The following is a 144,179-nucleotide window of genomic DNA, read 5'->3' as shown; positions in this document are numbered from 1 at the left end:
GCTGTTACTGGGTTTTCATACAATTGTACAGGCTTGCTTGCGCTGGCCATTACATTTTTAACCCCTTCAATACTTTTACGTGTAAAACATATCAACCTGAATTAGCAAGTTGCAATAAACTGTACTCCATGTGCTATCTAGCTGCTTCCCATTTTCCTTGGTTTAACACAGATTTTTTCCTCTTCCTTAATTTCCAGCAACAACAAAAGCATCAAATTCTTTCTCAGCTAGTCCTTACCCTGCCTCTACTTCCTGACAGATTCTGCAGAAGCAAACAACTGAGTTTGTTCAATGGACGACACAAGCTTTCCTGGGAGACTCTTGGGAAGGAGCTGCAGTTCCCCATTCCAGCACGGGGACAATGGTGACAGATGCTCGCTAGCGCTGCACCAGCGGAGCCACTCTGAAGCACCCTTGGTGTGATTTGCTCGGTTCCTGGGCACCACAGCCACACATCTTCGCCCTTCAATTGCACTCCAGAGCCTTGCGCTCAGTGGATGCGAGGTGGTGTTGCTGTGCTGCATGTGGACGCCTGACATTACTGCTGTGGCCGCCCTCTCCCCCACAGCCTGAAAGCATGGGCTCACTCCTGAGGCCCTTGCACCAGCAGAGGTATTAAAGTAAGAGCACAGCCAAAAAAAAAACCAACATAGTGCCTTCAAGGGAGATGATGAAAGAAAACGGAAATGAATGGGGGGTTTTCCCCCTCTTTTCTTCTTTAAGTCCCTTAAATGCTATTGACATATACATACATACATGTATAGTGTTAAAACTGTTTAAAAGACAGTGCATCTACACCCTCTTACTTCTCAGGTTTCAGGAGTCAGGGATTCTTTAGCAAAAAAAGGACTTCAAAATGATCTTGCTAAAAAAACAGAAGCATTTAAAAGTCTTTCAGAAAGATATTCCTCTGTCTACAGTCCCCATCTCTTTCTTCATTTACATGCCAAGGTCACTGTAGTGTCTTGAGTTGTTTCATTTTGCAAGCCTAAAGGTACCAGGATGCTGCTGTTGAAGCCAATCACCACCATCCTGAGTATGTAAATTCTGTAGCTCTTAGTTCAAAGGAAGCTCCAAGATATTTGATGTTTTCTGGCATCGACCTTGGTAAGCTTGCCCCTTCATCATTTGTGCGCTGTTTGCACAGCTATGCCCATGCAGCACTGGCACAGCAGCCCATGGCAGGAAGGGCGAGAGCTGTCTGTAGTTCCCAGGGGCTCCCTGCACCCGGTAGGCTCTGAGAGGTGACTAGCTGCTCCGGCCAGTGGAGTCAATACACTGTGCTAACCTCCACTCTTGCACTTTTTCAAGAAGTCTTAAACAAATAAATGTTCTCCCATTTTTTCCTGTTTGCTAATGAGGGAAAATACTACAGTCATTGACATAAAGTCACTGAGAATTCAGTATTTTGGGTGTTGTCATTTTTATTCACTGCTTAAAACAATGGAGCCCAACCTGAGACTTTTCTGCAAGACGAATATTAGATAGTTGCATGTACTTTATGCAATTAATGCCTGGTGTTTGATCTTCTTAATTTAGTTTATTTGTATGTCCTTCATTTTAGTGATCTTTCCTAACTCGCAGTAGACAGAAAAATAATTTCAGTATAAAAGAAGCTAGCCATACTTCTATAAATTACTTCCATATTGTCAGCTAGCCAGTAAAGAATGAGAGTGGAGACGTCTGCTGTAAATGTAATGTAGCTGATTATTTTCAAACAGATGGACATAGCAACAAATCCGTAGCAAACATGCACCCCAGCAACATTCTGCATATTTGTGAGTCTTGTTCTGAGCCCTAACCTTTTAGCAAATGAAATTGCAAAGAAAGGTGACAGCCTGTCATAAGTATTGCATTTCTGCAACTTTCAACTTTATTTACATACTAGCCAATTCTGGCATCCTCAGTACAGACAAGAATGCAATGTACTGGTTATTCTGAAACAATTGCTAATCTAATTTTTGGTCAAGGAAAGAACATTGAATTTCAGCTGGGAATCATGCTGGCATTACAGATAATAGGTTTGTAACATGAAAGGGAGGGAGCCATGTCCTTGTTTCTTCATCTGTCAATGAATCCTGCAGATTTATATTTATTATGGTCTTGAAACCTATATTCAGACTCTTTTATGAATCACCCTCCTCATATCTCATTTTCTTTCTTAGCAAAGAAAGCTTTATCTTCTCTAGTAACTTGTAATTTTCTTTTTCCAGAGAAGTCCATGAGAGAAAATACCTCTTCAATGCACTTGGGACATCACATAAGTGATGTTTCCCAAATAACTGACCCACTTCTTAATGCCTTTGCTTTTAGATGATGCTTTTTTCTTTTTTTCTTTTTTTACTTTAGTTAGGAAAAGCGGTTCAGAGGGAGGGTCTAAAATCTCCTGGGTTACTTTGAAAGTCTAACTGCAAGTTGTTTTTTCAGTTCTTGAGTACTCGGTTATCATGACAGACTGGCCACTTTTGCATGGTTCTGGCACCCTGCATGGTTCTGGCAAACTGTACGACACAAGCAATCTCCAGCTGAAGGCACAGCGGTTCCACTGGCATTTTGTGCAGTGGCGCCCCAGGAGCCTCAGTGAGGGGGGCTCTGCTGCCCCCTCGGAGGGTGATGGGAGGCCCGCAGCTGAGCCAGAGCAGCTCAGCACGGCGCAGCTCCTGCTCCTCCTCGGAGGCTCCTGCTGCAGGAGCACTACAGTAACACTTTGCTGAGTCTGCTCAAAGTACTAGCTGAGCTAAATGGCATCTGCTTTTGCACAGTGTCCACTATTTGCTTTATGATGATATTCCAAACATTTTTTTTTCTTAGTTCCCTCCATAGCAAAGATAAATGAAAACAAGAACTAAGCTAAGCCAAACCAATTTGTCTTTGCACCTGTTTTTTTTTTCTTTTTTTCTTCTTCATTACTTTTAAAATGCCATCTCCAGCACACGGCTAGTGTTCTGGCTTCATTTTTATTTTTAGTTATTTATAAATAGTATAGGATACCAGCCTGCATTATAAAGCTGACAGCATACTTCACACTCAGTGATTTGGAATTTCTCTGCAAAACCTTTGGTTAAACAAAAAAATGAGGAATTTCACTGTCTCATTGCCCTGTGTGTATCTACTGGAGACAAGAAGGGCCTTCTACAGTTAAAAAGAGGTAAGGTGGCATTTGCTCGCTCTTGCAACCCCAGTGTTAAAACCTGCAAGAGCCATTAATTTAAACTCTAAAGCACTCTACGTTGTCTGTCTGAAGAGTAGAGAGGATGATCTACAGGGGGTGATCTTTGCAATTTTTATTATATTAGGTAGCATTTGTGAGGGCAGCAGCACTTTGTAACAAGGTCAGTCCTTCTCTAGCTCCTTATGCATCTTTTTTGTGTCCGCTCCGGCGACTGCAGGTGCCCCCGCAGCATTCTCGTACGTCTGCCTTCCCACAGAGCGCCCTTGCTCTCGGCCCCTGCCATCCCACATGGCACAGACCATGGCATCACTTTGGAAAATGCTAGGGAAGATACAGATCCTCTGCATTTGTCAGGTAGATGCAGTGGTACAAAGCCACAGGAAACAGCACGAAAACAGCTGCCCCTCTGGATGCCTGATCCTCACTCCGTTGTTTGGATACAGCTAGTTAAAATTATACATGGAGGGTGAGCAAACCCTCAGGTTTTCTTTTCTTCTTCAGGGCTGTTTTGAGACGGCTTCACACACAGTGTTGCGGGGAACAGCAGTCCTTTCCCCCCGAGCGGCCAAGGGTCCCCTCTGCCCCCAGCCACCACATCAGGAAGGATTAGCTTCACTCCAGTGCCTGGAGAGCGCCGTCGACCCCTCACCTCGCTCTCAGCTCCTTCGCTGCCCTTTAGAGGTCGTTTGCCGAGTTTCCTCCCGCAGTTGTGCTGCCCCTCGATCTGCAGTGGTTGCGGTGCAAACAGACCAGCCAACGTCTGACAAATTTGGTGCTGGACCTGGGGGTTGATTTATTTTGGGGGAGGGCTTTTCTTATGTTGCTGCTTGAATATTGCTGTGAAAGCCCTGTGATGTTGTTCTTGCATAGTTTTGTAGCGGGAAAAGGGGTATTAGGTAGAGTTTTCTATTTTGGCTAAAAGGATGCTAAAAATTCTTACAAAGTTAATCATAGTGTCAAATATTACAATTTGGAAGAAAATAAAATCATAAGGGCTGAGATTCAATACACTATTGCCTGCTTTTTAGCATTCATTATTTTCCTAGCTCCATAACTTTGTCTCCCACTTTATGGAAATATTGTCTAGTTCATTTATCTAGCTATCTTAACACTATCAGCATACTATCTAGCCAGAGCAATAGCTTTAATTTCTCACACTTCCAAATTACAGATATGATGCAATACACTGACTTTGAAATTTTTTATCAGCTTTTTAAGTTAAACGTATTAGATATTTCAAAATAAAAAACATCAGAAAAAGACTTTAGCTTTACAGTATCATGACCCCGCTAGAGATTGGGAGCCTTTGCAGGTCAGTTTCCTGATGCAAGAAAAATACATATTCAATTTATTGTCTTGCCTTTTTTTTTTTTTTTCCTTAATCCTTTTTTTCTGCAGAGGTCATACACAAAAGGAGACATATAGTGTATCAAATTGAGCTTTGCTATGTGTTCAAGATATTGTCAAATATAATATTATCACTCAAAAGTTCAGTTTAAGGGAATTCTTCTACTACATGAGCATGTCTAAAGAAATGAATAAAGAAAACATGTTTTTAAAACTCAGAACAAGAAATCAAAACTTGAACTGCATAGTATGAACACAAACCGTACATGCTGATGATCTGAAAGAGGTAAAATTGTGATTTATTTTTTGGTTCCTTTTAAATGGATTTTTAATGAACTCTTTGCAACACAACAATGTTATTTAAATAGTGTGTGGCAATTTCCCATATCTGTATTGAGACCAACCATGGCCTATCAATACTTGGCATGAGTATGTCCTAAAATATCATTGTACTTTGCCCCGATATCATCATTTTAATGATAGTAGTTCTGTCATTTTAAAAGTACAACTGTTATGACTAACTGAACAGATTTTAAAATTATCCTCAGTCTATTATAGAGAAAGCATAGATAGGCTGAAGTCACAGATTCCCAAAGCTATATATAATTTTTAATTTTTCAGTAATGTAAGAAAAGGGAAGAACTTCAACAGACCTCCTTGAATCATTCGCACTTTTATATTTATTCTCCCTGTCTATAATACATGTTTATAAAGTTTCTTTCTATTAATAGTAGTAAGTAATACTGTTTTAGCAATCCCTAGGGTACCCCAGCTCAGGGATCAGACCTTTGCATGATACAAGGAAACAACAAAAAGAAACTTATATATTTATCTGTGGAACATTAGGTCATCATTAAGAAAAATGGAAACATTTCCATCACAAGACTTAAAATGAATTGCTAGGGCTGATGTTTCACCAGTTCAGGGAAACACTGACACATTTTTAAGTACTTGAGAAAACTACATACTAAAGTTAACAGAACTCAAAAGCAAGCTTAACTTGTTCGTGGTTAGATTTCACCAAAGCTTGCCTTACCCAGACTGACACTTTGAGGAGAAAATATTATTTCTGCTTCCAGAAAACCAGGTATAGCATGTGTATAATATATGGATTAATAGCAACCTAAGAAGAAACCAACATTGGTTTAAAATGGTAAAACACATAGACTACGTAGGAAACAAAAGAGATGGTGGTGTATGAGGAAGTTCAAAGAGCTTGAATCACACTGCCACAAGTTAGTAAGAAGATAGGCATTTCCGAACGAAACCTGGCCATTAGCGTGCAGCAGAGCTCCCGCTGCGGCAGGCAGGGAGCGGCACGGCGGCTGCAGGCACTGCCGAGGCTCGCGGGCGACGGGGCCGCGCGGCGCGCAGGCGGGCTGGCGGCTCCCCTCCCACGGCCACAGGCCCGCGCGGGCGCTCGCTGTCCTCGGCCAGACTAGGCTTATTTCTGCGCTTCAGGCTCAGGCTGCGGTGCAGCCCCTGGGGGGCTGCGGGCCCGGGAAAGGCGGAGAGCGGCGGCCCGTCCCGCCACGCACTCCCTGCCCGGGCCCGGGGCACCCACCACCTCCCACCCAGCGACCGGGCCGCGCAAACGGCTGGCCTCCGCTTCAGCCCCCTTTCCCTCCCGCTGCTAGTGCAAGACAGATTGCACTTCACTTCCAGCCTTCATTCATATGGGAAGTATGAGCACAAACAAAAAGTGTGGTTCAGAAAAGACGACTAGGTACTTAAAATAACCACAGAATTAAAAAGAAGGGAGCGACGACAAATGTGTCAAAATAATAGTAATTTACAACTCTTCCTAAGTGTTCGTAATTGCTATGAATCAGAGAGACATATTTTGACAGAAGAAAACCCAAAGTACTGTAACATAGGTAAAATTCTTATATCATCTTTGAGACTACCAATTTATACTAACTCAATTTGTTTAAGATTGCTCATAACCAGTAGCAGATCTCCGTGATTTAAATTCATGTCATACCATAGAAGAATATAGTAAAGAATTTACTGTTCAGAATACACAAAAACAGAATTCACAGTTCTTATCAAGGGAAGAATTAATTTCAGTGGATATTTGCCTGAATACGTAATGCAGATTTGGACTGCGAAACAACCTTTTCTGCGTTGGAGGATTATAGTCAGATGCTGCAGCTAATTAACTAGCAAACCAAGTTAAATAAAATAAGCCACTACTATTTCTTTAGACTTCTCCATTAGATTATGATCATTAACACTAGGCAAAGAAAAGAAACAAGCATTATGTTTGTTATCCAAACGTTATTTTGTCTACTAAGTTCAAAACGAAACCGAAATAGTATTTCTGTACAAAAGAGTTTTTCATCTCTTTGACCTCTGGAGTGGAACCACTGAGCATGAATTGAGCTTTTGGAAAGCAATAAAACTACTTTATTTATTTACTTTTTATCTATAGCTTTTCTAGGGCAGAGAAAGACCCAGGCAAAATACGGAGGGTTATGGACGACGAGTGACTCAGAGAACTGAACAGGACCCTTTGGCTCCTGAGACGCTGGAATTAACCGAAGACAAAAGGGAGCGAGGGTTGGAGGAGGCACATTTGAGTAAGACAGTGCCTTTTCTTCAAGGCTAAAGTAAATGTTCTTGTGAGAGGGGGAAACAAATATTTTCATTTTCAGTCCTCTCAATGGCAAGAGAAAGGCTTTCTTGTTTTTTGTGACTGTGCACACAAACACCAGTTTTATTCATGGAGCTATGCTAGATTCTTGTCTAGCTTCCATTAGGAGGGCACCTGAATGTCTCACAAGATGATCTATTTACCTTCACAATATTTTGGTGAAATAGGCACTCATGCTCATTTTACAGATGGAGAAGATAAGTTACAGACTCAGTGTGACACAAGAAATCCAAAGTGAAACACAAAATAGAGTCCGTATCCTAGATTCGGACCCTAATCACTGCAGAGCCACCCTCTCAAGTTGAATCATGCCACTAATTAAATACTACCACAACAAGAAGTGGATTAGATATGCAGTTTGGGGGTTATTGGGTTGTGCCTTTGTTTTTTAACACACCACATGTCTTATTAGACTTCAGAGTAGTTTGGTGGGGGATTTGCGACCAGAAGAGGAATGTACCGGTCTGCTGACAGAATGCTGGGGGTTACAGTATGCCTAATTTTCATGCTATAAAAAATGTACAACTTTGGTAATACACTCACAAAAATAAAACATTGACTGGAAAATAAATTCTTCCTAATATGTATATGTAAAGTGTACTCTTGTGCTTGAAAGCATGAGTGAAGACGGTCACCTAACAAGCTTGCAAACGTGCTCTGGTCAAGGAGTGCCCAGAAGGTTTAATCAAATGCTGGCAACATACTGAGCACATGCTTGCACCTCTGTGAAGTTTAAGGGAAGCCAAGAGACTAACTGAAGATCAGTTTTGTCCTACCACTTCTTAAAGGTTACAGAAGCAATTTTTAAATTTGATATCCACCTTCCTAAATTCTTAATTTAACAAAATCTGGGCAGAAGAAATAGATCTGTTTGAAAATACTAGAATAAAAAAGTCACTACCACAAAGAAAAAAAGTGTATAATCTAGGCAACAAACAAGTATACTAAACATGTCAAAAAGTATGAAGAGGCAACTGTGTATACAGCCTGCAAAAAATCTCAACGTACTATATATACATCTTCAGTATCTTGAGGAATCATATGACATAAAGTCACTGTAGCCAAATGAAAAAGAACAAATGTATAATTCATGAGGAATCGCTTTTTAACACACACTGGAGCTTCTGCTTGTCTAAAAATACAATTGTGAAACATAAGCAATAGAACTGTCTCTGAAACTGAAATCATGGTTTACTTTTCTAGTATTGTCCTCAGTTGTAAAACCTATGATTTGGAGCTCATCACTACATTTTGTACTATTATGTAGAGTGTTTTTCTCCTGTTGATTTATGTGTCTGCTGGAAGGCATAGCCTGCTTCTTACCTTTACTTTGCTCTATGTAAATGAATTAAAAAGGAGAACATTTACTAACAGGCTTAAAACATTGCTTTGAGTTATGATTTTTCTTGTATACTGCACATATTTGACTTGAGATCACAAAATTCAAGAAAATATATCTCACACAGTCAAATCTCCCCCCCAGTGCATACTATAAGACGACATTTAGGAATTAATGCAACATAAGAAGTTTCCGATCTGGCCACTGAGTTGTCCTTAGATCCCCTTTCCACCTTTCCCCCTCGTTTGTCTTTTCTGTTCAGCATAGACATGTTATATAAGTGAAGTACAACAAAGAAGAAAAGCTGTCTTTTTAAAGATTTCTGTAAAAATTAGAGCAATTAAGTGCTATATAACTGGAGAAGGCTGGATACCAGGACCAAAGAATATCAGCAGAGATATGGAAAAATACACACACACAGCCTGTTAAAGTAAAAATGTAACACTTGCAAGTACAATTATGAATTATCATACTTTTTTTTTTTAAACTATGATAAGCAGGTTGCTTTAAAAAAGAAAATCTCCACTGAGTAGAAAGCACCTTTTATAAGAGATTAGAGACAAGTATGTAGTTATAGTTAAATATTAGCGACTTCCATCTTTATGCTAATACACAGACTCCAAACCTGCTATAGCCCAATGGATACACAGTAGCTCAACCCCAGAACTGTCAGGCTATATTATTTTCAGTACAGCAATTATTTCAGTGACCTACTTTTTCAGTGACCAGTCTCCTACTCTAGGCAAGAATCAAAGCATAAAGCAGGAAGGTTTTTATTAACATTATCAAAGATTCCCTCTCTGTTTTAGGCTCTTTACAGTTTAGTCAACTGGAAAGAAACCTAGTGTGGACTTTGTTGGTGAAATTCTATTATAAGCCAAACCTGGTAACACAGTCAATGGTCTTTCCTGTAAGAAACATATCTTTATGGTGACTCCTCATCTAGCTTTTCCAGTGATTGAATGATAACGCAGGGGCCAGGGTGAGGAGAAGTGTACACAGCTTTGCTAGTTGAGGACCTTTAACATAGGAAGCCTCGTTGCCTGACAGTGCAGCTCATTACTTTCATTTTAAGATGTACCCTCACTTTGAGGAGGAAGACAGTTAACAGTGGTCTCATCATTTAGATTTCATGACCTTATTAATAAAGGTTTACACTGCAGTGTTATTCTCTGGTTCCTTCTTTGCTTCAAGGAGAAACAAAATGCATTGTTCATGCCATGTAGGTAGTAGCTTGTCCCCTCTTTGAGCAAGATCACCTGCACTCGGGATATACTTGGGAAGACAGTAGCAGAAAGGCTCTATTCTTTTGTATGATATAAGGGATGAGATTCAACTCTAGGGGACCTGCTTCATACCACCTGCTGGTGAGCATGATCCATTCATGGGAGTAGCTGTAGTATTCATTCCTTCAATCTCTTTTCAGGGTACGAAAATGAAGGAACAATCTTGTCCCTAATTAAATCTTTTGCATGCATAATCGATAGAAATGTTAGTTCTTTATTTATCTGTATATTTAGTAAGAAGCTTCAAAGCTGCCTGTAACCATTTCTCCATCAGAACTGTCACTACTTTTAAACCTGCCAAGGGCTATTTCTCTGAGCTCCATTGTCACTGACTCATCAAATCTGAAATGATGTCTCTGACCTTTGGATCAGTTGTCTTATTCTTTTCTAACACCAATGACAACTAGAGGAAAAATGTAGAAGAAACAGTCAGACAAAAACAGTGAAAGTAATGTGACAATGTCAAATCCATCCAGGAAGGCATCAGTTCTTAAAGATGTTGAATGCTCCCTATAAAATATGGATGCTCTCATCATTTGCTGCTTTTTTGCAATTCAGTCCTTAGTCTCTAAATATTTAGAATAAAAAAAATTTAAAGCACATAAATACCCACACTTTTCTCCAGTGACTTTCAGTGAACACAGAAGAATCAAAGTCCTTGCTTAAAGCTCAATTTTACATAAGGCTCAAATCTCGTATCATGCAGTGAGGAAGAAGCCAGGGAATTAAACCTCACTGGCTGCATCTCAGACCAGAGAGGCACCTTCAGTATGCGTCCAGCTACCATTGTATTCAGCGTACCGAGCTGACGCCACTCACAAAAACCAGGTTGTGAGGATGCCTCCCTGGGCAAACTGACTTCATCTCTCCATGTACATCAAGAGGATATATTCCTACTTTTGGATCAGTTAAAATGTCACAAAAATCATGCAAGTTGTATAACATAGGGCAATATATAATTACTTTCCCACAAAGACAAAAGTTTGAAACTAGAATGCATAATGCTAAACTGCTAAATCCTTATCTGAGGTACCGCAGCCTGAAATGCTGTGCTAAGCTTTAAATATGGTCAAAATGTATGCAAGTTATTGATCTGTATGATGAATATCATTTTGGTATCATGGTTCCCTTTATGAATCCTTTGAACTTTCCCAGGCAAATGGAAGACTTTACTTTCCCACATTTGATGGCTAATATTACACAGGAAGGAAGGCAGCTCTTGCATTTGCCCACAAATCAGTCCTTAATAATTCTTACTCCAATGTTTATCCTTCTGATCTTTGGTCTATTTGCAATGTTTGAGAAATGAGGCTAGCACCCCTCCTTTTTCTGTTCTGTTCTCACTGGTAGAGATCATCAGCATAACACAGTAAACATTTCAACAGAAAATAAAATGCAAAACTCAAGGGACAGCGCTACCCTGAACTGTCAATTACAATAAAACTTGAGCATGTAACAAATCTCAGCAAGATGAAAGCATTTTAACATACTGGCAAACTTCAGATGCTGGAAAAAAAATGTGACATTGTACATCGGTAACATGAGTGCATTGAGGGAGAAAGAGAGGACTGCCAGAAGAGGAAAGAATATCTGTTAGCCCTATGACTTCCTTAATAAATGACCTATTTCTAGTTTGAAGCTGAATTCCCCCAAAGAACTCCCATCCTTCCAGAATTTGCCAAATATTATTGACAATGTTAGAGAGAGAAATATCCTTTAAAATAAATAAATCAGGCATGTATATCACTTAATTGATCATTACTAAATTTAGAAAATGGATGTGAAGTTATGGAAACACTTTCACTGTATGTCTCAGAATATGTAATTCATGTATAGAAACAGAAGCAGTTCAGTAATGAATAATAAACTTGTGCTCCAAGCAAAACTGAGTACCAGTGCATTCACACAATGTGGGGTAAAATCCTACAAGATAATTACTTGCTCCAAACAAAAGCATTCGTTGCTCCCTATTCAAGACAGTCAAATTTGTCTTTTGAAGTTCCAAGTCTGTGCTAGCTTTGGAAACTGTTTTAATTCCCATTCCAGGCACAGGGTTCTTCCCTCTAAAATATTCTATGATTCTCACCAATCTGCTCATAGGCATTGAATAATATTTTACCTGATTAATTTCTTGCACTGATCTTCTAGTAAGGTAAATCTGAGTAGTTGTTTCTAACAGGAGCTTTATGGGAAGCTTTGATGGGAACAAAAATCTAATAACAACTCTCATTTTCAGAGCAGTAATCTATACAACTATAATATTTTCACCCCATACAGTACAAGAAGAGAGGAGTGTACACAGTTGTGTGTGCAGCCTAAACTAGTCTGTAGTTCAAGCAAATCATAAACCAAACTTGAGTATTCCAATTGACTTCATTTTTTCTCCATTTAAAACTTACCAATATGGAAATTGATTATCCTGCATATGTATCATCTCCAAATTCAAGGAGCGTATAGAAATTTGCAAGCCAAACTTGGAACCCATACATGACAATACCCTTTTGAAACTTTTAAGGAGTTCTGCACTTAAGTATAACACACTGAACCTTGCTATTTGTTGCACCAACTATAACCCTAAAGACTTCAGGGCAAATGACTGTCAGGCCAAAAAATTAACGTGGTATCATAAATACTATGCAATATCTCATGTTACTGAAAAAATAACAGCCAGCATGTGTTCTATATTCAAAGTGGATGTACAAATACTTAAGATATATTATTGAATACAGTTTACTCTTGCACAACTTTGGATTATTAAATATATATTTCAAAACATTATAATGCACAAGTCTATGGTTTCCATAAGCACCATGAACTCCTTCCTTACTCCCTTTTCTGACTTATCCTGTTGTTAGGCATGTCCATCTTGTCACAAAAAAACTATGCCATAAAAAATAATCGCAGCTGACCATCTCAGCAAAAAGAAAAGCCAAAGGTTTGGAGATTACGTTATACTTCCTTAGTAACATGCTTCATCTTAGGTGGAACTGTGGGTTATCATGTAGGCAGGCTGAGATTTTCAAAACTATATTAGGGATGTGTACACTGGTTTCTTGAGAACAGGGCATTCAAAACCCTTGAGGATTAAAAATGTTATTCACTCTGTGAAGAATTATATCTGGCAACCAATGTTTGCCCTAATAGCATTGCTAAACCCATTAAAGTTCTCAATCTTGTCAGCAACATTCTGTTCTCCAGGTGTAAGTAAAATTCCTACAGGAGCACTATTTTGTTCAAATCATTCAGAGAATTCCAATTTATTCAATTTAATCTTACTGAACTATGTAAATGAAATAACATCTACTTACCAAATTGGTTTGTTGGGATATGAATCACACATTTCATGTTCAAATATTTTCAGGTGAAACAGGTTTCCAGACATATACATTCATTCAAAGATTCTGTGGAGACAACGCATCAGCAACATCAATGTTTTTGCATGGTCTGTTGTTTAGGAACATTACGTGTGAACATTGTGAGTATTTTATTAACCCCGTGATAATTTTGAAAACCTTTCTTTTAAATACATGAATTTCAGGATATATTTTCATTTTCAGATAGAGTCAGTCTGTTAGGACCACAGTGTACTGAAGAATGTGCTTTAAAAAAAAAAAAAAAGAGAGAGAAGAATTTTCTATTCAGTTACAATAATCGCTTTCCAGCTACCACATTCATCAAACAACGAGCAATTCACAAGGGTAACATATGCAAGAGCTTGCTTGTATATATTCATATTGTCTTCTGCCTGAAAAGAGTTAAATAGAGCATATAAAGGGTGAATGCAGAGCATCTTGGGATACAAAACAACTAGAATGGGTTAATTAGTGAAAAACATGCATCAGAGGATAAGGCTCAACTGTAAATGTTTTTTAAACCTACTATATCTGCTGACAGTATTCAGGATTATGGATAGCATTAAAAAAAAAGTTAATTTTCAAATTGAGTTGAGTAGAACACATTAAGGAGTAAGAAACATTCATTTGTTGAATAGTAGTTCAGATGCATGCACATTAACATACATTAGTGAATACATTTCTTTGACATGCTCACATATAAGCATAATATGTAACTGACCTAGAAAACGGAGACATCATATAATCAGTGACAAAAATATTGAGACAGATAAGCCCAGAGAGCTTTGATCAAATATATTCTTCAGTGAATAAACAAAACATGCTATCCTGACAAAAAATATTCTTTGGAGTATTGGAAGTGAACTGTGAATTCCCCAAGCAGCGCCATCATAGGCAGCCTGCGGCGAGCTGGCTCTTAGCAGCAGACCGGGGAGGTGCTGAGCTCGCTAACGGTACCCCCTAACGCCAGCCTGATATGCAGGGGAATACTTTAATTCCTGTCTGATGTTGCCTACTGCAAGCTTTCTGAGTGAAGACTGTATATCCCTTTGGGTTTTGCCATCTTATATAAAGGTGACCTGACTGTTGTTTAACAAACAAGAAACACATTCTTAGGTTGGTAAAAGGTAAGTTTTTTGCAGAGAACTAATGACCTGCTTTCCCTCTGCTCAAGTGCTGCAGTGTGTCTTAGGATCTAAGGACTTTTTCCTTTATTTATCCAGAAAGCTCCTCCCCAGTGCTCTTGCTGCTAAATTTGTCTGCTCTGTTCTTCCCACCATATTGGTGGGATTTGTAGGTGGGCTGAAATGAATACTAATATGCCATTGATATTTAATTCAAAATGCTATAGGGTCTGTGAGTTTTTTCTTATGCCTCTTTGCTCGTGTGTTGAGGAAAGACACATCAGAATATTTCTTCAGAAAGAACAAATCTCTTCAAAGGTCTGGAGTTGAAGACAAGAGACTCATGAGAACCTGAAATACATTAATTCAAGACAATAGTAGTCATCTGGATAAAACAATCTTCTGGAATTAAGAAAATCTGTAATCATAATAGTGTTTCTTAAAGTCTTCAGAAAATAATGTATCATGACATAGCTGTGTAGCTATCCATGACCTGTGATCACACTGTTAAATTTCTCTTCTGTATGATATGCTCATAAGGAACCTTAAAAAGTAGAGAAGTGCAGTGCTGAAAAAACACTAACTTGTGAACAGAGTTGTAAAGTTTGCTCAAGTTAATAAAAGAATTAGTGAAGTTTTCAGTATTTAAGAAATATCTGTGGTATTTAACAGTTACATTAGTGTTAGTATTAACTCCTTTTTTAATGTATGTATTTTTAAAGTAACACCACATAACAATTCCAAACACGTAGACAAAGCCTCTTTTTATATGGATGTTCTCAATTTGTGGTAGGCAATTGACATTTTAAATATGGGTTGGAAGAGGATATACATCAGGGTATGCAGATAGAAATGTTAAAATACATATTTTATTTTGACAAGTAAAAGCTCTATCAGAAGGTCTTTGATTCACAAAGCTGGAATGCATTCATATTTTTTGAAACATGATCCTCTATCATATTCACTTCTTAGACAGGTCAATGTCTTAAATACAAACAAATGCACATCAGACAGACTCCTAGCCTGATATGCTTGAGGGGCCACAGGCATAATAAGAAAAAAGCTATTATTAAGCAGATTTAGAATGAAAGGGAATGATCAGGCTTTTTTTGATTTTTTTGTCTGGAAAATGAACTCTGGTTTTACTGTGTCTAATACATGAGATATCTAATAATAAACACACTCAGATGAATACTTTTCCATTCAAAGGTGCTGTGTAAATATTGGCCTTGAGCCAGATAAAACTGAACAGTGATATCCCAAACAAATACAGACCAGTGCATCCCAAATAAATTCATCTGACAAATACTGTGATCTATACTAAAATAACTCCATCAGAAAAAACAGATTGCAGCTGATGCTCAATAGAGGCTTTTTGAAAAGAAGTATTAAATCAGCGCATCTTCTGGAAACGCCACACTGTTTTACAAGAATATCAGCAAACACGCACCCAAATCACCAGCAGATAAACTACTAAAAGTTATCCCTTCTTCTATTCAGTGTCCTTCTGGAGTCAGCCATGAAGTCAAGTAAAAACATCAAGTAGACTCTCCAAAATGAGCCAGAGCAATGAAGGGACACTCCCACTTCTTGTTTAGAAGAGGAAGCTGAGCTTTGCCACACTGATGCCTCATTTGTTTTAAGCCAAAACTAAAGCCAGTTTTTCATCAGCAGCATCTTTTCAAGCCACAAACTGAATGAAAAGGCCATAGATAGCCCTGGTGTAAGCAAGGACAATTCAATCAATGTTAAAGCACGTTTCTCTTATAGGTCTCTGCAGGATCAGAGCCAACAACCTGTTTTTTACCTCAAAATATAAAGACTGAAGTTTCAGTTAAGCTTCTGTAAAGGATCCATTTGGGTTGATAAAATACCAGAAGGTGTAGAAATGAAATCAGACAAAACATGAGCCGGTACACAGAGAGGTTCATCTGGTTTTATCTCCACCTGAACAAGGAGTGAAAGCACGTGGCTATGGGCCTGGCCAAGACCAAGCCACCCCTTGCCAGAGCGATGAGAGCTGTTTGTCAGAGCTGGCGTTTTCTGGAGGCCTGTCATCCCCAGAGCTGTCGCTCGGCTGGAAAACACCAGCTGTCACACTGACTTGATGACCATATAGTCATATCCTCAAAAACAGGCAGGCAGAGAAACAGGAGGACACAAACTGCACAGTGAATACAGAGAGGCTTCACTCCTGGGATCTGGGATGTGCCAGGACATTATTCCTGCAGCCCCTGGAGGAAGGATAATTTTCCATGTGCTTTCAGCAGGATCGCAGCCTGCCAAAGCCTCTTAAGACCCTGGAGCTAGGTCCTGTGCCTACAAGGATGTGCCTCCATGTTATTTCTTTGGCTGCTCTTATACCAAATACAGTAGAATAATACAGTGGAATCTGAAAAATACTCTGGAGGCATATATGACAAAATCACTGATCTTATTTTGCCATGCAGCTACATATGAGTCGAGGTGTCCCACACCTGTATAGTAAAACTCCTTACAACACTGCAGCACCTGTGGTTATGGGAATGATCCAACTGCACGTATTCAACATGACTTGGCCACATGGTCATAGTGAGGACACTGTCAAAGAGCCTGGAAGTACTGACATACATTTCTAAGTAGATGCTCTTAGGACATGAAGAAACCTGACCTTCTGAGTGAGTAGTTTTTCTGTTTTGCTATCTATTGCTCCATTGTAGTCATCTCTATTTTTAGGATATGTTTCCCCACTTCCTTGCTCCACTAAAACTTTCTTAGGCTGTTAGCCTGATCCTCATCAAATAGCTATCCTGCTGTGATGGAAGCAACTTCTTCTTCTCCGCCTTTGGTAACTGAGCCTACAAAGCGGCCGTTGACATTGCAAAGACACACAAGAACAGGACCTCTGCAATAGGTTGTGGAAGTTTCTTACATTTCCTTGTAGCTCAGAGAGGCCCCAAACAGACCTGTTCAGATAGGTCACAACTTCTTTAGGAGTTAATTAAGACTTTCTGGAATGGCTAAAAACTTTAACACATCATCAAAGCCATAGCCTTATCTTACGTGTGGCTAGAGACTTCCTTCAAGTGTCTGCCCTTTATTAAAACTCCAAATGAAGGAACAAAACAAAGTAGTCTACATAAATTGTCTACTAGAAACACTGCAATTAAAAATATGACCAGGAATAACCCTGTGTTTGAAAAATAACTGTGAAGTTTGGCTTATTAAAATCAAATGTCTTAGCCACAACCACATGATCATCATTATTTAAGAGTCTGGATTTTCATCATAAAATATCCATTCCATATTAATTTCTTTCCACATTAAAAACAATTAATTTGCTGCAAGCAACATTCAGCAAGTCTCTGAATAAAATAAAATGCAAGAATCAATAAAATGTTATGAAAAAATAAGAGAAAAAAAGAAAAAGAAGATATTAGCAGACACACGGCCATTCTAGAGTTTAGACTTTTTTTTGTAGATAATTAATATCCTCACATTATGTAACTGAAACATCATGTGTCCTGCCACATGTTGCTCCTTAACCAGTCACTGTATATAGACTATGCTTGCAGGACAGAAAAATTCTTGGAAAATGGATTTTATAGTGAGATGCAAATGACACGCATTTTAAGCGAAGAAGGATATATAGGATGGGGGAATTAGCAATGGTTACTTTAATTAAAACCATGGCCATATGATGTGTTTACATTGCACAAGAGAATTATAAAACAGATATTTAGATAAATGTTTGTGTTCTCAGTTTTTATACTTTGTCAGATTGCACATAAACTGTATTTCTAATAAAACACATCATAAAGCCTTGCAACCACTATGACAAACACAGCCTTGCAAGTGGCTGAGTAATCCCATCACTCTCTCTCAATTCAACTTCTCCATTAATCGTGGCGCAGTCTGATAAACGAGCAGAGCAAAGAGAGTCAAACATTTCAGTTCAGCTTATTATAAACAAAAATAAGATCCCAATTAGAAAACAACAAAAAAATTAAGTCCCAGGATTGCATTCCTGTAATTATCATGTCTGAAAAACAAAAGGACTAATTTTTTTGTTTCATTTCATAACTCTTTCCACTAATTACTTTTTGATTTCATCACAGGACAGAAATATGGACCCTTGTCTTAGTCTCAAAACAAATACCCTGCCAACATAATAGGACTTGAACGTGCATGCTCATGAAGAGGACTGATAGGCATCTCCTGTACTGCCGCATGCCTAGAGCATGTAACTACCATTAGCAACTGTGGGATATACGCATAAAATTCCAAGTGGGAAAACACATTGCGGCCTGTGTTTCTGTCTTTGATATTCCACACAATACACTCTGCTTGCTAAATGTGGTTGATTAGTGATAAACTAACTTTCAGAAAGCTCTTCTACGTTCACCATATGAATACATATTAAATTAAATAAGCAGATGTCAATGATCACATTTTAACTCGGGGAGTAAAGGAGTTGGATGGTAAATTGACTATAGAAAATCAGTTTTCTATCCTCTCTCCAGGAAATTATTTGGTTGTCTAGACATGCTCTGTCAAAATACCAAATACCACTATCTAACTGTGGATGAACTTTTCCCCAAGAAATCCCCTCTGAAATGATGCTCAAAACCACCTTTCTAGTGATAACTGACCAGCTGGCAAACTCAGTATTGACCTGAAATAACTGACCACAAAGCAAAGCTCACTAAAGTAGATGTGAAAGACAGAGAAGGCACAAGGAGGAAAAATGGAAAGTAGCAAACCATGTTTCATACACACATAGAAGAAGCAGCAAATGAGACAACGTAATCCTGCAGTCATATGATGCTTAGAGAGAGCCGCTTCTATCATATAACCTGAGAAGCGAGGCCCTGGATTTGCTTGCAGCTTACACTGTTGTAAAGGAAGAAAAGAACAGTTAAACACACTTGGCAAGTTTTGAAGGATCTGAGTATGTCCTGAGGGTTTCTAATTTTGCCTAGTAATTTTATAATAAACTGTAGAGAGCCTTTTATCTGTGCTTTGTGTTCAGTGAAGTCACATCAAAGGAAAGAACAGATCATTCGCATCCATTTGGAAGCAACTCATCATACACTTGGGCAAAAGATACTACAGCACTGCTAAACCCCCAGCCCCCTGTCATTAAGAGGAAAGGCTGTACACACTTAAAATCAAGCTTCAGGAAATTCCCAAGCAGCCCATGCTTCCCTTGTTCACCTCTCTAATTACTCAATGCCAGTAATCTCTCAGACGCCCTAGAACACTCGCCACGTGGCCCCGCTCCTGCTTCGGGGCTCCCGTGTGCCGGACCCAGCAGGGCCCGCGAGAGCAGCAAGTGTTCAGTACCCTGTGTTACTGCAAAGTCTTTACATTAAAGCAATGAGATACGACTGACAGACAGACACCTTCGAGAAGCTGACTGATCGTCTTTGTACTGTGTCTGTGCTCATGCTGGGGCCACTAAGCTCAAAGTCTTCCACGATTGCACAACTGAATCCATGTAAGACAGAGGATGAAAGTTTGGGGAGAAATCTCTCTTTGGAAGAAGCTCAACAACAAGAAAGGAAGAAAGTTGATGCAAAGCCATTTTCCATATTCTAATAAAGTCCTTTGTCAGTGCAAGGAAAAAGATGACTCCTTTTCACAAAAGAGTGTTTCTTTGTCTAAATTAGCACTGATTTTAGAGCCTCCATGGAGGCAGTGGAACAAGCTGGGCTTTTATAACCAGTGGAGATCTGCAAATCTTAAATGCTACTCTTGGTATAGAAGATTTGACTCCACATATAGATGCAACTTAAATATCTTATCAAATTAAATGTCAAACCGGGCTAGCTCATCAAAAAGCATGCCATTCGGTGAGCCAAAATCCAAACTTCAGTTAAAGACACAAAGTTTCTAATTATCTTAGTGCTGAAGATAACATTCAAAGTTTGAATAATATATAAATCAGTGCCAAGATGGGTGTCCTCATCAGCAGATAGTAGAAGCAGTAGTTCTGAGAGGAATAAATTGTATCCATTCACCAGAGGGAAGAGTTAAGTTCAAATCTGTTTGAACAACTCAAATATTGATGCTAAAGACAGAAAAGAAAGTTAGAAACGTTGCTGTTGACAAGAATTGCATGTATTTTTGATGTTATCATTTTCTCATGTACTGAAAAGAATTTGGGAAAATACCAACACCTTTTCTATTTTCAATCCAATCCTGGGATAAAATACAGAGATACACATTCAGTACTTGAGGACTGAGGTCAAATAGACCATTCTGGGGGAACAGCTGAGGTAACAGAACAAAGATGTTTATACCAGTAAACATGTAACCAGTTCAAAGCCAACTCCAATACAGTCCAGAGAGTCATATATATGATGCAGGCATTGGACACAAAAATTGCTGTTTTCTAGTAAAGAGAGTGAAGGGAGATCACATACTGCTTGTCCATCCATGATAGAAGCTCACTGTCATAGCTACTGAATTCATTTGTAACAAAGACACAAACTGAGAAATACAGAGATAATTCTGACAAATGTGAACTATAGCTATATCCTCTGGCTCAAAAAAGTCTCATGAGAAAGCTAAAAGTAAAGAAACCATGATGTCCTTATCTCAAGCTGTTTCATCCTCTACCCGGAATCCATGCTACAAGCACCAGTTTAGGAGTGAAGCTACCTACCTATGTTTGCCATGGTTTCATCCTCAAAGTATTGAGGAAGTTTAGTCTTTGGCAGCATAGATTTAATAGACTGGATGCATTTAAAATTTCAAATTATATCTTTTTCAGAGTTATACTTATCTACAGCCCTAAATAAATACACATGCATGCACAGAGTATACAAATTCAGAATACACAAATATTCCCCAATATATTTGACTTGTTAATAAAAATAGCCTCAAAAAATAAAGGGCTATGGAACATTTTAAAATTATTTCATCTCATATAAAAATATATTAACTTCTGTAGGCCTAAATGGTACTTAAATTTGCTATAACAGAAAAAGCCATTAAAGAAAAATATTTTCACCTTTTTTTCCCATTTTTAGAAAGAGTTTTCTGTCTAAAGTGAATTCTGACTTTTCTTTGTTATTCATACTGAAGACAAAGTTTAAGAAGTCAGGATTTTAAAATTTTGCGCAGAAAGGAAATTTTGACACATTATATTTTAATATTATATTACTGAAATAAAACTTTTAGCAACAATAGAAGTTATATTTTAAATATGAATACAATACAAGTAAAAATGAAATGATGACATCAAAATGAAATAAGAATATTGACTAAATTTTAAAATGCATCTTCTAAGTGAAAACAACTCCATCAAAATTGATTTATTCCTCCCTACCAGATAATTGTGATGTTCTTCTATTTTTCTGCATAATTTTTTTACATTTTACGTCTTCCAATGATTAAAGGAATTATTGATTTAGAGACCACAGTGGGCCATTATCTCTATCTACTTTTTTTCCCCCATAGGTTAATCCATAAACAGTTTCCTTGTATCATGAGTGTTACAACTAATATCCTTTCATAAGCTATAGTAGATCTTTTAGAAGGATTTACAATTTTGAGTTAAAGACTTCCATGGACAGAGAAAATTCCCTACATCTTTAAGTAAAATCACTCTATTTAAATAGTATAATAATGAAGTAAGGGCAATTTCTGATGTAGGAACACACATCAGTATTATACAAGCAACCTACAGAATAAAAGTTATAACTGTTTTGATTTAGGTATAAAATATGTAGCCTTATAATTAAGAAAGTCTCAATAAGTATTACACTAGATGATTGTTTTTATAGATATATATATATATAAACAAACCAGTAACTATTACTCTAGTCAACTATTATATCACTGCAATTATCTCTTTTGAATACTAAAATATAAATTAGAGAGGTTTTGAAAATGAAGACTAGAGCAAACCACGACCAGAAGCACTTGTTGAATATTTCAAAAAGTTTCAGAAAACAGTAGGACATTTCCCCTAAATGCCAAAAAAAAAAATGCACAACTACATATACCCAGAAAGCAAGGCCTGTAATCTTTAAAAACAAGTGCAGCAATAAAAAGAGCTCTTCTAAAATAGCAACAGCCTTAACTGTGAGGTTTTTTTGGCACTGAGCACATGAGAGCAAACGACACTGCAGCCACGTTAGCAGCGTTAAGTTTTCACAGAGCTGAAATGCAGCCGCGAGCGGTGCTGAGAAGCAGTGCCCGCGCCAGCGCCCGCCCGGGCAGAGCGCGCCCTTGGTGGCACTTGCTCGGCGCTGACAAGGGCCAATTCTTCACGCCGTTGGCTGCGCACCAAACCGCCACTATGCAAACTTGTCAGAACAAGCTAGGAGAAAACTAGCTAGGAGTACTCGAGTGATCCGTGCGCAGAGACAACTGAACTGGAAGTGAAGCGACGTACCCGAACGAGCCGTTGCGGGGCAGCTTTAATCGTCTCAGACAATCCCTCAGTCTTGTTCGCAGCAGCGATACTGTTTACTGAAGGTCTTATTTGATGGCTGCTTCAAGGCATAGAGCTTGCATGCCACTGATCTTTAACAAACAGTATGGTGGGTAACGTGATGACAGGTACTTCAGGTATGGAAATACTAATTTCCAAAGTGTACAAACTTGTTTGAATTTAGCTTGATTTTAAAAGCAGTAACCTGTGATTTTAAGTAGCTATCCCACACAGCAATCCCTGTGCAACACGTGATGTTCAGGAGCGGTTACAGACGAAGCTTTGCTGTACAAAAACCGGACCATTATGAGCTGCACCTGTTTCTACGAGCCAGACAAACTCGCAGTGTAATTCCTATGTTGCACTAATAATTACCCAGTTAGTATTTAACTGTTCTTATCCAACAGTTGGTATAAACTAGGGCACATACATCCCTTGAGATTTGAGCCAGCAACAACCCAAGCATGCGTGGAACTGAATGCATACTTGTTGTCGCAGTGGGGTGCCAAACAAATTTTGAACGTAAGAGAGAAAGGTATGTTCAGATAATCAGGATCTACTGGTGTGCCTCTGAACTCTTGGCCAGAAGATGCTGTCAGGAAAGTGATTTTCGCATGAAAAAGAGTAAACTAAAGGTGGAGATTTGTATTCAAGTGACACAGAAAGAAGGAAAGGTGGGAAACTTTGTTTCTTTTGATGCTGTGAAACTAGATTAGAATTTAAGATTTAGAAAGAAAGCATAATGATGCATACACATAACCAGCCAACAGTACCACCCCAGATAAGAAAAATTAGTGGCAATGAATGTATTTCAAACCCAGCAATACTGACAGAATACCCAGCAGAAAGGGACAATCTAGTTTTAAAATTAACAGACTCCCTCGTCTCATGCTTACTGTACAGAATAATCAAATGAGGTGGACTGTGGTTCTAGTTCTAGTATTTACAGTGGATTTGATGGAATAGTGGTAATACGTGCCTGGATGGCAAAGAGAATTACACCGCTTTCCTCCCAGGTTCTGCAATCCCCAAGAAGTAACATAAGGAAGTAAAAGGTATCAGCTGAAAACTATACAGAGAGCTGATTAACATTTATTTTGGATATCACAGCAAGTTTGCCACCCCTGCTATTCTCTTTAAAGGGTTGTAGTGATATCTGTAGGGGGGGACAAGCAGAAAATATATGCAGAGTGGTGTAGTTCAGGTGCTTGGAGAAAAGTATATCTAAAGAAAAGCTTTTATTTTTGTTCGTGTATCTAAAGAAAAGGTTTTATTTTTGTTTGTACTCAGAAACTGAAAAAGTAAGTAATTATTTAAAGCATATTTGAGATGGAAAAAGGAGGTCAAGGACTACATTAGTAATATTTCTACCGAATTTGTAAACACAGACACTTCTTTGAAACTATTAGAAATTTAGCTATGCTATAGATCTAAAGACTTTTTCATACCTGTAACCTTTTGCTTATTTGTACAAATGTATTCACATTTCCTGTGATGGTGTCAGACCGCACTAACCCTTTGAGGGAACTGAAAGTTTTCAGTAACTCACAGATATATCTCTTATGAATAGCTCTCTCATATCTTTGGGGAACAGCTTTCCAACAAGGGAGCTCTGAAAGGCACAGTCAAAAATACTGACCAAAGTAGTTATGCTCCTTATGGTATTTTCTGTCCTTTATTCGCTTCAGTAAAAATAAGGGGGGTCTAATACAATACAATATTTTTCTGACATTGATTCATTACCAGCAATCACCTTTCAGCAGGTATTAGTTTAATTAGTTTTATATTAGAGGTATGTATTTAACTCCAGTTTATATTTATCTGAATACTACACGTAATAATTTCTACTGTCTGGGCACTCTCATACAACTGGATCAAATAATAGCTTTCAATGCATCAGCACTTCCATACTGATAAGCACTTCATGCTTATTCTTGTGCTTGGAAAAAAGAGTAGAAATGTCACTTGACCATCTGAAATGTTGCATCAGTATGCTTCTGTAAACAAAGGTATAATTTACAGCCAAAATGGGCAAAGGCTCCTGCAGAGAAGGGTGAAATAATCAGATCTTCAACAAAGTTCATTCCAGGTTTGGCTTTACTACCCCAGCCTTACGCGACACCACCAGACACTTTGGTAAAGATCTGTTGGGTTTCTTAAGCTTTTGAGGAAAATTCTCATTTTAGATATGAAGGTGTACTTTCTATGCATGGTATTTCTAGGTAGATTGGGGACATAACTGCGGGGGGAACAGTATGATTACGCAAGAACATACTTTTCTCATTATAGCTATTTTCAAGGCATTGTAGAGGAATTATTATATTTTTAAGGGTAAATAATACACTTCACATGTAGAATTCTACATTCATGGGTGAGGTATAATTGCTTTACAGAGATCTGATTGCAATAATACAAGCTGAGATTTAATATCAATTTTTTTTTTTTAACTCCCGTCTTATGTTTCATGCCAATTTCCTTTTGTGATTCTAATTTGCTCTTATTGTGGGAATGGAGTAACTGACAGTTTATTCATGAATTAGGTCCTGTATACTGTTTGCGACAGCTGTAGACTTGAATCATCCCCTGCATGAGCAAAACACAAATTTCCTAGACATGCATCGAACTGCTTTCAACCTAAATGCAAGTGAGATGACTGTTAAAACTATAGCCCTCAAGCCTTCGGCAAACGTAAAGACTGTCATGTGAAATTCAATGTGCATCTTAATGCATGGTGTTCCATTGAGCTACTGTACTTCGTTCAGAACTAAATTTAGGTATCAGAAATAAAAATTATAATCGCAAAGCCTTAAGAAGAAAAAACAGGTCACACGAATGGGGCAATCTTTTCTTAATGTAGTGGTAGTGAAGAGCCTTTCCATATAAAGAAAAATTTTTTTCCCCATAATCTGTGACAAAATTTATTCCTGATGTTATTCAGCTGATCTCACTAGTGTTGCTGCTCCTATAGTCTTAACTGACTTTACCACCTTTGGAAAAAAAAAAAGATGCCACAGTTCAAATGTGAAGTGAATAAGCTTAGACAGGAAAGAAAAAGAAAAGCAGGTACCTGATTTTGGTCATAGTGGACAAAAATCTCAGTGATCAAAAAGACTAGAGTAAGGCAGATTGGAAAAGCAGGCATGCACAAAAAACCTTAGTCTGCCTACTGAAGAAAGGCTGCAGGTTTCCAGAACATCAGTCAAACCTGAAATGCAATATGCAAAGTTGAGACACTGTATAAACTTCTGTTGTTTTGTGGCCACATTACAGTGCACAAAAACTTTGTAAAAGTTCACGGAGGCTGAAAAAGTATCAGCACTTTTATGTCAAAGCTTCCCCATCTCTTCCAGTAAAGTGACAGAAGTTATGTCCTTTAATACCATTCCCAGCAAGCAGACAGACATTTTCTTTTTTTTTTTTATCAACCATTACTCTTCATTACCAGGCTGAACTACGTGGTACTTACTTTTCTGATGTCCTCAGCTCGCAAAGTTCCAGTTCATTTGCTCAAAACCACTACAATTTAGGATCTAGATGCAATGAATTAGATACCCAAAGCTTGTGGGGCAAAAATTATTAAGTACCTTAGGAAATTTTAAAGTGTGTTTCAGGATTATTTGGCATTTAGGTACTTGAAAAATGTTTAAGACACATAAATGTGTACTATTATTTACACTATACCCATAGTTATCAAATGTATTAATAATTCTGCAGAATTATTTTCAGCCTAGTACATTAAAGAGACATGGGGACACCTGGCAGTATAGCAAAGAAAACAAGGATAGTAACATATGGAGGAGGGAAAGTGGGGGGAAACAGGAGACAAGGGAATATGGAATTGAGTGATATGGGACATAAATCTACAGTATTTATAGGATCCATAAAACCAGACTCCATTAATTCTGCTGCTCAAAGACAAACTTGTTTGGATAAGGCAAATTCTGGATGGCATAGCTTCAGTAAGGCAACATGTAGAAATCCTATAAAAATGCACCAAACGAAATCTATGCTAGCCTTAACTGTGCTCTGAAGCTATTTCCATCATAGCTCAAGAAACACTATCTTTAGAATGAGAAAGCAGTTGCAACCTACTGCACAACTTGAACTGGGAGATGCTTGAGTCAAATGCCTTTCAAACCTTAGCATTTGGCCTTTCTTTCTAGAGTGGGTAAGCCAAAAAACAAGATGGAGAGAGCTTCTTACACTGGGCAAGTCTGGATTTGGAGCTCACCTTTTGGTCTTGGGCTTACGTAGTTTGTGAGCTGGTGTGGAGAGGACATGATATTATTTAAGACAAGTATCACAGAATGGTACTACTGTTCTTTTCATTACCATTACTGAAAGGCTAATTGTTTGAGATAGTGATTAAAAAAAAATTCCCTTCTGAATGTAAAACCATTGAGTTATATAACAATTCACATGGTAGCAGAGAGGATTGAAAGCTTGGAAACAGCAACACTGAAATACAGACCTGGACTGATTTGACTAAAAGAGTAATTCCGTTATCTGGCAACTGCACCATCCTCTGTCAGACAGCACGTTAGAAATGTTTCCCCTTCACACTTTTACAAGATGCTGCATCCACTTTTAGACCTGAGGAACATTTCTAGTAGGTTAATCTGATTCAAGGTTTTGAAGCTGCCAAATTCATGTTCAATTTCTGAGAATAAACATGCAAACTCCTGTCTCAGTCTTTTGCTTAAAAATACACCAGTGCCATGGTTTATATAAGGCTGGGATTAAAATAGCTGAATAAAACACCAACACATCCATCAGAAACTGAAATTAAGCCTCTTTAACATCTTAAGCAGAAAGGAAGTGGGTCATTCAATTATCTATGTTTAAAATTATACATTTAACTTATTTTAGCTTATATCAAATTCCTTAAATCATTCATGGGAATTCACAGATCTAAGCAACTAGAGAAAGACATTAATCAAACATACATCAATTAATAAACAGATTTTGATTTAATTATCAAAGGTGCATCAAATCTTTTTAAGGGCAAGTTCAAATTACTTGAGTTTTGAGGAGCAAGGGTTAAAACACAACGTGGTTTGGTCTTGGCTCAGTCTTATGTAGGTAATGATGAAAACAGAAGAATGGGCTCAATGAAGAGAACTAAGTTGGGCAACTCCATTGCATGCTAGCTACCATGTGTTATGGTGCAACAGAGAATGAGAGATTAAAAGCATCAGGTTTAAGAAGCTGCTCAAGTTCAGTTTTAATTCTACAAAGGTATGGTTTATAAAGGCCTAAAATAGAACCTTACCTCGTGTTTCCTTAAACCTCAGAGTAGCTCAGAAAGACCAAAGCCAGGCTAATAGATACCAGTCTCAGTGAAGTACAGTATCAATTAAAACAAGTCAACACTATTAAAATATGTATGACTAATAAGCATCTCAATAACTGATCTGATCAATCATTATTTGTTTGGAAATGGGCTGCAGAAACACAAACTGAGAGGCAACAAGATGACTCTACATGGGGTAAAAATATTTTTGTTTATATACAAATATCTTTACTGTACAAATATCTTTACTGTATCTGTTCAAGATCTTGATTCAAGATCAAGTGCATATAGAAACTGGCCTTGCATAAGTTTAATTTGAATTAGTCATTAGTGGTTTAGCCTTCCCAACAAGGTAGTAATGTAAGGGACCAAATCTGTCTTAGGACTGCCTGACACACTTATGTCAAGGGACTGAATAGGATAGGGTTGGAAGCTGGAGCTAGATATTTAAGCCTATTATATGAGACCCCAGCCACACAGTTTATCATGATACCCTGCGAGGGTGGTGACAAGATGGTTCAAAAGGAGATTTGACTGCTGTTTGTATTTAGCCTTGCCTCAGTGATGCCGTTGATGGCCTGCAGGATCCAGCACTATTCTTTCCATTGCCTGCTCTTCCTCTGCTGACACATTAGCTAGCCCCTAGTGTATTTTCCTGAGGCACCATAGCTACTAGCTAGAAATAGAAACAGGATGCTTTGACTGATATGAAAATCTCTCTGATACTTGTGTGACGCTTGGCTCAACCACATGCACGTTGCCAGATCGCCCTGGAGGGAATTTCCCCCCAGGTCAGCCTGGCAGAAACGCTCACGCCGCTGGTCTCCCTTGCTAGCACGGATCTCGGTTTGTAGCTGAGGCTCACCTGGAAATCTCACTTAGCAACTTCTCTGCTATTGTGATGCCCTGGGATATCAATATTGCCTCTGAGATCTCCTGCCAGCCTCCTGAGGCATGTTGTAATTGTGACCATGTATCTTTTATCATAGGTTTAAGCTTGTTACTAGGTATTAGAAGTGCTCTGCAGCCTCTGGGAGGATGAACAGCAGATGTCCCACGGACCCATCTGGATTAACTGCTTGTTACACACCTCTCAGTATGACAACCCAGTTGGTCCTTTCCATGCCTGGGTTCCTAACCCGTACTTCATGAACCAACCCTAGTTACCAGATCTGAAAACAGCTAACAGAAAACAAAACCTTCTCGGGATTTTTGGCTGTTTTTTTTTCTCTCCTTATCTGGCAATACCTTGTACAGGTCCACTTTTTTTTTTTGAGTGAAGAAGTCACAAGCAAAATCAAACAACAAAAAAACCCTCAAACGACTCATTCAATTTAAACAGATGGCTTTAAAACAATGTAAAACAAGGTTTTTATTAAAAAAACAAGGACTAGATTTTGTAACATTACCTATATATCTTATAGCAATACAGAAACTGAAGATGGAATTCCGTCAAATAAATTATTTGTTCTCTGGCAAGGCAGTTCCCTTTAATGTAAGTTTTAAATAGTTGAAAAGTTAGAAATTTTCTAAAGTTCAAATGTTTAAAGTAAGAAAGGTTTTTAACACTTGTAAATGGATTACAGAAATCAAGCTTTCTCTGGCTTCTCAAGAAGATAAACCGAAAGGATATATCACTATTCTAGTCTCCCTGTTTATGTCTCTGTTTTCTTTTGCTAAAATAGTCTTTACTTAGAGTAATTAGGATTAATTTTTGCTGTTTTTTACATAAGAATATAAGTGAAATACTAGTATGGGATAGATTTACACTGCGTTCTGAAAGCAGGGGTAGTTTGGACATGTAACCTTATTACAGGAGATGAAAAACAAAACAAAACAAAACAAAACCCAACCTAGATCGCAAACTTTCCTCTTTGTGATAGACACACACATTCAGCAGTAGACCAGAGGTGCAGTTTCCTGTTTTTACTTCTCAGAGGTTGATAAACATATTTATAAGGTTAGTCACCTTCTGTCTTTGAGGATTTTCAAGTTGTGTCGCTATACCAGCAAAAAATTTCAGCCTGTACATTTCAACATTCGGTCATAAGAAATCATCCCGACCTGATATTTCTTTGCTAATCACACACATATCCATGACTTTTGCTCCATCTATGTAACACATGCATTTCTATATTGCAAAGATCATTTGCTTAATAAAATTCAAATATCTATTCAGTGAATAAGAAAACTATATAACCACATACCATGCAATATAGTGGCCAAAAGAATTCAATTTGTGTAGCACCATTACAAAAGATTAAATCACAGTTTTGCTAGTGGTCTGTGAAATTTTATATATAAAATGTTTCTGAAAAGTTACTGAGCTGTAGACTTTGAAATTGTGCTGTAAAGGACCCATTTCTCTTGTTAAGAATTAACAGTCTAAGAATAAAGCCTAAATCACTTTTATTTGGCAAATATCACTTATGGGGTGTGTTCTTAGATAGAAAAAATTAATCCCCATACATATACTACCGATAAGCAATGTACACTTTATGTACTATTCTTTCAATAGAGGCAATGTTTGCTGCACATAAGTGCAGGCTGCATAAAGATTTTAATTTCAGATGCTGAAAAGTTTCAGCAAATAACATCCTCAAGGCTCATATTCATTTATGTTAGAGAAAATATTTCAGAATTTTGAGGACAAAGGGAAAAAGATTATTCCATCCCTTAAAAACTTTGAAGCCTTACAGTATTTTAACATTTCAATATCTAGTGGATGAGAAATCCTGAGCAATGTGTAAGAGTCAGCTTCTACCTCATCTTTACATCAGTGCAGAGCTAAAGTGATTATTTCTGAAAGAATCAATTCAAGGAGCAGAGAAAAAAAATCTGTGTTGTATTTGGGGGCTACTCATGATCACTATCATTAAATGTGCTCCTCCCTCATTTTCCATACAGGGGAAACAGAAGTTTGATCTACATGCCTAGCTTGATCTAAACAAGCTAGAGGCAGAAGACCTGCCTCAATACCTTGTAAATCCTGGAAAAAAAAAGGATGAGAGAAGAGCTGGCGGTGCTGCCCATTTCCCCCACTAAATAATTCCCTTTCTGCAGAAGCTGAGGCTCCCTGGCTGTCCCTCTGCCTCCCTGCACATTTGGTCAGCAGGTAGCACAGCCCCAGGGGCGCCCCCTCACATACTACAGCAGGTGACCATGTAGCATCATGCCCTACTCTTCATTCTTCTGATCTAACCAGAAATCAAAACTTATGCTTCATTCAATTCATGCAGGATAATACCATGATTTATTCCAATTTTTCCAACTCCATACTGTTACAATAGCAGCATGGAAACTACAAGCCTGATATTAATTACACAGCAGAATTTAATGCCCTTTCAAGATTTGTTACACGATTGTCACCGTGAAAGAAAATATCATGTTTGCTGAAAAAGTCATGTGAAGACTGAAGAAAACTGCAGATTAGGTCTAATAGAAGGTCTGTTTTAGATAATTCTGTAGTTACTTCACAGCTTCAGCGAGCATGCTCAGATACCTCCAATAAATTCCCTTAAATTCGCACTAGGGCACAGAGGACTCTTCATTGAAATGTGATGGTTAAAACATATAAAAGATTTTTGATACCTGTTAAAAAGAGTGCTCAGCCTTTTACTTGGATTTCCCTTTACAGATTATTTATAATTCAACTGTACTTTCAATATTCACTTATTTCAAAACAGGGGCTCTAGCAAAAGGAACCAAGCATTAGGAGGAGGCACTGCACTACATAATCAGCTTTCAGCTGAGACTTAATTTACCATACTGAACTAGTTTTACACAGTAAGACAACCTTATGACCAAACAAGATGAAAGAAAATCCCTTGTGGGGCTGTACCACTGATCAAGGGAACTTCTTTCGCCAGAAAAGACAGTTTCATCATGGCAGTTAGGGGTTTTCTGACTAGAAGGAAAATTGTATTGGACAAACAATTCTGCTGGAATTGCATATATTATATTGTTATGACAGGGACTTTAATTTATGTTGTACTATGCTGTAGTGCATCCCCACATAACAAAAGAAAATATTACGGGCTATACACATATTCTGGCACTAAAAGGAAATGACATCTTTATATGAAATGCTTTTCAAGTTAAATATATTATACATTTTGATTTCACTTTGATAAACTAATGCTATAAATTATCCTTTTATTTGAAAAAGTCTTTCAGTCCTTTGTTTGAAAATGCTAGGTTTAAATAGATCCAGTCACAAAGAGCCACAAAAATCTAAGTGATCCCACGCTTTGTGATGGATTCCTCCTTCATGACATTCCCACAGTAAAAGAAAGCACAGATGCTGAAGGTTTATCATCTCACACTGCTTCAACCTTTGCTACAAGTTTTAGTAAAATATTTTGTGAAATTACTAAAGCCCTTTTTGGGGATAGCTCAGCTTGTGCAATAGGGCAACGTGCGCTTTCTAATCTTACCAGAAACGTTAGCTTGGGCCAGAAAATGTAATCCATAGAAGAACACACGTATTTTATTGTAGGTTCCGTATTGTTTCTGTAGCTATTTCACAACAATGAACTCTATATTTCTCTCATCACAGCATATCATCATGCTGGTCCTAGCTCTTCGAAAAGGGAAATGCAGAACACACACGTGAAATAAAAGAAAACACACATTTTAGATTAAGCTGATCTCAAGATGTTAAATCACAGACCTGCCCCTTGGAAAAGCAAAATGGGTATTAGCACCATATGATAATTAATTATCCAGTTTAGAACTATAATGTAAATTGTAACACAGTGTTTTTCCTAGATAACGTATCCTAATTTGGTTCCATCTCACTTTGGAGAGATACTGCCTAGTCAACAGTTGCAGAGTTGCATTCTCCACACCAGTAAGCAGCGCAGATATTTGTTCTGGCAGACTGCAGCTCCTCTTTTTATGCTATGCTGAGTGAGATGGCCATTCTCATCTGCTGAGAGTCAGGCAGTGATCTACTTATGTCTCTTGACCTTAAATATTTATTGGGCTACAGAAGAAGTTGATTCTATGGATAACTTTGGTATGGGCATTTGGTTATGATGTGAAAGGTTTAAATATTGATTTTTCCCTTGCAAAATTTTTGCTTTACTTTCCCTTATCTACTCCCCTCCTGCTTTATTATCACTGAAAAATGAAACATGGGATTTTCATACCTTTTCTTACCATATGGACATCCACCTACAGAAGAGAAAAATATTTACCATTATTATTGAAACTCTTGTGATAGCTTTTGATGTTTTTGTTTCAAAATGGAAACTTGCTTTGGCTAGACCACTAAAATATTTCTTGTATGCTCTTTGGACCACCTCTACCCCCAGTCCAGCCTTGAGTGAATTCTAAGAAATAATCTTCCTAAAATAGTTGTAAAACAATATATATATATACATACATACATATATATATTCTTAAAAATATATGTTGAAATAACTAATAAAGATTCTCAATTAGAATGACATAATTTGCAAGAAAGATAATCAAGCTATTGTCCATTACAGTCAAAAAAAAGAAATGGAAAGAATAAACTATGTAAAGTATAATTCTTCTTTGAAGTCGGTCCAGTTGAGTAGGGCTGGCAACCAGGAATTCTAAAGTTTACAGCATTTTTGATGTTAAATAATCTGCTTTTATTCCACATCAAAATAAAACAGACCTTAATTAAAAATACGGGAAGACAGAAAGAAGCAGTTCACATGTTCTCTGAATAAGAGATTAGACCTTAGCTTGCGTCTCCACGTGTCAGTAATTAATGCAAATATCTGGCTCTTCCGAGCTTCCCCCTTCCTTTCTCCCTCTTATTCCCAGTGTAACTTTCACCAAAGCCAAGAGATTTCCATGAGGAGTTTTGTTTTCAGTGACCACTACTTCTGGATAGAGCAATGTTTAGTTAAAATAGAACGGTTCAGGTTGGAAGGGACCTATGGAGACCATCTGCTCTAACTCCCTGCTCAAAGCAAGGCTAACTTATAGCAGGTGCTATACTGTTAGCTTAAATATAGGTGCTGATAACCTTTTTACAGACTTTTCCCTTCATTAGCTCTATCCCTTAATTGCATGCTCCTCCTTGTAACTACGATGCCCAGAAATATTCTGGTGACTAATAATAGACTATTTCAAGCCAAAGCCTATGTAATTCTGATTTTTGTAACATGTACCTATTTCAGTTCATCCACTACAAGCAGTCAGTTTTCCATCCACAGGTCTTACACACACACAATCTCTAATTAACAGTTTACTGAGACTATAAGATGTGTGGTTTCCAGCAAATCAAACTCCATTTGTATAAATGAAAAATCAGTAGAAGATATGAAGAAATTACACTAAATGCATTCATTAAAAGTTCTACCTGTGATTTCAAACTCTTCCTTCTCTCTCCTCAGCTTCTACTGGATCAAAGCAACCTCAGAAATTTTATTCATGTAAGAACTCTGTCCCCTTGATTACACTCCTAAGACATATGTAACAAAACTGTAAGTGCAAATATTAAATATTTTCAGTTTCTTATGAAGAGCCTTATCTATTTCTGTATCCACTGTACAGAAACAATACTGCACAGGAGAGACAAACTGTATATAGTACTTGAGAGAGTTTTTTTAATCACCTGAATATAATATCAAATTTGCTATGCATACCATTCATGTTTGATATTATTATTCATACATTCCTTTCAGGTAGCACAGTATTTCACAAATAACTCCTCCAAGTTCAGTAGGATTATTGGTGCACTCCAACACTTTTTAGTAGCCCACCAATCCTCAAGCTGCTCCCTCAGGTTATTGCAAGTGCTCCACAGTTCCTACCGTGCTCAGAGGGGTCCGGTGTAAGTGCACAAGCGCTGGGGAAATGGGCCGCATAGCCCAACACAGCCGATTTCTCGTCCGGCACGGAGCTGACTCAACTTTTGCTCAGTGCTCTATAGCATTACTATTCCCCAATATTTACATAGCTACCATTATTCATTAAAATAAATGCAGCCCTTCAAAACTTCATCTTTTGTACTGGAAATGATCAGAACTTTATTGAGAAGTACATACTTTTCAATACCGAATAGAACTTATTCTTCCCCCACCTCCTATAGATCCAGCATAAGCAGGGACACGACAGACCGCACTGCACAGGTAGTTTATGAACAGTTTGCAAACAATACAATAAGAAAACTTTACATCCCATCCATTCAGTGAAATTAATGAATATTAAATATATGTGCAGAAATAAATCTTATACTCCTTTCCAAAGCAGGCATTTTTATGTTATTTTTTGGCTTAATGATTAATTAACTAGTTCCTTAATGCTGTCTGAAGTGACTTTAGCAAATGAGTATCAGCAGTTCAGACCAAGTAGTCTGTCTGACAGCCTAGCTATTCAGGCTTTGAGATTTAAACATGATCTGCATGGTATTAAAAAAAAAAAAGTTTCAACTACTAAAGTGTTGTCGTTGTTTTAAATGACAAATTAGTGGGATGGAATTCAAGACACTTAATTATCACATTAGTTAGCTAGATGGTTTATTTGAAATCCCAGAAGACAAGAGTATCAGATTTTTGCTTTAACTTGGGCTCAATGAGTGCAGCATAGGCAAAGGACAGCAGAAGAGTCTGCTTGTTTTAACAAACCAAATTATGTCCATACAACTCCCTGAGCAGTTTCAAAAAGAATTTAGAAAAATAGTGGTAGCCAAAGGAATAAAAGTGTTCCATGACCCTTCAGATGTCCCTGGTCACTTAACAGTCTTGTTTAACCTCTCTGATGCAAAGTTTCCACTATCCTTCTCAAGAAAGGGATGTGGAACTTAACTTCCATAAAAATAGAGACTTATTTCTAAACCTGAAAAATGGTTTAAATATTCTGTGCCATATTTTTTCTTTCCCCAAATGTTTTGGCAACAAATGAGATTCCTTTCTGAATGACTTTGGGTGGGGGTGGAGGGTCACGCATCAATTATCACAAAATAAGAACTGGTGGTATGACTTTGCTTAACCAGGCTGTTTCAGCACTTAGCTCTCTAGTGGCCTGTTCAAATGGTCTCAGCACATTCACAAGAGTTTCCATTAGTGTCTGCTCCAGATGTGAGAAGAATCCATCAATTTCATTTTCAAAATGACATAGCATGTAATAACTGCCTTTGCTCAAACAGATTCTCTTAACGGAGAATGTTGAATTCTGTCTGGTGACTGCATCCTGAATAAGTTTGTCTTGGGGAACGAGTCATTATTCTTGGAAGAGTTTCAGAAGTTTTCTGGCTTTCACAGGGCTGCCTGAACTATGGACAGATAACATCTGCTCTTACAAGCATATACATTTCTAGTGTGTCATCTTATTCACCTGTGAAGCATATAGCCACAGAAGAGTGACATCTTTAGTCCCATAACCACTGTGAAAGTCAGTGGCAAAAAATCATGGTACTTCTTTTCTTTTAGTAGATGAATTAGAGGAGAAGAAACATTAACAGCACAGCAACCCGTTAACACTAAAATATTTCTCAGATGTCACTTTGGGAACTGAAGTAGCACCTGATGTGCCCATTTAAGAACAATCCTTGATAGGGCTCTCTTCTCCAAAGTTATAATGCTAGTCCAATGTGTGGGAACATAGAGTTTTTGGCAAACAAGACAACAACAGTTATTTTACATATAAACATAAGCACAGTAGCCACTGTAAGGTGACTTATTTCCAAGTAGAAAAATACCATAATTTTCCTTTCATTAACGGAGAAGCGAGGAATGGAAAGGCAAGGTGGTTTGTCCAAGATGACAGAGACATCTGCGGCACAGAAGAGAGATACACCTTATTTTTTCCTATGTTTCAGACCATACACCTTCTGGATATCTACCCAAAGAAGATGCAGCCCCTTTTCTATATATTTCTCTGATGCAGTAAAGCAGCATTAGTGAAGCTAAAAAAAAAAAAGGGGGGGGGGATTTTTTTTTCTCAAAAATTCAAAATTCAAATCCCAATGATTTTCAATGAGACTCCAATTTTTAGAAATGAAACAAGTAGTGTGAAGCGTTACCCAAGATCATCAGCACATGGAAATATCAACACAAGCAAGGCATTAACTAGGATTTCCAGTAAAGCCCAGCAAAGCTGATCCAGTTCTTAGTATCAAATAGCAAAATCCATACTATGGTAGGCATATACTACCCATCACCTTTTTACTTCATGTAGAATGGAGATTGTCAGCACAGGAGATATGCTTTCTGGGTCAGGAAATTAAAGGCAAAACAATGCAAACCAAATACATCATCTATGCATTCGAGGAGTTCTGGAGTTGCCCAACTCAGTTGCCCACATAATAGAAACATTGTTTTTCCTGACATTATTCTTGCAGAGGCTAGATATCATGGAGAAGAACTATAGACTCTATCATGCCCTCCATTTCTTAATCTCCTTTTGAGGTGCTTCCATTCATTTCACATTCAGGTGCTCAATCTTGTCTACTAGTGACAAAGCTTTTTTGGATCACTATCCCCCTTCAGGAGTTTTTTCTGAACCACTGTACACCAAAGCCATTTTTTTTCAAAAATGAAATCCCTATAAAAGCAATATTGGTCACAAACAACATGTGCATCATTTACTGTGACCAGAGTTTGGGAACCACCAAAGTAACCTATGATGAAACTAGGTTATTTGCTAGTAAAATTCCTTGTGGGGTCTGTTATTGTCTTGAGGTCCTGAACTTGAAAGACTAATACCAGTCAAAACAGTTCTGCTTGGTATCCTTAGTTTTCCCTTTCTCAGTTACGTCCCACAACTCCAGACTATAGCAGTTTGTGACTTTGCACCTTTCAATATGTATGAACTATCATATCTCTACCTTCTTTGTTATCCTTTAGCATATGAAGTTATGCAGATTATTCCTAGCATGCAGACATCATTATGCAGATTACTCCTAGATTTCCAGTTAGAAACATGCATCAATACAAGATGTTGCAATTATCTCCAAATCAACTATTATAAACCAGTGAGTAAAAAAATGTTCAGTTATCGAAATACACTGTTCGTGAACAGAGAAATCTGAAGTCTGGCCTGCAGAAGGAGCATGAAAAAATCCAGTTCTGGTTAGTATTCAAGACTGCTATAAGTATCACAGGACACTTAACTAGTTTATAGAGAGTTTTTGCCCTGCATGTATGCTTCAGATTGTCTCTGTGAATGTGCCACCCCCTTCCTGGAGAACAGCTCCACTTTGCTGCCACCAGAGAAGAGGAGGAGGAACAAGCCCTCCTGTGACTTGGGTCTCCCCGAGACCATGGGACATGGCTTCTGCTTTGTGAGGGCCAGGCGGGGGAGATAGGCTGTTCTTCGCAGAAGAACATTACTCTTTAAGCTGTCACTGGAGAAAAACTTTTTAAATTCCGAAAAAAGATGGCCAAAGACAAGGCTGCAAGTCTGTGTCATCAAATATACACAAACACACATATATTAGACAAAATACATTTTACTAAATGATGCTTCCAAAAAAAAAAAAAGTGACCACCCCAACCTTAGAAAACACAAAAGCTGAGATGAAATATCCTGCCTATGATGACAGAACAGGTCAGTAACAGAAGCAGGACTATAAAATTCACTGTTCGTGCAGTGAATCATGTACCACTCTTATAAACTATCATATTGCTTTCCTTAAATCTTACTTGAAAGAAAAATGTGTTAAAAATATTGGCTTAAAGTGCATGCTGGTCTGCTTTGTCTCCAAATACATACTTCAAAGAAAAGTTGCAAATATTTACTCCAAGGGTGCTAGCGGGCAATCTTTTAGAAGTGGAATAGCTACCAACAATATGTCATGTGAAATAAGTGTTAAAGTTACTTAATGGCAGAGTACTGGACAGTTATATGGGAAAAATAGTTTCTTTAGTTTTTGAGACAGACTTGGGGGAGTAGGGAAGGAAGAGAAACTAAGAGCTGTTAGCTCACAGCCCTTACAGATAACTGAATGACTCTGCTGAAGTTGAAGGGAAATCTTGTCCAGCCCTCAGCCAAAAATGTAATAGCTGACAGAGTGAAGAAATCATATGACTGGGTGGAGGGAAGTTGCTTACAGTCATAAATGATTTTAAATGTCATTTCTGTATAAGTTTCATTGGCTATTACATATTGGCAGACATACTGACAGTAAATTATGGAGTTGTATTCTGTTATAAAAATCAAACTGAAATCTTCTTTTCCTTTCACATTTTGCAATATTTTATTGCAAAGCCTCAAGGTCATCCTGTCTAAAACCGATTACGTATTCACAATTTATTGTTTCCCCACTGTTAAACCCATCTTTTCTGTGAAAACACAGAGCCTTTGTAAGGGCTGTAAATGAGTGCAGCTAATCAGTCCTTTTTCTGGAAGGACTCTCTAAGCTAGAAATGAGGTATAAGATATGTGGCTTTCAAGTTCTACTGTGTAAATTGTTCTTCCGCCACAGCTGGAGAAAATGCTTTCAAGAGTTTTATGCTTCTTCCTGAGTGGTGATGCAGCCTTCCTCTAACGACTATTTCCCATCAATAGCCACAGACACCTACCTTCTTAACCACTGGTTTAACGGTTTCTTACCACTTCCACCTTTCCGAAAAAAAAAAAAGACTCATTTGGAAGAAGGTTTACAAATATCTGCACACCAGGCTGTTGAAGGAGATAATATCTCAAAGAACATAAAATTAGGTGGGCAATTCTTGTCTGAAAAGAAAAAAGCCAAAACAGTCCTGAACATGTGCAGGCAGCAGATGTGACCAAGATGATCGGTATATACTCTTTCCCATGCTAAGACTGCAATGGTCATTACCGAAGAGCAGCAAAAGTTAAGTGACCTTCCTCCATGCCATATGATAACTGCTATAAGATTAATATACAATACCACAGAGTACATTATTCCGAATTTTACCATATTCCTTTGCATGACAAGAAACTGAAACTTTAAAACTTTTTTAAAAACAGTAAAAACATGAAAGCTGTACTTTTCCCAAGAGCCACTATCTGCAGATGTATGTTGACTCTTCTGGGAACTTCAATGTTTGCTCAGTTTCCAGAGGACTCTAAACATCTGCCCAGTTGAATTCTTAAACTGATTCTGCATTAACAAAAACTGTATTCTAACCTTATTAGGAGAAAACTTTTGCCTAATAAACTACATTATAACACATATTCATTTTAAAAAATATTAGTTAACTAACTGATGTGTTCTTAGAGAGTAACCAAATAAGCATTGTACCAGCCCAGTGAATCAAATACTGTGTTTTGATACTGAAATATAATCTAAATTATTACAAATATTTTACACACTCACACATCTAGTTTGCTTATTTGATACAAAGGAAAGAGCAAGGAAAGCTGCATCAGAAGAACCTGTACATGTCACACACTTCTAACTGTTCATATAGACCCCTATTTCACAGAGTATGCCAGAACTTCATTTAAAATAAAAAAAATAATAATTCAAAAAAATAATTCAAAAATTCCAAACTGTCACCTGTTTTATACCTGCCTCTAACAATAATACAAAACAGTTTCCATACAGAATGCTAGAGATTGCCCCCCCCACAAAAAAGATAATTAAATGCTTTTATTTAAATCAAAACATGAAGATTAATAATGATGAAAAACACCACAGAAATGTCTCTATTTGTATAATCAGTCAATAGTTAATTCAAAAAAGGTATATAATATAAAGCCATTTCTGGTGCTCTCTGATCTGACAATCCAGTAAACACATAGATTGTCGAAAACACTAAGAGGATGTTAAGTAGATCGTCCGTAAGAAACTTATATTATGAAAAAGTGATAAAAAAGTATTTACTGAGTAGTAGAGATACAGTCTGCAATCACAGAGAAAAAAATAACAATTAAAATATCTATTTAACAACATTTTTCCAGTTGAAAATAGAATGCTGTTCACAACCAGAGGACTTCACTCGGTTGAATTAATCATAAAGTGGATTAAATTTAGATTAAATTAAAAAATCTTATTATCCAGCAAGGTCAATTCTCAGGCATTCATGAGCAAGACAGCAAAATGAATGATTGGGCTTTAGAGACAATCATCTAAGCCAAGAATCTACATCAAATAGCCAAGTGCACCAAAACTAAAAAAGATGCATACATCCCAGGACCTCAGCTACAGCATGTATGTTACCCAGCTGCACACTCAAGGTAGGTCTCCGTGGTTCTTACAGACATGAAGGGGATAAGACACAAAAAGGATAGTCTAATCAGCGTGACAGCTCAAGTTTATTAGCATCACTTGGTTATGAAATATTTGTGCCATTGTTAAAACAGTGCAGTCAGTTATCCCCTCTCCCTCCAATCAAAAACCTTACAAATGCTTTATTAATAATAGAACACTATTATTGTGTTATTAATATTACTAAATGTGTTATTTTGCAGTTTTTCGTATGTGAAAAACAAGTACTTTTAAAGTAATGTATCAACGTTAGAAGGAGAAGCTGCAAATTCAGTCTGTCTGGTTACAGTATGCATTCAAACTCATAAAGCCCCATGCTTGCGAGGGGTTGCTCAATACAGGAATACAGGAAAAAATGAAGAACGGAAGTTATAAAGGAAGAGGACATGTCCAAAAGTTAGGTGAATAGATCAAATCTAAGTGGAAATTCACAATTAATTTAAATTTTTGGAAAAATCTTCTGATGCCAGGAAAGAATGAGAACCATCTGGGCTTGGCTGCTATAGCAGTTCAAGAAGGTGAGCTGGATAATGATTTGGAAGAGTTAATAAGAGAAAAAGGTCTTAACAAACCTACTGTAGGAGAAATAGTTCCTAGTATCTACCATAAAAAAGAAGCCAACAAACAAAAAAAACATAAGCAGGTGACTACCAGTACTTTTATTTCCTCTACTTATTTAGGAGGGTATTTCAAAATGAAGTTCTGAAATCCCAGTTTCTTATTTTTCACTAGGATTTTTAGCACACAAAAATCTGAAGACTGTTATCAGCAATGTTTTTGTTTAGTATTTAGTGAAAATACCTCTAACCCCTACTTCCACTGCCTAATTATCATTTGTGTAGTAGAATGTCAAGAACCTAGGCTACTTGTTCAGCTACTGTAATGCTTGTATGAAAACACCAGACAACTTGATCCCATTGTTTAAATTTTCTTTTCCTCTTCTGAATTCATAAAACTCATTTACTCTTTTTATGCAAGAAATTCTTAAATTGGATGTTTAGTAAAAATGTTATGGCATCTTTCTATTGCAAAAATCTGTCTGATTTTTTCTGCCTCACAAAAAACAGAAAAATTCTTCTTCTGTATTTGCCAGTTTTATACTTGGCTTTTATATCATCTAAAGTTATGACTAAGACCTAAATTCAAATTACATTTTAAGCTTTACTTCAGACACTGAGAACTTACTTAAATCTTTTGGTTTTAATTAGAAATTTAATGTTATAATCTGTATTTTCAGTTAATGAGAATATTTCCCACTTTTAAAGGATCATAAAGACATTTTAAACTGTGCATGTAACTAGATTTGTAAGGAAACAGCTAGTTTATATATTTTAGTTTCATTTTTAAAACAAAAGAACTTATAAAACATTAAAATTAGAAATAGCATATAGTTTCATTGTAGAAACCAGATGGTTGTAACAAACGAGAATCAGGCTTCAACTTGCATATCCAACATCATATGTAAAATATATGCATTTATCAGACAATAGGTATTTATTTATTCTTATACATGATAAGAGCCTGTCTGGAAATCTCTCACTACATACATACGTACATATCTGTCAGTGTGAACACTAAATACCAGCTTGTTAGCTCTCTCCGTAAGAGAATGTTGCGTGGGAGCAGATACAACCTGTCCCTCTGTCCAGCTCTCCAACCACATGCAACCATGTACGTTGTTCAAACAATGAATCTGGCTACTTCCAGACTCTGCGTAAACTCATTCTGTAATATTAAGGTAGAGTTTGCATGTTGGAAATAATATTCCTATGTAAAAGTTAAGATTACAGGAATGTAAATTAGTCTCTTCTCATTTCTTTGCCAGCAACTGCAATAAGATGAGGACACTCACTCACACTCCTTTCAGGCCTCATTCTCTGCTTCCTGGCACTGCGTTATTCACAATTTATGCCTGCTTTCATGAGTAACAATAGCATCAGTTGATAATGTGCCAAACCAAAGGAGTTTTAGTTCATTCATCTTGGGGTAGCTTAAAGCCTTAACTGTTTTTTTGGTATTGGACTGAGGAAGCAGGATGGAGGGAAGAACGGATTTTACTATTCACATGCTTTCTTTCATATAGGTGACAGAGCATTAGCAGAGACTGAGATGCACGCATTTTTCTGAAAGTAAAAAATTAACATACATTATTCAAGGAGACACCACACTAACTTGAAAAGCATCTTCTGACACACAGAACAGAGTAAAAATAATCTGTCTATACTGTAGATATTCTACGTCCCCATCTGTATCTGGTCTTTCTGTAGATGGCTGATACCCTGTCAGCTGTAGCACTTCTCCAAAATCTCATGGCAGAAAGATGACTTTACTGCTTGTCTTCCAATTGTTTCAGCAAAACAGTCTGCAGATGGCTCCGTACCTCCAACACCACTAGAAGATGCCTAGTAACACCACTGTAGTTTTAAGGTGATTTGTCCAAACGGTACCAGAATGGAGATCCACAGTCAAGGTGTGCAGCTGCCCCAGGGTACGGGTGCTAATGTGCAGCAGAGTCTGGTCTCTGCTAGGATATAAATGTGGCAAGTCACAAAATAACTGGCCATTAAGCTTCCTTTGAAAGTATAATTTACAGTTGAGCTATTCAACCTTCGGTCATTGAAGCTAGCAGCTGCTACTTTTGGCCCACACTGAATGAATCAAGTCAGGACTGAAATGTCTCATGTTACTGCCTGCCACCACTAGAAGGTCTCAGATCCAGAGGTATGAAATCCCTAGTAAGGAGGGTCACAAGAGTTTCTGCTACTCTACTGTATATTTTACATCAAATTTTGTACCTCAGATAATTTATAGACCTTTGGCGAGACAAGAGACCACCGGTACCATTTCACTTAACTAATTCACACTAGTCACCAGGTTGACATACACAGCTGACAAAATACATAATTTTTTTCCTTTCCTTTCTTTCCTTTTTTTTTCTTTTTAAACATGGACCAAAAATATTACCTTTGTATTATGAAAGCAATCCCTTTCCTGTACAGTCTAGAGCTGTAGGTCTTCCATCAATCTTTTTCATCACCCTTCTAAAGCCACTTCAACTTTAAGGAGCTCCATAACTGCATGGTAACTGGCTGGCTGCCAAGCAGCTGCAAAAAGAGCACCCCTTGTATTGACAATAGAGGTTCCCTGATCATGCTCAATGAAGCACCTTTGATGTTATCACTATTGGCTACTATCTTCTCACAGGGTCTTGAGGGAGAGCTTATTGAGTCTGTAGGGCAGACCATAAAGCCAGAAAGGACCCTCTACTGTTAGAATAAAGCTATGTTTCTGTCTTGTAATGTAAGGATAGTTTTTGTAGGTGACAAAATGTCAAAACGCACACATCATCTATGATTCACCATTTGTGGCATCACATTTGGTGAACCACAGAGCCCACCTTGCCTAACAAATACCAGGTTGTTTTCTTTTGTCATGCAGCCATAGTAGAGAGCGGCCCACTGGACACTTATCACCCTACTGGGCTGGGGTGCATTTCTGACACCCTGTACCCTCCCCATCTTCCCTTGGTGTGACCAGGCAGCAGCTCGCCCTCCTTGGTCCCCTCTCTGGTGCGCTCTCTAAGCAAAGTGTGGTGCCCTGTGTCAGACACGGGCTTCAGCACTCTGCAGGCACTTCCAGTGCTCCAGGGCTGGGGCTGTCTGGGTTTAGAGACACCTCTTCAGGTACATGAAATTATGAGAGCAGAGAGACACAGGTTTCACAAAGGTTTCTGAAACAGGAGAGGCACTGGCCCAGGAAAAAAAGAAAGCATGATACACATTGCCTGCCTCAGCATCCCTGTTGCTGGGAATGACCTCTGGAAGGACAGAAACCTTGCTGCATTCCTTACTGAAATATGGGGGCTTTTGGGGTTCTGCTGGTGGTGAGCTTGGCTTTTTCTCCCTCTTGTTTTGTCCACTTGCTTGCCCAGCCCTGCAGTGAAAACCATCTCCACTGAGAACTCGGGGAAGACATCATTTTTCCCTCTCCTCTTCAGTTTCCTGCTCTGTGGTGAACCCACCCAGCGTACAGACTTCTTGTCCTCCTGTTCAGCTATTGCTGAACCTTGGCACCTGGAACAGCAACTGGCTAAATACTGTGACCCGGAAGATCCCTTCTAGTACTAAGCTGGAGAAAACAACTTCCTTAACACACTAGCCATCTCATTTTTATCTGGGCCAGGTCTATTTATAAGCAGGTAAAATTACCTTTCTGGAAGAAGCCAAAGTATCCTATTATCAGGCCTGTCGCTAGCAATGGCCATCAACAGATGCTAGCAAAGAGTATAAGTGCCAGGCAGTCACACAGTGATTTTTCCTAATATACTCTTCTAGCTTGCAATAATCAGACAATTAGTAGCTCATAGATCTCTAAAAACTTCTGTTCCCTCTTCTTTAGTAACAGTAGGAGGAGGCAGAAAAAAACCACCACAGACCACTCGCATGCAGAAAATAAGACATTCCAGTTTGATTTTTTGAAACTGTGCAGATAGATACCCCAGATCATCACCAAAAGCTGGATTATGCCCTCATATTGGCCTGACCTTTATTCAGCAATAAATAGGCATTCAATATGACTATACCAAAATATGTAAGACACAAACTACTGTGAATCAGCAGGTCTCAGCTGTTTTTGTCACCTAGTCCCATTTGAAATGGTTGACAATATTCTATTGCCTGGGTCAGCTCCCCCCTCTCTCCCCTGGCTCTAGGACTGCTGCCTCTGCTCTCTGCCGGGCAGCCCAGGTTCAGAGATATTGTCACCCCAGACTCGGTACCTCGTGCACGTGCAAGGCTGCCCTAGCTGCATTCCCCTCCCTCTCCAGGGACCTCGCATAGCCCATGCTCTCCACTTCCAAATGCCAAGACAAGGAGAAAAACCTTCACACCTGCAGTCTTTGAAATATAACTCACTATCTTATGTCACAGTCAAAGATACCAGAACTGGACTCTAAATAATAAGAGAATGTGTTCTTAGGAATCTGTGTGCTGCAAGGAACACCTGTATGTTTATTCACCAGCTTCCTAGATGAGATGTTTAGCATAATTGATTTGATGCCATAAGGCAGATGTTGTAAACTAAACAACAGACGTATACATTTCCTCACATATGAACTGTTCAGGTTATCACACTGTACTGAACTGTACCAATACTCAAATGCTGTTTCATGAAATAACCTTAGGAGTGTTGAATTTCCCATTGCTGCAGACTCTAAAAAAAGCAGTCTCTCTCATTCTTGCATTTTTATATCATCTCCCCACCTCTTAGGCTACATTCTTCAGAAGAGCGTGTTTTGCAAGTTATATTACACCACCATCAATAAGACTTTTTTAAACTACATATTCTTTGAAACAGAAAAACTCACAATAACATAATCAGAAAATACTATGACAGTACTATGATTAAAAATATTTTTAGCAGAAAAGATCCCATAATTAAGTAAACTTTCTAATCTCTGAAAGAACTCAGCCCCACAAAGACATTGAAAAGTAAGATCATGCAAATGTTTTTATATCATGACAATGACTCAGTCGCCTTTTCACAGTGTGCATTCAGTAAATCATTAAAAGCTGTCAGTTGTTATTAAAATTGATTTGTATTTTTCATTTTTTTCCTACAAAGGAATAAAAAAAATGCCTGAGATAAAAAAGCAAGTTTGTAAAAGAGAAGAGCAGAGGTTAAGAGTAGCCAGCAAATTATATAGATGAAAAGAATGAATATACCCAACAGTGTCTCAACTATATAAATTAATTTTAACCACCCTTTTCACCTAGTCACTTTAGATATGACTCAAAAGAAATGAATTCACCTGTTTCCAATGATCATATGCTTGATTCTTTTAATTAATCTACCTAGACTATGTCCATGTCTCCTTGGCAATCAGTTCCATGCAAAACTCTTCAAGCCTTATGAACACAAATATTTATGGAAGGCAAGTTCAAAGGCACACGTGGAAGTATTCAAATAAAGTATTCAGGTTTAGGCACAAATGTTTGCAACAGGACTACTTATCCACTTGAAGAACAGAAACATCACCAAGAAGATTAGCTGACCATCCTAATCCCAAACGCACACACCAATCAATTGCATAGAGCTTTTGATGGTTAATTCAGAGAGAAAAGATGTTGCTCCCAAAGAAGTCTAATGCTCTCAAATAATGAATATGTCTTGGCAAATAAATCTCTGGGCATTAGAAAACACTTTTGGTAGGTAGGATGTTCCTTAGAAGGGGGGTTGTAGTTGAACTGTAGTGAAGGAAAGCTGATGGATAATGAAGCCCTTAAATTGTAATTTTTACTATGTTGAGAAAGGGACAGGAGCATAGAAAGGGGAAAACCCATGACAGTATCAAATGCCTGGACCTGCAATAATAATTTATGATTTTAACAGTAAAATAATTTTGCATGTACAAAATAATGATATCTCTAATAATTTGGATCCCTTTAAAATAAAGGAAAACCAAAGATAAATAAATTGCATAACTTAAAGAATATTGGTTACTACCCCTAACTGTGAAAGCTCATTAGAGGTCCAAATGAACAGTTGATATATCAAAAGAACTCAAAGAAATGTATTTCCAAAGAAAACCAGTTTCCAACTGGGTCATTCTGAGAAAAGAAAGAGCTGAAATCCTGATGTTTGTAAATAACTTCAGAGACTTCAGTTAACCTAAATTAGAATAACAAACGTGCTTTCCATATTAGAGGGATACAATTGGATCTTTAAAAAATGCTTTACAATATTCCTGGATTTTGCCCATTTCTAAATCTGATTTCTAATATATACTGAGTTAATATTTTAATAATTCTGTCTTTGCACATCTGAGCTCCACTGATGCTAAAACAGGAGGAAAAACAAAGAAGCCTCTTCTTGTTAAATACAATTTGGATAAAGGGTTAGAAAGTTAGGGTGCAGAAAGTGCCAAAAAAGTTAGTAAAATGAGATGACTGCATTTTAAGCATTACTGTTCCAGGAAATTCAGAGGTCTTTCTAGCTTATATGAGACTCTTCTTTCATTGCAGGTATTACAGTACACATGTTGAGGATGAAATGCCTACTTTCATTTTCCTATAAAATTCTTGAAAATTTATATTTATTTATATTTATGAAGAAATTTTTCTTTCATTTTCCTTCAACAATCCAACAAAATGAAATGGCCACTGCTGATTTTGAACATTACTTATGTTTTGAACATTACTTATGAAAAATATTAATAAACAAAAAATAAGTGGCACTGATTTGAAAACTGGATGTATAAGAGAATATTTCCACAGCTAGTCAGGTCTGCAGTATGGAAATCTAGCTCTTTGCACTTTTGTACCATAACCAGTGAAGTTCTTTTATATAGTTATGTTAATATGACAGTTACATTTATGCTTACAAAATGCACTGCAATGTTAGATACCAAACAATGTTATCAATGGAATTTTAAAAGGTAGCACATTAGTCAGTAATGTAACTATGTTAAACGTGGCGATTTTTTGCTTCTTCAGAGCAAGACTTTTCAGTTAACATAAGAAAATACTGAAGCCAAACAACCTGGGTTTTCTTTTCAGACCTACCATATGTTTTTCTAAAATAACAAGTTTAACCTTCAAAGATGTGTATGGCATAAAAGAGGCAGTCAACTGCTAGTTTACTTTGCTTTTTATAGCCACGTTACTCTCTATTTTCACTAAACAAGGCCACACATGCTATTTTCGAGTTTGATGACTCTGGCCTTTTCAGTGTAGGCCCTCAACCCCTCCCTATCTCCTCCCCAAATCCTCAGACTGTCCGGTGACTTGAACAAAGTACTGCTTTTTCTGCGCAAGTGTCTCTCCCCCAAGTCAACAGCAGTGTAGGGATCCAGCCACCACAGCCCAGCCGATGCTCTGCTGAAGGCAGCTTGTCATTTCCTGTCACAGGATACCCTTCTAAATTACCCTTTGCTTTTAGGACTTCAGCAAATCATGTTTCAAGAAATGACCATTTGTATTTCCTTTCTGATTTAATATGTTAAAAATAAACACCAGCCATCCTTCTTGTTAAAGCCAGAGCCAGATGAGGCTGTTGTGAGAACAAAAATAAAATCTATATCAAATTAATTCATCCCTCTGCTATAACAACTTACATTTGAAGTTACTAAAGAAGGTAATATTTAGGCTGGGTAGTTTTAAAGATGTACACAAAAGTAGAAAAAGGGATTTGAAGAAATTGCAGTGAACTATTTCCCCTACTTTTAAGATTTTGTGTTTGAGCACACATTCTTGACTGATAAAAAACAAATGTCCAGAAGAATGCTTAATATACCTCAGATTTGAGCTCCAGTAATCTGAAAGGTGTTGAAAGTAAAAAAAAAAAAAAACACACAAAAAAACACCAGTTAAAGTTACAGGCTTTCACACCAAGATATTTTACCTTGGATTTCACATGGTTTTAGAGTCAGATCAGAAATTGCCACATATGCTGTCCATTTTTCACAATTCTGATCTCAGAGGAAAAGTTACAACCTCAAATTCCACTCAATGAGATCAAGAACGGAACTGTGTGAAAAATGGATTTCTCAGTTAAGTGGCCAAACTAAAAATTTTAAAAACAATCATGAATCACCTTCATTTTCATTATGGACAGTTTCAAATTAAAAATGAGTTTTTGAAGCTAGAAGTCAGAACTTTTTACTTTTCCAAAAAGATCATTGTTTTCTTACAGTGAATTAGCTACTCTTACACAATGGGCCAGTGAAGTCAGGATACCTCTTCACCCATCTTATTCCTATTCACAGGTCATTAAGAATGCTCTTAATTTCATCCATTTTCAAAATCATTCTAAAAGTAGCATGTCTCAAATGATTTAGAGGTCTAAATCCTGTCATCTTTGAGTGACTAGAGAAAAAGCCACACTGGAGGGTTTTTTTGCATCAGCTTAGGTACCTGATGAGAGTCAATGTGGGCTGCAGAGAACTACCGAGCACACTGGAGTCCAGGGACCACCTCCCTTGAGGCTAAAGGCCATCGCTTTAGCTCCTAGCAGGGAGTTTGAGCTCCTTGCTCAGAGTACATCCCTTAGTCAGGTATGGCCAACCTTCACGCCATGGGTCTGGAAGCTTTACAGCAGTCTGTGCAGTTAAACTAACATATTAAAATTTTACTCCAAGGTCTGAGATAGCTCGCATGTACCCCTCTCCCATGAAAGCCTTTTTATGAACCTGAAGGTCACATTTTCTAGACACAGAAGCCTTCAGCAGGCTCCTGATCACTCACGATGGCTCCAGGGAGCTGCCAGCTTGCTTGAAGACAGCTGTGTAACACACCGCCTGCCTGGGCGGGCTCAGCTGCAAGGGAACCGGCCGCACTCGCCACGGTGGGGGCTGGCCTGCGGCACATGGCTCAGTCTGCAAACATTGACTTAGGACTGATGCTCATCCAGAAAAGACATCTCATGTAATCCTATAAAACAAGCTCAGGACTGCAGCAAAAAGTCCCTATCTCTACAACTCTGATCATACAAACATGCCAAAGCCTATTTAGCCTCATATACAAGAATAATCCTAATTATTTCCAAAAGTAAGTGTGCACAGATCCTGTTTCACTGATTTTCATCCACATGTAATTTTATAACTGTCCAGATAATTCCATAAACATTTAAGGTTTCAATCAAAGAATATCATTAGTAATCATCACAAAAAATTGCAGCTTTAAAATATTTATTTCCTGCGGATTAAAAGTAAAACACAAAGTGTTCAAAGTTTTGCCATTTCTTAATTCTGATCGATACTGTAAAAATAATCATCTTCAAAAGTAATTTTAGTCTACAAGCACTGCTAATTTCTAACTGTCATTTTTTATATCTGTTTTATACTGAAAATTGACTACACTTAAGTCCCATATATTTTGGTGGGAAAAAACAAGGAGCTATTCTTCCTCGCTAAACCATAAGGCAAAGTATTGACCCTTCATGCACACACAAATCTTTCCTTCTGTACTCTTTATTCCCTTCTTTTGTTGAAAAAAGGTCAATAAAAGCTCAAAAAAACCCTGCCATCAACAGCTTCAGCATACAAGGATCAATATGAAAGGTAAGTTGTCTCACACTAGTGCAAATACATGCATACATATTAAAACAGTAATGTTCTGCACAGTCCCTAATGTACCTCACTAGTTCACCTAACTTTTAATATTAAGCCTGCTTTAATAGTGTCTTGATCCATTTCTGAGGTGTTAACAAGATCTCTCCTCACCAGAGTGGATAGGAGGCTGCTTTCCTTTTTTTTTTTCTTCTAGTAAAGTACAACAAAAATTTTCCAAAAATAAGCAAAAGCGTGGCTTTGTCACATGTTGATTAAGGTTAAGGAAATCTGCAACTGTCTTAAAATCAGACCATGAACGAGGTTATGCTTTCCACCCTTACTGGATCTGTCTAGATCTCACACATGACAGATCTTCACTATGTTGGTCATTCCTTCGGTATTTATCCTGCAACCATAATGTTCTGGTTTTATGTACTTTCTTGGATAAGGAAAGCTCCTGATCTTGCAGGTAACCAATGTCATTACTGGCATACTCAAGGGAGTAATGCAGTGCCCAGTGCACTTATTGACTTTGATCATGTTTGGTAGTTTTGAGTTTTTAGTAGGAGCATGATTACTGCAATAGTAAACTCGGTCAGCATTGGGAAAACATAATCATCAGTTTGTTTTTTTTTTATTACAAAGTGTAGCAAAAGAAAAGCTTTAGGGTAAACTAGAGCTTTTCCAACTATAAAAAAATGATGCTATAAAAGCTATAAAGGTTTTTGCTAATTCAGTGGCTGTTAATTTACAATCAGATCAAAAGTGAGAGTGAATGTTTGAACTTTGCCTTTCCCCACTCCTGTATTCCTAACTAACACATCAAACAAAAAGTCAGCCTTACTTTCTTTAAAGAAAACTCATAACTTGCTAAAACAGAAGTTTAGTAGTTTTCAAATTTGATCCAAAGCACAATGAAGCCAGTAAAAATACTCTCATTAAGTTTAAACAGGCTCTGGATCAGGCATTTGTATGGTAATAATTGGACAGCCAACAAAAAATGGATGTCTTTTGTAAAGCTAGGAGCATTTTACATCAGCTTTTACCATTTATCATGTTAATGTATGGATATCAATGACTTGGAATACAAACAAGAGGCATTACAGTATTTCACTGAAAGGACTAATTGCTATTGAAGTTCTCAATTGATTTGATGAGGGGCCTGCCTTTTTTAAACTCAGGAGACCTAAGGAGATAAAAATCCAATTGCAATGTATAGGCATGAATATAAACTTAAACTCGAAACAATTGCAAACATAGACAATGCTCTTAGAGGTGCATTTGCGCCTCATATTTCTCCTTTATGATTAACTGCACAAGAACCAACCTTTCTGTCTGCGGCAACTGCCCTTCCCCTCCCCTTCCTTTCCATGTTCTCAGCTTCTCTTCTACACCGAAAGTCAAGATTTTATTCCAATAGAGGTTAAAAAAAATGAAAATTCATAACTTTTTTTCCTGAAAATTAACTCCAATAGGATATTTGAGTTTTAAAAATCAAAAGATCTAGCACTGATTTGGAGCATATTTTAGTTTTGATCTTGAATTTCTTCAAGTAAGAATTCTGTGAGAAGGTTTTAATCAAGCAAAAAGCTTGAGCTTGTGCCTAGTTTTAGATCATGAACAATCCCTTTGACTTTAATAAAATCCCAGTGTTAATGATTGCCTTCTAATTTGGCTAAAGCGATTTCTAAAATTATTAAATGTGCATTAACTGATATCACTGTGATTGGCATGAGAGGACTACAGAAGACAACTCAAGTGAGCAGAGTCTGGGATTACAACAGCTACCCATACTTCCAATAGACTAATTCAGCTGCTGCTATCCACATACCAGCAAGAACCATGAACATAGTAACTAGATTTTCCAACCCTTAATGCTTCTGTGTAGTGACTATATACTCTCCCCTTGCAGTGTTACCAGTCCGCCAGATAAATCAATAATGTTTAACGCTAGTCAGATGAGAAAGGGTGCAAGGGGGTGGAAAGGCAGAATGAAAATGCTCTAGAGCAGTTTCTCTTAAGAAAATTACCAGAAATTTGCAAAGTGAACTTTTTTATTTTACTTATTTGGGTTTTTAAATTACTGCTAAGAAAAAAAAGGTCCCAGTATGCTCCTCTTACACGAGGCACCAGAAAGCACATAAACACCATTCATGTTATAGGATTATTTTGCACATAGAATAGATATTAACGTGTGAGATCACTTGCTCGAGAGCATTCACCCACTGTTCTCCAGATTCTTCTTCCTGTTCATATGCATTTTGTACCTCTCCTCCATTTTTCAGGCTTCCCAACTTTCCTCTTCTATGGCTGTAAACCCTCAAGGTCCTCACTTTTTCTTCCTCGTTACCACCTTTTTGTACAGAGAGGCTTTCTGTTACCTCCTCTCTCAGGCTCCCTCCTTGCACACACTGTTTCTGCGCAGTTGTCCCCCACCATTCAACTGTGCTAAATGCAGACCTTCCAGATGCCACACATCCTTGTCCATTCCATTATTTCCCTTCAGCCCATCTGCTAAAATCAAATTTGCTGGATCGGGGAATAAACAAATGCTTCCCCTTCCCTGGCCTCTGGTAGCACTAAGCCAGCTTAGGGTCAGTAATAGCAGCAGAACTTTGAACTCAGGACATTTGGTTTTGCCAGAAGATACCCAACTCAACAAATTGTAATAAAATCAGCAAATGAGCTCTCCTATCATTAATAAACACAATTACGCTGTTGAAAAATATTTCCCAGAACTCATCTTGGGCCTACTTTCAGATCTAAGATGGCTGATGTTCAAGCCCTAGAATGGAATCAAAAACTTGTTAACAAATAAATAGTAGCAGTAAGTATTTATCAATGTAGTCATCTTTATAGTCCTCAATAACCACATTCCTATTTTGTATACACATGCAGTGCATACCATCTGCTGATGTTTATTTTAATTCACCAGGAAAGGCCTGTGTTTAAGTTGGAATTTAAGTGACAGATTCAGAACAAAAGGAAAAGGGCAGCAGAATAAACTGAATAAATTCCAAATATGACTTGTAAAGGCAGACAATATAAAAGCTATAATCTTAGTTTAATCCCCACACTTTTTAAACATAGTAATTACTAGACATCTGCTGGTAACACAGCCTTGCTATTGGATAACCTTAATTACCCTGTAATATTTCCTGACACTCCCCAAAATATGCCCTATGGATAATAATTCATTCACGGTTCAGCCCCATTATTAGCTACTAATTCAAACAATCAAGACAAAGACAACGAACAGATGACCTTGAACAATTACCCACTCAGTGAACAGAATTTATTTCATGCTTTTCAAAGACTTTACTGCTTTCCTGGCTTCCCGAACAGCACTCAAAAATTAACAAAATGCAAGCAAGAAAAGAGCTGCTGCAGAATAAAGGGGGATTTGCTGAGACACCCAGCTCCCTTAAACATTATTTGCTTGCATCAAAGCCATAATGGCTACTGCAATATATTTCATTTTTGAAGATTAAAAGGAACATAGATGGACTAGAAGCAAAACCTGATATAATTATTTTATTAGACTAGACTTGCAAGCTATTTAATTATCTGTGAGAGATGTATTGGAAGGTTTGGAAAAAAAAAAATCTTTAACACATATGTAAAATGAATGGAATATATGCAACTGTTGTAGAAGTAGATACAATACCACTGACTTCAGCGCTGAAGTAGACCACTGCATCAGAGCCGAGGCTTCTCAGTGGGTTGCTCAGGAAAATACTCCAGGCCACAGATCACACTCTGCCCTTAATTTGAGCTGCCCTAACCTGACGTCCTTCCTTCTGATTGTGTAGGTAAAATCAAGTGTATAAGAGGGACCATTGTTGCCAAATAAACTTAATCTCTACTGCTTTGCAGGATTCGTCTTGTTTATTTTGAGCAATTATGGTTTAAATGAACATGAAAAGGAATATGACCATGTTTTCTTTTCATTACTGTGATCAATGTTTTTGGATCTTTTAATTTCAGATTAAAGATAAGAATAAGGTACACTGAGGGGTGTAAAAAAGCTTGTTTGCCCTTTTCCCTGTACTGCAGTTCATTCTCTAAGAGTCTAGGAGACTATATCTCCCTTGCAAACCACCTGAAAGTCAAAAAAAATTCAGGTTCAGTAGGAAACAGGACCAGAGTTACTGAACTAGTAAGAAAATAAGACTGAAGCAAAACACAGGAAAAAATGAAAAATGGAAATGAAAAGTCAAAGACAAAATAAAATCATTGTTTCTTAGGTGGTTCTGAGAGTGACATCGTCATTGTAAGAGTATGGTTAATTTTCTTGAGGTAAACTCCTGTAAAACTGAATGGTAAAAAGAAGATACTACATGTAAAACAAAAGCATAGAGAGACAGATATACAAAATTTCCCCATGCCAAAATCAGAACTGTAAAGGAAAAAAAACTAGCTTCTAAAAACAAACAAGTTTTTATTTATTTGTATGCACTAATTGCAATGACTTTCAAGACGAGTTTTTTTTTTTAACGTAAAGCTCCTAAGAATGAGCATCCTCATAAAGTTTACAGTAGGATATTTGGTCCCGGTTCCAGGCAAACATTCAGAAAGCCACTGGTAAAAGGACAACCATAGTTCTCCTTGATCTTGAAAGGTATGCAGTCTGCAAATATAAAGCACAGGAAAGACTGAAGGCATGGTGGAGTGGAAAATGTATCTTCTCTCTCCAGTGGAACCCATGAGACTGCAAAATCTTCAAAGAAAAATGTTTTATGTCAACGCTGCTTTACAGGCTACTTGAGGCTTCTCGTTGAAGCTATGCTCTCTGAGCATGCTTCGCTTATCAAGAGGGTCTAATAAAACTGCTAAGATTTAAAAGTCCACCTCCCAGAATTTATGTGAATGTGATGAAGTTTTTCTGCAACTTCCAAGCAGAATTTTTTTTCAGCTCAAGTCTACAACCAGTCTGAACTTCCTCTTCGAGGATGGCACTGAAAAACATTTGAGTGCCATACTCTCCCTGTAAGTGCACTTCTCCCTATAATTTTGTACTTTTCTAGTGTAGTAATTATAAGAGAGTGACTTGTGACTTTAGTGCTAATGGGAGTTTAATGTTAATTACCTGTCCTCATGCATGTTTTGAGTTAGAGCTCTAGATGACGGTAAGCGTCAGAGACAGTGAAAAGGCTGGGGCTTGAAGCTGGGTGGCTCAGACAAGCCAGTCACTCCTAAAAGCAAGAGGAATTCACCACCAAAACAACAACTGATCAAATGAATCCTCTCCCTCATCAAATCGTCACTTCAGGACTGGATGGCTTCCCGAAACATAGTTTTGGGAGTATTTTAGGCTGCAATGAACTGGATTAAATGTGCGATAGTTCTTCTGGACTCAGAACTCATGAAGTACATCAACATTCTTCCTTAACATCTTTTCTGCTGATCATTACATGATCCACAATCTGTTATCTTGGATTTTCATTAGAAGGTATATTTATTAAGTCTAGAACTTCTCTAGAAACAGATATTTCACATTTCCATTCCCAGATCAAGATTAGCCTCTCAGGTCATGATCAAGCATATAGGAAGCAAATTCATCGAGTCTTTGTAAGAACAGTAAGCTCTCAATATTTCAAAAATCATTTATGTAACCTATCTTCAACATAAAATATTTTCCCATAGATAAGACAACTAAATAATCTCTTGGCCATAGGTCAGGAATGGCCTTTTCTAATGCATAAATATTCAAATTATTATTTTTGCAGGGAAAGTTTGGAGCACACTTGTTACTAATTTCTGTACAGACCAAATTAATGCAACTTGCCTGAAGCTCATGTCCTCATTCATTCAGAAACTGAAATGTCATTTACAGCAAGACAGTCTTTTCTTCTAATTAATGTGGTCATGAAACAAATGAGACACAATATGCAAATAAGAGCTATGATGATTAAATAAAATGCTGTCCCTCCAGGAACAAAACATTCAAAATAAACTAGTTTTATATAGTTGGTTTTGAAAGGCCCATCTGTAAAAACGGAATGTATTTTGCTTAAATTACATCCGGTTACTAATAGGTACTATGTTTCAATTATTTCAGGGGACCTTAGATGATAGAAGTTTTTCTGCTGGAGTTCAAGTCCAGTACGAACTGCACAACTCTGTGTTTTCTTGTGTTTTATCTTAAATGTTGGGCCAAGCTTAAAATTAAGTTCACATTTTCTGTTCACATCTGAAAAGCCTCCTACAAACTCAGTATGAATCTAAATAATTTCTCTTTATGAATGTTACACAGCCAAAGAACATACTAAAGAATATGGAACCTCATTTTTTACATATTAATCTTGTTATATGATTTCTACAGAACGCCGTAAAGCCAATATAAAAACAACCAAACTTATTTACAGAGTGAAGGGTCCTTAGAAAAATACGACTTGAAGCAAAATTACTGTTTTGCATCAGTGGTTCCATTATCATTTAGCATGTTTGACCTAATCTCCTGGAGCATACAATGCTGAGAGGGTGCCCTGTGTGATTATTTTAGAAAATAACTATTTATGAAATGAAAGTTAGAAGTAGGGCTGAAAAATGATCAGATTCACTGGTAAACATTCTGCTTATAGCATTTCTCTACTCTCAAACTGTAGACAGTCAAGTTCTAACATCTTCACAGCAGAGATTAGGCCTTCCTACTTGTTATCCTATGGGAGTTTTGACAAAGGAACTACAACCAGTTTCACCCACGGGGCCCTCTGGGGAGGGCCACCGCATCCTAGAGCCAGTAGTCACTTGTTCCTTATTAAAGCTTGACAGAAAACAGCTCCTTCATCTGTGACCTTGAAGTTCTCAGATTTTTTTTTTTAAATATTCCTTTCCAGTGTCAAGATGAAAACAAGACAGTGGAGAAGGTGCCCATTTCCTCCAGGGAGTGCGGGAAGCCAGGGCACTCCCCGGCACAGGGGAACCCAGTGCTTTCTGGCATGAAGTGGGACACCAAGGCCTGGCACACAACTTGCTCAGTCACCAGCAGTCGTTCTGATCACCAAACTGCGTTCCTAGTTAGTTTTGCCCATCTGGACAAGATGACCTTTTCCCATACAATCTCCATCAAAACAGTTACACTCCTGTGAGTTTTAATTTCAAGTAATTGATCTCTTTCAGTAACAAAAATATTTCTGTCTCAAGCTATTTGTGAAACAAGAAAACAACGTTTAAAGACCCTTAGGAACATACAGATACAGAAAGTGGTGCTATTAAAGCAATAAATTATCGCTATAGGTGAAGATAACATTCTGACAGAGCAGACCTTATAGCTGTAAGAGAGCTATGCAGCCCCAGAGAGGGCTTTCTGAGACCAGCAGACATCCTTTCGTCCCACTGCATCGTTAAGGACTCCTGTGCTTAGTCAGACCAGAGCCCTGCTACAGCCTGGTCCGCGCACATCAGCAGAAGAACTGAGCTGCAGTTGCCACCACCTGCTTTTCATTTCTTGTCTTTCCCCAACTCCCCTTCTTGCAAAGGCTTCTTTTTCTTTCCTATCCTGAATGCTTTTTCCTGCTTATGTTTTGTCTCTCCTTCCTGCAGACACGACTGTCTGCTTTTATCGGCAACATAGCGATTCCCTAGTCTCTACCCAAGACCTTTACTACGTTGTTGATTAATGAAAATAAGCAAACCTGCCTGGTTTTGTGCTTTTCTCTGCTACTGACACCTCCTTTCTGTGGTGCCCAATCCTTGTTCCTCTTCTCTTAGCTTAATCTCTATTTTAATTCCTTGCAAATCATCTCATGTTCATTTGCTATATAATGTACACTCATTAACTTTATTCTTATTATCTTATCTTTTTCTCCCTACCTTTATTTTTGTACATTGTCTTCATTTTTTTAGATTGTAGAGCTTTAAGGAAATATTTTTCCAAAGTAATACTTTAACTCTCTAACTTTATAATAAAGCAAAATATTTCTAGTATTTTGAAATTAACAAAGGTATTCGTTCATCCTACCTCCTGAATGGTGTTTACCAGCTTGAACCATGTAGTCTTTTCTTTCAGAAGCTGAATGTTGAATTCCTGAAGGACATTTGGCACTTACATCTTCAGTTTTGCCACAAATATATTATAATCCATTTGTTTCCTAGTTCCCTATTTGATATGAAAAGTCCTGTACACAGAATAGCCATAATTTTAACTATTGCAGTCTCTCTGACTTGAAATAATTCTTGATGATTTTTACATCTGCTGGCTGCAATATAATCTGCAGCAGTGGAAAGGACAGAAGAAATCACAGCTGTCACATTTTTATTTCATATATTTTCTATGTGAAATAGAAATTACAAGGAAATATAAGAAGCCATTGTTGGTATAAGGAGGGAGTTCTAGCAGAAACAAGGTGTTTCCATTGCTGTGATGTCCACTGAAGCTCAAACATTGTCTGGCAACTATCCTCAAGGGCAGTTGTCTGGACAACTTTGCAGTGGGCCCCCTGCCATCCTAACAGATGGGCACCAAGTGTAAGTAGCCATAAGACCATATAAGTGCATTTAGTGTGAAACTTAGGGCATAATTCCCAGCCTTGATCACCATATGGCTCTTCCATTCTGAGTAGATAAGTTTGTGATAAATGGGATGTACAGTGCTAAACTAACTTTGAAAATGAATAGCATTAAGGAGAATAATAATGAAAATAGCTCCCACCACGCAATATGCAGGGGCTATTATGCCAAAGTCTCCACCACACTTATTTCTGTGGAAGGTCCTGTTGATTTGCTGAGCTTTCCATGACAAACTCAACTTCAGACAAGCAGGAAAACCAGCTCCTTCACTTCCTCCAAACTCCTTTACAGGGAAAGAGAAAGTGTAATTGTCAAAGCCAGTCCCTCCCTGAAAAACCTAGGACTGATTCACTTAGTCCTGTAATTGAACTGAATCTACATTTCATCGCGACTTCACTGTTGAACTCTTCAGGACAGTTTTGCAAGTCAGCCTTGGGATATTGTTGAGTCATTTACCATACACTTATTTATGCTTTTACACTTTGTGATCTTATTGAATATAGAAAGCATTTCACATGTCTTCTGCACATGCTATTTCAGACAGACGACTACCCTATCAAATCTAACTTTCAGAAAAAACAGAAAGGCAGCAGAACCTAACGAGTACATCGGTGATCACCTTCTTCACTCTAAGCAATTCCAAGTAGCGCATGCCTCAGTACCTGTGGATTTTAGTTGTTGCAGTAAATTTGAGTTTGTTAACAGAAAGGAATGAAAACAAACAGTAAATACTAAAATAGGCATTTTGAGTGAGTTCCAGGAATGTGAATCTTTTCAAAATTCTTACACTGACTTTGAGTATTTTTAGACAGCATTTCTGTGTTTTAGCTATCATCAATAAAAGATGCTGTTTGTGACCTCTGAACAGTGAAAACAATCTAATTATATCAAGGCTTGAGAAAGTTATGAGAACTCTGATTAAACGTTAATTTCAATGTAAGGATTTCAAGTGGTAGAAAAATCATATGGAAAAGAATATGGTTGTGTTTTTGTCTTTTCCCTCTTTTTCTCTCTTTTCTGTAGCATACATTAGCATGGGTTCATGGTTGGTTTAAACCAATCTAAAACCATGCTACCAAAAGGAGAAGTCCCAGCTCTCCCATCCCCAGTTACATATTTCTGCTGGAAAGGACAATGCACAATTTAGAGTAGTTTACACTGTTTGTGAAACCACAGTCTTATACAAAAAGAGAAAGGCTTAATCTAGTATACAGTAACACAGATTTTGCTGGAAACATTTACAGCTGTGCAGCTGAAGATCTAACCCAAGGTTTAGTTCACCTTCCATGAATACTCATTTGAATTTACTTGCTTTTCAACAGTATTCAAATAGCTGCCACTCTGCTGGCATGATCATTTGCAGAAAGCAAATGTCAAAGTTGCATACGTGAGCATAACTTAAATCTGGCCCTCCAAGAATTTCAGTTGAAATGTTTATCTAATTAGGGAGGGAGATAACTGACAGGCAGTATTTCATCAGAATGCTGAAAGAACTGTAATAGAGAATTAAATGCAGTCACGCTTTTGGTTGACTAATATCAACTCTTTCTGAATTGAACTTCCTATTATCTGAAAAAAAGAGTTAAGTTAGTGCCTACTTATTGGTTACTTAGGCTACCAATGGCTTTTTTTCATATATGGTTACACATGATTAGAGCCCATCATGACTGAGTAGGCTAATTTCCTCTATTTGAGAAGATGGTTGTTGTTTTCATTTTCTTTTGAAATACTAAAATATGAAGCCTGAGGCTGATTCAGGTTGTTTTCAGATCAGGGGATTAACTGGGCAACATTAAATAGCATATTCTTGCAGACCTGTGTAAGCACAGGAGACTTCAAATATTTGTTCAATACTTGAAGAGGTGAGACAAAACCAAACGAAACATACTATTAGAACACATGCTCATTTACATTGGAGCATAGTTAATATTGTAAGATCATTTTGAACATATAGAATCCACCATAAGTAGGAGGAGATCACATTCACAACAGAGAGATCTTTATGCTTCAGTTGTGGCTCTATTGAGAAATGAGTCTAAAAATTGCAGAGTTTCCTGTTTATTATCTTTCAGAAACTCCCAGGTCAGATTCACTCAGTTTACCTGAAAAATATTTTTCTCAGTTGTCAGCCCTGCCAGACTGACCTTAAATCTGAAAGTCAAAAACTGGTCTCTCTCTGATGAGTGCAACTATGAATGCAAGACTGAAAATCACAGCTGGAATCAAGATTACTCCCCTTTCATGATATAAATTATTGCATACTCTGTCCATCATGATACCTTAGATACGTCAAAGTCATAATACAAAAGGAAGAAAAAGGACTTCAATAAGAAAACCAGGCATGAGTGAAACAATAGCAAATGCTGTAATAGGCATCCCTTAAAACAGAAATACTGCACTTTGACAAAACTGAAAGGAAACAAACTTTACAAAAGTAACCTCTTTTCGTTACAGGGAGAGTCACTTTTACAATGTAACTCGTCTGCAGAACTACCTATCTACAAGCAATTAGACAAATCAAGGGTTTCATTTGTTTAATGGCTTAGACATTTGTCTGGCTAGTGAAATTAAAGGGCTTTACAAACAAATATGCTCATCAACCTGCTGTGCCATAAATCACTAGCTTGGGTGAGGGCAGGGTGGCGCCTAAATTCCCCCAGTGGACAGCTCACGGAGGTTTCTTACGCCGGCAATCATGGGAGCGGCGAAAGCCACACGCTGCCTGGCTGCACTTGCACGGTTTCGGTTCCTGCACCTCCTCGCTTAGCTGAGGGGCGCAGCTTCGCTTCCAGCATGGGCTGCGACACCCAGCAGCCCGGGGGCGCCTGGCCCGCCGGCCCCACGCCCTCGCTTGCCCCCACCAGCACCGCAGTCACGCTGCTCTCTAGCGACCGCCGCTTCAGGAGTCCACGTCAGAGTAAAAGTTAGAAACCTACTACAGAAGTAAATTACCAAGTATTGTGCATGTCTTGAAAGGAAATCAATTCTGTTTTCCAGTAGGTACATTCAGAATATAGCCACATTTCCAGAATTAAGAAACAACCTGCCCTTTAGAGAAAGCAATACATCCTTGATTGAAATTGTGTTGCATTCAAAACTATTAGAAACACATTTACAGAGTTGTGGTGGTTGAAAAAGCCTGCTAGAGCGGTTTTGATCCTTGTCAGTCAAAGCAGAAAGGCTTGGTGATTTAAGCTTTCAACTGTTGGGATCCAGAAACCAGCCCAGCCAGGGCTGCAACTTCTCGCCTCGGACACTGCGGGCCCATCGCCTGCTGGTGCCAGGGGCCGGAGGGTGGCAGGGCACATGGGGGCCACTCGGGCGCTGCGCAGGGCCTGTGGGCAGCCAGCCCGATGCGGCTGCTGGGGGCTCCCGAACCAGCTACGGCCGCCGGTCGCAGCGCCACCCCGCTCCGAGATGCCCCAAAGCACCCACGCGCCAGCGGCTGCTGCTGCCCCTCGCGGGGCCGGTGCTCTCAACCCCTGCTAAGCCCTCGGCAGCCTCTGCTGCCTCACACCAGTGTCACAGCAAAAAGAAGAGAAGGCCGCCTTTGGTTTTTTACAGTGTTTATCTCAGGTCACGCCTTTTATGTAAAGATTCCTGAATCACCTGGGTGGCCATAGGCATTAAAAACAGGAACCAAGCTTTCTAAAGCCCTTCTGGGAACTTAAGAAAAATATCTCCTTACTGTCTCATTGGCAATAATTTCAAATGCATCCAGATTTTTCCCTAATAACTGCTGCTTAAAGCATTAACATTAAAGACACGATAGAAATAGTATTTTTAAACAAGAAGATACTTCTATTTCAGTTGAGCTCCCTGACAAAATATTTGTTTTTCAATGTATTGGTCAGTTGTTCAAAATTGAGAACTGGACAGTAGAGTGTCCCTTTCAGACTCCACTTTTATAACCCACAGAATCTTTGTGTTTAATCTTTTGTTAGACCCTAAAGTTCTTTGATGCATGGACGTTATTTTCTAGTGATTGCCATCACATGAAAAGGGTGCTAATCCTCTGCTAATTAACAACTTGTTGAGGTCAGCAGGGGTCAGCACTTTATATCTTTGGATTTAGTGAATTTTTGGTTCATTGGAACTTCTTGTTTTCATCGGTTAGGCTGTTCCATCATTTTTTTCTTCGTGAACTTTATTTTGTCTCAGCAATAGCATCCTTGCATGCTCTTAGCCCACTAAGAACAGGCTAACAGCATCTGCCTTTTGATTTGATATGGGATACAGTCTGCTCGCATTTTTCAAGTAACTATACTACCTACTCTACAACTGCTTTGATTGCAAAGGCTATTGCTTCATGCACTTTAGATGTTTTGTCTAATTCAGAAATGGACATTATACTATTTTCGACAATTGCACTACAGGTTTCATTGCCCACAGCATTACTCAAATATAATAAAATACTTCTGTAAACTCATTAATAGGTAACAGAGGAGGATAACAAAATCAGTATTTTTACTGCTGGTACAAAAAGTGTTTTTTGAAGAAGGTCTTGCCTTCTGTGCATTTATTATTCAAAAAGGTACATAAATATTTCTCCATTACCTTAGCAATCGGAAAACCCACTTAACTGCAGACAGTTTTCATTTCTTTCACCATTACCTTTGCTGAGTTCAATGGCTTTACATAATTGAAATTCTATTAATCAGATTTCAAAAACTGATTTGTTTGTTTCTCTTTTCTTCTGATACTGAGGATAAGAAAATGGTGGCTTTCTCTGAAAAACCAATACACAATGAAAATGTTCTTATCTAAGCAGCATGAACAAGACCCACCTTATTTTTCATAGTATCTCTGTGAACTTTGCTTACGTTCTGAATGACCACATGACAGTACTGGTGAGAAGGAATCGTGCTGCCCTATCTGTGTATTTTCTAAAAAAAGCTTCTGCAATTTGCAAAAAAAACAGATAGCAAATGTCTTGTTTTGTATTCAGTTCCCACAAACTGAAAAGGTGTATTAGAAAAAGCATTACAAAAGTAAATTAATAAAACTTTGACTACAAACAGAGAGAGAGAGAGAGAGAGAGAAGAAAATGTGGAAGGGTATCAAAATAGTCCAAATCCACATAGAAATTAGGAAACAGTTGTAGCCTTAACAACCTTGCCAGGGAGTTCTACAGTTTAATCACACATTGTGTGAAAAAGCACTTCCTTTCTTGGTTTTGATTTTTCTACCTCCAAATTAGGTTGAAGACCCCTCTCCTCCCTTGCGTTACTGTCAAGGAAAACAGGTGTTCCCATTCTCTCTCCTTTATAAGCTTCAGTACTTTGCTTTTTTTTTTTCCCCTCATGACCTGTTTTATTCTTCTGCTTTCTTAAATAATTAATTCTAATCTTTGCAATCTCCTTCACCCAAACCTCTTAATTGACTTGACTGTTTCCATCACTATTTGAACACTCATATTGCTAAAATACCCTAAGAAAGATGAGGAAATTCTCTTTGAAAATACTTTTCCTAAGTCTAGCTGAAAATTACAAAAAAGTATTAACCCCCCCCCACAACAACACACAGATCTGTAGCTGTCACTTGCAATTTTAACTCCTTAAAAAATTCTAAAAAAAAAAAAAAACCTTCTGAAACTGAAGTGCAGACTTAGACTTAGCCACATGCATATGTAGACACTGTGACTAATTACACGTTATGTAAATGGTATCTCAGACAGTCCCGTGTAGATGGTAGACCATTAAGACAGTTTACAATAGGAAGTGAGTGATATTACCCTTTTAAAACTTGATTAAAGGAAATATTAATAGTATAAATTGCATGTTTTAAAATGACTTTGTTATCTTAAACTCAGTAAAATCTTAGCACAGCAGAGGTGATTCATGATCAAGGATACGTCTATATGTTTTGACAAACTAGATACCTCTCGGGTGCCAAACTTCTGTGGCACTTACTCGGCCATTTCAGTGATGGGAGGATGAAGGCTTCCCTGAGGTATCATTACATTGGTACTGAGGGCACACCTTCAGCTCCTGTTAAAACAAGGCACTGATTAGCTCCATAATTATTTCTGAATGGTTATTTTGACTGTTCAGAAGAAGTCGCTTTTGAGATTCAATTTATGCAGATATACATTAAAATCAAAATAAATGAAGAACGAACACTGGCCTTTATTTTCTTTTCAGTATTCTCTTTTCATAACTTTAATAAAGTATTTCTACTTTTTATTAGTTTATTAACATCATTTTTATTCCTACCATTATTCATTTGTAGTAATAGATGTTAACGCAGATAAACTAGTAATTCATTTGAAAGCCCTAGCCTATTATCCAAGGAAGGAATTTTAGTGTAAATATTAGCATTAAAACAATGCTATATTTTTAGTATTTGAAGAAGTTGCATTACTTGAGGCATTGAAGTATTTAGATAAAGTTAAATTAGGCCACAAAGAAATATATATATTTTTAAAGATGATGACCTAAATGGTGAATTGTGACAGCAGCCAAGTAAATAACTTAACAAGAAAAAGCTTTGCAGAATATTGATTTAATGCATCACTTAAGCAACAGAATATCTCAAACCTGCATTATCCATGCTCTATTTCCCTGTACCTTGGACAGTTTATCTGTTCACCTCTCTCAAAGGAACAAGCACATATTTCTACATGAATTGTTTGTCTATGATGTACTGTTTTTAACAGTAAGATAAAATTCATCTTCAGTAGAGTTCTGCTTTTGTGGAATATACTCATTTACAGAAATTTTAGCATGGTAGAATAGCACGTATTAAAAAGCTGCAGAAATTTAACCAAGATCTCATATACATTAACTGTCATCATTACTCCATGAAAACATGACATGGTAAAGTAAGGAATTTCAGTATGGCAGAGGACCATAAACTGCAATTTATCATCATTATATGGAATTTCCAAAAAGCATTAAGAGAATTCCATAAATGTGATGCAAAGTACATTGATTTTAAATTATGGCCTGAAATGTCACATTCAGGAAAAAGACTGTAAAAGTAGTGCAGTCTAATAGAAGGAGGAACAAAAAGCAGGAAAAAGTAATGGAGATCATTTTTGTATTTGCTTTAAGTAAAGGGTAAAATAATCTATGTTTTTTCTAACAATCTGTTTTATTATTCAAAGTAAAATTTGGTGCTGCCAAAATTAGCCTTTGGTAATTTTATGCCATTTAAAACATATGAATGATCTCTTGGCTAAGACAACAGAGCTGCTTAGAAGGTGGTGCACAAATTGTACAGGATAACAAGAACCCAAAGAAAACACTAAGTGATTTCCATGGTATTTTGCAAAAGTATGAACATTCGGCACACCCTCCCCAAAACTGGGCTTGAATTACTATTTATTGATGACATCTTCACTAATTGCCATCACTGTTACCTAGTCTGAAAGAAATCACAGTGGAGACCAGCAAAGCATACGGAGATAAATTCAGCGCTGATGAAATGGACCACTGCTACTTTGAATCCCTTGTTAGCAGCACCCATTTCGCCAGCAGAAAAAACACTACATTTTCAGATCACTTCTCAATCTCCAGGCAGGCGGCCACAAGGTCTTACGATGCTTCCCCGTGGCCAGGGTTGCGGTGAATAGCTCCCAAGCCTTTGCAATATCTGCAAAGCAGATTTAAGGATTACAGAAGTTACCTCCTAGCCAGTTTTATTTATCTTTTACAGTTAAAGAATGCTCTAAGAGCATCTTATGAGAGTCTTTGACCACCCTTAGTGATCTTTCCAGCTGAGCAAGGCAGGGACTAAGACTCATCTGTTCACCTCGTGTTGATTTGTCAGTTGACATCTGTGTCAGAGCAACACCCCATAAAAGCAGACACTTTGATGCCACTGCAGCTTTATCTCTGCCAGAACCAGAACTGGGTGGACTATTTACTGTGAATAATTTATTCAGCAGATTTCGCCCTTTCTTCAGTTTGAGAGTTCTCTATACATGTCCTAATTAAAAGAAATAATTGGCTTATTACTCAAGCTCTTCCTTCTTGCTTGTTGCCTTTGTCCAGAGGTGTCCTGAATAAAGGCAGGGTGAAATCCTGCTCCCACTTGAGACACTGAAATCCGCTCTCCTCCTTGATTTCACTAAGGTCAGGATCTCAGTCAAGGTCCCTACAGCAAGAAACCGTCAGCTTAGATCTGAGACATGCCACAAATGAGGTCAATAATTAAACAGTGGGAAGGAAAAGGAGAAGTGGAGCAAGAGCATAGTAATTAGATATTTAGATACCATCATGATGGTTCTATAAAAACATGACAGAGATTACTTAAAGTAGGAGAGCATTTTAGGAGGGCTCAGGGCAGAATTTTATTCCCCTGCAAGGATCAGACAAATATGTGAACATACTTGGTGACGGTAATTATTTGAACAAGTGCAGTTTACACAGAATTTTTTCCTCTGCTTTCCTCCTCCCTGCCTCCACCTTGTTCTTTACCCAAGATCTAAATCCTCTTGGTGAAGGATTCTTTGGCATTTAGTGTATAAGAAATTCATTAATCAATACAAAAATGTATAATATGATATATAATTAAGGATAGAATTTCATTACTAAACAGCAGTTCTATTCAACTACATTATAACCTATTTCTGAAAACATCTCTACCCTGCGTGCACCTAGCAAGAATCAGTGCCTTAGGGCAGTAAAACATCAAGCTATATTCTCCAAAGTGTCTAGTGTTTTGCTAGCTATTTCAAACTTCTCTGTTCTTCAATGTTCAGTCACTAGACTATGCTGCTTAAATTATTGAATCCTTTTAATTTAAATTTTCATAAGCTACCAGAGGAAAAATGCACATCCTTAAAGTATCAGGCTTGACTTCTTGCAAGGAAAATGACAGTGTTGGCATTGCCTTTACGCAGTATTAACTTCCCCTAAGAAAAGCACAAAGTAAATTATTTCATTAAGGAGTAAAATGTGCGGGGCAGATGGCATAAAAAACATTCCTTTTGTAACTATCTCGGTTTAGGGCCACCCAAAATTGGAACAGAAATGGGGCAAACTACATACCTTAATCTCTGAAAGACTGAGATGTCAGACAAGAACAAATCTAAAAATGGGAGATCTCTTTGGATCCAACTCATTAAAAAAATGAAGAAAAATTAGCCCCAAGATTATATTGGTCCCCAATATATTCCATTCTTTTGGAGCAAATTGCCGTATATTTTAACACATATTTACTGAAAAAGACATTGCAACTGTTAGTGAATTGTTTCCCTGTGATGTTTTAATCTCACCAATGGTACTGCACTTCTATTCCAGACAGTGCTGTTGGGGTTGGGACAAGGGAGGAAAAGTTTTGTTTAATTATTTTACATACAGTGTGAAATATGTAAACATTCATCCTCTGTGAAAAGAGAAATGATTTATCCCAGGTAAGGATAAACTAAATTAACAAACTAGGAAATAGGCCACATGAGACTTACATCTAAAGACATACGTTTTAAATGTGAACTGCTAAGTAATATCCTTTTTATACTAAACAGTGGATTGCACAAAATTTTGGCACATTTCAGATTTTGAAGCCAGTATAATATCTTACGGAGGAAGGAAATTAGAAATAGAAAGTGCCAGTTCCAGACCTGCATAAGGAAATGGCAGTTTAATAAATAATATTTATATTTTTAAATATATATAATAACATATAATTATTGATTACATGGGGATCAAACAGAAACCTGAAAGTGATTTACCTGAAAGGAGAAAGAGATACATAAGCAGTTAGAAGTCGGAGGAAAAAAGGACCTGTTAGGTTCATCAGGTGAGGCTGGCCGTACAAACTCCCTCCTTCTTAATGAAAATTGGGCTGTCAGCTTTGGGCCTGTGTGTTTTAGGGAAAAGATAAAGAATTCCTTATTACTGAAAGGAGCTATGGGAAGAAGTGACTGGAGAAAAGGGATAAAAATGGGAGGATTGCCCAAAATTCAGAAAAGCTCCCCCCAAAAAGCATCATTTTTTTAAAAAAATCACCAGATTTTCTAGAATCGGCAGATGCGATATAAAAATTGTTTGGGTATCTTTCATTGCAATGCTACTTTAATGGCTACGGTGAATTTTACATATGCTTAAAAGCATAGCTAGCTTAGCTTTGTTGATCAATTGTCTAACTGGAGATCATAATTCTGTGGGACTCTAAATACAGCCAAGCTCTCAAACATTTATATCCCTCAATTTCATCTGAATAATACTGCAGTTACCAACCCATTATTTACAGAAGGTGCTGTTATATCTAGAAATTTCTCTCTGCAAATACAGTTTTTATCAGATTATTTTAATTTTCACCTGTATAAAACTTGTAAAATGCTTTAAAAATTTAGAATGCATTATCTGAAAGTCCTGATTTTTTTCCTAATGCTAATGGTTCAGCTAAGTGAGATGTTGAGGAGATCTGAATTGCTCACCAAGATTCCTATAACCAAAATCAGATTTAAAAATGTGAAATAACATCTAATAGCTCTAAGTAAGCATTTGGAATTAAAATGCCACAAACATGAATTTCAGTATATGCAGGTCAAGAACCTACAGAATATGAGGTAGTTTTGGTGGTGGTCGAATTGCAGCCAAACTATCCAATCTATTCACCAAGGCTCGACCCTAAGTAGAAAGCAAGCCTACGGAGGAAAGAGGAATAAGTTCCCCGACTTTCACTAGCGGTATGATACCAGCTCCCCCTTCACCTGCTGAAAAACTTCCCTGTGTCTCATGGGGGTTCATTTACTTTCCTGACTACCTACATACAGAGCTGGGGGAGAGAGAGGAAGCAGAAGGGAATCATTTGAGAAAAGAAAAGCCCACAAAAAATCAGTGATGGTATTAACAGCTTTGCTGGTGATTGTGCTTTATGTAAACGCTAAGTTCTGCAGCATGAGCAGCCGGGTCACGCACAGCAGCATGGCTCGCTTGCTCAGGCAGCATGTCAGCGAGCTGCACCTTCCCGGTGTCGGAGATGAGAACGAACCTTCCCTCAGCACTCTGCTGCGTCAGCTCCAGTGGAAACTCCCCTCGTGTCAGCTCAGGGCTATTCTTAACCATGGGGCAAAACACTTTTGGGAATACATGCACACACTGCAAGCGATGCGCACGTGTTTCCAGGCTCCAGTAGTTCCTCGCTACTGAGACGGCTTTTGGATGCCTTCTGTCCACCTGCCTGCCCTCACAGAGGCTTTCAGGAACTTTGCTGCTTCTTTGCCTTTTCCAGCTTCTCCAGTATCACCTGTCCTTTTTGATTGCTTTCTTCCTATGTGTTACCAACATAGTGAGGGATTTTACTAGCAGTGACTAATGCAAGATTTAAACTTTAGCAGATACCACCTACTGCTGAATCATAACAAGCAAAGGTGTGTAGAACAGCAAGTATTCTCTGGCAAAGTTGCAAGCAAATACACAGTCTATACAGTAATGTTCAATCATTTGCTACAGAAAGAAAAATGAAAAGCCTTAAAAGCATTGGGCAAGATGAAATCCACATCATATATACAATAGAATTGCACTTGATTTTCTAAAGAAACAGTTAAAATGTTTTCAGATGAATCCAGTTATATAATACAGCACACCAACTTGCAAACTACAAAAGTGCCTTTATTCTAAGCATTTCTGAAGGAAATTTATCTGATGTTTTGATTTCTGCCTTTCAACATATAGCACATGTTGCTATAAAGAAGCCGGGGGCAAATCTCCTCCCCCACAATAGTCATTGTGCTTAGATTTACACAAGAAAAATCACTACCCGATTTGAAAATTTATTTGGGAATGCACCCTGTTTGAGAGGATCAAGGCCATCCTATTTTCTCCCCTCATACCATATGCTCTTTAATAATACCAATGAACTGAAAAGAGCTACTTTACTGACTGCCATTTCTAACTTCAGTCTACCCTTTTCTTTCCTAGATTTCCCAAACAGGGGAGAGTGAAAATACTTGGAAACATGATCTCTATTCAGGCAGGAGTTTAGCCTATACTTACATCTCACTGATTCAATAGGATTTAAACATTGGCTTAATTAAGTACCTTCATCAATCTTTGCCAGGTGAGGGCCAAAAAAACCCCAACCAAAATCAGAAATAAAAACCCATTTTATCAACAAATGGAGCCACAGAGGACCACAGAGCAGGAGCAGTATGGTATCCTGAACCTTACAGCCCTGTTCATACAATGACATTTTGTCTCAGGTCTCAAGCATCATCACAATGACAGCATTTGCAAAATAACGCTATTTTCCACTCTATGGTAATTTTATGATGATCCCATTTTTTTGGGCTCTTACACTTCTGAATTTTTTCCTAGTAACCCATCATGGGTGAAGAAGCAGTTAATACTATTCAAGGAGAGTGAAACTGATGTTCCAGCTCTCAATGTGATTTCTTTCAGATGGAAATGATTTGGAAAATAACGTCTCCATTGAAATGTATGCACAGAGACACTACTTCTTCCTCCGCAGACAATATTGATACTAGTATTAATTTTTTCTCAGAAATACTAATAACATACACAAAATGTCTGCTTTTACCTCCTAAGCCTTTGCCTCATGGCTCAAGAAGCGCAGGTAAATAATCATTGCTTCAGAGTCCTAAACTTCCCTGAAATTCACCCATGATTTGTTTGAGGAAAGAGCAAAACAATACTAACCAAATTCAGATGCTTATATGCTCTCTTTAAATAGCTTTTCAACATTTTAAAACCAGAAACTGACATTCATGAAAAAGATGCCTTTAAGACAAGACCATGTACTATGCTTAAAACCAAAGAGTTTACTGCTCTCTGGAGTAAGGTTTCTTTTAATAGTATTTCTTCCCACTTTAATTGAATTAAACAACAACAAAAAAAGTAACCAAAATCATGAAGACCACCAGCACTGCAAAAAAAGAAAATGTCTCCCAGGGTTTTCAGTTCTCTCTCCTCAGTGTTCTGGAGTCCAGATGTGGAAAGCCCAGTGGAGCTGAAAACATTTTTGGAGGGAGGAGAGAAAGTTTTGATGCTACTGCTATAGCCTTATTTTATCCAAACCAGACAGTTACCTTTCTGTCAGGAAAAAAATAAAAATTAAAAAAAAAAATCCTATTTTCTTTCACATTATTGCTAAGCATTATTTGTAAGTGAACCTGAAGAAGAAAACTAAATGCTCTGCCTCTTCTTCTTACAAGCAAAGAAGGCCTTAGAAAAGGTTTTCTCCCAGGAGAGAAATCACTGTAGAACATGCACCCTATTCATCTTCCCTGAAATTCTCCTTGTCAGGTGTGTAAGTAGATTTTTTAAATATGTATTTTTGCTGCTCACATATTTCACAAACATGTATTGATTTGCTGCAGCGATACCAGGTCACAGGCTGAGGGGGAACATTCCCCTGTCCTGCACGGTTCCTTTGCAGCTACACCTGGAATATGGTGTTCAGCTAAGTGATGACAAGGGTGGTCAGCGAGGCGATGATAAAAGTCTATAAATAGTTTAAGAGGGTGAACTCCAAGGAGTAAGAAACATTGTTTTAAGGTAGTCTGAACAAGCTTGACTGGCAGAAACAAAAAGCTGTCCTGACATGCAGACCTGGGCGTAACTACTGAACAGTGGCTTGTGCGCAGTGCAAGCACCAGCACCTGCAGGATGTCTGTGCTTGGACTAGTGTCCACCCCACGAGTGTATACTAAATTAGCAATTCCAAAATAATTAATCTGGTCACTTTCCAAGTCTAGCTAAGCCCTTCAACAGCTAAATCAGGACCTTAAGTTCAGTAGTCCACCAACATGAGCCACAGTGTTCAGGGCATTAGAGCTAAACTCAGCAAAGCACTTGAAACATACGAGAGAAAAACCTACGCAGAAAGGAGGATGGGCAAAAAACCCTGAGAAATTTGCCATACCTCTGTGTTCTGTGGTTCTAGAAAAACATGCATATGGGACTTGAGAAAGGTCTTGTTAATAAGGGTTAGTTGGAAAAGTAAGTCACACACGACTGAGTATCGTTTCAAATTACTGCTCATGCTAGCATAACTAAATTAGGCAAATGACAGAACACCAAAATAGGAGTCGGTCTTCTTCCCTCCTATTTAATCTCCATAAGGTCATTATTCTCAATATTACCAAACATCAGCAATTACAGATTTTATGAAATCTGTTGCTCCTTACTAAATATCATTATGACCTAATATTTCTGAGAAATCCAATAGTTTTGAAAAAATTATTTTCTATTTCAACTCAAATTTCTAGTCAAGGTTTTGGGACTGCTGGATCCATTTATCTGGCTTGTGTGACCCAAAAGGTCAGGTCAGATGATCCTGATACAGTCCCTTCTGAGCTAAAAAAAAAAAAAAAAAAATCTAGAAATGGAAAAATAACCACCCTCTTTAGTCAGCCAGAATAAATGGTAGTTAGTCCACTGAAATCATTGTACAGCCCATAATGCTGTCTTGCTCTAAAGCGAAATCTCTACCCTTGAACCTGAACAAGAAAGTCACTTCAGCTTCTCTCTGCTTCCTAAGTTAACTGCAAGCATTTCCTGGCATACAGAACAGAGGCAGAAAAAGGAAGAACGTAGACTTGAGAAAAGCACAGCTTCCAATCCCCACCCACCAGCTTCAGTCAAAGGAGGACTCCAGCCCCTTTCTTAACTAATCCTGTCACTGTAAAATCCTACAGTCATTCTTCCACACATAAAGGGAAAACGGACTCACTAGGAGGACCTAGACTCTTGCAGCTTGAACTGTTAACCAATGGTGGAAACGCGAGACTGCCGAAGTTGTGCCTGCCGAGCCAATCGAGTGGGTGCGTGTGTCCCACATGACTGTGTTTCCCCTGTCTTTCACATGGGCAGCATTTAGTTCAATTCAGAACTGCAGATAGTATAGCCTGCACGGCAGCAATGGGATGTCTGAGCATGAGGGGCTGACTTCCGAGCGCCTCCGCCAAGCCCGGCTGTACGCTTCTGCTGACCTACCCTGGAATTGTGGCCCTTGCCATCCGCCCACCTTGTCTCTGCGGAAGGAGGCAGCGCGACCTGCGCAGCGCAGCAAGACAAAACTGTGAGTATAGGGTCTATTTATTTTTATTTTTAGCTGTAAAAGAAACCCCTTAAAATTGTCCAAATGCTATGTGCACCAAATTAGTGGTTACTTTTTCTTATGAGATGAACAAGTATCTAAAGTGCTATTCAAATTCAAAATTATTTCTTGCGTGCTTCAATAAAAGAAAAAAAGAAAAGAGTTATCCTTCAGGGCAGTGCCTGCATACATACTGCATGCCACACCGCTCCCTGACATAGCCAGCGTGCTGCTTTGTTCATGAAGAAAAACAAAGACAAAAAGCTGTACACATGTATGTTGTTCACTTTTATTTGCACTCTGTGTCTAATCAGGCCTGATCTGTCCCCAAGGGGAGAAAATAAAGGCAAACTTTAACTCTGCCAGCGAGGACAGCCCAGGCTTTCCAGACATCTGACAGTTATTATAATTAGCTATGAAAGACAGCAAAGACACTTTGGGGCAAATAGCTCTTACATTTGGAACAATGAAGCCGCTCGAGGTTCCCATCCCACCCCTTCCACAGCGGGAGGGGCAGAGCAGAGCACAAGGAGCCAGCGTTAGGAAAAGGGTTATGGCTGTACTAAAAAAACCCACGAGCCGTACATCTGGACTTGTTCAGCGTGCAGAGAGGCTTTTTGATAAGAAACTTTAACTATTGCAAGGCTGCAACTTCCATGCACTCTGGTGGGGTGGGAAAGGGAGTGGGGCTCACAGCACAGCATCAGGGGGTCAGGGTGGAGGGGCGCAGGGGCAAGGAGGGCGAGGGGGCAGAAAAAAGGGAATATTCATAGCAACATACATTGCAATTGCTTCCCAAATCTGTGCTTGCCAAATCTCATTACGTCTAAGTTGCTTTCTGGGCAAGATTTATGAGAGTTCTCAAACAGAAGCAACAGACAAAGCAGAGCTTTTCTTCTTCTTCTCCGGGAAAGAAATTGAATCCAAATGGCTAACTGTATAATAAGAAACACTAATTCATATTTTGTTTATATTTTTTAAAATCTACGTAAGATCTTTAATAAGATATACACACACACACTCCTTCCCACCCTCACCCTCCCCTACCAAAAGTTAGATTCTGAAAACTACATTCAGAAGGGGAAAAAGCAAAGACAATAGAAATCTGGCTCGGTCCTAGCTGCACTGGATCTCTAATAAAGCATGAAGTGAAAACAGTTTCTGAGTGAAAGATGAGCAGACTTCTTTTAAAAAGAAAAAAATAAGTGCAATAAGGAGAAATTGTTGAAAGACTCCAGACGCTACTAATTATGGCTTAAATAAATCTTCCTGGACAGATGTTTGCATGCTCCCACTGCAGGGAAAGGAACATTAAAAGAAGCATTTTTTAAGACAGAGGATTTGATGTGAATTTTCACTTTTTTTTTTTTTAATACACCATTTTATTCTTTGTCTGCCCTCCTGTTATCTCCCCCTCCCCCAACCACCGCCCACTGTGAGCCGAGACACCTGAAGGCTAGACATAATGATCAACAGAGCGCTGCGCTCGCCCGCCTGGAGTCCAGCCAGATTTTTTTCCCTGCCACAATTGCGGAGCCTGCACGCAATGCACGGCCAGCCCCGTGCTCTGCTATGTGCGGATCAGACAGCAGTCTGAGCCCTGCTGCACAAAGATTAAACACAAACCTTTTCTCCTTCTGTCAGCCAGGCTCGGTTTCAACTTTGTAATTCTAGGATAATATGAAATACTTAACTTTGTAAATATATACGTGCATTGTTATATAAAACATGCATATATGTGCATGCACTTTCTGTACAGTGTAACTAGGGGCGTCCCTTATTTCTCATTTTATAATAATTTCTGCTCTAGTTTTACAATTAATGCAATATTTTATGCTAAGTTCATGCATCACTTAGATAACTGCCCACGTAGCTCATGTACATTATGTAAAGATTATAAAAGATGTTGTATATGCATAAAAAAAGATATACAGATAGTGTACAGAGACCTGTATCTGAAAGGCAGAAATACTGAAATAAACATATTTGGTTTTAGAGATTAGCAAGACCTCCTAGATAAATTTGTGGCAGTTTTAAGCCTGCCGTACGCATATGCTTTGTGGGTAGGTCATCTACAAAGTGAAGAAGGGGAGCGTGGCGGGGGAATATTTAGCTGGCCCCTCGGTTGCCACCGCACAGAGAACCACCGCCTGGCCGAGCGAGCGTCCTCACTCCAGAAAGTTGGTCTTCTGAACGCGATACTCCCCAAAACAGTTGCTCTCTGTTTGGTGAGGCCAGGGGTGGGATTAACAGAGACACCCAAGGGAAAGAAAGGGAGATTCAAAGATTTCTTTTTCAATTTTTAAATGTATGCAGTGTGGACCCATTTGTAAAAATTATTTTGAATTGCATTGTCTTCTTGTACAAGCTCTTGTATGGTACAAATGGTGATTAATTTTTCCTTTTCAATATGAACTTTGTGAGAACAAGACATGAAGGAAAATATGTTTTTATGTATGCGCATACACACACACATATCCTGTTCTTAATTTACTCCCTGAAAAGGTTTAAGAAAGTACACTTTGGTCACACTACCAGACATCTTTAAATAGAAAGAAAGTATATTTTTAGTGATTTTCTTTAATATTACTAATAAGAACTATTAAAAAAAGAACTCAGCATAGATATCACATAAATTTAGTCTTAGGAAAACAAAGCAAAAATGAAAAGGCCCAAGAAACAGATACAACTTCCTTTGCAAACAGCAGCAGAGACATACAAATAAAGGTTGCATCTAGTGACAACAATATCCACAGGCAAAGTCAAGAGTCTAGAAAATGTATTTCAAAGAAATGAAGGGAAAGAATTGAGAATGCTATTCAAATTTGTATTCCTGTAATTTTAAAACAAGTGATTTTACACCTTCCTGAAGGAATATTAGATATACCTTGTATGAAATACCAGTAGTTAACGCAACACAATGATCGTACAAGAGAAGTAGATACCTGTAACTTGGATATATTTGCAATTTCAGTTGTATTAATATGCTAATTCCCCTTCTACTTTTTCTGGCATATTATGCTTGAAAAATAAAATTCGTCACTTCTCTTTCACAAATGTATTTCAAAATAATGATTGCAGCTACATTTTGAAGCTATGACTTTAATTTTCTTGAGTGAATGACAATAAGCAGGCATGTTTTTATCCATTTCCTAAAGACTGAAATGCTACGCAAATCAATTTGCCTAAACTTTGGAAGCGATTTATACACCACCTTACAATAGAAGGGATATTTCAACCAGCAATTTATATATTCAGTTTGTGATTAGTCATTACTTTTTCATTCACAAAAAAGTTTAGTATTAAATGTGGGCATGTAAATATAAGGCCTTGGATCCACGTTTAGTTCAACATCCTCCCCTTCTCCCCAGTAAGGTCACTTGATTTAAGTGCTGGGTATTCAGGAACTCTGACTAAAGCAGGCAGGAGATAAAAATACCCAGCATCTTTGCAAATACGGCATTAGCCTCAAGCTGCTGTTGCCCAGGGACCTGAGATTTGGAGCTATGTGATTTAGCTTTATCCCAAAGAGTTTATTTACCCAAATTTGAAAATTCTGACCTGTGTTTTTCAGTGACTTCTTTAAACTTCTAAATAGTTGCTGATGTTGAAACAAAGCAATCGTAGAAGTTCATGCATATTTATGACTCCATTCCTTACAAGTTTGATGGCTATTACACATGATCTCTTAGCCTACGGCCTCCAGTTGGTTGTGCAAACTCCTTGGTGCTACTCACAGAAACTTCAAGTTCTAATTTCTTTTTTAAATACTCTCCCTCCCTCGCTTCCCCTTTTGCATCTGCTTGCTTAAGCCTTTCGCTGTTCAAGTAGAAGTGCAAGTTCCAATCATAAGAATAAACTGCTCCGGATTACTTCCAAAACTTTCAAAAGATTGGTTGTTCCAACGATACCTTTATGCAGCAGAAGTAACTTGAGAGCCTACCAGAAATGCAGTCAGTCTCACTAAGGTAATGAGGTCAAATGAGCTCATGCATTACAGATAGGAAGAGAGTTGTGCATTGCATTTTTATAGTTAAAAAGCACAGAGTGTTTTAATGTAAACAGATTTCTGTTTGATATTTTGGCAAACTGTTGCAAAGACCTAACTACGGCTGAGCCAAAATGACTTTCGGCATGGTACAGTTAGACCAGATGGCCACGTGTTCTTTTCTTATTTAGATGAGACTTTTCCTTTCAATAACATCTTTCTTCCTGACCTGCTTAAAAATTCCAGCGACTGAAATCAGCACAGGATTTTCAATTCTAATTGACCATGTGCAGAGGAAGGGCCAGTAGAGAAATCAGTAGGGCCATTGTAAGGCACACTGCATCAATCTCCCCTTTGTCCCGAATCTTTTCTAGCATGAGCTACAATAATTAAGAATATTTAATTTATATGAGTTGTACAGCAGCAAATCTAGCTGCATTCAGGCAAAAATCATTCCAAGTTCCTTTTCTACAAATGCGTGCAACAAGCAATACATGTGTGTATCGCACACAAGACAGACAGGTACTCAGCAACATTTCATTGCCAAATGTTTAAGAAAAAGAAAGAAAACCCTTCAAAACAAAGAGCGAATAAAAGCAAAGGAAAGGTGTGGGTGAACTAAGGCTTGATGAACTGCTTTCCCTTTTTTCATGAAGTCAAAAATGTAAATGATATGGTACTTCCCAAATAAAAAAGAAAGCTAGCATTTAAAAATGATAGAAAAATAAAATATTCACTGTCCAAAATACCCACCATTAAAACACCTGAAATCTTTAATTGCTATAATTTGCCTACATAGATTTTACACACACACCCCACCCACACTAAACGGGTTTTAGATCACAGGTTTGTTTGTGTCTAAGTGATATACGTATAAAGTACAGATCGTAAGTACTGTACATATCATGCACAAATATTACCTATAGAAACATGCATATAGATTATATCATAAGAATCTTACCTGCTATTTTATTTGGATTTAGTAATATATCATTTGTGGACTAATAAAACTACATTTATTGAGATTTAGCAAGTAGAGTGTGCAAAAGACACACGAGGTCCTACCTATATGTTTACTTAATCTACAGATTAGGTAAGTGAGTAGAATGAATCCTTTAGAAGGAAAAAAAAAAAAAAAAAAAGAGAGACCAGTTGAAGGCAATACAGAGCAAGCACTTTTACACAAACATAAAATTTGGCTACAGATTTATTTTTACTGTACCATTTAGTACAAATTCCCTCTACCATTCACAGTTTGGTTTAGCATTATAGTGGGTTTTAGATTATCACTATAAGCTTGAATCAAGAAGCAATCAAGCAGCTCTGGAAAATCATTTCCAAAAAATAATTATGAAAATAGTTTCGATAAGCCTCCTTTTCCTCAATTTAATCAGGTTTCCATTAAAACCCCAATCACTTGTTAGATGTAAGGTGAAAGAAACAGAAGAAAATGCAGCGGGCAGCATGGCCATTGCTATACGTCAAGCATGCAGTCAAAATAACACGTGCATGAAGAAACATGCCCGAGAACATAAAACAAAGCACAGACTTTGGGACTGGCCCCGCAGACTTGCTAAAAGGTCTAGTTTCAGCTCCCCAGCAAGCAGCTTTGTAGCCTTGGGCAAATCATTTAACTGCCTGGCTTCTCATCTACATCACATGAGCTGAATTCAAGCATCGAATGTGTGGTTATTGTGAGGCCTCTACTGAGATATGACAGTGAAGGTACTGAGGCACCTAAGATGTTTGAGAAGAAAGGGGCTAAAGCTCCAGACAGAACAATACAGTTTGGTTGGTTGGTTGGTTTTTCAGCCAGGTCATTTTTGGTGTGGTGTTTCTTTAGCTAGACAAGATAGAAAATCTGTGTCTGAGGGGGTACAATACTCAGATTTAGTTGAATTTTCTTAAGTTTTTCATGTGGTTGAACATTCAAATTTATTTATGTTTTTACTAACAAGCAACAAAACATCAGAATTTAGGATAAACGGAAGACACAGCTTCATCTGTACAGACAGGCTATGTTTAGCGTAAAGGGCTGCCATGCAAGGCCTAACTCTGAAATGCCAACTCTTATAGAGGAATGGCTTATTTAGCAGCCTGCTCCAGGGAGACTAACTGCAGGCTAAAACGCTGCATGGGGTGAAGAGGAGCGCCAGCCCCCAGCCCTGGATATTTACCTTCAGTCGCTGTGCACTGAGGCCCTGCTTATGTAATGCAGTTAAGCACGTGCTTACTTTTAAAGCCTGAAGGCATCCAGATGACCACTTTCATGCTCAAAGTTAAGCATATGTTTTAAGTATCTTGCTGAAATATGTCTTTAATTTCTACAGTAGCCTTTGCAACCATGAGAAGTAAATGCTCTGTTAGCAGACGCAGCACTGCATTGGTTAAGTTGTGCTCGCAGGTTCACCTTTCTGTTTCTTTTGACAATCCTTTGATTTCACAGCTAAATAGATTGTGTTATAAACCCTTGGGCAGAGGCAGGACTAGAAACCAGAGGGCCTGAAGACGATCAGGAGACTTCACAGTGCATTTCGTCAGGCCGCCATTTTGTGACTCACTGGACTCACCATGCCCATGCACGGAACGGGGGAAAAACGTGTTTGTCCCCAATGTGCAAATAGGGCCAATTTTTGTGCAAGAGAAAAAAAAATAATTTTCTGCTGAATGTTTGTATTAATATTCATGCACAGTATGAAAGAAACACTCAGACTTTCAACTCTCTTTTGTCAGTGCTGTTCAAGAGTTATAAAAATTCATTAAGAAAATGGCAATGTGGCCAGGCTGCTGCTTGTCTCGGGGTGGGGTAGCAGGGAAGGGGCCACAGGGAAATCTCCTGGGGGAGCCTCATGCCAGGCTCTGAATAAAAAGAGGAAGTAAGCAAAATATGTAAGGTTACATGCAATTAATGGGCTGTATTTCACCAGCCTATTTTTCCTGTCAAGGCTCCAGACTATATTAGCAGTTTACCCAGTCCCTTAAGCCATGGGATGTGGATAATGGGATTGGATAAAATGATTAAAAGTTTGGTCTCATGATTTCAGCTAGTAAATGTAGCAGATGCAAAAATGAAAGACTTTATCATATGATAAAAGTACAAGCACTGCTTTATGATTTACCTCTACATTCTTCCAATTTAGAGAAATAGTTTGAGTGGTTTTTGTCTGATTAAAGAAAGCAACAATGACAAACAAGACGACTGTTTTCTTGCAGTGTCCCAGTTGAAACTGGTTTCTTCTAGCCAAACAAATAACTTCAAAAGAAGTTGCAAAAATGTTACACTACTTCCCATGAAATACTTTAAGTTTCTAGTTCAGAAACTTTTCAGAAAAAGGATTCATTCAACTTGTTTGCAGAGTCTGATAATTGCCTTTTTTTGTGCAAAAATCTGATAATTTCCCAGAATATCTTATCCATATGCTGAGTTTGTGCTTTTGTTTTCAAACAATATATTTAGTTTGGTTTGAAACCACTTTTCTAAGAGAATAATTTGCAAAAGGGAGGATTTAAAAAGATGAGAAGTCTAATGAATGACAACGGTGAAGGAGAAAAGCAGCTCCCAAGGTTGATTAAGAGACATAGAAAGGGTTAATATTTCAGATCTTTATGTAAGAATCAAAAATGAAAGGAGAGTTAAAAAGGGGGAGAGGGAGGGGAAAGAGCTAAGCTGCTGGTGACTTGAGTGTATTTATGGATTACTATGTCCTGAAAAGAAGAAAACCAGAGTTGTAAGATGACACTGCAGGGGTTGTCTGGACTTTTCACCGAGTGTAAGGTCTGTTTAGTCAGTGTCTTAATGCCTAATGCTGACCTTTGCCCTCTTCACTCCTCCCTGCTCCAGGTGCAACATTTTTGCAAGTGCTTTAACATTATTAGAAAGTTTGTGCAGGTTTCACATGCTGCAAAGTGCACAGAGGGCTTTACACAACAACATCCATTACACAGAGACATGCAATATCGAGGCTTAGCAAATTTTTTCTTTCGTAAGTACACACAGTGATTTTATGCATTTTCCACTATTAGTCACTACTGCATTAAATTAATAAAAACAAAAGCTTCTTTGAAAGAGCATGTTATTTGCATAATTCTAAATAGCAAGATGCAAGATTAAGTTTAAACTAGTGTTGCGCATTCCCCAGCACTGTGAATTATAGCATGGGTATGCAACATATGCCAGTGACACTACTGATCTCTCTTAAATTAATTCTCTTTGCTATGGAAATGGGAAATACAAAAACAAGAGAACTCATTGCTACAAAACAGCCATGGCACTTAGCTGCTTTTCCTCAAAAACAAATTGATTTTTTGTACTGTTATTAATTATACCCAGCCTGATAAACTTTAAAGAAAAACCCTAACAGTTTTACAGTCTAGTGATAAAAGGACCTAAATTGCACAAAGTCTTCCAACTTTGATTTACAGATATAAGAAAGGAGTATAGTAACTGTGTATAAATACAAGAGGCTATATATTCTGAAATTGTCAGTGATGCATATAATACAAAAGATGGCACATGCATGTAAATTTAAGGCATAGATGAATTAACATTAATAGATTACTAAGATTTTGGAGGACTTGCAATTGGACTTTGCCAGGGGAAAGAGTGTAAGCTGAGTACCATCATTTTTGAAGCCATTAAAGATTTCATGATATTTCTAGAAAAACTACAGTGGTAGTTCTGCCACTGCAGAAAGCTATTTTCTCCGTTCACATAGTGCTGCAAGACAGTGACTGCTTCTTCAGATGTGGACCTGGCAATTAAGATCTGTAGCTTTTTCACCTTATGATACCATTTACTAAAATGCACTCTGCAGGACTACAGCATGAAGTTTACTAGAAATACAGAACTGTCCAGGACACTGAAGCAGGTTTCCAGCGCTTTGTGATCTATACTAGCCAACTATACCTAGGAAAAATTTAGAAGTTAGGGTTTAGATGTTTAAAGCTTTTAACAACTAACCAACTTCCCCCACATTCATTCTTCTCTGAGCTATATTGCAAAAAGGTCATTAAGGTGGAGGAAAAGAAAAGAGGAATGGGATTGATTTAAGAGAGGCAGCTAGTGGCAGCATATTCTTTATGGAGAAGCACAGCTCTTCACAACTCTCTAGCCCAGATAACCCAGGTTAACACACCTCCCAGGCACTGTGGTACTGCAAAGCACTGTGTAAAAAGAAGTCTGAGGAGGGTTTACATTTAGAGAACTTTCCTGATAGAGATGTTTTTTGCTCTGGACTAGTTAAACATTTTATCTGAAGTGTCTTTCCACATGTGACAAGCAGGCTGTGGTATACTGTATCTTTCTAAAAGAGTATTTCATGGTTTTCCATGACAACTATATGCAAATTAAATTAGGCCAACTTCATTTTCCAGGTATTTTTAAAGGGTTCAGGACTTGCTTTTTTTTTTTTTTTTTTTTTTTTTTTTTTTTTTTAATAAGAAAACTTTATGATCATACTAGTTTATTCTAGAATTAGGCAAAGTCAAAAAAATCCAAAAATTCTGGGAAATGTCCTGAGGCAGCTTTCTGTTATGGCTCTTTATTTCATTTGTTACATTTGGACTACAAGGGAATCAAGAAAAAAAAATGAAAAGTTGTTTACTGCATGACAGACTATTTCTAGAGCTGGGCAGCTTCATCTTAGCACAAAGAGTGCTCCTGTTCACAGTGCAGCTGCTAACTACTCATCAACACTCCTCGTTTAAGAGTAGGTTACAATTAGAAGTCAAAACATTAAAGCAACCTGAAATGTTATTATTGTAGTAAACCAGGCAACTGGATTTGATTTCTATCCAGACTGTATCTCTTTGCTCCTGACATTATTTACAAAGCACATATTTAGTGCAGGTGGTACTGTCCTTAATTTCACTGAAGGTCAAGTGTACTTGTCATAATTGTATTTTTTGCACAGCTGAGAATTCAACTACTTCTGTAGACTGAAAACAGACAGACATTGTTTCTGTGAAGGAAACAGCACCAAAGAGCTGGTCTTGGAATAAACAGAATGCGGTAATATTTCACACAGTTCACTTAGTATCTCATCAGGAGCACCAGTTTTGAGGTTGCTGCATATCAGTGGTAACACCCTTGTGGATACTAAACTTGGAGAACTTCAGAATTCTTAGTCCGGAAAAGTGTTTCTTCTTAATTTTGTTTTTAAGCGGTTTGTTTCATTCTTGATACCTTAGGGTTTTTTGCAGCACAATTTCTAATTTTTCAAATATTTTGTCACCTCTTTCTAGTTCTTGTGAATATGCATTGGTGCTTCCAGGAATGCCTGCAGTCTTTCAGAGGTATCACTTCATCCCCATAGCATCAGCTTGTCTTTTATAAAGGCCAGCAGTGAAATCAAGAATATCTGCCATTCACCCCTGAAGTGGAAAAAACAGTCTTTACACAGCCTGAACCTACCTGAGGAGTAAAGAGCTCTAGGTCATTTTAATGATTTTTTCTTTTTTAAACTAAAATTTCTTTAGCTAGATACTATCTATGAATCTTTTTCAAGATTGCAATTCTGGATGAAGTTCTTGTAATGTTTGTAAAGGACTGATTTGACAGTGATTTGCAAGTATACAATCAAATAAAACTTAAATTAGTCAAGTTTATATTCTAAGTACAGAAAAAATTAGATAACCAAGAATACAAATGCATTTAGTCCTCTGCTCTTCTGGAATATCAAAAATGTGTCTCTCAAAGCTTAGCTTGTAAAAAGAGTGATGTAAAGCTTATTCTCTGTAAATTCTAAACCAATTTGTTACAATTGTTATATTCTATACTAATTCTGCAGCAAAAATAGCATGGTAGAAATAGGACAGTATTCATATGGCTTGATTCATTTGCCATAATGAATGATCAGTCCCTTCTAACAGAGGTATGCTATAAAGAAGTCCACCTAAAATATAGGAAACTGTCCATTGAACCTGCTTTTTGCTGTGAATACACACGTCCCTCCTCCTCTAACTTACAGTGATTCCTATTGCCTTCAGTACAAATTTTATCTGAAGAAAGGAAATCAGAACAAAGCATCTGAGTTGTGCTTTTTTTTAGGCTCTTTTCCACATTCATTAACACAAGCCATGATGAAGAAAGTAGGTGTCTCCTTCTGTAATTTTTATATAATACTTCAGTCTTGTTCAACATTTCTTTTAAAGAGATTTTCTTTCAGTAAACAACTCCATAATATATCAAAGACATGGAATAGAAGAAAAAAGAATAGAAGTGCATCGTCAGGATCAGAACTCAGATGCGCTCCAGAGCGTCAGCTCACAAAAGTCTAGCAAGGAGGCAGCTTCTCCTGTACAATCCCCATGCTGCTGAGCTGCACCTCACCCATCTCTTCTATCCCATCCAACCCACTTCTTAAACCACTCTGCTCTGCACCAAAATCACTGAATTCCCATGCAAAGAGCATGCACTCAAGAAGTAAGAATTGGATCTACTGATATTTGCCATAAGAAAATGGAAAAACTCACTCTAGAGAGGATGGAATTTTTTTGGTTTTGTTTTTACTTAAAAGCATAAATGCAAGTAAAATAGTGCCTCTGTATGGGGAAGTTCATTCACAGAGATACATATATAAATTTATTAGACTCACCCAAGAAAGATTAGGGTTTCAAATCTACAATTTCATTAATGGAAACAGCAAATAAATCACCAAGTTACAATCTGAATTGTCTGTCTTTATTTATCCTACTTCCAAAATTAGAGACAAGTTTCCTCAAAGCACAGAATAATATGGTAAAGTGAGCATTTAGTCTCATGAAATTTCAGTGAGTCAAAGTATGAGACATTGTTACTTCAATCTGTGGGATTCATCTGTCAGCATTTTGTTTCAAAATCCAAGCTTCCTCTTTCCTCCCCTCATTTGCAACTCATGTACTTTTTAAAAAAAAAAACAAAAAACTTTTACTATTTTATTTTGTGGTTAAATTCACATTTCAATCTTATAAATCCTGTCCTCAAAAAAAAAAAAAAAAAAAAAAGGAAAAAGAAACATGATCTCTTTAACCAATATCCCATGCCAGTTTTGTATTTATGCTCAGGGAATAATTAAAGTTTACATTACTTCATTTAGAGAGTCATAATTCATCATGACTAACCTATTAGTACCAATATTCTCACCGAACTTCTCAGGCTCAGTAGCAAAATTTTGGTAACTTAATTAAGATCTTTGCCATGAAAAAATCTATTGGTCATGTTAACGAAGAAAAGAATCTGAGCTACATGAAAAGCTGATGAAGTTCATGCCCCTTGTCAAAGAGTTGAATTAAGGAGTTATTTGTTGAATGACAGGTTTAACACTATACAAGTCTAAAATCTGAACTTTAAGACAGAAACAGGTCAAAGGAAACAAGAACTAGCCCTGAATATGCATCAAGTTCATGAAAATATTTCTTAGTCACATAACTGAGTCTGTTTGCCGAGAGATACGTAATGTACCTGTTCCCAAGGCAGGTTGTTCTGTAGCAACTGCACCAGGGTGGAGAAACCCAGTTGACATTTAGGGGTGGGTAATCCTCCTTGCCTCCTCTGGGGTTAGGACTCCAACCAGGTTTTCCACCAAACACATGAGCACCCCTGGTAGAAAGAGACTGGTGCTCTGAAACCTGCAGGCGCAGGCTGAGACACCCTCAAGGCCACTGAAATCACCAGAGGGAACTCCCGCTGAAGTGACAAACTGTATTTTAGTAAGGGCCAGATCTCTAGTCTGTCCTTCTCCAGCACCACTCTGCTGTGTAATGTATTGCACCTATGTCCTCTCCTTTTCTTCCCTTCTGAGTGATTTACACAGAACAGACAGCAATGATTTCCTGCTGGATTCCCTCAGGATTCACTGCCTAATATTGCTAGGAGCAAGCAGAGAAAGTCAAGAAAATTTGAAGTCTTTATGGGAGAGGAGCTAGTAGCCTATGGCTGCACGATCTTAGTGAGCTTCCTGCTGCTTTTTTTCTTAGCTTTCTACAACAGGAGGTGGCTAGCATGAAGAAAACTAGAACTGTGAAACCCTTCTTTCCACAGATTTATCATCCAGTGTTTTTAAATTTAGAAACATAATTTGGCTGACATTTCTTTTACTGCATAAATATGAAATAAGTGAGGTTACCATAGCATGAAAGAGAAGTGTGGGGGAGAAGAACTACTTTTCAATTGTTCTGTTTGAAAATCCATACTTTATTTCATGCCAAGCAATGCGATTCACTGAAAAAAATAATCATTCTACCTACATTGAGAGATGCTGGGCATCCCTCATGATACGAGCACATTTCTGAATGAAGACCTGCTGTATTGTTTTCCATTTCCTTAAGAAGGCCTCAGACTGTACCAGCTGTCTAAACATATTTACAGTCTCTCTGCACTCTGCTTTGAGCCCACTGTAGTGAAATGTCTCTAAGGGTCAAAGGTAGCATAACTGAAGAGTTTTTGTTTTGGTTTGTTTTTTAAGACACAGAGAAGATTGATATACATTTTCTGCAAACCTAGCTATGCATATAGCTAGCTCACTTTAGAAGCATTTGTTATTCTAATTCAGAGATACAACCTCTCTGAGTGACTGTTAACTACTTAGCATTTTTTTAATGTAGCTTGCTTTTGAATTACCTAGTTTTTCTCTATTGCCCTCTCCTTCTGATTTTTTTTTCCTTTGTAAGATGTTAGTTGAGCAACAAAAGCAAAACCCATATCACCCAATGTACTTGCCAGATTAATTTTACATTGTTTTACTTATTCAGTTAAGCGTGTGTGGGGGGGGGGGGTAAACATTTTGGATTAGATCATACATTCACATCTGAATCCAAGAGCTGAAATCGGATCAAGCTTACCTAAATGCAGATAAGCAATTACTGAATAATTGATATAGCATATTCATCACTTGAATCAGATGCTCTAGCCTTGACGGTTAATATCTTTTCTGAAATTGTTATTTGGAGAATCCCTCCCCCATCCTCCAGGAAGACATCTGAATAGCACTGAATGGAGTTTAATGTTTGAACATCCCATCATCTGGTTTCATCATGTTAACACAATATTCCAAGTCATTCACGAAGTATGAACAATGGATATTGTATTCCATATAGTGCCATATGGATTTCATCTTTAAAAGACGGTGGCACTGTGGAATTCAACCTTTTAGTTAAAAGTCAAAACATTTCATATACCAAAAGCTTATTTCCCATCACCTCAGAAAAGTCTTGGATTTATCTTTCTATGAATGATGAGCAGAAGATGACTCACTCCTAGTGTGTCATACTCATTCTTACCCATCATGTTACCTATCCTGATAAATCAAGAACATGTTTCCTGAACTTGGTGGTGAAAAGCAATATTAAGACAGGCTTGCACATAACTTCAGCAGAGTTCTTCTCATTTTCATCCTCAAATTACTTCCAGATTGCTTAAAAAATGAATATTGAAATTTGCCATGAGGCAAATGGAAGTTGGACACCTTTGCCTTCCACAGGTGGCAATTCCACCTTTTACTGAGATTAACAAAACCTACAAAGCCTCACTCCAAAGCCAATGGTGATTAAGCATGTTCTTCAACAGGCCAGTACTAGCCTGTCTCAATGATGCTGAAAGAACATGTCTCATTTGTCTCTTCTCTTGAATTAAAAAAAAAAAAAAAAAAAAAAAAACAAACCACACACACACACCAATTAATAGCATTTCTTTTTCAAGTATTTTTTCTTTGCATTTGTTTCTTCGTAATAATGATTGACCCATGGTTCTGTATCACTGACTTTAACAGGTATTTTCTCTACTGATTAAAGGATCCCCACTGGAAACAGGCATACAACAAATGGCTTGTTATGAAAAGTTAATAGAATTAATTCTCAGATTGAAAGAGATTCAGAGAGATTCAGGTGCCACAAAGTATTTAAATATTTACTAGCCATCCTTTAATCAGTCAGATAAAAATAGATTGCTTCATCTGAACACTTGAGAAAGTGAATGGCTTTTACCCATTGGGGCAAGAGGATGGGAAAGCAGATGTAGAGATTGGAAGAGAAACATATTTTTAGGAGAACAAAGCAAGGCAAACATGTTTGAAACTTGACATAAAGCATGTGATTGTGTCATTTAAGTCATATTGCAGAATCTCAACTCATTTTACTTTTTGGAGGTAGGCTTCTAAAAGATTTCGTTTCTCATTAAAAATCAAATGGAACTAGACCAGGAAAAGTGACTAGCTCAAAACTCTGAAGCCAGAATCAGAGCTGTACGGTAAAACATTACAGATTTGGCTGATGGGAAAAGACATAAATGGGATTAGGTGGAGGCTGATTAACGATGATTAAATTACATCCAACTTTTTCTAAACTCTGCTGAAATATATCCTTTCTTTAGTGTCACCTTAATTACCATGCAGTTCACATGGTGTAGAGAGCTAAATAAATATGGGTGCTACAAAACAAGGGGGAAACCACAAGACATCATGATTTTCATACTTCTCTTGAAGCCAGATGTGAAGGCTAGAGTTGCCCCAGCATCTAAATCAGAAATATTTAAGAGGCTATTGATGATGATAATGCTTAGAATATCAGTTTGTGTTGTCTGGGAAATTTGTTTGCCCTCTGTGTTGTCTCAGTTGATGAAACCTATCTAGAGGACCAGACCCCTGTATTTGGAAATGAAAGGGAAAAGGAGGAGAAAATGTGTTCCAGTTCACTTTATGGAAGTCAGTGACTTGTGGGAGGTACTGGATAAGTTCACAGCAATGCTGGGTTGAAGTTTAGCAGCATCAGTTGGGGATTTTCTTTAACAGAGATCATGCTTAAAGCAAATGGTTTATAAGAATTCAACAATGTCGCCTCTAGCTGATTGCAGTGGGGAAGTTACTGAACTCCCTATTTCATCATGAGATCTAGAAATGATCAAACTTTGTGATTTTTAATATATTGACTCACTGTTCAGATCATCTCTAATGAATAAATCATGAATATATTAGTGAATAAGCTTATTGATGACCAGCTTGGTATTACAGAAGTAAAGAGAACAGTTTGGCTCACTTGGCCATATTTCTATCAACTCTTTTCAAATAATTCTGGTTGAGTACTCATTCAGCACAGATTTATGCAAGCTATAGCAAACAGCCTGTTTCAGAAAGTCTTCAGAGCCTATGAATTTGTCTAGTTCAAGCACTCTGTCTAGGAAGGCACAGCTTTAGAGCGCTCAGAACTACTCATACAGTTCCTTATGTTGGCAGGCACAGAGTCTCCAAAATACACAATACTTTTCTGTCTGTAATTATTAACATAGAAAGTCCCTCTATCATCTGTAGCACCTGAATTACTAGAAGTACTCACTATGCACTAAACAGAGAAAGGGAGAACAGAACCAAAGCCCTAAACAGAATCTGCCTGAAAGCACTTTTAAAAGATTTTATATTTTTATGGCATTGAAGAGACAGAAAAAGCATGTATGATCCTTGATGAATAGAACTTAAAAAAAAAAAAAAATCTAGGAATTACCTTGTTGTTTCCATTTAAGCATTTAGCAGAATACAAACTTGGTCCCAGAAGGTGCTCCAGGGGACTGCCAATCACCTCCATTTAAGAGCACAGTAATTCTGTGTCTGATAGCACTCTTGTAACTACCTTAGGTATTTTCTGATTTGCTAGAAAATGTGGGATGTTAATGGTAATTTTTTGGTTGTGGAAGAGAGTAAGGAGTATTTATTTTCTGGAGCATTGTATACAAGTATCTTGCTACTTATACCTGTGATGTTTAACTTCATAAAAAATAGAATGCCTCCACTTTTTTATTCTGCATTAAAGAGGATATCTTAACAGTTTCTAATATAAGTTTCAGTATTAAGATAAAAATGATTGGCTTTATTGAATGTATTTACTCTTGCTGGATATCTACACAGAGCTACCATTAAATGAAACTAAAAGGTTGTCCTAATATAAAGTCTTCCAAGGGCAGTCTGAGTTGTGCTTTGATTATTTGTAACTTACAGCTAGACATATGGAGGCTCTTAGTGCATTATAATCCAAATAACTGAATTCAAATTTAAACCTCTTCTTCCTTCAAATTTAAAACTCTTCTCCCTTCATTAATATAACTAAGACATTTGTGCACTGCAGACATTTGAAACATCTCAGTCTCTCCCTCTTGTTAATACAATCCCATTTTCCACATATAAACGGCAAACTGCCAATTAGGGATGCACATGCTGCAATGCAAAGTAAAATAAGTAGATATATCTGTATGTATAACTACAAGTCAGAGTATTGTCTAGTGCAGCTGGAGTGAAAAATACTCCAGAAAAGCTAATTACAACTCCAGTCTTTATTATTATAAGCTAAAGCTTCTGTGAGTGAGAGTTAAAAAAAAAAAATTGCAGTGAGGAATGTAAGTCTTACTTTATTTTTTTTTTCTTCCACTGATTCAAACCCCTGAAAATAAAATTTGTGTCAAAGACATTAAAACAAAAAAAATGATTATAACAAGGCAACATACCAAACTACATACAGAACACAAGTTCTCTCAATTCATTTCTTTACCTCTATGGGTGAGCCTTTTAGTTGCTTTTATCCCTATCTAGAACACAATCACAAAATAAACACCAGAATTAAAATGTGTTATAAACAAAGCATATTAGCATTGATTTAAGCATTTATATAAAACTTCATTTTCAAAGCTGAAGCACTTCTTGGGGAGGGAAAGGGCAAGTTAGTGGTGGAGACAGCAGGAGACCCAGGTTTATCAAGGCTCCTGTTGTTCCAGGTTCAGAATGATCTGAGATGGGAAACTCCACACTGCTCATTCCCGAACTGCCAGGCTGTGGGGTGACATACTTTTTCCCTTTACTCACTCCAGTGTAGAGCAAAGCAAATTGTCAATATGTTGAACTATCCAAGCAGAGAATAAAATAGAAATCTAGACAATTGTATATGGTATATCATACACATACAATTGTATATCTCCCTCAAAAACTGGAGGTAGTAATGTAGATCAGGATACTGAGGAAAGCATATGAAATTAAACTAGAAAACCTGTGTACTAGATCTCTGTACTTTCTGTACAGGTGCTTCAAGTATCTTGTGTCTTTACTAGATCACCATATTTGTTGAGCCTGCTCAAATAAAAATACAACCATAAATGCATTTTATTCTTCCTCCTCCCTAGTTCACAATGAGAGACTTAGCATAAACAAATTTTACAGGTTCTGTAATCTCAGCATGACTGTCCTGCAGTCTCTCCTCATAAAAGGCTTGGCATCTTCTCGTGCCACCCAGCTCAACATAAGCTGCTTTTCTGTAATTCATATACCACTTCTGCACAGAACCATTGCCATTTTTCATTTGCAAAAGCAACTATATGAAGTGATAGAGCTTTCAGAAAAGGGAAAGTGTCCTACTTTTAATTTAAGAGAAAGTGGCACTTCATCTTATAGCCTTGCTGATGCACTTGTTAGTAATGTGATGTGTCATGTAGGTTGAAGTGAAGTTGTTTGCCTCAAGGATCAAGTGCCACTTCTCACCAAAAACGTAAGATTTCACTTCATGTTTGATTCCCTAATTCACAAGCAGTGCAGCCTTTGAATATCAAGGTTTCTGTCTAGCTGGAAAATGATGATTCATGAAGATAAACTTCATGTGAGGTTGTGCCATTTTTAAAGAAAACGCCATTGGAAACATTTCTAAAGATTAAAAGAGAATCCATTGCCAAAAACAGACACACTGACTCCAAAATAGTTAAGTCTCCCATCTTCAGAATTGTTTTCCTGTCCAGTATCATCTCAACATTTTAGTGTCATTTTAGACAGATTTCCTCATTCTATCTAAATTTCACTGAAATTTAATGCAGAACAGAACTGGTTTTAAACTTAAAAAGTTTTGTGGGATGGAAAAATTGAGTTTTCTGCTTAGCTGTGGTCATAAAATATTTATCAGTTTCCCAGTTAAAAAATAGCAATGAATGGTATACAGTGATTCATTTCAGTATGAGAAGGACCTCATAAATCAGAATCTAGCATTCAGTGGTCCCATGTATTCAACATACTGAGTCATGTTACTTTATCCCACCCTTATACAGGCGTAACAACAACAATGTGGCCTCCCATTAAGTAACTTGGTGTTTAATCTCATCTGCCAGAAGTACCTCAAAGTTGCTTTTAGCAAATATTCCCAAAATATACATAATTATACATAATTAACAACCAACAGATAGAACTGAATGGACATTTTGTGGGACACTTCTGCTAGCCATCCTATATAGCCATCCTATGCATAATCAGAATCTGAAAAGATATATACTATATTTAAAAATGAAAATGCTATCAAGAGTCAAATCAAATCAAACAGCAACAAGTATGCAGAGCAGGTCTCAGTTCTTGGAGAACTGCTTGCACTTCCAAAGAGGTTTTGTTCAGAAGTGGGCAAAGGAGAGTAAGAGTCACAGTGAGCTTCTCTAGCATCAGAACCCACTAAATGCCATGAGATACAGCTTCTTCTGTAAACAGAGTTGTTCAAGAGGTTTTAACAATTCTTTCTAACAAACCAACCTGTCACTACAGTAGGCTGTAGTACCTCCAGAAGCAGTAAGGCTTGTCAGGGTGCACACTGCTGTGCCACAGTTATGGAGGGACTTGTGAGGGAGGGACAGGGCCAAAGGCCAAATTCTTTCAACCAACTAAGCCTTGGCATACAACAGCAATACATGCCCCTGTAGTGCTTTCGTGCCAGCTATGACCTTATTGCAGGTGAAGAACAGATTTAAGTTCTGGAAGTAAAACAAGATGGACAAGAATCACTGAAAAATATTTCAAGTCTTAACTTGAAGGTATATAGCATTAACATCTTAACATTTATATATGCTAATTTAATTAGTAAAATGAAGGTATTATATACCATACTGTTCAAAAAGCATGACTAACTGCATGCACCAAAATATTATTCAACATGCTGTGAAGAGAATGATTTACGAAAAAGCTTCTTGTTGAATGGTATGATTTATGTACTCATGAAACAGGTTTGGCTGCATCAGTCCCAGTTCCTATACTAAGTTTACTCAAGGAAGAAGTACTGTACAGAGCTTGCCAAAAATAAAAGTGTAGAGTCTATGGTTTTCTTATTTAACAAAAACTCCCTTCCTGCATCATAAATGAAGGCTTCTACTACACCTATGTCAAGTATACAAGCTAGTGAAGGATGAGAACTTGCCAAAAAAGAAAAAAGTGCTGGCTACTTACAGAAGAGAATAGAACATGCTGTTTGTGATTGTGGAAATTTTTCCCCCATTCAGGAAAAAAAAAAAATGGTGGTAGAGGAAGTCAACCTTGATCTTTATTCTTTCTCCCTAGATCCTTTACTATAAAAACAAACAAAAACCCCACTTACTCAGCAAATCTTCCAATCATATTATATTCAGATTATCTGTGAGAAATAACGTTACTGGAAAGAAGCACACCAAGGTAGTTATAAAAACTTTCAGGCAAATAAACAAGAGTCCAGTCTCATCATCACATATTCCCCCCTCCTGGCTTTCCCAAGGAATACAGGTGGTTGTGTTTACAGTAAGAACATCACTGAAATCAGGCAAGGCACACATTAATTTGGTAAGCCTGAGCTTAAACTAGGACATCAAGAAGTAATAAAAGGAGCAGGTATTCCCTTAAACCTCTGCTATCAAGAGAAGATGCAACTCTTTACTGTGCTTCATTCTTCTTCCTCTGACTGGCAGTGGTACAGGTGAGTTTGTGTCTCCAATGGTTGAAATGAGTCTCAGGAAGGTACTTTTTTTTTTTCTCCTCTCCTTTTTAATCTTATCTTCGCACATAAAACAAAACCAGCCTTTCCTTCCAGTATCTGTACTTCTAGTTCAGGCATTCCCCATATGTTGATTTTTATTTTTTTTATTTTTTATCTTTTTTCTTTTTCTTTCCCCTCTCTACCATAGCCTACATTTCCCTTGTCTTTCACAGTGGTGGCCCTGCAGTGGGGCCCCCCAGGCATTGCCCTCGCCCTCATCACTCCCACGGCACAAGAGGAGACTTCAGAGAGGCAGGAGCCTTCCCCACTCTGGCAGCAGCCAGCTCTTTCTGTTGAAGTATATGCAGCCTTAAGTGTCTGCCCCTTTACAGAAAATAACCAGTCATCTTATGTTAGCAGGTGTCTTCTGCTCCATATTTTACTGACAAGAATCCAGAAGTTTAAAGCACTTAAGTGCCTAAAATGAACACTTTTGAAAGTTAAATGTCTGAATTCACCCATCCTATTGGCAATCCATACTTTTTATTATCTGCTGGTATCCCAGAACGTTTTTTTCTTTGTACTGCTTACTGGCAGCCTGGAGAGCTCCTGCACACAACAGGACCAACTTCCCCAGAACAGGCCAACAGTAAAAGTAAAGCTTCAGGCAAATTCAAGGCATACTCCACCTGCCTGAATCTACTTTCACATGCTCACAATAACTGTATACTAGTGACATCTGTACAATCATTATTTCATTTAAAAGGAGGATGAATAGGAATATCTTCTCTAAATTGTGTGCCAAAACTAGGTTATTGCTTAAAAGAAATAAGTAGAGTTTCCCAACTTCTGTGGATTAAAGAGATGTTTTTTCCAAACAATTCCCACTCTAATATGGAGAGCTATAAAAATAAACCCTTAAAGTAAGTACTTAAATAAGAGACTGGAATGCAACTAAAAACTTTAATATTTGAAGTTGAACTTAAATGCATTTTTACTTCAACTTTATTCTAGTTAGGTTTCTTATAAGTAGTCTATCACTGAATCAAAAATAAACATCCTCTTTCCCCTGAAGTAAATTAGACAATCAAAAACATTTAAGAATGTTGAGGCAGGAATGAATCAGGTCAGGTCACACACAGAAAAAAGAATATGCACAAAGTAATTAAAAATCCTAGAGGGCAAAATGAAATATAGTTAAAAGCTGTGGTATAATCGGGTTACCTATAATTACTTTGAACCTTGCTATTTTACCAGTGAGGGCTTTGGATAATATCCTACAAAAAACTGCCTTCATCCTTTTGGGAAAAGAACGCTACAGCACAAGATAGAGCTTACAATAAACCAAACTAAAATAAAATAAACCATAAATCCTACCATAAAATAAAACTAGAAAATATCTTGGAAACTACTAGTTCTCAAGAGAGCTTCACTTGGATACTGTGCATATCTGGAGGTTTCAGATAATAGAATTCTGCTACCAGTAGTCAGTCCTGTTAGCACTGTACTTTCTGCATATTAGCATCTTTTAGATTAAACCAGGACTATATATGGAAAACTATTTTACATCATCTTATTATTTACTGTGCTCCTTAATCTCTCTGAAATAGAGATTTAATCAATCTACAGGTGCCACTACCCAAAGCACCAGTAATATGGTGCTGAACTGGACTCTAATCCTCCAGCTTGAAGAATCAAAGCAGTCCAGTGCTGGAAGAACACAAATCAAAGTGTTACTTCCTAAAAGAAACACCCTAACCATGAAAATTCCCTCCTTATTCATGAAAAATGCACATCGACAACCGAATACAAAGATTATGCTCAATTTGAAAATTCTCTCTGGAACATGCAAGTCAGATACTGAAATTCTTTATTAAAGGAGTTTGTAAATTGTTTGTTCTGTAATTAGAGCATTTTCTAACCCTAGATTTATTATGTGCAGTATGTAAATACCTGATTTTTGAAGGTCCCCAAATGCAATAAATTTGCACAATTTTCTTCAGAGTTTTGCTGTGTAAAGTAACTTTTTGTGGTAAAGAAAATACATCTTTTCCACTTCATTGCATCAATTATTACAGTTCTGAGGTAAGAAAAAAATCTGCATGGGACAGCTTACAATCATCCTAAAAGTGCACCTGCAACCAAGAAGGTTTTTTTTTTTTTTTTAATTTTTCCCATTACAATAGTCATTTGAAGTGACACTTGAGATATTTATTTCCATTAAGAACCCAAGCACTTGTGTCAAATAGCACCATATTCCATAAGTTGTCTCATTTAAAAGCAGTTAATCTACCTGGATACATATGATTAAAGGTGGCAGAACTCAGTACTTAACTGGGGAGAAAATGCATTTAGAAAATAACAGAAGTCCAACTACAAACTGTGGAAATATATAATCTCATTCAGTTGAATGGGAAACGCCTATGCATAAAGTTAGGTATACGTGCTCAAATATCTCATTGAATCGGTCAACAATAATAGAATATCTGTCAGTAAACATCTTAACGTGGCCAGATAGTGGCAGCAGCAATGTAAATACAATGTAAAATCTTTTACTTGGGTATAGTCTGTTTCTTGCATAGTATTAACTACAACTATACTAAGTAAATAGTGGCAAAATTAAATAAAATTACGGGTTACGGTGCTGGGATATCTTCTTTGAATTTACTGAATTCCTTCCAAAATGCCTTATGGACTGACTATTTAGTATTCATCACCATGTTCCTGTACAGCAACGGCTGTTAATCTTCTAAAACGTGAAGAAAAGGAAAAACATATTAGCTGCACAAACAGGCTTATTTTTGCCTATCTTGTCATTTTTACTGGATCTGCTGTTGAGTTTTCCACAGGGGAAAAAAACAATTTAGTTCTAGTAGTTAACTGTAAATTAAACAGCTAAAGTAGGAATTTACAGCCTAGTATGTCTAAGAATCAGTGAAACCTTCACTGCTCTTCTCAAGGTCAGCGCTAAGATAACATACAGTCTGTATCATACAATTGTATCATATAGTAGACACGTCAGATGATGAACCTGTAATTCAACCAGCTCAGGCTTAAGTTCCAGCACAAACGCCGAGTTAAACCTGCTTTCTAGCGCTTCTGAATATCACATTAAGTCATTGCTGCTCCCCAGGAAAACAAAAAACATCCCACCCCCCACAAGCCCCTCCTTTGCCTCCAAAGTTATAAGCACATCAGGTGAGGGCGAGATTGCATTTTTAGCACTGCAATGTGGAATTACCTAATTGATCTTAATAGCTCAGTCAGATGAATAGCACTGCTCTGGTTTTACAGTGGTACAGGGGAGTTGAGAATTACTCTCCTTTTGTTGTTTACATGATTCTAACGAGAGGAATTTGGGGTTGGGGGGGTTCTTGAGACACACCCCCCCACACACTACTTTATAGAAAGATATCTTTGAAGGGACAACACTGTCTTCAAAAAGAAAGAAAATTAAAAGCTTTTCCTCAATTTCCTCTCATTTCTTATCTTCCTAAAATACATATATACAGTTTGTTCCAGGAAATGTCTGAAATGCCTTCTGGTAGCTTTTAAATAAACATGAAAATCTCCTTTTGAACTCAAAGAGTTTCACATAATGACAGAGGGAAGAGTTCTTGGACTATGATACAGATGTAAACAAAGGTCAGGAATCACTATCAATAATTAAAATGCATTATCTTTACTCTTGGACTTTTTAGTTTGATATCACATAATTGAGTTAGACTTGAGCAAAGCTTTAATGTGCTTGCTCAGTAATCTTTTCTTGTACACTAATACTGACAGACCTCAGCTACATTTCTCAGCTAGGAGCTAATGTTTCTGGGTACATGTTACTGTTGCAGTTTCATTTGTAAGTAAAGCCTTATTTACTTGCTTCCTGTTATTAATTATGGGAAACAGGATCTCTTCAAACTGTAGGAGGGGCTCTTAACTCCTGTCTAGACTTTTCAAGGCAAAATACTGATGAGCCCTTTAATGTTTGTGCAGAGACGCAAACTGTGAAAAAACATCGCTACCTCACACAGCTTAAGACTCCTTATCACATATTCACAAAAAAAAAAAAAAAAATCCATTAAATCTCTCACACTCACATCCGTATTGTTAGGCACTGAAGTAAGGTTTTCTTTCATAGTTGGATACTTGCTTCATCTGTCACACTGATTAATTAACAGCTCACAGTATGAGCCCTGAGCTTAAATAGCCTACTGAAATGAGGAAGAGAGATCAACATTAATATTCCATAAAATGCTGAAGAGGAAAAATGCTTTCTCTAATATGAGGGGATCTGTCATCTATTGTAAAAAAAAAAAAAAAAATTAACTAATTTTTGTTTGGCTACATCACATGGTGGCTGAAAGCATACAGCCTGGGAAGGAAGATTGTAGTGGAGGATTAAAAGAAAAGTTAGAGAAGATTTTCAATGTTTTAAATCAATCTGTTTGTTGGAAAGAATCAGATCTCAAATACTAAAGAAATAATTTTCATCAGGGTTAAAAAAAATCCAGTTTATCAACACACAATAATCAAGCCTATAAACACAGTAACAGTACCTGTACAGATACACAGGGAAAAGGTATGCAATTACATGAAATGGATATTTTCTAAAACCTTAAATCTATATCTCTTTCTAGCTAAAACATTTGTAGATTCTCCACATGCACCTTCCTCAAAACTGTTAGAGTTTGGCAATTATTTTAAGAGTTTGACTTTCAACAGCTATGAGCTCTCCCCCTTTTCTAAGCCCCTGCAGTACTGCTGAGTGGACAAAAATTACAGCTGCCCGAGGAGCTGACGAGGGAGTGCGCGGCCCCTCCTCTCGAGTGCCTCGACAGTCCGCGCTCCTGCCAAAACATGCCTGCGAGCCAGCCCCAGACAAAGGCACGCAGATCCCATTTTCTCAGGGAAAAGAGACTGTGTAGAAACCACCAGTGAAAAAAGCAGCACAATGGCACATGTAGTTTCAAAAGCAAAAGCAGGAATGAATATTTCAAGAAAATTTGAAATTATATTTGATTATTCAGTAAGCTCTACAAGCGCTGTTTAACCCATAGCTCATTTTAAACTGCAAAGCGTTGTGATGGGTGGGAGGGGGAGCTTCCATGAAGTCTGAAAAGCAGTTTCAGTCATGAAAACCTTAGGTTCAGCAAGATCCAAGTTGAGAGTTCACTGCTCTTGCTCTAAATCATCTCCCGATAATGCTGTAGTACACATGCAACCAAAACAAAGCAAAACCAGCTTTAAATCAAGTGTGTTTGAATGTGTTTACTATTAAAAGTCTTCCCCCAGGGTGTCATTTAAAAAGTTGCAATGAGTTTAAAACCCTGGCACCTAAGCACTTCCAAGTTTGCAAGCTTTTCATAGCAAGTTTACCACTTTTGGCCTGTAATGCTGTCGTGACTGGCACTCATCACCAAGCTGGAACGGGTCTGCTGCTGAGCTGTGAGATCAGCACGGAGGTGAACACAGACAAGCAGAGGGGAAGAGAAAGGCAGAACGTGATTTTCTCCTTGAAATTAGTTAATCAGGAAGTTGGGATAAAGCACAACTGACAATGGGAAAATTCAAGACTGTTTGAGCTTCTCAATTTAAACATAAAAAGGATGTTTACAACAACAGTATGAAAGACTAAAAGCTATCAATTATTTTAGGCATGGATAGAAGTGATTCCAATCTATTAGGACTTAATAGCAAAGTAGCTGCTTTTAACAATAATACAAGCTCCCAGACTGGGAATTTTGGAAGCAAAGACATAAAAATGAGGGCTTACTAATCAGTAAGGTTTTCAAAACGCTCACAGCTCTGGTAATTACTGCTCATCAACATATAGCATTTTTACAAAGCCTCTGCTTATAATAGCCCTTTTCTTTTACGTGAGGCTGCCTCTGCATATCTGGCGACAAGCAACAGAACCACCCAAATTCAACCAAAGTCTTCAAGTCTTTCAGCAGAAACATTAACCTAAGATAAGCAGAACATAGGAAAGATTAATTATAAAAAGGCTAAAAACCATAATTAAATGCCCCAATTTTTAAATTTATTTGAAAAACTCTTTAAAGACATGACCCGCCCTCCCCTTCACTCCCTGGTATTAGCAGAAGACAGGTTTTGCAATTGAGGATAAAATACAGCTGCTGAGAGCCCAACGTAGCAGGCGTTACACAGCCACGCTACACCAGGAACGTCCCTGGGAAGGGCGCGCGCTGGTGCTGCCCTGGCCTGTTCGCGCTGTGGCGGTCCCAGGGGTCCCCGGGCCGCTGGCGCTGTGCGGAGGAGCCCTGCTTTCTCCCCACTCAGCATGGCAGCCTCTCCTCTGCCTGCCTGGACCCGCCGCGGGGCCAGGGCCGTTCTCCCTCGGTGCCCACCCTCGCCCTCCCTGCTCCAATGACGGGCCAGTAATTTTTTGCTAGCAAGCAAAACAACTCCAAGTTATCTACACTGATCATTATACAGGGTTTGAGGAAAACTAGTCAAGAACAATATTAAAAAAAAAAAAACACCACACAAACACACCCAAAGATTGTACTGAGAAACAACCATACTTTCCTCATCCCATATGAGGTGAAGGGCTGGGGACACAAGAACAAACCCTGAACACTGAATGTTAATTTAGCTACAAGCTTACATTTTATTTATTTTTAATTAAAAATTTCTTCACAGTCCTTTGGCTGATCCCACCATCCTCCCACTTAGAAAATCCAGGCATTTTCTAAATCGTCGTAGCCAGACAGTATCTAAGTGTTATTTGTTGTTTCTGTGCAACTTGCCATCCAGCCGTCACTTAGCCCCTCCTCAAGTCACGCTCCCACCACCGCAAAGTCCTCTCATCTGCTCTGAGAAGTGCCATCCTCCCCAGGCGCAACCATTCCACAACAAAGGCACCGCTTCCACCCTCCCTCCATTTGGTCTCCACTCTCCGCCAGATCAAACGAATGCGATGCGCTCGTCTCCCCACCCGGCTACCTGCTTCCCCTAATGAGACGCTCCCTCTCGCGGCTAGCGGCCTTCGCCCCCTCAGGCGGGCGCCCTCCTCTCCGTCCTGGGGGGAGAGGCTCGGACACTGCCATGCTACCCCCAACATGCTCCAAACCCTGTCCGTAAAGCTTTGTGACAACATCGGCAAGAGCCAGGGAGCTGTGTGCTGGCGCCATGGCCCAGGCAGCCAAGCAGCTCCTTCCCTCGCGCCTGCCGCAGCTGCGGGACACGGGGCTGCGAGGCCCCGGCCGGGGCCGTGCCCGTGCCCCGGCACCGCAGTCAGGCCACACCGAGCAGCGGGGAGCCTCCCACAGCAGTGGGGATCCAAGCTCTTGACCCATTGCAGAGGCATAAGAAGGAAGCTGCATCTATCATTTTGATCCTCTTACTGCCACAGTTTTGGGGGGTGTTTTTTTTTTCTTTCATATTTTCATAAAGCTGATCCCAACCTCCTCCTGTCCTCCACCCAGAGAAAGGAGAACTGCTCCACTTAAACACATAGATTAAAAAGAGGAAGTGATTTGATTGCCTGATTTCCTGAAGTATTGCAAGAGAAGGAGACTTAGCTCTGTGGACAAGCTCTGGAAGGAATACTAAGAGCAGAACTATATTTAAAAAGAAAAAAAAAAAAAAAAAGAGTAAGGGCTGCAGTTATTGACCAGGTGAAAGACACAGAACAGAGAATGAAATAAGAAACAAGACCAGGTTTATGAACAGGGAGTAACAAACATGCTTTAATACAGCTGGTAAACTCATTCTACAGACTACCAAAAGAGTCTTCTGGTGAGGAAAAGTAGCATCAGATTGTAGAAACACTACAGCAGTTGAAAAATACTATCACTTAAATTCACATAAATACCTGCCTCTTCCCTCGCTCTGCTAACACCATTTCTATTTGAATACTTTTAAAGATTACTTGAGGAAGATCAAATCCTAGAATTATTTCAACCTACAAAAGCCAAAACAAAATCTTGCCTCTTCATCTAATGCCCATCATTGCAACTGAGTTCATTTTAATGACCACGTGTCCTGGCAATATGTGGCACAGAGTGTGAAAAGCAAGGAGGCTTGTGTTTTATTTGGCTTTGGTACAGTGTAGGTATTTAGCATAAAATTTATTAGCATTAATGGCCATTATGTAATTAAAGCACCGTGCCTTGCAATGAACATTCAGTTTTAACATCATTTAAGCATTGATGTTTAGGGTGATTTAATTCCTGAGGGCTTTTTCCCCCTATGTCCTATAAAATAGAGAAATAACTAATGTGAGATTTTCAAGGCTATCCAGAGAATTCAGCCTTTCATGTTCCTCCATTACTTGTAATGGAGAAGGTGTAGCTGCACTTACAAGATGGATCTGAAAATCTCAAAATGTCTCCTATGAATCTGCATGAAGATTAACTCCACAGAACAGTCTTATTAAGCATATGCTTTGTAATTATAATATTCTGCAGACCACAAACTCTTCAAAGTGTCATCACAGGACCACTGAAAAAAATAGATTTGAAAAAATGTCTTTTTAGATTTAACATACCATACTTGCTTGATACTAGACTTAATTCACAAATCCGGTTTAACAAAGCAACTTTAATAAAGAAACTCAAGCATTTGTTAGGGGGGTGCTGGCATTTTCAACCCTGAATGCCAGGGACTAGAAGGCCTTAGGGACCCCATCACCTAATGCTTTGTACTTCAGGGTAAAGGGGACAGTCGATTATGTAGTCCCCCATGGCCTTTGAATGTCGCAGCCAAGGATAGACCAATTTGCAGAGCTATTGAAAACCTGCAGGGTGGTGGGTTTGGGTTTTTTTTTCCAGGGCAGATTTCAGCAGGATTAGTGCATGGTACCAATAAAGATCAGACTATTACCTAGAGCTGTATTTCTTTTCGAACAAGACTTCTGAGTATTTAGAGTATCTAAGTAAGGGGGGGGGGGGGGGAAGGTGGAGTTGGGGTGTGTGTGCACACACACATGCGTGTGTGCATGTTTTAAGACAAAATAAACTGAAAGCTGCACTATGGTAAGAGAACTGTGTTTACAGGTTCAATACTTGATTTTTCAGAGGATTATTAATACCATTATCTACAGCACTGATAAGTAATAACACTTACTGAAAAGTAAGCCTACAGCTTCCTTTCTGGAGAATTCTTTGTTTTGCATGTCTGAATAATCTCACCAGAACAGCAAACCAGAAGAGCAAGAAACAAAATACCACAGCCCTACTTGTGATTTTTAAAGGTAGGGAAAACAAGGTTTCTTTTTCCCCCCACAATATTGTCTCTCAGTTTAATATTCTGAAGAATCCAATTTCATTCAGAGCAAACTTGAAGCACAGTATACTTTACTTGAAATTCCAAAGAAAAGAATTAGTACAAAACCACTGACAGACTTTCCCTTGGGTAATCCAAGGGAAGACCAATTATTGGCTGATCTGTTGAGCATATCCTGAGCTATCAAACAAAAATCTTTTATTTCTTTGTCTTCTAGAGGCATCACAACAAAGCTGCAGACCAGCAAACGAAGCTAAGTGAGGGCAATTTGACCAATGTCTTCTGTGTCAGTTCCCCAGCAGTCAAAGCATGTTATCAGGTCTCCAAGGTATGTCCTAGAGATTAGTTGGTTCTGCTATACAATTAGTAAGTGATTAAAACAAGCTGTTTTCTTTGATTACATTAAAATACTTGCAGTAGTGAGAGCTATTACCCTCTGCAGTGGAGCGCATCTTCCCTAACTGATGTTGTTTACTAGCGTTTCATTAACAATGTGTCACCTCAGCCAAATGATCAGGCAGTACAGTGGTCTCAGCTGTAAGGGAAGCGATGGTTAACAACCCCACCTGTCTCATCTGGGCAAATAAAGCAAGCACATCCATGTCACAGAACACACAAGAGTATCTGAATGAAAGTTTTCATCTTGGGGTCTTTTTTTGTTTTTGTTCCAACCCAAGCTTGTAAGCCTTTTTCAGGGGAATTAACAAAACAGTGTAGAGACTGAAATAACAGACTAGAGTTTTTAAAAGGCTATGTTTTTGTTGTTAGATCAGGACCACAGGTAAATGATGCCTTCTAATAAAGCACATGAAAATCTCAATTATAGAAATCATTATTTTTAGGCACTATGTGCCATTTTATATTTCCAGCAGGATGTTTTTCCATCTCATCAAAAGTTTCCAATGCTGTTTAGTATTTCTGTATATGCAAAGCATATTTAAGGGCCCCCAAAAGGATCTGCTAATTAAAAAAGCCTTGTCAAGTGGTCAGACAGACTGGAACTAGAGGATTATAGGTAAGAAGGATGAAATGAAGGCTTGGAAACTATAATTTTTCTTTCTGTGGTAGCAGCAGAAGCAGCTGTTACAGACCAGGCAAATTAAAGATGTGGCTGTCTAAGCCCGCAGTCCGGGAACAAGACATTGCAAAACATAACAGCAAGTCATCTGCACCCCACTTTTTAAAAAGCCAGAAGTGCTGATCATTTCTTTTGCCCTCTCTCTCTCTATTACTCTTATCTGTCACAAATACCCTCCAGGTACCCTTCCAGCCCTTGCTCACCAGTTCTAGTTTCCTAACCCCATCTTGGTGAGTTAATAGTAATTCCTGGATCTTTGGACAACTGTTCCAGAGTGGGAGTTGTCAGCAAACAAAAAAGGACACTTCTAAAAGAAGAGCAGGTGAAATAACAGAGTTTCAATTCAGCTCTTCTTTGCATATGCAAGTTGTTCAAACATGTAAAAAACAAACTTCCCATACTGAACAATATTTACCAGACTTGATGAGAGCAGTGTCATCTGCCTGATACATTCGGTGCATAGATAAAAGAATTTTTAAGTTTTCAGATAAAGAAAATCACTACCCCATTTTTCAGATACATTGGTTAAGTGAATCTTTTATTTGACTATGTTTTGACAAAAAACAGGACCTTTTTCTGCTTGTTGATCCAGTTTCCATAGGATTTTTTTTGGGGGGGGGGGGGGAATGAGGGGGACACTCTGTGCCATGAACTAATGGGACTGTGTATTACTTTCTATGTCTGAAAGTGATGGAGGTTCTATGAACTAGTGCAACAAAACAAATGGAAAACACTAAAAAAATTACTTCAGCCTTAACCCTTTCTTCCACACTAGGTATGGACTTCTCACAATTAGTAGAAACCTTTGTTACCTTGCTTGGACAGCTTTTAGGTCAACTGGTGTTACCAACCTAGAATTTCCCTCAGTTTGCATTATTATAAACCTGTGGACTATTTCTGATCTCAGATTATGCATCATGAATGCGCATCACCTGATCATTTCTTTGTGTGTATTTGTAGTCAAAGCAAAACTATCAGCTCAGGTTTGCTGCTGATGCATTTTAAGTGCTGCTATTTCAATACTTCTCTAACAGTGTTGTTAATAATGTTGCTGCATTGAAACATTGCATCTGATTTGAGGAGCTCTCAATCTCTGCAAACAATGCTTCTCTAAAGAAGTTTCACAAATCTTAAGGAGATGCATATAACTGTTTAACAGATACAAAACTGATCTAGAAAAATTAAGTGCCCTGTTTCATGCAAGGAATTAGTAGAAGTTATCATTTTAGGTGGGCACATGGGCCTCTGTCTGAAGCTTTTGCCTGAAACTAATCAATTGCCATTTTGCATTTTCATACAAGTTTAAATTAAGAATATGAGAGAACAGCAAAAGAATTCTGAAGGTTAAACCCCATATTCAGTGTAGTCCTTTTTTAACAGCAAGAGTGGGTATTTGAGGTGGTTCTTTACATCTCCTCCCACACAGTTGCTCTGCTTCGTAAGCAGAAGCCAGCTGCTGGTTCTTTCAAGTCTAGCGGTTAGCTGACATTTATCGTTAGTTTATGTTTTCCATTCTATCTTAACAAGGAAAAGGGCTAGAAATTTACTCTTTAAGAGTGGAGATTATATCTTTATATTTCTACTTCCCCCAAATTGGAGGGGGCTGCAGCCAAGGTTTTGTGGTGGGGCATAAGCATGGGACAAGAGGACAATTTGGTGCACCAGGATCAAGAAGAGGACCCAGGAGTCCTAGCTTTACTCTTAGCAGCCTGGTCACTGGACAACACTTTGCTGCAACTCAAGAGTAGCAGCACTGATTTTGTTGTTTTCCCTTTCAATCTCAATCTCTAAAGAATGCAGTTTAGAGTGATGATTACATTTATGACTCGACAAACTTGGCGGTGTTTCTTTAGCAAATGCCACGAGCGCGCACACACAGTCCTGCATATATACCCATGATACGGTCGTTTGACAGCAAAGACAGGAGAAATGAGGAGGAGAGCTCCCGGAGGACATCACAAAACACTTCACTCTCACAGAGCAAGGAGAACAAACCAAACTGAAATCTAAGCAAACTAAGGTATCAAATCCTGCAAACAACTGCATACTGTGTCCACAAACACTGCCAAGTAAGAGCTACAGTTTAAGGGGGGGGGGGGGGGGAGAAGGGGGAAGAGAGAGGGAAAAAAAGCAGACAGCCACCCATACACACTATGTTACAGTCCTGATATCTAACTCTGTTCACAAATAAGCATACTGATACAGGTCTGTTTAAAGTTTCTTTTGTCTTTCTGAAATTTTTATCTTGAAAAGAAACTCAGTTATGAATTTTAAATATATGAAAGTGCAGATACCAAAATGCAGATACAGTACAGTGGTGTCATGGCTACTATTTCAACAGTTATTTTGAACGCCTAAGCAAAAAAAAGTTAGAAATATATTTCCTATAAAACAAGTTCATACATGAAGAAATCAGGAAAATGAGAGAGACAGAAGTGATCTAATGAACAAAATTCCCCCAAAAATCAGGGAGCGAGAAGTAGTGTAGTTAACAGGCCACAAACTTCAGTGAGAAGCTGGGCTCAAAAGTCAGTCAGTTGGCACCACTCTGTGCATATAATGGACTTTCATAGAATAGAAATCCAGAGTATGTAGCCTTTTATCTGATGATGTTTACTACCAAAGAGCCCTAAAAGGGGTAACACTAACAGAATTGCTGTAGATGTTACAAGGAACTTGGAATGTGCAATTATTCAAAGGCTCTGAACTTTCTGATGTTCTCAGGAGCCCCAGAGAAAGCCATCCTAGGTGGCTCAGTACAGAGTATGTCAGAAAATACCATGCCAGGTTTCTTTCCTAGGTCTAGGTTAAGACATTTGAAGACATGCATGGTTGAATATGATTCTTTCTTCCTAAATCAAGCGTCTATGATTGCACATCATAGACTAGGCAGTTATAAAAAAATCATACCAGCTCACACCATCTGCAGGAACCTGGTGGTGCAGCTGTTCATTGCACATGTTAGGCAAGCAACACTAAGAACTGTAAAAACAGGTCAAAGCAAAACCAAGAACCACCCAAAATGAAGACTTTCACATAGGTAACTCGAACAGACCTTGAAAACAATCTGTTCTCCAGCAAGCTGAAAGCATTAAGAGAAAAGCAGTCTGCTGCAATCCACACACAATAGGTCTTGAACATTATTTCCTTTTATTGTGTATTGCACTTATGGGGCACTAGATTTTTCTAAACAGTATCCAAAGCACACTTTCAAGTCCAGCCAAACAAACATCTGAATGTCACAGCAGCCTTTCAAGGGAAAGTTTCAGTGCTGTGAGTATTTAAAGACAGACTGAAATTTTTTAAAAGATCAAATATATCTAATGCTACATCCTCTTGTTCCTCTGAATTAAAAATGAAGAACAGCTTATGTGGAAAGTAGGTAGGATCTAATTAAGAAGTGATCTGTTCTAAAGAATAAAAGAAAAAAAAGCACCAGTCTTTAAACTAGGTGGAAATCCCTCGAGTTGGATGACAGAGTCCATTTCTTTTTGCAATGTAATTATTCAGAAATCCATGAAGACATATTTTACTGATAAGTGTTGAGAAGAAAAACATTAAAAGACAGGGGCATCCTAACAGAGCATAATCCAACCATAAGCCTTCTTGCACACTGACACAAGCTTTACAGAAATCAGACATACCTGTGCTCAAGTACATTTAAAAAAAAGTTATCTAATGTCCTAGCATGCATGCTGCACCTTTTGGAATAGACCTCACCAATTCCATTCAGAATTTCTACTTGGAGAGATGATGTAATATTCAATAATAAAATTAAGGCTTTGTATATTTTTGTATGAATTAAGAGGAAGGATTTAGACATGTCATATTGAATATTTTTTCTCCTCCAGAAAGGGTCATTTTGGCCTTACAAACAGGAATTTTTCCCTTATACTGCGGTTTTTGTTTTTTTCAGAGCAGCTTTCATGTTGACAACATTAATTCTAGTGTTCACTATGTGCAAAAAGAGCAAAATATCAAGTATACATTTAAGTGTGCAGGACAGCAAGATGATGCTTTTATGCAAGACTCAATGCAATAAGTGCAAGAATTTTCCACTGCTCCAAACAGAGCTCTTCAGCCACAACTACAATGCCTTCCTCTCTGCACATAGACCACTGCATCACTTCATTGCTAAGAGAAAAGTCCAGGTCCAGGTCTGTTCTTTACAAGACACCATAAGCAACAGAGCTGTGTATTACTGTTAGGGCTGATTAGAAAGGAAAATTTCTATTTCACAGAATGATAGAGAAGTTTGAAAAGTTTTTGTTTTGCATCAGATTAAAAAGAGGTACTTCTAAATTATTTTATTTTTCTTTTGGGCAAAGGAGGTCATGGCAAAAGAAAGGGTGAAATAGAAAACCTAGCAGCCTGATCTCTTCCCAGATGGATAGTAGTCTGACAGTTAAGACGTTCACACAGAATATTGGAAACCCAGGTTTCCAGGCCCTACTCCAAAACAAACAGAACTCTGACATTCCAGAGGCACACCATAAACACCAGGCTATCAACCACTCTGGGGCAGCAAGGGGCTTTTTTCTTCTCCTCATGCAAAAAGCCTCCCCAAAAGAGTGTCCATGGAAAAATATATTTCTTAAAAACATCTAAGGTTTTCCCCCCTTGGGGGGGAGGGGGGCAGGGAGGGGGAATAAATTGTCAACCAGATGTAGTTAGCTTTGCATACTTCTGGAAATGCAAGGAAATACTAACAGAATGAGAAAAACATACCTTCTACAAAGTTCTAATACCGCCTTTAATCATATTACAAGCATAATGCGTTAACTTAACAAATCAATGTAACACAGTTGGACCTTTAGATCAAACAGGAGAAGGAGTGAAGATTTTGATCCAACAAAAGCATATTATAGAGTATAAAAATACTGCCGTTCAAACCATGCCAAGTATTTTCTTGTGCTTGAACCCTAACAAAGCTTTCTTCTTTAAGGCAGATTTTAGGTTTTTTTTTTTTAAAAAAAGAAAAAGAAAAAAAAGGATATAGGGATTTTGTTAGGCCACTTTTTCTTTGCATTAGTAATAGTTGAGAGAAAAAGCAATCACAAGTTTGCATTTTACAGAAGACCACAAACCTCAGAAGATCAGTTTTGCCCAGCAGGTATTTCAGCCACACAATCATGTCAATATTACACAAAGCACAGCACAATTGGACATTCTTCGTACTTTAAAGGAGTTTCATGTCAGGTAGTGAAAGCTAAATCACTTATTTCTTTGCTGCTGAGTGACTTTTTCAGCATCCTCTCTTATAGTGTCATTTACATCTTAATATTCTGAAAAGATACCTGCTGCAAAAGAGCCACATAAAATGCAGCTGTAGTCCACTGCACAAGAGGAAAAAAGAGGACTGGTTATGGGGACCCCGACATCTTCTGTTTCTCACACAGCCACCTAAACTCCACTATAATTGCTGCAGGATGCAAAAAAAACAGAGAGGGCTAATTGAGTTTAAAAGCTACACAGATGCAGCTTCATCTAGGAGATGCCTCCAGGTTTGCTTGAACATTTACTAATAAGCCTAGACCACAGACAGAGGGGATGTCCAATTCCACAGACCCAGAAGGGAGAGAAGATGCTTTTCTCCCTACTCCTAACCCTGTACCAGCCTCTACCTCTGTGAAACAAAGTATGCTTCCAGGAATTTGAGAACCACCATCTTGATTTTTCTTTCCTGACAGCCAAGCTGTATACTGTTGACAGATACCAACTATCATCTTATTTACAAATTTCTATTAAATACTATATTAGCATCATCAGCCAAAATCAAGGTCCTGCCTTTCTAGGCACCCCCCCCCCCTTTTTTTTTTTTTTTTTTTTTTTTTTTGAAGTTTTCAGGCTAAGCAGGTTAGGAAGGTAAAAGAGAAATAGCCACAGAGTTTAGGAGCAGGAAAAAAAAAGTTTGAGTCCCAGGTGAGTAAGCCCTAGCCATGTTTCCTGTACAGTATGATGATTGCTCTACACTGGAAGATTATGTGCAACCAGCATGAAGTGGGAGGAACTGACAACACTGAATTTAAAAGGCTGAGCTTGGGGAACATAAGTATATGGATGCCTCTTCCTCCTGCCTTTAAGCTATTAAGTTTAAAAAAAGTGTTTGTTTACATATTAGACATTTCTCCTCAAGGGAGAGGCAGACGGAAATTTTATTAGCCTAGCAGTACAGCCATTCTGAAGCTTTGCTTGCTGTATGTACATAAAATGAAAATAAAGAAGTGTAACTCTTATTATTCACCTTTAAAGAAAAGGGGTAAAGAGAAGATCTAAGGCTGTCTCCTCAGTGTGCAGTTCCAGCCTTTAAGCTAGCTCCTTCAGGTACCAACAGAGCATGAACTACAATAAAAACTGCAGATTCAGTTCTCAAGTAATTTATCCATGCTGAGTTTCATGCAATCTTTGTATGTTAACTACACTATAGTGACTGTACTATTTGTGGGATACAAATAAAACACCTGCAGCCAGACCTTTTAGGTGGATTTTCTAGAAACACTTCTATTGGAGAGGTTGTCCCCCCTCTCCTCCACACATGCATACTCCAACCACAATTTGAACTTTTTGAACAACATGCCAACAGCATGTTGGGTTGGCCAACAAAAGCTGGAGCCTCATGCAACACTATTATGGCTCACTAAGCAGTAAATAGAAAGTGTTGCAAATATTTCATTAAAAGTAAGGTAAAGCTTCCTTTCGCAGCAATAATGTTCAGTTTCCTGCACGCAGCACTGCTAACAATATCACAGGTGACTCCTTGAGAGAAAGTTAGGGCTAATTTTTCCCCCCCATTTGGAGTTGTGGGTCCACAGGCAGGTCATAGGAAGCTACTCTTCATCTACATGTTATTAGCAATTAGCAGTCCTGTAGAAAATTAGTGTTCAGTGTTCCTCTTCTGTCATAAGTGATGATTAGCTAGCACCTGAGAAACTTTCTGCCCTTGATCAGCTGCCTACTAGCACATTTAAATTATTTAGATGATCTGCAGAGATAATATAAAACAAAAGAACCCACAACCAGAACATCCATAGCATTTACTAGAATAATTAGGTGTGGAAGGAATCCAGGGTCAGCCCCCAATCCTGTCATGAACATGTTAAAGGAATTTGAGCACATGTGCATTGAATCATGGTAGAATATATTCTGAAATAAGCAAAAAGCCAGGAATATCAAGGACTAAAGTTGCTCTCATGTTCTTTGCTTTTACTGAATCCAAGCTTTAAGCTTTTAGTGTGCTGTAAGAATAGCCCCACTTAGCAGTGAGAGGAACACTGGTGTTGAACATCTAGAAATACTTCCACAGACAGGTTTCCTTCTTTCCCTCTGTATTCACACTGCAATTACAGCTCATGCTAAGAGAGCCAGTAAAGTAATGAATAGAAGCTTTTGATCACTGGATATGTTATCTTCTATGCTGCTTTAAGCACTAGCTAATTTCCCCCTTACATGAAATTAAAGATTCCATTATTATGTCCTCCAACCTAAGCAGTTTGCACTTGAGCAGTATGAAGGCCTTTGAAAGACTGTGCCCCATAATATAGTTTGTTGAATATTCTATATCCACATCACCGCAGCCACATCGAAGGGATTTCAAGGCATACAGGGTTATTAGATAGCCAAATCATATCCCTGCTTCCTAACAATTGCAGCCCCGTTCATTCCATACAGCAGAAAATTAACATCTGGAATTCTACTATCCTGCTAGCAGCTGGGACTGTGCTGCTAAATCAGGAAGTGAACTGTGCTCTCCTCAGGGTTTTAATTGTTACAGAACGCACTCAGGGCTCTTAGCAGAAAAGTAACAACTGTTCTAGTTACTGAAAAAATTACTCGTGTACAAAACACTTCTTAATAAAGTTATGTAAGTGCATGAGACGCTTGTATAACATGGAAACATTGTGCACATTCACTCTATATTTAAATTGACTTAAGAATGAAGAATAGCTTCCTTCCATTTCAGAAGTTATTCCAACAGGTCCAGTATAAAGTCATGGAATTAAAATTTCATGAAATTAAAAAACAGCTTGGGAAAATACTAGCCATTACTTCTTTCGAGTTGTGAGGAATAACATGAAACCAAAGGACAGAGGCTTCGTGGCAGCAAACACAAGGAAAAAAAACAAACAAAACAAAAAACACTTATTTCTCTTCAAACTGGACTTCTCTGAAAGTCTGTGACCCCTCACAGGTATTAGCAATTTGGTTTGAGAACATCTGTTACAATATCCGTAAGCTCTTCCAGACTCTACTATTCTTGCAAACACTTCCACTAACTTGAACAAGATGCTAGCATAGGTGATTAAGCTCTAGGTAAATTCTAGTTTTCCATGAGTTTCAAGAAAGAGTAAGGAATTACCAGCCTGCCAGCCAAGCCTTTTGTGACAACAAGGGCTTTATGGAAGAAATCATATCCTTTTTTCCAGAAGTCACAGTAAATTGCAAGAATTTTGACAGTCCATAGTCCCCTTTGACTATTTTCCACGTGTGGCATATGTAAATTCTACCTTTACTGTAAATGTGCTTCAGCTCATTTTTAATCTTACATGAAATACAAGTCATAGAAATTAAACAAGCAAATAATTACTGAAATTTCACATCCACAGATTGCACACCTATGTATGTAATATATGGTGAACTGTAAACTACATTACACTTGCATGTATTTGCAAAATACAGAATTTGGGAAGTTCAGTATGCAAAAAATCAGCTGATCTAATAATTCGAGATACTAGATTTTTCAGTACTAAGTATGCAACAGGCTGTTTTAATCACTGTGACTAGCCAGAGTAAGAAAGCGCAATCACGCTGAACCAAAGGTTTCATAAGTAATGATTCCTATGAGATAGCAAGAAAAAAAAAATCTACAGTAGGAACTAAGAGTACAGGAAAACTCACTTCACAGAATCACACAGAATCACAGAATCACTGAGGTTGGAAGGGACCTCTGGAGATCATCTAGTCCAACCCCCCTGCTCAAGCAGGGTCACCTAGAGCATATTGCACAGGATTGCATCCAGGCGCATTTTGAATATCTCCAGAGAAGGAGACTCCACCACCTCTCGGGGCAACCTGTTCCAGTGCTCTGTCACCCTCACAGTGAAAAAGTTTTTCCTCATGTTAAGATGGAAGTGTCTGTGTTTCAGTTTGTGCCCATTGCCTCGCGTCCTGTCGCTCGGCACCACTGAAAAGAGTCTGGCCCCATCCTCTCGACACCCTCCCTTCAGATACTTGTACACATTGATAAGATCTCCTCTCAGCCTTCTCTTCTCCAAGCTAAACAGGCCAAGCTCTCTCAGCCTTTCCTCATAAGAGAGATGCTCCAGTCCCCTAATCATCTTTGTGGCCCTTCGCTGGACTTGCTCCAGTAGTGCCACATCCCTCTTGTACTGGGGAGCCCAGAACTGGACGCAGTACTCCAGATGGGGCCTCACCAGGGCTGAGTAGAGGGGGAGAATCACCTCCCTCGACCTGCTGGCAACACTCTTTCTGATGCAGCCCAGCATACCATTGGCCTTCTTGGCCACAAGGGCACATTGCTGCCTCATACTTAACTTGGTGTCCACCAGCGCTCCCAGGTCCTTCTCAGCAGAGCTGCTTTCCAGCAGGTCAACCCCCAACCTGTACTGCTGCATGGGGTTATTCCTCCCCAGGTGCAGGACCCTGCACTTCCCTTTGTTGAATTTCATGAGGTTCCTCTCTGCCCACCTCTCCAGCCTGTCCAAGTCTCTTTGAATGGCAGCACAGCCCTCTGGCGTATCGGCCACTCCTCCCAGTTTTGTATCGTCAGCAAACTTGCTGAGGGTGCACTCTGTGCCTTCATCCAGGTCATTGATGAAGAAGTTGAACAAGACTGGACCCAGGACTGACCCCTGGGGGACACCGCTAGCTACAGGCCTCCAACTAGACTCTGTGCCACTGAGCACAACTCTCTGAGCTCTGCCATTCAGCCAGTTCTCAATCCACCTCACTGTCCACTCATCTAACCCACACTTCCTGAGCTTGTCTATGAGGATGCTATGGGAGACAGTGTCAAAAGCCTTGCTGAAGTCGAGGTAGACAACATCCACTGCTCTCCCCTCATCTACCCAGCCAGTCATTCCATCATAGAAGGCTATCAGATTGGTTAGGCATGATTTCCCCTTGGTGAAGCCATGCTGACTACTCCTGATCACCTTCTTTTCCTCCACATGCGTGGAGATGGCTTCCAGGATGAGCTGCTCCATCACCTTTCCAGGGATGGAGGTGAGGCTGACTGGCCTGTAGTTCCCTGGGTCCTCCTTCTTGCCCTTTTTAAAGACTGGGGTGACATTGGCTTTCTTCCAGTCCTCGGGCACCTCTCCTGTTCTCCATGACCTTTCAAAGATGATGGAGAGTGGCTTAGCAATAATGTCCGCCAGCTCCCTCAGCACTCGTGGGTGCATCCCATCAGGGCCCATGGATTTGTGGGTGTCAAGTTTGCTTAAATGATCTCTAACCCACTCCTCCTCCACCAAGGGAAAGTCTTCCTCTCTCCAGACTTTCTCTCTTGCCTCCAGGGTCTGGGGTTCCTGAGGGCTGGCCTGAGCAGTAAAGACTGAAGCAAAGAAGGCATTCAGTAACTCTGCCTTCTCTGCATCCTTCGTCACCAGGGCACCCACCCCATTCAGCAAAGGGCCCACATTTTCCCTAGTCTTCCTCTTGCTGCTGATGTATTTGAAGAAGCCCTTCTTGTTGTCCTTGACATCTCTAGCCAGATTTAATTCCAAACGGGCCTTAGCCTTCCTCGTCGCATCCCTGCATACTCTGACAACATTCCTATATTCATCCCAAGTGGCCTGTCCCCCTTTCCACTTTCTGTAGACTTCCTTCACTTGCTTGTATTATGACTTCTCTTGCATAATCAAGCAGAAAGACATACTGTAATAAAAGTGAGGTATAAGAACATTGGTAGGGCAGTAAAAGAAAAAATTTGAAAAAATATAGGGAAGGGAAAGGAAGGGGAAAAAAAGATTTTCTCAATACTTGCACCCAAAGAGCCGAAATGTGGATATTTACTCATGACAGTTCTGAAAAATGATGACAAAGAAAACAATGACCTCCACAAGACAGAAGCAGTGCAGTTCCCCAACATGTTCCAAGCTTATACCAGTTAATTTGCATTTGCTGTTAGACCTTTATACCAAAGTTGAAACTTCCCAGATTTATTACTTTCTAGGTAAAGTTTTTTGGACTTCCTGACAAATAGACCTTATTTAAAGCCACTAAACATTTATTTGAAAGGAAAAAAAAAAAAAGCTAGAAAGTAGTTGTGCATGATGAGATCTTTCTTTAGCAGAGATCTTTCTTCACTAATATTCAGAAGGGGAAAAGCACAGACAGCTGCTTTCATTTGGCCGGTGGACTCTTTGTATTTTACTGACTACTGATCAAGATTCTTTCCAAAACCAAAGCAGTCATGAGATGCTTTTTATGCACATTCTAGTACTAGATTCTGAAAGAACTTGAGCTGTTATATAAATGTGTGCACAGGATAAATAAAAAGCCATTGTGATAGTCAGCTTATCCTATGTTTCAAAGACTCTGCTTAGAAGAGGTAGCTACAGATGACTGATACATACCAGATAAAACAAATCTCTCTAAGCAACTCCTTCTAAGAGCCAAAGTTTTGGGATTAATATAACAGCCTTATTTTTCTTCGCTTCTCTTTACCTTAGGTATAAAGTAGACCTATTTCATATATTTTTTTCCAGCAGAAAAATATGCTTTGAATTTGTCATTTATTTTTAAGCGAGAGGAGAAAGGCATACATATATGCACACACTTATCACACTCCGAATTTGAGGTTTTTTTCTAATAAAAATAGCTTTTCTTTTCTGAAGCCACTTATCTCTTTAACAGCTATTAATGTTTAGTTTCAACATATTCACAGAACAGAAGCTGGATTTAAAAGCTGTTAGCACTGAATATTTTGAAAAAAGTACATGGGCTTAACCAAAATTGGTAACAACTAGCATATACCTAGTACCAGACCTGTATACAGTGAATTAGTGTAAAGAGGGGGAAGGAAAAGAAAAAAGGCTGGGGGGGGGGGGGGAACGACCCATATGATTTAGTACAGCTTACAAAGACCCCATTCTTTTGTTTGGATTCTAACAGTATGAAGAATAATACATCTATTACCAAAATCTCCTGCTAGAAATGCTGGTGCACTTTAAACAAGTTTCACTTGCACAGCATTTCTTCTTCTCCTGCTTTGAAATACATACTTAAAAAGCTTCATAATTAACACCATTCACATTTTGCAAGGTTCTCAGAGATCAGGAACTGTTTCTGGAAAGACTTGCTCCAAATTCGGCAAACAATTACAGCATACATTATGCTAAGGTGCGTTAAGTGTCTGGCTTCTGCACGGGTAAGGAAACGTGCTTACCCACGGTTAAGTCCAATAAGCTAAGCAGTCAGTTATAACTTAAAAAAAAAAAACATATAAAAAGAGAGAGAGAGCACGCACGCAAGCAAGCGCACGAGAGCACGCACGAGTGAGGGAAAAGACAACAAGCCTAAAAAACAGAACATTACAACAGCCTGGTAGAAACAAATGATATATTATAACTGGGATGCAGTCACAGGACTATGCGTAACTCTGTTACAGCTAAACACCAATAGGTTCTGGTAAAATTAGTTCTGTGTGCTACTTTAATGAAAGTATAAAGCAGCATATTCAAAAGGCCACAAGCACAAAGAAAACAGTCATAGCAAATTCTATACTGAATGTGTGAATAGTTATTGTGAACTGGCCATGCGTTAGTCAAAAATATAAGCAGCCTCCCTTCACCTTAGATCTTCGTAATGATATGAGCCAAGCAATCTAAATAGAAAATGTTTGCCTGTGCTACAAGAAGGAAAAGAAGAAAAGCCCACAAAACCAAAACCTGCTGTCCTCATGGAAGGACAGCAGCTTTAGACATTTGGCACCACAAGCTCAAAGGGCCAGTTTATCTGCACTGCAGCTACAGACCCAGAAATTTTACAGCGTTCCAGCCGCCACCCTATTGCTTTTCTGTGCCATTAATGGCATTTAAATTACAGACCTGCGGCAGCCATGTAGTCAAAACACCACATCACCCAATGAGGCACTGTATTATAATGCCAGCGTGTCTGTGCTTTAACTGTTCTTTCATATACTGTACCACTTGTTGTCAATCACCCTCTTTCTCTGCCAATGAATAGGCATGAGAGACAATTCTATCTTTAGATGCCACAAACTTCTTACACAGACGGCCGTAATAGTTCATTCATCATGTAGCCAAGACTCCCATTTACATTAATGAAATTTTAGAGGTACAAATAATACAGGGCCCAAGAGAAAACATCATGTGAGAATTTAAACTGAAAATACAGGATATGGTTAGGAAGTCATAGATAGAAGTTAGCATAATTAAAAATATATACCTGATCTAGTTTAGTTTAATTTAATGTTACAGGGTTTTTTGTTTCCAGTTTCAGTAATATATCCCAGATATACTGAAACACTGTTTTCTGGAGTCAGACATTTACTTGCACATATTATTCACAATAACAAAAAGTTATTCACAGTAACAAATACTGATCAAATAGCACTTTGTACTTTGACAGCATCTCAAACAAGAATACATTCAATTTCTAAACTATTATATGACAAAGATCTGAGTTGTTTTTTTTTTTTTTTCCCTAGATGATCCTGAGAAGTTAAATAGCAGGAACCTCTGGTCATATAAAGTCATTAACAAAGCTAGGTAACAAATCCAGGTTTTTGGTCTGGGTTTAATCCCCCCTCCCCCAATCAAAACCTAAAAGCAAGCTGTTTCAAGGTCACAAAAGTGATTTGGGGGGAGGTCTGTTCCTAAAAGCTGGTGTGCTGCTGGAAGCCCTCAAACAGCCAGCTGTACTTAAGTTGAAAAAGGTTTATTTATCTAAAGAAGAATTTTCAAATTTTCATGACGCTTCTTATTTTCAGATTAGGATTCTGTATAATTTAAAGAAAGTTATGTTCATCACTCTGAACGCTAAGACCTCAAACTAGTGTTTCATAATATTCACACTAAGAAAAAACGTTTATTAAACTACAGTAAGCCAGCTTTTTCAATACTGGCTTATTTCTAAGATCATATACAAAGTACTAATGATTTTTGCTTATTAAAGGCATAGTCTCAACTCAGAAAAGCTAAATATCAGAAATCCACGAAGCTTTAGAGCAAACACTAAAGCTGCCAAGATTATCTAAAGCAACAGAATATATTCAACAGTTCAACTCAACTTTTAAAATTGTTTCCACCAAAAAAATTAGCATGCAACTTCCCCCCGCAAGCATTGCAATATTGTCTTCATTTTTGTCCAAAATGAAAAACGTATGCTTTCCATTGCAAACAAAATTGTATTTTATACTTTCAAAAGTGACCTAGCTTGTTTATTTTTTCTCCTGCAATCTAATGGTGAAGCATTCTATTTTAAACTTCATCTAGAACTACAATGATTTGGCATTGGATAGCCAAGTATAAAAGCAAAACAAAAAAACCCTCAGCCATTCACTCAGTCCTCCTCACCATTCAAACAAAACATTAAACAGGCACTGAAGTTATCCACACATATGAAAAGCCCAAATAATATAAGGTTCTCTTGAAAATTTAAAGTGTCAATAGTCAAAAAGATACATTTATTACTCCCGACCTTTAGAACAGAAAGCTTAGTGTCCTTCAGATACAAGTTTTTGTCAAGCAGCTGACAGACAAAACATGTAGAAATATATCTGCTTTTTAAAGTCTTGTGAGGTTTATTGCTCTCTAGAGCATATCAAAAATCCATTATTAGACCAGAAAAGGAATTTGAAGCAAAAAAGGTCAGGAATACTTAATATTTTTCTGAGTGGTAAGCAAAATACAGCTAGCAGTTAGATAGATGGCCACTTGCATACCCCCTTTGTTTCAGTATCAGCTTTTACATTAGATTGCAAACAGCTGTCAGTGGTTCCATACAGATAAACTTTGGAAATATAGCCATTACTACTCCTGGGACAGAAGTGAATCCTTAAATATTGTACCTTTATTTAAGGGTTTATGTACCAAAGTCTGAAACATTTTCACTAACAAAAGTGTCTCTGGACAGTTCCATCAAGCCTCCCCGATGTACACCCAACATGACTGGCAAAGAGACTCCTGGAATAACTGAGGTTGGAAGGGACCTCAAGAGCTTATCTAGTCTAATGTCCTGCTCAAACCAGAGCTAGCTTTGGCATTACCCTGTGCAGGGCCTTGTCCAATTGATTTTTAAGCATCTTCAGTGTATAATTACCAACATCTCTTTGGGCATATTCTTGTGCTTTGCCACCTCACTTTTTTCTTATACCTAGTCAGAATTTCCCTTGCTGTAACTTGTTTCCCCATTTTATAATTTCACTGTGCACCTCTGAGAAGAGTCTGGCTCCGTCTTTTCTATAACCCCTTCATTAGGTTGTTGAACAGCACTGTTAGTCCCCCCCCTTATTTTCTCTGTCTCCTTCAGCCTCTGCTGGCATGTCAATAATATTGTGAGACAAACTTTAAACATGTAGTAAACGTAGTCAAGTCTATACAGAAGCCTGCATCATCAGCCAATGACTAAAGTTGAGAATATCTACATTTTAGCTATAGCATTTAATTTCTGTACATTATTTACTTGTCTTTGTACTAAGAAATAACTGTGGTATGCCAGATACTATCCTGTGGCAACTGCCAGTAAATGCTCTAAATTTAGTCGAGACCACTATGTTAACAGTGTATTAAATGACTTACTAACAGTCACTGAATCTAGCCACGAACGATTCTTTGAAGATACTTTTAGTATTTCATCATTTTAATCTGACCACATTCATCAACGCCTTAATAATATTTAGTTTCTTTTAAATTAATGTCATTCATTAGAACTGTTTAAAAGGCTATTCAGAAGTTGGTGCAGTCAGCCTGGGCTGGATTCATTCCAAGTACTGATGGTTTGTTCTGATGATTTGATCTGAAAAAAAATCCTCCTTGCAGAGAAGTAATTAGCCTTCCCTAAATTCAACTCTAATTAAAAGTCAGCATAAAATTCTCACTTAACTTCATTGAGAGCAAAGTAAAGTAACAACAGGCCCTTCTGAAAAACTTACTCCAAAGACTTACTGTTTAGCCCAAAGCTACCCCTGGAACAATTCACTGCTTTTAAGTGAATATGACAGACTCTGAGAAGTATCTATTAAAAGATACTAGGTTTGATTTCTTACCACTGGAGATCTTCTGCATAGAGTTTGCCTCCTTCAGTTGGTTTGATAAAGGTGTGGATTGCTAGCCTTCAAGTAATGATAAAAATACTACATAGTCTCTTCAGACATTTGCTTGAGAAAAAGTGGTATTATATACTAAAGAAAAAGCACAGGAATTTAATTCATGTTTGACCATAACTGGATGTAATTTGTGTTTCAGGGGTAAAATGAAACAGCTGGGGGGGGAAATGGATACTAGAATACCTTTCCCTGTATCTCTAGTCCATTTTTGAATTTACTGATATGGTCCTGCTGACCTCAAAGAGCTTCACCGATTATTGTAGCAGAAGAATGCTACAGGAGAGGACTGCATTTAAACAAGAAGCAAAACCAAATGAGAATAATATGTATTTGTTCCATTTCAGTCTTCTACTGAAAGCACCTGACCATCATTTCCACATTTGTGCACAATTGGAATTAAAGTAATTATGTTCTTCATGAACAGTCATGATGATATGACAAACACAACTTTCAATGCTTTCTTGCAAACTTTATTTATTATGACTTAAAATATATATCTTCATTTTATTCTGATCTACTGTTGTAGATGCTGATTTTTTGCTCCTTTCTTGAAAAACAAACTCCCCTTGGAATCCCCTTAAGAACAGACAAGAAGTCTCAAGTTAGACTACATATTTCCATGATTCTCAGGAAATTAAATACATTCCATTTATATCGTGTTATATAATTATTTTCATATCTTCTTCCTTTCTAAATATAGTAAAAAAAGTGTATTATTCAATTTGAATGTATCAAAATAAAACAGATATACTACTTTTCCAATAAATCTATTCTTCTATATTCATATAGGAAGACACACAATTAAATGCTTAAATTGGTCCATTTTCAGGAAGGTTTTGGTTGTAGAATGTTAATGGAAACAGGCCTTTACAAAAACCAATGCAAAAATAAATTTTGCTTCGCTTCTCAGCTGCATAGACCTGCCCTGGCAGTTCCATCAAATAGACAACAAGATTCGACATATAGTAAGAATTCTTCACTCTTTACTGGCAAAAAGAAAAGAAAGTCTATTTTGCTAGCATCTGAGATCTCCCTTTATTCAGACCTGTTTACATTCAGTCATGTTCACAATGACCAAATTTTGAATTATCTGATAAATACCTCTATGTGTTAATTTGCTTTAGGTACCTAAGACAGGTGTGGCTGTCTTCTCTAAACAAGCATTTTGCTTTCTTCCATCTTTTAAACTAACACACAACAGTAGCGCAACTGTCTGCAACACCTAATTTGTATATTATTAAATCCAGCAATGCAGAATTTAGTTTTAATATAGTTTTTAATTTATTTGACTTGCATAATCAAGTAGCAAATACCTATATTCAGAGATCTGTGGTGGGACTCAATGGGACAATGAAATAGAAACAATCTGTCCATTCTGGATTTTTCACTGATTACCACCACTCAGATGCACGGGGCTGTAGAGAAAGTTAGAGCAGGGCTGCTGTAGCTATGCTTTAAAAAAAAAAAAAAAAAAAAAAAAAAAAAAAAAAAGTAGATTTAATGTTACAAAAATTATACAAGTTAAAATAAAACTATTTAAGCTACCACAGTAGGAGTCTCCTGATCAATAATTACTTTTATAATCAGACATTTGCCATAAATGTTCACTAGAGTGAAAGTGAATTAACATGATCCGAAAGAGAATCAAAACCCATAGAAACATCTGTCTGCATTCTGCTCCATAACTTAATGCCCCTATTGCCCAACCTAGGACAAGCTTTCTAGGTTTTTGTTTTGTTCTCCCCACCCCTCCCCGTCATACAAGAAAAATCAGAAAAAGATGTGAATATTGTATGATGAAAAAGCCAAACAAACCTAAATATAATCAGGTCTCAAGTGAGTATCCATGACAAGTTCACCACTAACTTGTAAACGGTGCATTGAATTGTCTTCAGTGTATAATTACCAACTTGTCATGAGCCACAGACACGTAACACCTTGCACTGCAATCTATATCGCCACAGTTCACAACAGAAGGATAGCTCCTGAGGTATTATTTCCCCTCTACCCATCTTGCTGTGTATTTTTGCAATGTATTTCTGAATTTTATCATTAGACCCCAGCTGGAAGTACATGCTTATTGTCAGGCAGCATTCCCCCATAAACCCTCTTCTCCCGCCATGAAGAGAAAATGCAGGACACAGCACTGTGGTGATGGGAAGAAAAGAGGCATGGAAGGTGGAGGGAAGAACCGCACAGTCTGAAGGAGTAGCTCTACCAGAACTGCTGCAGAGAGCATCCACTTTAGTCAAAATAACTCTTCAACTGTGCCTCATCATTAGCTACTGCACACCACACCTCTCACAAGAACAGACACGTTTTCCATGTTTGTGCACTCAGTCTCATTTTACATAAGCAACATATGTTCTCCTTCATTGTCTCAAATTAACAAATAAGAAATCAAACAAGAGGCAGCAAGGCTCATATTATTTGCACACATTTTTACAATCCGTATTCCCAAGTATCCCCAAAGGCATCTGGAGAGGAGTAACTAGATTGTTTTTGATGACTAGATCTTTTGAAGGAGTGGAAAGTGCCAAAAATATCAGTGTAAAGTTTTCATAACAAATCAGTTTTAAAAGTATGCTCTTGGTGGCTCCAATTTACCTGCTAAACCTCTTCCTGGAGGACAATCCAGCTGGAGAAGATGTATTCCGAGTGCAGATTGCTTGACTGTGTTGTGTCATACATGCTGAAGGGAGAGCTCCTGAGTGATAAGGGCTGATATCAAGTTAGGCCTAGGAAGAAAACAGAATATCCAGCAAAGAAATATTAGCCTTTTAGTTGAGGGCAAGTAGAGTCAACCAAAACCACAATTATTTAAACCCATTTTTTAATTGGGGGGGGGGGGGGAAGGAGGGGAGGAGAGAAAAAAGAAAAAGAAGAAAGAAAACCTCCAAAAGATAGATCAGATCAACAAAAAGAATTAGAGTTACAGAGGTGATAAATGTTGCAGTTATATTTCAAACATCTATCCTGAAAATACCTGTAGAGATCTAGTCAACTATATATAGTGCTCAGAGAACTCTGTATGTAAAAGGACTCTCAGAAGTCAGCGCAGTGAAAAGAGCTCCTAAATTAGGCAGGGGAATAATGAGGAGAGTCATGAGTCTAAAACTGCAGCCTTGAAGCTCTGGATTTCATGCTGCTCCCTCCTGCCATTACAGCAACAATCCCAGGACCTCCCTCTGGAGTTTGGCACTCCAAACACTCCTTTTGCAGCTGACTAGGGAGAGGTGCTTTGCTGCCTCCCTCTCCAGGAACATCCAGGCATGGAGGGCCTGGATTCAAATTCCAGCTTTGTCAACATGATCATGACCCAAATCTTCCCCTACCCTGATACCAGGTGTTCTGATGTGAGGAGTGCTCTCAAACACCTCCTCAATAAGCTTTTACACTTTGCAAGGAGCACTTAAATATTCAGCTGGCTACAGAGAGTATGTTAAGCTACAGCTCATTAGCCGAGACACCAACCTCTGAGGGAGAGACCTTGCGTTTCACATTCTGCTCCTATGAGCAGGGGACCCCACACTCGCCCACCTTTCATCCCAGGACCAGCACAGAGGTGCTGGAGCAAGCCCCGCAGGCTGCTCCTGCAGCGGGATGCTCGGTACGCATCTCCTTGGCAAGGCCCAGGCCTAGGCAATGACCAGTTCTGCCAGCAGATAGGTCCGTGGCTAACGGCTTTGGGCACCTCCATAGAGGGACAACCGCTGAATAGGGGGGTTGAGGATTTCAGTTTGGGGTTTATGCACTTGATGATGGTTAAGCACCTAAGCTAGGTGAGCAATAAATATTTATTTATATATTTTATGTATATATAAATAAATATTTATTTAAAATATTTTTATATTTTTATATATAAAGACTAAATACACTTAACGTGAATGAAAAAAATTCACTCTATTGTGTCTCATAAAAGAAACTGGCTATCAGTATTTTTGGGAAGGTCCCTGGATTCTACAAAAACTGGAATTAAGTTTTTTTTTTTCCTCCCCTCTAATGGCATTTATAGTTAATGATGAAAAAGATTTGTTTGCATTGTAGATTCAGCATTACTTTTTTCATTTTAATTTTAACATTACACCATTTTAGCTTTCAGCATGCCAAGTCCGTATAGACATCATCTGGTTGATGAAAAAAGAGGGTAGCTGAACAGCTTTATAGGTATTCTGCTGGCTGAAGTTCTGTGCATGTGCAAGGCAGTTTGGCAGCAAAATAGTTGAAAAAAATTTTCCCCCCACCTTTTCTTAATAAAAGAACCAAAGTGATCCATTGTGGTGAATGAATCTATTCCTTTTCATTCATTCTAAACCACTGTTTTAAGGTTGTCTTCAAACAGAACAAAGTACAACTGGCTTGCATTTTCAAAATTAAGTTTTAAAGTTTGTTTAAAATAGAAGAATTTTAAAAATTCCTAAACACAACTCATGGCAAGTGAAGAGCTCAATGGCAAATACAGCAGCTGAACATAAATGCATCCCATGCAATATAAGATACAAAAAAGGAATCTATATAGGACCTTGCTATCATTTGAGGCCAGTTTTACTCCTTAACCATACAGGCTGGCCAGAAGAGTATTACATAACAGCAACTTCAGATGTCATTTTCTTTAAATACTACCCTCTTTTCACTGAAAAGCAGAGCATTAGACTTTTTACAGGCTCTGACAGACAGGGAAAGGAGCCAGCAGCCATATTTAGCACGAAGTGACTGATTTCTGGCACCATTTAGCTTCTCTGCATCATGAATCTGGCAACCTGGTAGGTTCTTTTCAAAGATGCTGATTGAATAGTTGATACTAGTATTACACAAAGACTCAAAAAGGAAAGCATGAGAGAGTTGGTCCTAAGCCCCTAGACTACATTAATTTTTTTTTTTTTTTTTTGAAAGACGGGGCAGGGGGGAAAAAGAAATCCTGGGCTGAATGCCAAAGCCAAGGCAATGTTGACCAAATGCATTGTCCAGCTTCTGTGTACCTTTGACAAAAATCTATAACTTATAATCAAACATTTTAGGCACAAAGAAGCCATAAGCCAAGACAGACTGCTAGCTCTTTCCTTAATTTTCATGAGACAGAGCATATGCTACAAAGTCCAGATTTTGTTCTTATTTTTGACCAATAAAACTATCCCTATTTCCATTCCGTTAAAAAAAAAATTATTCCGAGGTATAATACTCCAGCAAGTCTTTGCAATTATAAAGATGGTGAATTCATATGCATCCACTACACTTACAAGGAGTTTTGAACTACAGAACCCCCAACTCACTACCACCAAGTGTGTGTGGAAATCAGTTACTGTTTGAAAAAAGTGGCCATGTTTTGTTGCTGAATGTGAAAGTGGAATTAATTGGTAAGACATAAAAGCTTGAAACACTTGCGCATCTGAAACATTAGAGAAATTTTTAATCATACACATAAAACCATGTTTATAGACCTACAGCTTGCGAAGACTGGAAAGGAAGACAAATAAGGTTGGTTCAATGTCCTCAGGGGGCGGAGAAGGGTGAAGAAAGAGGACAAGATTCAGACTGGACACACATACCAGGTAAGCAACCATTCTTTCTCTAATTCAGAGCCTCTTTCAGTTTGCACAGTGAACCTTTCTTTCCATTTCTCTGAAGTAATCAAGTGTCTGGATTACGCTCTTCTAGCTAATTCCTTCATATCTGATCTACACAGCACAGGCCCAAGTGTAGGGCAGAGTCTCAAATGTGCGACTAACCCACCTTCTCATTTACTTGGTCTTTTTCACTGCATGCATGCATAGCTAATGAAATAGAAAATTAGCTATGTTTACATGCAACTAATACAAATGAGTTTTCCTAATGAAAAGAATGGAACATAATTACATGCTTTTTCCTATAATCCACTTAAGATGATATTTCTCTGCCTGTCCCTCATCAATATCTTGGCCCAGTGCACGCAGCCCATATAAATGCATTTTCTCAGTAAAGAGGTCTAGGGTTTGCTCTGCTATTGACTCATTTGTGAAAGCTGCACAACACTATCTAAACAAGTGATCCACATTTCATGATTTCATCCAATTACCAAAGTTTGAATGTAAAGCAAACTTAGTTGCCTATGTTTTAATTGTATTTCAAAGTTCCTCTTAAACAAAGCAGTCTTGCATTCTCTTCTCCCAAGATACTTCTTTTTAGACTACACGTTCTCTACCTCTTTTGAATATGCAAGATTACAAAGGACCGTGGATTTTCACAGCAGAGAGACAGCTGATATCTGAACATTAGCAAGTCAATAACTGGAGTCTGGCATGAATTAGAGTAGGAAGGAGCTTCAAGATTTAGATCCGATTAGGCATTCATATTTCATAAATGAACCCAATCTGAACCACAGGCAGAAGTCCAAAGTGGAGCTCGAAGCTGCTCTTGTATGCAGTACCTGTAATTTGAAGACACATTAAGCTCATCGGGCAGTCACAGATCAAAATGAAGGAGCAGCTGAAACTAAAAGAGGTGATGGAAGCAAATCAGAACATCTTCATAAGGGGAAAGGAAAGCTGAGGCATCTGTCAACAGCCTATAACTTGGATGTTTGTTAATGATTTTATATTCAATGTTATTCAGTACATTATTCAGTTGTAATTACTGCAAGGCATATCTACACAGTTTAAGCGAGTCACAGGTACTAGAACTAAAGAATTTTACATTACTCTGTTTTATAACATTCATTATTTGAAAGAGACATTGCAGTGAATTTAACAAATTTCTGTGCTATTCTTGCACTCAGAGTGTGCTTTTCAGTGAAACAAAAAAAGGTCTGGAAATTCCACTGAGTGTCAAGGGAGCATGCAGTTTCAGGGTAATACAGAGTTTTAAGAGACCAGTAGGTGATTTTCAGCAGAGAAGAACTTTCACTAGTCCCTTTCCCCTTTCTTTTTCCCAATGAGCTGCTGTGTACAGACATGCTCCTGAAACAGAGTGCCTTGCATGTGCAAGCACACACACACACACCCTTGGCTGCCTGTGTTTGTGCCAGTTTGTGTTAGTGCAGTGTGGCCAGTCTGGAATTGCTTGCTCCATAGCTCTTCAAGAAAAATGCTATCATGGGTTTGAATGAAGCTGTTGTGTCATTTTTCCAGAAGGCAGCTCTGCTGGTTACTTCCACATTAAGTTAGATTTCCTGACACATACATCAAACCTCCCCACACAAAAAGTTAGCCCTGACCTTCCTCTCTACTGTATTCCCATGTGCCAATAAAGCTGCAATTTTGCAATTAAGCAAAATTAAAAAAAAGATGTATGTCAATATTTTCAGAAGGTACTTACATTATGCAGTTATTCCAATATAATCATAAAGACCTGAATGGGATTCTGATCCTAACCTTCAGGTACACTCCCCAAAACAGGTGCTCAAGAGCAAGCACTGGAAGAAAGGCAAAGGAAGAGGAAGGGGAGAAGTGATAAAGGTATTAAAGGAATGGGGTACTGTGTGTTTTAAAACCCTTTGGCTCCAGCTCCTTATTTTTGATATTCAGCAGGAGTTTGTCATGACCACAGAAGCCTTTTTACGCTGAATAATTCCCAGCATTTCTGTGTCACTGCAGCTGATGTACACATATTGAAGATTTAGCTTTCTAACCTTGTAAGTGGGGGTAGGCAGAAGGAAGGGGAGAACAAGAAATACCAATAAACTTCACAACCTCTTTGCCCTTACATTACTGCATAATACTTCTCTCCCTTCCTCTCCAAATATTTGAGGAATTCACTTCCTCTGCAAGAGAGAGGAGAAAACTGAAAGAAGATGAGAAGACTGACTTATATATACTTTGGTTACAACGTATTTATAAGTTTAGAAAAATACATATATTTCTCAAATAGTTGGGATGAAATTGCAGCTCCAGAAAAACCAGTGACCAGGATTTCACACTCAGCCCTGTTAAGCTGTTTTTATATATTAGAGAAGAGTCTAGATCTTGGAAGCCATTTGTCCTCAATTTCCCTTCAATTTTTTTTGCTAGAAGAGGGGTAGATTGCTAAATATTGTGGCTATTCTTTGTTCTCCTTTCTCACTTCACTGTCTTACATTAATGGTGCTGCTAATGGCATATGACAATAATACTGAGCTCTTGAGCAATATACTCAAGACCCCCCTGTTTCAGCTAAGCATGATCCACACTTTACAACAGGAAAAATAAGACCAGAGACAAACAGACTGGTGACATCTTTTCTTTGGTTATACCTGTCCCTCCATCCCATTCACTAATTCACTTCTTTGTCAGTCTCATACTCTGCCTCCTATAGCCTTAAGGGACTGAATTTGGAATCTTAAGCCAGTTCCAGTCAATAGAATGAGGTCAGCCATCAGATCCATGGGACAGGCAAGATTAAAATGTATTTATCCTGAGCCCAAGTGCAGAGCCCTATTTAGACAGCTTTGCTGCCTGCTAGTTATCAGGTTGAATTGAAAACAAAAGTTATATTAAGAGACAGCAGGATCATTATTTCTCCTTTCTGCCCCCTCCTCAAGCGCCTGAGGTCATTTTCCACAACAAAAATGAAAGCCTTCTTAGAAGTGTTTTTGCGCTAAACAGCAGTGGTTAATTTCTTGCAACTAATTAGTTATTCAAGTAAAAGTATAATGATCCTCCAACATGATTGAAAGTGCTTCAACTGAGTTTCCTGCTAACGGCATACTCCTAGGAAAGACGCAATAAATCAGCAGGGTTATGGAAATATTTAAACAAAGCAAGTCTACGACAGGAACCCATTAAAGATGTAGCCATGTAATATTTATGTACCTAGCTGACTTGTGCTTTTAACCTGGCACTTTCAGCTACAGCTTTTTAGCACCTGGGTCATATTCACTAAGAATGAAATTCACCCTATCTGCTGAAAGCCAACATAATGTCTTTGCATTAGGTGTTCAACAGTATAGAGTTTATACAAGACTTAAGTGGTGCAGCCCTCTCACTAAAGGGAATTTCTCTAAAGAAAAATACCAATAAAACACCTTTAAGCAACACAGGAATCTGAATCTGTGAACCACAAATTCCCAGTTACCATCAGCAATAAAATTTGTAGGTGAGTAGGAAAGGTTTCAGAAATCCCAAAGGTCTTGAAGCAGAAGCAGAACTCCTCAGAAACAAAGCTTCTCAGAACAACCTGTGTCTCCTATCAGGGTTTAGGTTATGGTGTGGTGATTAAGAGTGGTTACTGAGATGGCAATAGCTGATCTCTCAACCAGAAACGTTTTTAAAGGTGCTAGTTGCAGAAAATGTCACCCGCTCATTCTAAAAAGGGTTCGTTCATTACGGGCGACGAGTTTAAACACACTAGTTACTGCAGAAGAGTAAAACCCAGTTGTCTAGAAATAAATTTTGATTTTGATGAGCTTTTTAGATGCTTCAGATGTATAATATCTGGTCCTTAAAATACCAAGAGTAAGAGAGATTTCCCTTTCTTCCATTACATTAAATAGTGTGCACATGTTTATCGTATTTTTAAAATATACATAAGCATATGCAAAGGAAGGGGAGCAGCTTAATAAACCCTGCTTTCAGTGGCTACTCATTCTTTCCTTCAGCCCTGCTTGCAGTGGCTACATATTCTCTCTCTCAGCCCATTTACTCATTTACTTCTTTGCCAAACTCCTAGTCCATCTCCTATGGTTTTAAGGGACAGGATCTGGATTTTTAAACCAGTTTCATTTGATGTCCCAGACATTGGTTTATACTCTGACCTACCCTTCCTTACTGCAGCAAATGGCTGCAAGAAGGGAAGCCTCACTGCTGCTGGGCTAGAGAGACAGCTGAGCACAATCTAAGCCAAAGTATGACTTAGAGGGAAGCTGGAGAAAGGGATGTAGGAACTTAACTGCAATTTCCTGGGACTCAGAAGGGGGAGAAAGCAAAAGGAATATAAGAAATTTGCAGGAGAACGGGATTGAGAAGGACAGAAAAGGAGACTAAACCTCACTCCCCCTTTCCCACTAAAATCATCTTTGCTCTCACCACAAGTTTGTGGGCTGATGACCACTTTCAACTTGCACTTTCTGCTGGAAAAATAAATTAGGAGTCCAGTTTAATTTTATCATAGAGAGTTTAAAGTGGTCACTGGAGCACAAAGTGCTTTTCAAAGGGCAGCTAAGCTCAACAGGGACAACGAGGAGGATGTTGGGACAGCCGAGAGAGTACAGACAGATTAAAAACATCAAGGGTGCATCTATTTTCAACAATAAAGATAAGGCTTTTATAACTTTTTCTGCAGTCCTCTTTGTTGTGAGTTTTGGTTTTTTTTAAGACAAATACATATTACTTACAAATACCCTTGCAAGGGTATTTTGCATGTGTGTGGTTTTGGGGTTTTTTTGTTCGTTTGTTTTGTTTTAAACGTAAGTATTAAATGAACTAGGCATTTGCTCTATGAGCACATGGGATTATGCTTAGCCTGCACTGTAAATCATTAGATCCAGTACAAGTAACTTTGTACTAGAATGGTTTTTGCTATACTAAACATTTAAACCATGTACCCAATTCTTCAAAGTCTCAGTTTATGCTGTGTTCAGAGCTTTATAGGGTTGGGTCAATGGCATATTTGTTCTGAGTGGTTGTTCCCAGATAACAGTAACAAAAATCCAAAACTTCTGTTTACATCATTTAACATGCCTAAAGGCTTAGCTGAAGACACTAAAAATAACAACAACAATAAAAAAAACAAGCATAAAATATTTAAGAATGATCTCTATTTTTGAAAATAAGAAGTTACACTATCAGAAGGCAAAAAGAATGCTTTGCCAACTCTGAACCAAAAACAATTTTATTTTTAGCCTGGAGCAGTGACAGGCATAAAAGGGTTTCAGGGAATTTCATCTTCTCCCTGAAGGCAGCCATGAGCCTTTCGACTGCCCCAGACTGCATGCTATAGTGATCGTAAGATAGGCATGTCTTGCGAGTCCTAAGCAATAGCCTTTATTTATCAGAGCATGGAGAGTGTGACAGATAGCAGGAATGAGGCAAATTAGGCAATTCCACCAGTCCCTATGAAAACCTTATTCTCATTTGAGCAGTACTTTCAGCTCTACTAGGGAGCTGTTACACTTGCTGTTTAGCAAGTGCCCCCCTACTACCTTCTTAACTTTAAACTACTAATACTAATACTTAAGACTACTTCACCCAACATTTACACAGACAGCCATGAAATGCTCAACATATTTTCAAATTGCATTTGTGCAACTTCTGTAAAGTAATAGTGATATTTTTAGGAATAAAGCAGCAGCACAATCTCTCATCTATGTCAAACTACACATGAGAATTACCAAGTATTTGTTAGTGACTGTCATAGATTTGTATGCATGATAGTTTTGTATGCAGAATTTTCACAGAGGAAAGAAAATGCAGGAATACCAAAATGCACTCACAAAGGAGACAATGTGATCAAACAGTGATTTACCTCCTTAAGTCTTCAGAAATCAATTCTAACTGAATGCAGTCTGCCTTTAGTTGGTATCCAGCACTATGTAATAAACAGCATTTCAAATGCCTTCCTCCCCCTGCCCTCCCCCACCCCCCATCTTTCTAGGTAGCATGTAGATACAAGTTCTTGATGCTTAACCTGGAAACAGAGACACAGAGCTCAAGCATCACCTCCTTTCCCGTGAAAACATGCCTCCCCTTTGAGGACCTGGGGCAGTGCACCTCAGATGCTAATAGCTTGAGTTGTGTGCAATAGCCCTATATTGTTTATATAGCACTTCACATGTTCAAAGCACTATCTGAGATATCAGCCATCACCACACTTTTACGAGGCTATAAGTATTACCCACTAAACTTCAGGGTGAAATGACTTGCCATTAATCAAAAGTAACTGTGTGTGGCAAGACCATAATTATTTGAATTTGGTAATTCTTGCAGTCCATTCCTATGGTGTCTCAGAAAGGGGAGGATAGGATATTAAAGCCAGTTGTTACTGCACTGTGCTCTGCCATCAGGTCTCAAAGCACAAAGAACATACAAACTATATGGAAATAGTCCACAGGTCCCAAATAAGATGGAGAACCTCATTCATTTATTCTGAAATAATAGTTTTAAAAGTTTTTTTTGTTTGTTTTATTTTAAACCAAGAGGATTAGCAGGTGCCAAAGACCAGGCAAGTCAAAAGTAATCATCCCCTTTTCTGCAGCTAAAGAACCGCAAACTATTGTCTAAGATCTGATTATGGTAGAATTCAAACTAATACCTCTTAGTCATAAAGAATATTTTTCTTTCCATTTTTATGCTGACTTCCATCCCATCAAAATTCAGGTGTTTTGCTAACATTTATAATCCAGCCTCAAAATATTAAGTCTCCCTTTCCATGAGATCAACATTTAGTCATATTTTTCAAATAAGATTTATAAGACAAAGGAGCAGATATTGAAAGACAACCAACAGTCTTTGTACGTAGGACAGCCAAATACAAGCTTGAAATAAAAGCTAAACAAATTGCATACCAAGGAATATGTTTTACAGTTATTGGCCTTAAAATCCACATGATCGCACAGGAAACAGGGCAGCACTAAGACAAAAATGCAGATCTCCACACATAATCCAGGTTCATCAAATAAGGAAAGGGTGCCTGTTTAAGGCTATCACAAGAAAGGGGAGGGTAAGAAATTACCTTCAAAGGAAGTAACGACTACAGAGAATTACTAACAGAACCTCTTGTGCTTTAGCCAAGTTGGTCATGGTGCTCTTAATAGTCACCCTGGCTGTTGCATAACATCCATTAGACCTTTTCTGGGTACAGGCCACACAGAACTACATGCCAGACTGTTTGCAGTTTCTACTATTTTGACTTCCATTGCCTGAAAAGTTAGATTACCAAAATGTTTGCTAAAATATTAAATTCTAAGCATAATGTCAGTAGGTGAGCATTGCTTCATGGATATTAATGTAAAAAGCAGTTACCATACTCCATCTACTGATCTAAAGAACAGATGTTTGCATATGATTTATGGACACTGAAATATGTGCATATCTTCCATAAATAGTAATGTGTTCCAGTAACAAAAAGTGGAACCGTAGTCCAAAAAGGCTGGGAAACTGCAGGCAGTATTAGAATTTATTTTTCAATTTCTTGTCTTTAAATAAAAGGACAAAGTTTACAGGTCCAGTGCTACAATCCTGTATACTGGAAAAGCCCTTACAATTTCAAGCAGGACTAACAACATGAAGTAATACACAAATTGCACAGTCAGGCACAATAGCTCAGATACAAGTCTGCTTAAAAAAAGCAATTGTGATTTGTTAAATAAAAGTAATAATTTATACTGAATGAGGCACAATAAGTTTAACGCAGTAAGCAAAAAGCCAGTACTACCTTGGGTATTTTTACTTTAAGTTTTGTTTTGGAAGTGTCTTTAATATCAAAATTTAAGAACACACTAGCCAGGTAAAATTCTAATGGGCAAAGCATACCTTCAAACTCTGCAATTAAATTATTTTTGGAGGTGCAATCAAATATTTGATTGAATTGATATCACTGCTACTCCTTACATTTGCACTGCTCCTAAATTAGCTCACCTAATCAGCATCCCGTCTCTTTGACTGTGTTATAGACATGTAACATTATCTGATGGGTTTAGTTTCAAAAGCACAGTCAATTTTTTGACAAAGTTTTTGAGCAAGTCTGCTGTCAAAGGCTACAAACATACGAACTAGCACATTTGGCATTTGGGGATGTGCTTGGTTTTGGGCAAGCAGAACTTTGAGAAGACTCAACAAATTGCGGATTGTGATACGCATGCATGTCACCCAAGTTTTGATTTGGTTTAAAAATGATCTTGTGGTTACTGTTTCACTTCAAAATGCTTTTCTGGTATGCCAAGATATTTCCCAGTCTTCTTTCATTAGCAATAATGAAAATAATTCTGCATAACTTTAGGTTTCTTCACACCACAATGTAAGAAAAAGCAACCCAGCAGAATGCAGAATTTAAACAAGGCAATCACAATTTTCCCCTCCTGTCTCAGGCTGGCATGCACTAGCACTTCAAGATGTTACACAGCTGCTACTCTTCTCCAGAGATGGCTGTACTCCAGTAAATGGTGAAATATTCCCTAATGTATCTTTTTTCCAGCAGAGGTTTACAAAGATGTTACCATGTTTCCACAGGTTGTAGGCAAGATGAAACATTGTGATTCGTCTAGTTGGTTTCTCTAGAAACATTGGTCTTAGAATTACCGCATTAGTAACTAGGAGTCGATCCTGTACTCCACTACACTGCACAAACGACTGGAGTTAGTGTTTGTGGAACACAGGGAGTCTCAGATCACAGTGCAGGCAGCCCTGCAAGAACAGTATTCTGTTCTTGCAATTTCTACCACCACTACCGCCAAGCATTCACTGAAAAGTGAACACTCTTCATTCTGTCAGAGAAAGGCCTTCCTCTCCATGGCTGCACAGAAGTTCTACTTTCAGCATATAACTCAGACATGCAAGAATAAGTTGAAGCTCTAACAACAGTCAGCTGGATTTAATTCCTTTTAGTGGAAGCACAACACAATGTCAGTGCTTAACGAGACTTATTATTGCTGTTGATTTACTGCAGGTACATGAAGATTTGGCATTTGAGAATAATCAAAAAGGTGGGGAAAAAATAGAAAAGGTACTAAAACAACTAATGACTGATCATTCTACTTCACTTTTTTCTAGATGAATCTCCAGGTGCCAGCTGGTGTAAATGCAGATTCCACTGACGTCAGTGGAGCTGTGTCAGTTTACACTAGCTGAGAATCTGATCCCAAGTGTGTTAGTGCCATTTTTAGACACTGCCACTGGAATTCACTTTTGGGGAAAAATTAAAAATACATCTAACCTCATTGCATTTCTTCCTGCCCCAAGTGTATAACTGGAAGCCTGCCAACAGACTGTGGGAGAGGGCAAGTGGGAGATGGAATTAATGGAAGTAGCCTAGAACTCTATCCCCAAGATATCTTGGCAATATGAGTATTAATACTATTGTTCTGTCATTTCTTTCTTTTAGAAAAAAGCGTTTGCCTTCAAAAAGTCTTACTCCACCTCCCAGTAAAAATGTAATGCCAACAAAGGAAAAAGATGTTGCAAGTCATGCAGAGCATCTACCACAGAAGTATGCTAAAATACTGTTCTAATCAATGTACAATTTGTATAGTTTTTAATGCATCATTGGGAAATTATCTGAAGTTTACAACTTTTAAGAAACCCCAGTCTAAGATTTGTTTATTCACCTAAAGATTTGTTCCCAAAGGATCTCACTGCTGGAGAATTAGCAAGATTGGTTAACAGACACACACAGCTTGACACAACGAGCAAAGCCAGACCTGTGTGACATCTGTCATCTATATTTCTGTGAGCACTCGTGTGGGGAAGGGAGAGAGAAGGAAGGAAGAAGTGGGGCAATACACAGGGCAGAGTAGTGCCTTATGGCTCCAGCCACCATCTGTAAGTAGGGAAAGGGAGCTGTTATTATTGTTTTACATACAGCAGCTGTTAAACATGAGTGCACCATATGACAAAATCTAGTTGCCAGTATTAACCAGTATAATGAAGTTGAACATTTGCCTTTTGATTCAAGATATAAAAATCAAAGTGCAAGAGCTAGTTAATTAGAACTAAAGATGCAGCTCACATAGTATTGAGGTAATTGTTTGTTTGTGCAGAACAACATCCATACCTTCAACTCAGGTCAGGCCATCAAGAAGAGGAAAAGGACTGCAGACAAGATGCTCCGTTTCACACAGTTGCCCTCTGGAAGGGCTGGCAAAGGCAGTCACTTAAATTAGGTACAGGTCATCAGACAAGGTATCTCATCTATTCCTAAGACATGCAACTCCAGCAGTCCAAATCCCTATGGCCTTTGCAACAACAATGAACTATTTCCTCATGTACCTCTGTCAATTCACATTAGGTTCCTGGAAGTGCTCTGGTTTATTTAGGACCTACTAACCTTAAATAAAGGTGGTGGTTTTTTTTTTTTTTTTTTTTTTTGTGTGTGTGTGTGTGTGTGTGTGTGTGTGTGTGTGTGTGTAAAATCTCCAGTCTGAATGTTCTCATAAGCCTGCAGATCTGAAATAAAACTTAAAATAAAGCTGGCATTTGTAACACAGCTAGCAAAGCCCAGTAGGGGATAAAAAAAATGAAAACCAGATGACAGAAGGTGAAAGCATTTTTACCCTGCATAACCTGCACACATCGGGCATCAGGGCTGTAAACACAAGGTTACTTATTTTGTACTTTGAACAAGTCTTAGTCCTCTTCAATATAGGCTAGGTAACCAAGAAGTACTGAGGTTTTTCCACTAGGAGCAAGGGGAGGGGAACATAGCAGTAAACAGTGAAAATAACTTTTAATGCGTTTTACCCAAACATAACATCTACATAGCTCCTCTCCTTCCCTACACCCCATCCTAAGTGCCAGGTTTCAGACAGGCAAGACCTAATATTGAAGTATTAGGTGACAGAGGGAAGCAGGGAATAAGAACATAGGAATAAATACTGAAAGAAATGTCATACAAAAAGCAAGTTCATAACAGGGAGGATGGTAAACATGAGTGACCTTAAACCATAAAGTCTATTCATTTGGCTAGAACAATGTTGAACACATGCAGATAAGTACAAAAGACTATTGAGCTGAAAAGCCTTATTCTCTCATTGCTCATGCTGGTGTAAACCAGAACTCCTTCCCTAACATCCATGGAGTTACTGTGATAAAGCCAGTACAAACAAATGGAAAATCCAGCTTCAGGGCTAAAGTATTCATCGGCAGCAGATATCCCATGCTGCTGTGTTAGCAAAAAGGGGTTCACTGCCACATTGCTTTGAAGTCCGATACATTCATAATCACAGTGGCATTCCTAAACAAAATATGTCTAATCTACCATAAAGGAGAGATGTGTTTTGTCCCATTCATGTCTAGTTCTCCAGCAGGATTTATTAATGACTTGCTGTCCTTTAGATTCATTTGACAGAAAATACAGTTGAGTTAAATGATAAAGAGCAATAAAAGCCTGTACAGGCAGAGCAATTAGTTGAAAGAAACAGCTAGGTGAAAGTGCTTGTCATGGCATTTCTTTACAGAACTTATGCAGGCAGCACAGTTATGAATTGCAGTCTTTTGGTGCTGGTTCCTTTTATGCTCTTTAACAAAGAGCATAAATATTTTTAAAATAATCACACATTAATAAAAAACAGAGTATAAAACTACCTTGTCCTTTGGTAAAAATATTTAATAAACAGCAATTCACAGAAGCCAATGAATCAGTCAGTTTCAGTGCAGCAAGCTATGCATGGCCCCAAGGAAAAGCGTTCAGACCAACTGGCTTCAAGAGACTGATCATCTGTGAGAGAAGTCAGCTCATGATTGCACATAATCAGGAAGGTAAAGTTCCCAGGTTACCACACCTGCTCTGATCTGTCCTCTAAAATCCCCCCCCCCCCCAAAGAGACATCCTCTCTATAACATGAGAACTACAGCACTACATCTACTTTTTTTTTTTCTTCCCCTTTTAGAAAAGGGCAAATTAATTGGAAAGTTCAAAAAATTAGAAATGTGTGTTGTGCTATTGTGGAATTTTAAGAATGAGCACTTTACTTTGTGATGATCAATTTCTTGATATAAACAGCTGCCACTTAAAATGAAAGAATGAAATAATGAAAATAAATTTATGTCAAACCTTGACATAAATTCATCTTTCTCCCTTCTGAAAACTATTGTAACAGGTCCTGCATGTGTGACAATTTGTAAGACAATAAAGGTCTTCTGTCTTTAAGAAGTTTATTAAGAAAATAAGTGTTAAAAGCAAATGTAGTTTTTCATCAATCCTAAACAAGCTTAAATCCAATTGAACCATGTCAGCAAAAGACATTTTACTCAATTGGGCAATCTATAATTGGCAACATCAATTCATAAAATTCTTAGCCAACTTTCATAAGTTAGGGGATTTTGTGTTTTGATTTGCCAAGAAATTCAGTTCTGATATAACAGACCACATTCATCCATTTCTGCCAGAATGCCCAACCTATACAGTTAAAACCTGAATAAATGAAATACCTTTCTTTTCATAGAAAAGAAGCTTGGAAAACTGCCAGCTCCTTGCCTGAAGATTGAAATAGGATGGGCAGAGAAGGGTATTGGTGTCGGTAAGAGAACAATGATAGAAATTGCATCATCTGTATGATTAAAATCACTGTGTCAATTTTGATTTTCCTCCCTCCTTTCAGACATTTAAGGATGCTGCCAAGTCAATGGAGATCTCTTGTAGTGGTTGCTTCAGTGAACATTCAACGCTGTCGGTGAGTTTGGAATTAAAGTGAAAACCATCGACCGTTGATTGTACCCTCCAGCTAACCATCCTCCTCCTTACTTCATGCTTTCAGGCCTTAACACCGAAGATAGCAACCTAACCAGCACACGAGGTTTCTCCCCCACCCTGCCAAGCTTTACAAAAAAGGTCACAATCAACATTCATTGCTGTCGGTGGGTTTAACTATGTGGACAAGCTCACTGAACAATGAATGCAACTGTGGCCCCACATTTTACAGTTGCTGTTAAGAGGAACATCATCTCTGAAAGCGGTAGCAAGAAGCAAGTTCTTCTTATATCCTAAGATTTTCTGGTTAAAAAGTAGTTGAGGATATTCACTTTTTTGCCTGTTGTTTTTAAGTGTGCTTAAGTCAACTGACTGGGGGATGGAGGAAGAAAAAAAAAAAGCCACACACACACCCCACACACCACTGTCTTTTTCTGGAACAGTGTCCTCCTCAGAGTTCAGACTCATTCAAGCCATAAGAATTCATATTCAGTAAGTACATGGAAATAAATGCTAGTATGGGGAACTTTTTGTGTATGCGCGCTCCTAAAGACTGAGCACAGGAAGGAAAGATATTTAAGCCTCATCTTAACTAAGATTACAGCTTAGTACACAAAAAACTCTGCTGTACTTGTCAAGACAAAAGTACAAATGGGAGCCAGAATTCAAAGATATGGATAAAATATTACATCAAGTAAGGGATTAGTTTTACATTAAGCTTATTTTAAGCACCTAATAAACACTATTAAACAACAAACCTTATCGGACTTGCCTCCTCTTTTTGTTCCAAGATAAACCAGGAATAAAGAGCTGTCTATTTGGTAGTAACAGTAATTGAACAGTAGTTAAGTTGTAAAACTTACTGTAAGCTTTGGGTACCTATGTCACATTCTCAGAATTTTTGATAGTAATATGAAAATAAAAGTTTAAGTAAAGCACACAACTCTGTCCCGATTTCCTTATGACCTGATCACACACACATACAAGGGCAATTCTAAGTTTCTAACATCATGCAGTTCTCCAAGGTAAGTTCAGCTTTTAGGCTTAGTTGTAAGTCAAATATTCTGGAGTAGGCACTACTTCCAAAAGCTAAGTAACCACATGTCATTCTTATTGTTTCTCCTCATAATAGGGAGGTCCATCAGCAATAATCTATTTTGATTATTTATATGAGATTTTCAGACTTTTCTCAGTTACGCAATGGTTCTCTTACTCACTGTACTTGCTTGTTTTATCCAGGTTTTGTCCATGTAGCAACTAAACAGGCATACAAACATCAAGTCTATCACAGAAAGATACACCCATATTTGCTTCTTCAACTTTGTATTAACAGTTTAATTAAATGACAAAAATATTTCAGTCATGACAGAGCTCTCCCCTGAATACCACACGAGACTGATATTTATTTGGGGTTGGGGAGGAGGGGGAGGAAAGGGAGATCAGTTCCTCAAAGAGATAACCACACTAACAAGAAATTGAATTAATCCTGTAAGTTTTTGGACATTATTTAAAATTCATGATTGGGAAGATTTTTTTACTCCAAAGTTTTCTAGAAAAGAACCCACAGGGTTCTATTGCTTGCAGGGTACTACTGCTGTCAGAGGGGGCAGAGTTAAATATTAACAGGAAGGGCGTTATGGATGTATGAATTCCCAGCAACACTGTTCAGAGATAAGCCTGTATCTTTATGTTTACTCATTTCTACAGAAATGGGGACTGGGATTACTACTGAAATGCATATTGCAAATAGATAAAGCCCATATTAAAAGCAGGACTCAAAGTTTTGTATTCTATTTAGGAGTAACTTTCAAATTAAGTTGTAGCTAGGATGTTCTGACAAGAGTATTCATCAAGATTGGATGTTACAAGCTAAAATAGATCAAATTCTGTTTCTGCAATGCATTTGTTAATGCTAGTTATAGATGTGTTATGCATTTATAACAGACAAGAGGCTTATCAAAATACAAGATTCTGGAATTTGACAACACAGGAAAGAACCAGCATCCTGGCACATGATCACCTTCAGGCACAGGGGGGACAACAAAAACCATTCCAGCTGTAACTGAGAATAGCTGAATGATGAGAATTGGCATAGACATACCAATTCCAGTGCAGGGGGAAAAATAAATAAAGTTGGTTATATCCTTTCCTAAGATAATACTTCTCAGAATACACAAGTGTTTTCCCTGTTAAAGGATTTCCATCTTAATTTGTTTCCTACACTCACTAAATATTAAATAGCAACAATTCAAAACCTAGTAGAGAGAGGCACAGGAGCCTCCATCAGCACCAACCTGGGCACAAATAATCAGTCCACACCCATTGCACAGATAAAACAAGTATTTTCACCTGGACTGTAAGTTTTTAATGCATTCCTAAAGAACAGGCTCTCAGTTGAAATGGTATCTGAAATTTTAACATGCCTCGTATAAAATTTTTTAGTAATTTTTAGTGACACCATCTTTTCATATCAAGATAGAGAACTAGGATCTGCTTAGCACACTTCATACAGCTTAATACCTAGAAGTCTGCTTCTCCAGACAGAGTTCTCATTTGCAGAACAAGACACTGTTATTCTACACCCCACAGCGGGCACTGCCTTGCACATGCCTTTCCTTACACTATAAGGCCACAGTATGATCCCCATTAAGTAATCATGGCTGTGAAATACTAAGGAGAGGTTTCATGATCATTTTGATATTTTTTGTTAGTAGTATACATACGTTTGGGCCAGAGAGACATTCCATAAAATTGCCCTCAGTGTCATTGTAAATAATTCACTCACAGCAATATTTTCAGGTCAAGCACATCAAAGTTAGTGAATGCAATGGACCTTGACACAACAAAAGCACCAGTTTTACAGCAGTGGAGGAGGGGGAGAAGGAATACACTTGCCATACATGAGAGCACAGCTGCTCTTCCCCAGGAAGTGGCCCCACCCCTGTGCTTGAAAACAGGACAGGTGGTACTAAGGGGCTGCTATAAAGTTTGGGGGCTCTTTTAGTTACCTATAAGCGTTCATGCATTCTTCCTCAACTTCTGGAATACGACAAAATTCAAAGCATATAACCCAACACTTTCTGCATCAAGCCTATAACTTCTGTTTAGGAAGTATAAAGACACCTGGTCCTGCCTTTAAAACTACAAATCATAAGGATCTCTACAACAGAAATTGTCTGTGATATACAGGATCATGGTATGAAGAATACGTTAAACTCGCTTTTTGGTATAGTCTCGCACCTCCAAGCGGGAAAAAAAGCACTAACATTTCTTGCTTTACAGATGGTGAAGTGATACTCGGTAAGAGTAAAATACAGAAACAGCCTATAGTTAAACTGGAAGCAGTATCTAGAGCTTGCATCCCAATCATGTGTCTTTCTGGAAAAAAATGGATAAACTTGTAATCCAGACTTTTCCCCTCATGTGACCACCACAATTTTTTTCTTGCAGACCATCCCCTTTTTTCTGTTGTATTTGATGTCTATCTTTGTTACTTTCCAGAATTACTGAGCAGACTCAATTTAAGGATTTATACAATGACATCCACTAAATTATAGCATTTTTTCTTCAGGTTAATTTGTACATCTTGCCCATCCTTTTAAAACGTTGTATAATTTTGTCTAACTTTTCATTTTTCTAGTCTTCCTTTGCATCCTCCTTAAGTGCAAACGCAAGAAATGCAGACTGCATTCCATGCAGTCCAGCCAAGGCTAGCTGAAAGAGTCTGATGTCTCCTTATTTTACAGGCAAGTACTGATCCTTTTGAACCAAAAATAGCATTTGTAATGACACCACACAATTAACACATTTAAATTTATCTAACATTATTCCATAGATATATGGG

The 144,179-nt window shown here is 38.1% G+C and overlaps 1 long non-coding RNA gene across 1 annotated transcript; it reads left to right on the top strand.

Moving 5' to 3' along the window:
* Positions 1 to 74,472: 74,472 nt before the first annotated feature.
* On the top strand, positions 74,473 to 141,269 carry LOC106499724 (uncharacterized). The gene is made up of 7 exons (XR_001295234.2): positions 74,473 to 74,710; positions 104,875 to 104,985; positions 127,484 to 127,596; positions 137,033 to 137,137; positions 140,091 to 140,165; positions 140,247 to 140,318; positions 140,403 to 141,269. It is a non-coding gene; the product is annotated as an uncharacterized lncRNA (long non-coding RNA).
* Positions 141,270 to 144,179: the final 2,910 nt, after the last annotated feature.

This window comes from Apteryx mantelli, chromosome 8 (assembly GCF_036417845.1).
Source record: "Apteryx mantelli isolate bAptMan1 chromosome 8, bAptMan1.hap1, whole genome shotgun sequence".
Lineage (NCBI taxonomy): Eukaryota > Metazoa > Chordata > Aves > Apterygiformes > Apterygidae > Apteryx > Apteryx mantelli.
The sequence above is the reverse complement of the archived record's forward strand: the minus strand, read 5'-3'. Positions and strand labels throughout refer to the sequence as shown.